General features: G+C 39.0%; 7 protein-coding genes and 4 pseudogenes across 9 annotated transcripts; 5 read left to right on the forward strand and 6 right to left on the reverse strand.

Moving 5' to 3' along the window:
* Positions 1 to 9,254: 9,254 nt before the first annotated feature.
* On the forward strand, positions 9,255 to 10,313 carry LOC138421024 (olfactory receptor 5D13-like). The gene has a single exon (XM_069554747.1). The coding sequence runs from the start codon at positions 9,255 to 9,257 to the stop codon at positions 10,311 to 10,313; it is 1,059 nt and encodes a 352-aa protein (XP_069410848.1).
* A 6,474-nt stretch (positions 10,314 to 16,787) lies between these two features.
* LOC138420356 (olfactory receptor 1165-like) lies at positions 16,788 to 74,588 on the forward strand (annotated as a pseudogene).
* LOC138420358 (olfactory receptor 5W2-like) lies at positions 25,835 to 26,779 on the reverse strand. The gene has a single exon (XM_069553549.1). It carries the CDS (start codon positions 26,777 to 26,779, stop codon positions 25,835 to 25,837), a length of 945 nt encoding a protein of 314 aa, XP_069409650.1.
* On the reverse strand, positions 37,279 to 38,208 carry LOC138420359 (olfactory receptor 5W2-like). The gene has a single exon (XM_069553550.1). It carries the CDS (start codon positions 38,206 to 38,208, stop codon positions 37,279 to 37,281), a length of 930 nt encoding a protein of 309 aa, XP_069409651.1.
* On the reverse strand, positions 43,513 to 44,441 carry LOC138420360 (olfactory receptor 5W2-like; annotated as a pseudogene).
* On the reverse strand, positions 59,704 to 63,405 carry LOC138420357 (olfactory receptor 5W2-like). Its single transcript, XM_069553548.1, has 2 exons — positions 63,393 to 63,405; positions 59,704 to 60,635 (listed from the first exon to the last, which is right to left on the reverse strand). Exons 1-2 carry the CDS (start codon positions 63,403 to 63,405, stop codon positions 59,704 to 59,706), a joined length of 945 nt encoding a protein of 314 aa, XP_069409649.1.
* Positions 74,589 to 85,163: 10,575 nt separating the features above from the next.
* Positions 85,164 to 93,226, forward strand: LOC138420362 (olfactory receptor 1165-like). Of its 3 annotated transcripts, none has more exons than XM_069553553.2 (2): positions 85,164 to 85,240; positions 92,293 to 93,226. In XM_069553553.2, the coding sequence occupies exons 1-2, from the start codon at positions 85,224 to 85,226 to the stop codon at positions 93,224 to 93,226; spliced, it is 951 nt and encodes a 316-aa protein (XP_069409654.1). In that variant the 5' UTR covers positions 85,164 to 85,223. The 3 variants fall into 3 exon arrangements, with proteins under 3 accessions (XP_069409654.1, XP_069409653.1, XP_069409655.1); XM_069553552.1 differs by lacking the exon at positions 85,164 to 85,240 and adding an exon at positions 88,207 to 88,240 and having other exon boundaries at positions 92,280 to 93,226; XM_069553554.1 differs by lacking the exon at positions 85,164 to 85,240 and having other exon boundaries at positions 92,279 to 93,226.
* Positions 93,227 to 108,976: 15,750 nt separating this feature from the next.
* Positions 108,977 to 109,926, forward strand: LOC138421026 (olfactory receptor 5D13-like; annotated as a pseudogene).
* A 6,097-nt stretch (positions 109,927 to 116,023) lies between these two features.
* LOC138420606 (olfactory receptor 5D13-like) lies at positions 116,024 to 118,419 on the forward strand (annotated as a pseudogene).
* Positions 118,420 to 126,127: 7,708 nt separating this feature from the next.
* Positions 126,128 to 127,072, reverse strand: LOC138420531 (olfactory receptor 5W2-like). The gene has a single exon (XM_069553767.1). The coding sequence runs from the start codon at positions 127,070 to 127,072 to the stop codon at positions 126,128 to 126,130; it is 945 nt and encodes a 314-aa protein (XP_069409868.1).
* A 15,264-nt stretch (positions 127,073 to 142,336) lies between these two features.
* On the reverse strand, positions 142,337 to 143,284 carry LOC138420529 (olfactory receptor 5W2-like). Its single transcript, XM_069553765.1, has one exon. The coding sequence runs from the start codon at positions 143,264 to 143,266 to the stop codon at positions 142,337 to 142,339; it is 930 nt and encodes a 309-aa protein (XP_069409866.1). The 5' UTR covers positions 143,267 to 143,284.
* Between the last annotated feature and the right edge of the window lie 895 nt (positions 143,285 to 144,179).

Genomic DNA, 144,179 nt, shown 5'->3' on the forward strand with positions numbered 1-144,179 from the left:
AAAGAAACGAGGACCATCTCAGAGACCTCCAGGACAATATGAAACGCTGCAACATTCGAATTATAGGAGTCCCAGAAGAAGAAGACAGAAAGAAAGATCATGAGAAAATCCTTGAGGAGATAATAGTTGAAAACTTCCCTAAAATGGGGAAGGAAATAATCACCCAAGTTCAAGAAACACAGAGAGTTCCAAATAGGATAAACCCAAGGCGAAACACCCCAAGACACATATTTATCAAATTAACAAAGATCAAACACAAAGAACAAATATTAAAAGCAGCAAGGGAAAAACAACAAATAACACACAAGGGGATTCCCATAAGGATAACAGCTGATCTTTCAATAGAAACTCTTCAGGCCAGGAGGGAACGGCAAGATATACTTAAAGTGATGAAAGACAATAACCTACAGCCCAGATTACTGTACCTAGCAAGGATCTCATTCAAATATGAAGGAGAAATCAAAAGCTTCACAGACAAGCAAAAGCTGAGAGAATTCAGCACCACCAAACCAGCTCTCCAACAAATTCTAAAGGATATTCTTTAGACAGGAAACACGAAAAGGGTGTATAAACCCGAACCCAAAACAATCAAGTAAATGGTAATGGGATCATACTTATCAATAATTACCTTAAACGTAAATGGGTTGAACGCCCCAACCAAATGGCAAAGACTGGCAGAATGGATACAAAAACAAGACCCCTCTATATGCTGCTTGCAAGAGACCCACCTCAAAACAAGGGACACATACAGACTGAAAGTGAAGGGCTGGAAAAAAATATACCACGCAAATAGAGACCAAAAGAAAGCAGGAGTGGCAATACTCATATCCGATAAAATAGACTTTAAAACAAAGGCTGTGAAAAGAGACAAAGAAGGCCACTACATAATGATCAAAGGAACAATCCAAGAAGAAGATATAACAATTATAAATATATATGCACCCAATATAGGAGCACCGCAATATGTAAGACAAATGCTAACAAGTATGAAAGGGGAAATCAACAATAACACAATAATAGTGGGAGACTTTAATACCCCACTCACACCTATGGACAGATCAACTAAACAGAAAATTAACAAAGAAATGCAAACTTTAAATGATACATTAGATCAGTTAGACCTAATTGATATCTATAGGACATTTCACCCCTAAACAATGAATTTCACCTTTTTTTCAAGTGCTCATGGAGCCTTCTCCAGGATAGATCACATCCTGGGCCATAAATCGAAACTTGATAAATTCAAAAAAATCGAAATCATTCCAAGCATCTTTTCTGACCATAATGCATTAAGATTAGATCTCAGTTACAGGAGAAAAACTATTAAAAATTCCAACATATGGAGGTTGAACAACACACTTCTGAATAACCAACAAATCACAGAAGAAATCAAAAAAGAAATCAAAATATGCATAGAAACTAATGAAAATGAAAACACAACAACCCAAAACCTGTGGGACATTATAAAAGCAGTGCTAAGAGGAAAGTTCATAGCAATACAGGCATACCTCAAGAAACAAGAAAAAAGTCAAATAAACAACCTAACTCTACAACTAAAGCAACTAGAAAAGGAAGAATTGGAGAACCCCAGAGTTAGTAGAAGGAAAGAAATCTTAAAAATTAGGGCAGAAATAAATGCAAAAGAAACAAAAGAGACCATAGGAAAAATCAAGAAAGCCAAAAGCTGGTTCTTTGAGAGGATAAATAAAATTGACAAACCATTAGCCAGACTCATCAAGAAGCAAACAGAGAAAAATCAAATCAATAAAATTAGAAATGAATATGGAGAGATCACAACAGACAACACAGAAATACAAAGGATCATAAGAGACTACTATCAGCAGTTGTATGCCAATAAAATGGACAACATGGAAGAAATGGGCAAATTCTTAGAAAAGTACAATTTTCCAAAACGGAACCAGGAAGAAATAGAAAATCTTAACAGATCGATCACAAGCATGGAAATTGAAACTGTCATCAGAAATCTTCCAGCAAACAAAAGCCCAGGTCCAGACGGCTTCACAGCTGAATTCTACCAAAAATTTCGAGAAGAGCTAACACCTATCCTCCTCAAACTCTTCCAGAAAATTGCAGAGGAAGGTCAACTTCCAAACTCATTCTATGAGGCCACCATCACCCTAATACCAAAACCTGACAAAGAGGTCACAAAAAAAGAAAACTACAGGCCAATATCACTGATGAACATAGATGCAAAAGTCCTCAACAAAATTCTAGCAATCAGAATCCAACAACACATTAGAAAGAGCATACACCATGACCAAGTGGGCTTTATCCCAGGGATGCAAGGATTCTTCAATATCCGCAAATCAATCAATGTAATTCACCACATTAACAAATTGAAAAATAAAAACCATATGATTATCTCAATAGATGCAGAGAAGGCCTTTGACAAAATTCAACATCCATTTATGATAAAAACTCTCCAGAAAGCAGGAATAGAAGGAACATACCTCAACACAATAAAAGCTATCTATGACAAACCCGCAGCAAACATGATCCTCAATGGTGAAAAATTGAAAGCATTTCCCCTAAAGTCAGGAACAAGACAAGGGTGTCCACTTTCACCGCTACTATTCAACATAGTTCTGGAAGTTTTGGCCACAGCAGTCAGAGCAGAAAAAGAAATAAAAGGAATCCAAATTGGAAAAGAAGAAGTAAAACTCTCACTGTTTGCAGATGACATGATCCTCTACATGGAAAACCCTGAAGACTCCACCAGAAAATTACTAGAGCTCATCAATGAATATAGTAAAGTTGCAGGATATAAAATCAACACACAGAAATCCCTTGCATTCCTATACACTAATAATGAGAAAGTGGAAAAAGAAATTAAGGAAACAATTCCATTCACCATTGCAACAAAAAGAATAAAATACTTAGGAATATATCTACCTAAAGAAACTAAAGACTTATATATAGAAAACTATAAAACACTGATGAAAGAAATCAAAGAGGACACTAATAGATGGAGAAATACACCATGTTCATGGATTGGAAGAATCAATATAGTGAAGATGAATATACTACCCAAAGCAATTTACAAATTCAATGCAATCCCTATCAAGCTACCAGCCACATTTTTCACAGAACTAGAACAAATAATTTTAAGATTTGTATGGAAATACAAAAAACCTCGAATTGCCAAAGCAATCTTGAGAAAGAAGAATGGAACTGGAGGAATCAACTTGCCTGACTTCAGGCTCTACTACAAAGCCACAGTCATCAAGAGAGCATGGTACTGGCACAAAGACAGACATATAGATCAATGGAACAAAATAGAAAGCCCAGAGATAAATCCACACACATATGGACACCTTATCTTTGACAAAGGAGGCAAGAATATACAATGGAGTAAAGACAATCTCTTTAACAAGTGGTGCTGGGAAAACTGGTCAACCACTTGTAAAAGAATGAAACTAGATCACTTTCTAACACCACACACAAAAATAAACTCAAAATGGATTAAAGATCTAAATGTAAGACCAGAAACTATAAAACTCCTAGAGGAGAACATAGGCAAAACACTCTCCGACATAAATCACAGCAGGATCCTCTATGATCCACCTCCCAGAATTCTGGAAATAAAAGCAAAAATAAACAAATGGGATCTAATTAAACTTAAAAGCTTCTGCACAACAAAGGAAAATATAAGCAAGATGAAAAGACAGCCTTCGGAATGGGAGAAAATAATAGCAAATGAAGCAACTGACAAACAACTAATCTCAACAATATACAAGCAACTTATGCAGCTCAATTCCAGAAAAGTAAATGACCCAATCAAAAAATGGGCCAAAGAACTAAATAGACATTTCTCCAAAGAAGACATACAGATGGCTAACAAACACATGAAAAGATGCTCAATATCACTCATTATTAGAGAAATGCAAATCGAAACCACAATGAGGTACCACTTCACACCAGTCAGAATGTCTGCGATCCAAAAGTCTGCAAGCAATAAATGCTGGAGAGGGTGTGGAGAAAAGGGAACCCTCCTACACTGTTGGTGGGAATGCAAACTAGTACAGCCACTATGGAGAACAGTGTGGAGATTCCTTAAAAAATTGCAAATAGAACTACCTTATGACCCAGCAATCCCACTGCTGGGCATACACACCGAGGAAACCAGAATTGAAAGAGACACATGTACCCCAATGTTCATTGCAGCACTCTTTATAATAGCCACGACATGGAAACAACGTACATGTCCATCAGCAGATGAATGGATAAGAAAGCAGTGGTACATATACACAATGGAGTATTACTCAGCCATTAAAAAGAATTCATTTGAATCAGTTCTGATGAGATGGATGAAACTGGAGCCGATTATACAGAGTGAAGTAAGCCAGAAAGAAAAACACCAATACAGTATACTAACACATATATATGGAATTTGGAAAGATGGCAATGACGACCCTGTATGCAAGACAGGAAAAAAGACACAGATGTGTATAACGGACTTTTGGACTCAGAGGGAGAGGGCGAGGGTGGGATTTTTTGGGAGAATGGCATTCTAACATGTATACTATCACGTAAGAATTGAATCGCCAGTCTATGTCTGACGCAGGATACAGCATGCTTGGGGCTGGTGCATCGGGATGGCCCAGAGAGATGTTTTGGGGAGGGAGGTGGGAGGGGGGTTCATGTTTGGGAACACATGTAAGAATTAAAGATTTTAAAATTAAAAAAAAAAGTGGGTATCCTTGACTTCCTCATCTAAAAAGGAAAGTATCAATACTTAACATTTCATGCTTAAAATGTTAAGCAAAGTTATCTCATGTATTTTTTTGGTATGTGTCTGTTTGTTATATTTTGTTTTTTAGTGAGTGAATGTTGAATTTATCAAGCTAATTTTCCTCATTTAAACTCCTTTAATATTTTGATGTGGTAAGTTATATTTTTAAAAAATTTCATTTAAAAATTTTTTAAAAATATAAATTTATTTATTTTAATTGGAGGTTAATTACTTTACAATATTGTATTGGTTTTGCCATACATCAACATGAATCTGCCACAGGTATACACGTGTTCCCCATCCTGAACCCCTCTTTCCTCCTCCCTCTCCCTCCCCATACCATCCCTCTGGGTCATCCCAGTGCTCCAGCCCCAAGCATAGAGTGTCATGCATTGAACCTGGACTGGCGATTCATTTCACATATGATATTATACATGTTTCAATTCCATCCTCCCAAACCATCCCACCCTCTCCCTCTCCCACAGAGTCCAAAAGACTCTTCTATACATCTGTGTCTCTTTTGCTGTCTCACATACAGGGTTATCATTATCATCTTTCTAAATTCCGTATATATGTGTTAATATACTGTATTGGTTTTTTTCTTTCTGGCTTACTTCACTCTGTATAATTAGCTCCAGTTTCATCCACCTCATTAGAACTGATTCAAATATATTCTTTTTAATGTCTGAGTAATACTCCATTGTATATATGTACCTCGGCTTTCTTATCCATTTGTCTGCTGATGGACATGTAGGTTGCTTCCATGTCCTGGCTATTATAAACAATGCTGCGATGAACATAGGGGTTCTAATCAAAATATGTGTTTTCTCCTGAGAAAATTCCTATAAGTATTATATATTTACCTTTTCCTTAGTTGATTGGTTTAATGTGTCAACATTTAATGTATAATTTAAAATTCTATTATCATTAGTAATGTTCTGTCATTTTCTTTTATTGTCTTTTACTTGTTAGTTTTCTCCATCAAGATTATATTTGTCTCAAAAAAAATGGTAAGAGAGTCTTATTCAATTCAGTGAATATTATGTAGAAATGAAAAACAGAGTGTGGTAGGGAGATAGACAAGGACAGTATTCATATCAAAAACACCTATAAGTTAATTGCTATTCAGTTCAGTTCCGTCACTCAGTTGTGTTCGACTCTGTGACCCAAAGGACTGCAGCACGCCAGGCCTCCCTGTCCATCACCAACTCCAGGAGCCTACTCAAACTCATGCCCATTGCTTTAGCGATTCCTTCCAACCATCTCATCCTCTGTCATCCCCTTCTCCTCCCACCCTCAATCTTTCCCAGGATCAGGGTCTTTTCCAGTGAATCAGCTCTTCGCATGAGGTGGCCAAAGTATTGTTGTTTCAGCTTCAACACCAGGCCTTACAATGAGTATTCAGACCTGATTTCCTTTAGGATGGACTTCTTGAATCTCCTTGCACACCAAGGGACTCACAAGAGTCTTCTCCAGCACCACAGTTCAAAAGCATCAATTCTTTGGTGCTCAGCTTTCTTCATAGTTCAGCTCTCATATCCATACATGACCACTGGAAAAACTATAGCTTTGACTAGACCAATCTTTGTTGGCAAAGCAATATCTCTGCTTTTTAATATACTGTCTAGGTTGGTCATAACTTTTCTTCCAAGGAAGAAAGGTCTTTTAATTTCCTGGCTGCAGTCACCATTTGCAGTGACTTTGGAGCCCTCCCTCCCCCCCAAAAAACCTGCCACTGTTTGTACTATTCCCCCATCTATTTGCAATGAAGTGATGGGACCGGATGCCATGATCTTAGCTTTCTGAACGGTGAGCTTCCATGTTTATTCAATGAATACCTATATTTCAAAAGTTCAATATCAAACAAGTAGTTAATGGGATAAATGTGGTGGTGTAATTATCTTTAATGATTTAGAAAAAAATGCATCCACTAAAATGACACAAGAGACAGTGTTTCACCTAATTAAATGGTTTCTGGTCCACTGAGTAATACTCCAATTTCAATTCTATGTGCTTCATATCATGGTTATGGGGGGAAATATAAGACCCAGGGTTTGGCAGAATTTAGACTGTGAATTCAGCTTTTAAATTTTTCTTTGTACTTTTTGATATTTCTAATGTCCCTAGAAATAAAATGCCATTTTCCTGGCATGCACATTGGAATATTACCATTTTTGCAAGCCTAAATTCTTCTAATATCTTAAAGAACATTTGAATGCTGAGAAGAAATATACCTGAGATTCATTAATCCTAAAAAGAAATTCTCAGTAAATTAATCAAGAACATCTGGTTTCAGGTCAGTTCATGTTTCTTTCTGTATCTTTCAAATTAAGTGGAAAAGATGGAGCTACAGCTCATATAGATTACTCCACCAACTGTAGACGATCCCTTTCTATGATCAGAAACATTTTAATTTGCACTAATATGGCATGAAGTGGTTTAGACAATTGAGATTTGTATTACTGAACCTGGCAGCAATGAGCAATAGGGAAATTGCAAAAATACATAGAATTCTGTAACTCCATACAGTTAGTTCCAATCTGAGTACAAACCTACCATTAATCCACTGATTTTCTCCAAAAGCCTTTGAAATTGGTAAGGTTGAACACCAAATCAAATGTTCAGTCTCTTTTGTTATTGATGTGAGTATCCCATCAGTAAACCAAAAGAGTGGTTCCAGTCTCCCTAATATACCAGGGAATTGGTAATACTTTCAAATGTTGAAGGAAAGCCATTTATTAAAATAGTCTGAATAATAATAGGTATTTAAAATGTATCTGCCCAGTCCCTCTTGCTATTGGAAAAAATATTCTGATGACATATCGTTTATGTCTTGGGTTGTTTGTAGTGGATATCAAGTAGGCCTTCATGGAGCTGCGTCTGTAGCCTGACACTTTTCTGGACGAGACTACGATGAAGCAGACCATCCATCTAATGTCACTGAAGTTTTATGTCTGTATCTCGGGGCCATTCATATTAAGGCATGGCAGCTCTTGCTTCCCCAACTTCTCCACGTGTGCCTCATCATAACAGAGGTTTACTCAGTGGTAGAGAAAATCTGTAATTTTCACTGTATCTTGAATGCATTTTGTATAAAATTATTGTTGGTGAATATAATTAATTGTATATAATTATATATAATTTATAAACATAAATTATATCCTTTTTCTCATAATATTATATATACTTTATATTATATATTTATTTATATATTGGTGGCTGAGACAGTAAAGAATCTGTCTGCAGTAGACCTGGGTTTGATCTCTGTGTTGGGAAAATGCCCGGGAGAAGGGAATGGCAATCCACTCCAATATTCTTACCTGGACAATCACATGGACAGAGAAAGCCAGCGGGCTACAGTCCATGGTTTTTCAAAAAGTCAGACAGGAGAAATAACTAACACTCACTTATAATTTTAGATATATATCCAAAAGCTTTAGCTGCTAAGTCATAGTGGAGTGGGTTGCCGTCTCCTCCAGGGGGGCTTTCTGACCTAGGGATTGAGCTCAGGTCTCTTGCTTTGCAGGTGGTCTCCTGTACTGCGGGTGGATTATTTACTGACTCAGGCATCAGGGAGGCCCATAGCAATACTGCGGTGGGTTGCCATTTTCTTCCCCAGGGAATCTTCCCCACCCAGGAATCGAACCTGTGTCTCCTACATTGAAAGTGGATTCTTTACCATTAAGCCACTGTGGAAGCCTTATACATTAAAATAGATGATCTAAAATCACATTTACAAATAATTAATATATTAATTAGATTCAATTCAATGTTAAGCAAAATGTCAATATAAAAACCCAAAAATCATCCCAGGAGGCAGTATAACCTTAATGGAGGTTTTGATGGAAGGTACAAGATTATTTCTAAATAAGATTCTATAATTAATTTAAGCACAAGATGGAAAGCATAAACTAGTTACAACTTAAGATTTATGCCAGTTCACAGACTTTATGGGTGCTTAATTCTTTAATATAACTGGAATATAAAAAAAGTTATACCAAGATTTATACGGCACATTTTATACATCAGGTGATCTCCTTGATCCTTGATGTAACTCTTAGAACCATAACAAAGTACTCTGCTTCTTTTCGGCATCTCAAAATTTTGTGATTTACAATTTCTTTTGTGTTCCAAATTTATATTTTAGTTGTATATTAACAATACTAACCAAGGGCTAAATTTTAAACGATAGGATGAACAGTCTGTATTTTAGTGGTTCTCATAATTTATCATGCATCAGAAATCACCTGGAGGGCTGGATAAATCACAAACTGTGGACTCCATTCCAGAGTCTTTGATTCAGGACGTTGGAGACAGGGCTTGAGCATTTGCATCCCTGACATATTCTTAGGTGTCCCTGCTGCTGGTGGTTTGAGGACCATACCCGGAGAATATATACCAACCCCACGGAGACATAGGAAGCTTCTGCCTTCTCTGTTTCTCTTTTCTATTCATTTCTATTTTTCAGGAATAATGTTTGGTCCTTTGTTCAACAGGAATCATGCTGCTATCAGAAGGAAACCACAGTTTCATACCCACATTTATTCTCCTGGGTTTCTCAGAATATCCAGAACTCCAGGTCCCACTCTTCCTTGTTTTCCTGTCTGTCTACACAATCACTGTGGTGGGGAATTTAGGCATGATCATAATCATCAAGGTCAATTCAAAACTCCACACGATCATGTACTTTTTCCTTAGTCACTTGTCCTTTGTCGATTTCTGTTTTTCTACTGTAGTTACACCCAAACTCTTGGAGAATTTGGTTGTGGAGGACAGAATCATCTCTTTCTCTGGCTGCATTGCACAATTTTGTTTCACTCGTCTGTTTGGTGTAGCAGAAACGTTCATGTTAGCAGCAGTGGCCTATGACCGCTTTGTGGCCATCTGCAGCCCCTTGCTCTATACCACTGTGATGTCTCCGAAGCGCTGTGCTCTCTTGGTGGCTGGCTCTTACTCATGGGGTGTAGCGTGCTCCGTGACACTCACGTATTTCCTTCTTGCATTATCCTACTGCAAGTCTAGCACCATAAATAATTTTATCTGTGACCACTCTGTAATTGTTTCTGTCTCCTGCTCAGATCCCTATATCACTCAGATGTTATGTTCTATTATTGCCATATTCAATGAGGCGGGCAGCCTGGTGATTATTCTGATGTCCTATATATTCATTTTTATCACTGTTATGGGGATGCCTTCTGCAAGTGGGCGCTGGAAAACCTTCTCCACCTGTGCTTCCCACCTGACAGCCATCAGCATCTTCCACGGAACCATCCTTTTCCTTTTCTGCATTCCTAACCCCAAAACTTCTTGGCTCACAGTGAAAGTGACTTCTGTGTTTTACACAGTAATGATTCCTATGCTGAACCCCTTGATCTACAGCTTGAGGAACAAAGAAGTAAAAAATACATTCACAAGATTAATTTTCACAAACCACTTTGTCACTATGCATAATATTTTAAAATTTATTATTTCTGAAAAAATAAATGATATCCTATGCTACAGATTGTTCAGTTCTTGCGGTACAATTGATGATTCAAATCTTTTGATAATTATGCTTTAGGTTAATATATCTATGGCAGGATAGCAGTTTATTGATGATTATTGAGTTTTACACACATCAATGTTTAGTAAAATAGCTATAAACCATATGTAAACCAAAATTTTAAAAAATGACTGCTTTTTGTAGTATTTGTAAGTCATTTTTGAGTGAATTCAAATGTATTAAAAGTTTATGGGTATATGATGAAATTATTTTTTTCTGCCTTGGCCTGTTGGCATGTACATCATAAGAAAAATGATCAAAGAGAAGGTTCAAGCTTCAGACAAAGAAGGCATAAACCTGTTTATGACTTCCTCTTCAAAACACAAGTCTGGGAAAATTAAAGACAGGAGGGCAACATGGACTCCAAGAACTAATCAATCCAACACAGAGTAACAATAAAATATGAGTAACCAACCAACAACACAGTTATTCCAATCATGCAATGACCAAGTGTTGTCTTAGACTAAAGTGTTTCGGCATGCATGACAGCAATCTGTCCTTCACTATATCCCAGAGTTTGCTCATAGTTATGTCCATTAAGTCAGTGAAGCTATCCAACTATCTCATCCTCTGTTGCCCACTTCTCTGCCTGCCCTCAACCTTTCCCAGCATCAGGGTCTTTTCCAGTGAGTCAACTCTGCTTATTTGGTGGCCAAAGTGTTGGAGCTTCAGCTTCAGCCTCAGTCCTTCCAATGAGAATTCAGGGTTGATCTCCTGTAGGACTGACCTGGTTTGATCTCCTTGCTGTTCAATGGATTCTTAAGAGTTTTCTCCAGCACCACAATTTGAAAGCAACAATTCAGCCTTCAGCCTTCTTTATGGTCCAACACTCACATCTATACATGACTACTGGAAAAAACATAACTTGGACTATATGGACCTTTGTCAACAAAGTGATGCCTCTGCTTTTTAATATACTGTCTATGATCATCATAGTTTTCTTTCCAAGGAATCATAGATGAATGAATCATAGATGCAAACATAAAAATGAAAACTAAAAAAAATTTTTTAGCATAAAACAGAAAAGATCTTTCAAAAGTTCAGTTCAGTTCAGTTCAGTCACTCAGTCATGTCCGACTCTTTGCGACCCCATGAGTCGCAGCACGCCAGGCCTCCCTGTCCATCACCATCTTCTGGAGTTCACTCAGACTCATGTCCATCGAGTCTGTGATGCCATCCAGCCATCTCATACTCTGTTGTCCCCTTCTCCTCCTGCCCCCAATCTCTCCCAGCATCAGAGTCTTTCCCAATGAGTCAACTCTTCGCATGAGATAGCCAAAGTACTGGAGCTTCAGCTTTAGCATCAGTCCTTCCAAAGAAATCCCAGGGTTGATCTCCTTCAGAATGGACTGGTTGGATCTCCTTGCAGTCCAAGGGACCCTCAAGAGTCTTCTCCAACACCACAGTTCAAACGCATCAATTCTTCAGTGCTCAGCCTTCTTCACAGTCCAACTTTCACATCCATACATGACCACAGGAAAAACCATAGCCTTGACTCGGCGGAGCTTAGTCGGCAACGTAATGTCTCTGCTTTTGAATATGCTATCTAGGTTGGTCATAATGATAATTTTTTGAATGGACATAAAAGGGATGGACCTTTAAAAAACAAAAAAAAATGAGCTTCATTGCCATTGAAAGTGTTTGGTAAAAGTTTCTTGAGCATAAATGCCACCATTAATAAGCTGACAATACAAGTCATAGATTGTGAGTAGGTATTTGCAGAACTTATATTTGATAAATGATTTCAATGTAAAACATACAGAGGAAGTCTTTATACTCAATACAAGAAAAAAGCCTACTTAAGGTTTTGATGAACCATCTGAGCACACATTTGACAAAACAGAACACACAAATACACACATGAAAAAATGCTAAGGATAGCTAGTCATCAATGACATTCTTATTAAAGTTAAAGCTTAAACCACAAGGAGAAACTACTGTACTCCATTTAGAATAGCTAAAATGAATAAAAGTTTCAAATGCTGGTGAAAACGTGGAGCAAGTTAAATGCTTATGCATGTCAGATAAGACTACAGGGTTCAATAACTTTGAAAATAGTTTAGCAGTATCTTATGAAGTTACACAAGGACTTCCCAGATTATTATGCTACAGAAACTGTGATAGCAGTTTAAGCCTCGAAGTTGGTGGCAATTTGTTGTGCAGCATGGAAAACTAATGTCCAACAAGGTCGCTAGCTCTGGGTGACTAGGGTGTAGACATTGGCTCCAAAGCTAGTCTAGGGGACAGAGGTGTCAGCAATGGGGGGAAGATGCATTGTGGAACTCAAGCCTATCTCAGTGAAAGAGTAACCATGCAGACTTGTGGGATTTTGGATCAAGCCATACTATGTACAATACTACTATGCCTGGTGGGAAACAGCCCCTGGTGTGTTATGCCTTCCTGGTAGAGTCTGGCAAGTGTTAGTCAGGTTGTCAGGAGCCTAGGGAAAGCATTTGTTGCTGCTGTTTAGTCACTAAATTGTGTCCAAATCTTGTGCATATCCATGGACTGCAGCCCACTAGGCTTCTCTGTCCAAAAGATTTCCCAGGCAAGAATACTGGAGTGGGTGGCCATTTTCTCTAGCAAGGGTTATTCCCAACTCCAAGCAGGGATAGAACCTATGTCTCTTGCACTGCAGATGATTTTCTTTTTTTTTTCTTACCACCGAACCACCAGGCAAGACAGTGGATCTAATTGTGTGATATTTCAGTATGGTAGAACCAGTGGATTGATTGACACTCAGAGGTTTTAGAGATTTAAACATGTTTCCAAAATGCATTTTCCACTTATGAGACTGTATTATTTAATTGTATTAATATAAGCTTGAAAGTGTGGATTGCTTATATGTATTGCTTATAAGAAAACACAGTTTAGTTTCAGTAAAGAACATCACTGTTTCTGAAGACAATAATATTTATTTAGGTTAAGCAATAAAATCAGAGACCAAGTTATATTGTTTATACATCTCAAAACACATGCACTTCATACAAAGAATGGGAAAGAAAAATCACACTGGAAATATATATGATAGCAGTTAATATCTCTGAACAGTTTCATTTTAGCTTATTTATCTTTTGTTTGGGGTTTTATTATAGTCACCAAGTTTTCTTATTCAGTTCATATACTTTTTTAGTAATTATTTTAAAAGAAATTAATGAAATGGGCTATTTGAGGTGCCATCTCCAGTGACTCAGAAGGAACTACCTTCTTGCAAATTGCCACATGAAAAAAGCATTCAAGCTAGTTTATTCATGTGTGATATAAAAATAAATACCTCAAGAAATGCTCTCTGGGGCCTAAATCCCCGAGGTCCTGGAAGCATACACAAGCCCTACGTTTTGTTCATAGGAGTCAGATTCAGCCTCCACATCTCTCTCCCCCTCTCTCTGTTTCTTCTTTCTCTGAGTTTTTCTGGATGTTAAGAAAGAAGTATATTCCGGTCACATTAAATTTTTGTGGGCTCCTCCTATATTGGTTCGCTCCTTAAGGTTTTACATGATGTTTGAATTCTGAGTGGAAACTCCCCTGGAGACAATTAATAGTAGAAACAGAATCTTCAGGTGAGTTGGTTTCAGGTGGGATGATCTATCTTGTTTCTTTTCCCTCCTTTGGGGAACACTGAGATCCTGAAACCTCTAAAGCAGTGGACACTGTCAGTCTCCGTGCGGTGATGTCTCCCAAGTCCGTTTTCCTGAAGGCTGAGCTTTGATCTCCCCCGTCACTGGGGTATCATCCTGGATTTTGCTTTGAGAATATCCACACTGTGCTTTGCAGAGTAGCCACAATGAACTTTTTAAAAAGAATATTATAATTCCTCAACACCTCAAAATTGACTCGAAAGAAGATAAGAATCATCTGTATAAAATAGTAATGAACCCCATAATATACAATTTCATTTTTCTGACAGTAATGTGTGCAGGTATGTCAAGGGTGTAGAAAATATGGCTGAAGTGAAAAGGAAAAGTGTCCTTGTGGTAGTAATTGGCATGAAATGCTTTATATACTGTTCAAGTGCTGCATCAGTATGTAAGAAAAAAGGAAATTGCAGGCATTATCTTCTGAGAATACCGACTTGATTAAAGAGGGTTGAAAATTGAATATAGCTAGGATAAGGGTTTAGGTAAAATGGAGCAGAGAAATTTAGATTTGATAAATTAGTTAATAGGGAGAAATGAAAGTTTTTAAGAGTCAGAAACTGTCATAACAGCCACAGTAATCAAGAAAAGAAGAAAGTGATTTTCTCACAGTGCAGGTTACCAGCAGCACAGAGCAGCTGGCTGAGCCTCGGTGACCACGAGATTAAAGAGGGCTGATTAATAAGAGTCAGATAATGATGAGAAAACACAGGGGGAACAGAGGCAGTTACTGAAGGACAGTGATTGATGAGTTAGCATGAACAGGGCCAAGAGGAAATTGAGAAAAAGAGCTGAGCTACTCATTGACCTCCTCACAAACTGTTCCTGCAGTTCTGTTGCTGCCAACTTTGAACCTTGATCTGTTTCTTAGATTGTTTAAAATAATAGGTGTTTAAAAATAATACCAGTTATTCAGAGTATTAGGAATTAAAATGGATGAGGGTGGGAAAACCTATATATTTTGAATTGCACAACTGTCAGACTTTGTGCTAATTATATTAACGTCATCTCCTAACTTAATACTTATACACCTATAAAATATATATTATCATGTCATTATTATTGATAAAGAGGCTCATAAAATCTGAGTGATTCACCAAAGATCATACGATAAATGCCTAAGCTTGGAGCTGAATTTAAATCTATGTTTCCAACTCCTTGCTTCTTTCACTGTGCCAGGCTGCCTGTCACTAACTCTCTTCCACTTCCCACCCATTCCCTTTTCTGCATATGGGAAATACGTTTTTTGAGTGTCAAAAGTACCATGAAGCTATTAAGAAATAATGAAGTATTTCTCCCTTCACAGGGTCAGACAAAACTAAAATTGCATCTGTGTTTATGAGAGTCAAACTAATAGTCCCTTTATTAATGAATATTTCAGATGTGTGCTTGTTATTGGTTAAACTTATTTTAAAATCTTTGCTAAATAAATATACTTCTGTTATAAACTGCTTACCAGTACAAGATGCTTTTGGTTTCTCAAAATAATGTATACAAATAATGACTGTATGACACAAAGCAAGATTATCACCTGTAGTTTTAATCAAACTCAATATTCCTGTCACCAGAAGTCTTGAGGGTGATAATGTAACCTCTTGTGTTTATTACTGTATTCTCTGATTTTCCTGAGAAACAGTATAGAATGTGAAAGAGTTGACCAAAATATATTTTAAGTTACTCTGTAATTGAGATATTCTATAAGCCTTTAGTGCTATAAGATTCCTAATAAATTTATTGGATTAGAAAATTGATAGCAGGTTAAGAGATATTGATCAAAGAGTTTAAAAGGCTATACTGAGAGCATCAGTGAGAAAGTGAGAGACATCAGTGGCAGTATGTGAGATAAAATGATAAATGGTCACAAATAGGAAAGAAACAAAAGGGAGGGTACAAATTATAATACAGCTTCATGACTTTACCAGGTCGCTGCGTTGAACCCAAGGCCAGTAATTTTAGCATCAAACTGCAATCATTGGAAAACTTGAAGATAGAGCTTTATTTTCTTCAATGTCCATTTATGCTTTCCAAGATGTGAAAATTCTTGTGGTGACTCATGACCTCTGCCTTTTCAATGATCTTCAGTTAGATCGTAACGACAGAAGTACTATGGCCTCTAACAACATTACGCCTCCTGCTTTTAAACATAAATCTGAGTGCCATGTTTTCCTTTATTGTTCTGTTACTCCCACCAAACAACACCGACCTTCAGAATGGTGGAACTGTGAAAAACACGTTTTTCTGCAACACTATAGAAAATATTTCTCTCTCACTCTACACTAAATTCAATTTCTGTCACTCATGATCAACTTCAAACCTAACTCATCACTAGCACGCTGTGTTAATTCAAACAAGTGTCTTAACTCAGATATGCTTCCATTTCCCTTTGTAAAATATGAGACTGCTTGTTTTGAAATTCAAAGTCTTTTTTTTCAAAGTCTTATTTAGTGGTCAAAACTGCTACTGCTAAGTTGCTTTAGTCGTGTCTGACTCTCTTCAACCCCATAGACGGCAGCCCACCAGGCTCCCCCGGTCTCAGGGATTCTCCAGGCAAGAACACTGGAGTGGGTTGCCATTTCCTTCTCCAATGCAGGAAAGTGAAAAGTGAAAGTGAAGTCGCTCAGTCGTGCCCCACTCTTAGCGACCCCATGGCCTGCAGCCTCCCAGGCTCCTCCATCCATGGGATTTTCCAGGCAAGAGTACTGGAGTGGGTTGCCATTGCCTTCTCCGAAGTGGTCAAAACTAAGGCACTAATATTTTAAGACAATGTCTGCTGCACGATAAATGAGCTATCCATGCACTGTCATCATTATCCTTGTTATTTTATTATCGCTGTCTCAGATTTTCTCCAACAACAATTATGTGGTTTGCTGAAGGAAATCAGAGTGCTGGAGCCATCTTCACCCTTTGGGCTTCTCAGAATATCCCGACCTCCAGGTTCCCTTGTTCCTGGTTTTCCTCACCGTCTATGCAGTCACCATGGTGGGGAACCTGGGCATGGTCACCATCATCAGGATCAGTCCCAAACTCCACACCTCCATGTACTTTTTTCTCAGTCACTTGTCCTTGGTTGATTTCTGCTATTCCACCACAGTTACACCCAAACTCTTGGAGAATTTGGTTGTGGAAGACAGAACCCTCTCGTTCACGGGATGCATCATGCGATTGTTCTCGGCTTGTATGTTTGCAGTGGCAGAGGCATTCATGTTGGCAGTGATGGCCTGTGACCGATTTGTGGCCATGTGTAAGCCTCTGCTCTACACAGCAGTCATGTCCCCAAAGCTCTGTGCATCCTTAGTGGCCTGTCCCTATATGTGGGGTGTAGTCTCCTCCCTGACACTCACCTGTCCTCTCCAGACATTATCCTTCTGTGGGTCTAACATCATAAATAATTTCCCCTGTGAGCACTCTGCCATTGTCTCCGTCTCCCGCTCTGACCCCTTTATCAGCCAAGTGATCTCTTTTGCCATCTCCATATTCAACGAGGTGAGCAGCCTGGCAATTGTCCTCACTACGTATATTTCCATTTTTGGCACTATCATAAAATGCCCTCTGCTGGGGGGCGCCAAAAAGCCTTCTCTACTTGTGTCTGCCATCTGACCGCCATCACCATGCTCCACGGGATAATCCTGTTCCTTTATAATGTACCCAGGCCCAAAAACTCATGGCTCAGGGTCAAAGTAGGTTCTGTGTTTTATATAGTAGTGAGTCCCATGCTGAACCCTCTGATCTATAGCCTCAGGAACAAAGATGTGAAAGAGAGTGTCAGGAAATTAATGAATCACGTAATAAAATTTGGTCGAAGATCTGTATGTCCAAAAGAAATATGATCTATTACATAGGGTTGATTAAATCTTCTTGTAGAGATGATGACTCAAATTATGTAGTCAACTCACTAGATCGTAAATTTAGAGCCATAAATTGGCTATTTGATCTCTTAGTTTTTGCTCAGTTCAATATCAAATAAAATAGCTGTATATCATGTGTAAAATGATGTGTATGAAAAGTGAAACTGTGAGTTGTTCAGTCATGTTTGACTCTTTGCCGCCCCATGGACTGTAGCCTGCCAGGTTCTTCTGTCCGTGGAAGTCTCCAGGAAAGAATAATGGAGCAGGTAGCCATTGCCTTCTCCAGGGGATCTTCCTCACCCAGGGATTAAACCTGGGTTTCCTGCATTTCAGGGAGCTTCTTCAACTTCTGAGCCAACATGGAAGTGCTGTGGGTGAAGAGTGTCTTCCAAATATCCATGTCACCCAGCACTCAGAATGTCACCTTATTTGGAAATAAGAGCTTTGCAGATGTAATTAAAGAAAGAGTCAAGATGAGCTTAAAGTGAACCCAAAATCCATTGAGAGTGTCCTTATAAGAGACAGAAAAAGATACACAGAGACACAGGGAAGGAGGGTGTGTGACTTCTGCTTCTCTCTCTTTCCTCCTAAACCACACACAACTCTTAAACAACAACAACAACAACTAATTTTTAGTATTGTTGCACATAACTGCTTCCTGGCTGTTTGTAAACCTGCACTCTACACAGCTGTTGCGCCCCAGAAGCTGTGCTCCATCCTTCTGGCTGGTGCTACAGCTGAGCATAGACTGTTTCTCACACTCATCCTTTCAGTTGTGCTCCCTACTGTGAGTCCATCTTAGTAAACATATTTTGTATGAGTATTCTGCTGCCCTTTTGGATCTTGTTTTACTTTAGCCAATTCAATGAACTAAGAAAGTTCATAGCCATCATTTCCTAGCTTTCCCTTCTGTCACTATTTTAAAGATACTTTCTACCTGTGGGCATCACAGAGTCCTGTCTACCTGTGCCTTCCACACATCATCATCCTTTCTCTCTATAGCACGTGCATGCTGTGTGCTAAGTCACTTCACTCATGTCTGGCTCTTTGAGACCCTGGACTGTAGCCTGCCAGGCTCCTCTGCCCATGGGATTCTCCAGGCAAGAATACAGGAGTTGGTTGCCAAGCCTTCTTCCAGGGCATCTCCCAGATGCAGGGACTGAACCAGAATCGCTTATGTCTCCTGCAGGTACCTTATCACTAGCGCCAACTGGGAAGCCCTCTGTAGTATGCTCAGTTCCAAATGCTCATAAGTGATTGTTCAAGTAGAGTCTGTTTTATACCATGCCAATCCTCACACTGAACTCAGTGACATACAGTATACATACTGCCACACTCACTGACATAATAACTTGAAATGGAGAAAGATGAAACACCTTGTAAGGAAGTTAATAGGCTCCAAAATATTTTAGTGCTCAATCCACTGTTAATAAATATATTTCTATTAAATCATGTATGTGCCTATTCAAATACCACCTACCAAGAAAAGTCTTTTCTGAAAATCTAATAAAATGAGATAATCACTCTTTACCCCCTTAATGATAATCTTTTTGCAGGAACAGATGATATGTTAAGTCCACGCAATAATTTATTTGCCTCATTTCCTTCTCCCTCTATACACTCCAAGAGAGTAGAAATTTCTGGTATTATTATTGGATCTTATATCTCTAATGCCTAGAAATTTACCTAGAAAACAAATTCGGCCTTCAATGAATACTTGCTGGGTGAATAAAAATGAAAATTTCTGACTAAATTCATAACATTTACTACTGTGCTCACCTAGGTAAGGGAGCTTCCCTGGTGGCTCAGATGGTAAAGAATCTCCGTGCAATGCAGGAGACCCAGGCTCAATCCCTGGGTCAGGAAGATGCCCTGGAGAAGGAATGGCAACCCACTCCATATTCTTGTCTGGAGAATCCCAGGGACAGAGTAACCTAGCTACAGTCCACGGGGTCACAAAGAGATGGACACGACTAGGTGACTGACTATTCACCTGGGTAAGACTTTAGATGACGTCTCCTTAATGAATATAGTTGTCACATGAGATTTAAAAAGCTAAAATAGCATACATAATACACTCATGACTTAAATGAGTGCTTCTATTGCTGAGTACTCTAACTTGAAGTATATTTCTTTGTCTAATTTTAAGTCTTTAGCTGTAGCTGCACATTCTATAAACATTTGACTCTCCTGCAGTTTTCAGAACCACAAAATGACACTTCCATTATAAAAAGGGTATCTCACAAATAGTTCTTGAATGTAGTTCATTGGCACTGGTCATGTTCAATTTAGAGATCCTGCCGTTTCTAAGCTAATACCGATTTCAGAAAGTCTGGAGTTTATTCAAAATTCTCCAAGCCAGGCTTCAACAATACATGAACTGTGAACTTCCTGATGTTCAAGCTGGTTTTAGAAAAGGCAGAGGAACCAGAGATCAAATTGCCAACATATGCTGAATCATTGAAAAAGCAAGAGAGTTTCAGAAAAACATCTATTTCTGCTTTATTGACTATGCCAAAGCTTTTGACTGCGTGGATCACCATAAACTGTGAAAAATTCTGAAGGGGATGGGAATACCAAACCACCAGACCTGCCTCTTGAGAAACCTGCATGCAGGTCAGGAAGTAACAGTTAGAACCGGACATGGAACAACAGAATGGTTCTGAATAGGAAAAGGAGTACATCAAGGCTGTATATTGTCACCCTGCTTATTTAACTTATATGCAGAGTACATCATGAGAAACGCTGGGCTGGAGGAAGCACAAGCTAGAATCAAGATTGCCGGGAGAAATGTCAATAACCTCAAATAGCAGATGACATCACCCTTAGGGCAGAAAGTGAAGAGGAACTAAAGAGCCTCTTGATGAAAGTGAAAGAGGAGAGTGAAAAAGTTGGCTTAAAGCTCAACATTCAGAAAACGAAGATCATGGCATCTGGTCCCATCACTTCATGGCAAATAGATGAGGAAACAGTGGAAACAGTGGCTGACTTAAATTTTTTTGGCTCCAAAATCACTGCAGATTGTGATTGCAGCCATGAAATTAAAAGACGCTTACTCCTTGGAAGGAAAGTTATCACCAGCTTAGACCGCATATTAAAAAGCAGAGACATTACTTTGTCAACAAAGATCTATCTAGTCAAGGATATGGTTTTTCCAGTAGTCATGTATGGATGTGAGATTTGGACTATAGAGAAAGCTGAGCGCCGAAGAATTGATGCTTTTGAACTGTGATGTTGGAGAAGACTCTTGAGAGTCCCTTGGACTGCAAGGAGATCCAACAAGTCCATCCTAAAGGAGATCTATCCTCTGTGTTCATTGGAAGGACTGATGTTGAAGCTGAAACTCCAATACTTCAGCCATGTGATGTGAAGAGCTGACTCATTTGAAAAGACCCTGATACTGGGAAAGATTGAGGGCAGGAGGAGAATGGGACGACAGAGGATGAGATGGTTGGATGGCATCACCAACTCGATTGACACTGATTTGGGTAGACTCCGGGAGTTGGTGATGGACAGGGAGGCCTGGTGTGCTGCGGTTTATGGGGTCGAAAAGAGTCAGACACGACTGAGCGACTGAACTGAACTGAAACTGAGGGGGTGTTTATATCACTCAAGAGCTTTACTACCACTATCTGCTTCTCTAGTCACATATTTGAACATTGGAGTTTGTCCTTGCTTACTTCATTATGATTATTTTCCAAAATCACTTTCCATCAGGCACTTCTCTATTTCCAGGGATACCAGATCTCTTAGGGTTTCACTCTATTGAGAAGCACTTAAATTCTTGTCTTGTTCCTTATCTTTGAGGGAAAGATTTTACCTTTTCACTGTTTAATGTGATGAAGGAATGATGCTGAAGCTGAAACTCCAGTACTCTGGCCACCTCATGTGAAGAATTGACTCATTGAAAAATACTCTGATGCTGGGAGGGATTGGGGGCAGGAGGAGAACGGGACGACAGAGGATGAGATGGCTGGATGGCATCACTGATTTGATGGATGTGAGTCTGAGTGAACTCCGGGAGTTGGTGATGGACAGGGAGGCCTGGCGTGCTGCGATTCATGGGGTCGCAAAGAGCTGGACATGACTGAGCGACTGAACTGAAGCTGAGTTTGTCACATATGTCCTTTATTTATGTTGAGATAGTTTCCCTCCCTAACTGGTTTGCTGAGAATTTCATCATGAAAAATTTTTGAATTTTGTCATTTGTTTTCTGCATTTATTGAGATGATTAATTGCTTTTATTTGTGTTTGTTAATGTGGTATATCACACTAGTTGATTCGCACATGTTGAACTGTCCTTGCATGCTTGGAATAAATAACACTTGATCATAGTGTATGATCTTTTCAATGCAGTTTTGAATTTGGTTTTCCAACAGAAATTTTTGCATTTATGTTCAATAGGAATATTGACTCTTAATTTTCATTCCTTGTTGTGTTTTTTCTGGTATTGAGATAAAGGTAATGCTGGATTCATAATATGAGTTTGGAAGTACTGCCTATGCTTCTATTTTTTTTTAAAGATTAAAAATTATTAATTCTTCAAATGTTAAAGTTCACCAATGAAGCCATGTGGTCCTGGACTTATCTTGTGGGGGAGCTTTGGATAACTGATTCAATCTCCTTATCAGTATTTTGTCTATTCAGATTTTCTATTTTTTCATCATTCAGTCTTTGTAGGGTGTTATGCTTTAGGAATTTAACAATTTCTTCTAAGTCATTTGATTTCTTTTTTTTGGGGGGGGGGGGGAAGGGATGTATATTGTTCATAGTAGTTTCTTATGATCCTTGGTTTTTGTGTAGTATCAATGGTCATATCCCTTCTGCCATTTATAGTATTTATTTGAGACTTCTCCCTTATTCTTGATAAATTTAGCTATTTTTTCCCTCCATTTTGCTTACCTTTTCAAAAGTACAGCCTTCATGTTGATTGACTTTTTCTATTGCATTTGTTTTAACTCTGATCTTTGTTATTTCTTTTCTTTTACTAACTTTTGACTTACCATGTTGTGCGTTTCTAGTTCCTTGGGGTATAGAAAGGTCTTAGCTTTTTTTTTTCTTAATGTAAGCATTTTTTCACTGCAAACTTTTCTCTTAAAGCTGTATTTATTGTAATTTGTTATTGTCCTCTAATTTTGGTCATGATATTTTTCTATTTCCATTTGTCTCAGGATATTTTTAAATTCTTTTTTTGTTTCTTCTCTGAACTACTGGTTGTTCAGGGATATGTTTAATCTCCATACATTTGTAAAATTTTTAAACTTATTTCTCTAGCTGATTTCTAGTTTTACACTGTCGGGGTTGGGAAAGTGTTTGATATGGCTTAAATTTTCTGTGACATCCTTGAATGAAGGTCTTACTGTCTGCCAGAGTCAGATGATATGGAGACATGTCAGCCTCAGTCATGTCAGACTCTTTGTGACCTCATGGACTGTAACCCACCAGGCACCTATGTCCACAGAATTCTCCAGGCAAGAATACTGAAGTGGGTAGCCATTTCATTCTCCAAGGGATCTTCCAGACCCAGGGGTCAAACCCAGGTCTCCCATATTCCGGGCAGATTCTTTACCATATCCCTAGGATAGTCAGAAAAGCTGAGGTATATCTATGTGTACAAGTTCCTTCCAGGGAGATACTGGTAAATTGAGGTTGGAGGCCCTCAGACAGTTGAATAAGTCAATTTTAATTTTATAATTCCATTGATAGGACTTAAAATATTCTTGCCTTTTGTTCACATCCACTAGATCTCATAATAACAGCCAATTTGTAGATCAAATGAATCTCTACATGCTCTGATACAGGGCAGTCAAATAGAGATTACTTAACCAGATTACACATTTATATTCCCTAAATTAGCAACAATCCACCAACACTCCATTTTTCTTGGACAATATAGCTCAAAAAATGATTTCTACCATGTTTCTGCTGATAAAGAACAGTTCTAAAATATTGTGTGTAAAATGAGAAAACATAGTACAGGTGAAAACCTCTGAGGTCTTTTTTTTTAAAAAAATTATTCATAAGTTCTTTCCAGTATGATTCTGTGGAAGAGGTCAGTTTCTCACAAATGCCCCCTGTGGAAGCCAGAGAATCTTCTTGGGCTTTAATTTCATTCTGAAATGTTTTTTGCACAAAGTCACTCTACAATAATAGCTAGAAAATCTAACAAACAGTGGGCTTTTTAACTTTTGCAACTGTAATAAATAAGTACATGAATTTTACATGTTTCTTCAAATATATCTGTATTGTTTAGACATGCTGATTCAGTGCTTTAGCATCAGATTCTAGAGCAGAAACCCACAAAATAGATACACATTAAGAGTGTATCCAGATGAATGCTCTTTACTTCTAGTGTAATATGTATCTTCTTTATAGATCAGCACCCTGGTATTCACAACCATTTTATATTCTTTCTTAACATTTATTATATATATATGCATTCAAGCCACATACCATATCTTCAGTTAATTTTTATTTTGTTAATTATTGATGTCTAATGAACACTCACAAATGTTATCTACTCTGTTTATTCCTTCCTTTTTCTTTACTTTGTTCTCCCTCTCTCTCTTTCTCCACTTGTGTCCCAAACATTAGGTAAGTGCTTTGGATAATACAGACAGAATGTAGGATCCTTGAGCAAAGATTGTTCACAATCTCATACTGTAGGTCATGATTTCACAAACAGGACAATATTAAATAGACTGATTAAAGAAAATGGTTGTCTGTGAACTATAAAAAGGAACATTTAATCAGAGCTAAGAATGGGAGGAGTTGATAGCTAATTATTAAGGAAAACTATGCAATTTACCAAGGCACTTTATTTTTTATTTATTTGTTTCTGCTAGGGAAATGTAATTTTATTTATTTATTTATTTTTTACATATAAATTTATTTATTTTAATTAGAGGTTAATTACTTTACAATATTGTATTGGTTTTGCCATACATCAACATGAATCTGCCACAGGTATACACGTGTTCCTCATCCTGAACCCTCTCCCTCCTCCCTCCCTGTACCATCCCTCTCGGTAGTCTCAGGGCACCAGCCCCAAGCATCCAGTATCCTGCATCGAACCTGGACTAGTTATTCGTTTCATATATGATATTATACATGTTTCAGTGACATTCTTCCAAATCATCCCACCCTCTCCGTCTCCCACGGAGTCCAAATTGCTTTCAGTTTTGGATTTCTTAAGTCTAAAAAGGTGTGTGTATGTATGTGTCTGTGTGTTCAGTTGCATCCAGCTCTTTGTGACCCCAGGAACCACAGCCTGCCCAGCTCCTCAGTTAATGGAACTTTCCAAGCAAGAATACTGGAGCAAGTTGCCATTTCCTATTCCAGGGGATATGCCTGACCCAAGGATTAAATTCGAGTCCTCTGCATCTCTTGCATTGGCAGGCAGATTGTTTACCACTGAGCCACTGGGAATCCCCTGTAAAGGTATACAGCTGCTCAACTCAAGACCTCTATAAGTGTCAAATTATCTTCCTAGAATCATTTCCTTCCCAAAGTTTTGGATCTGACAATATCTCCTTTAAAGAAAACCTTTCTTCTGCACACTATGTTTTGACATTTTTTCCTAGATTTTTAACCCTACTTTTTTTTTGTTTTTGTTTTTAATTAATGGAAGTCTTAAACTTTACTATGAATTGTATGTGTGGTTAGTTAGTAAATGTTTCTTTATTCATCTAGATTATACGGTTCATTTTTATACAAACTAATGGGTTTTTAAAGAAATGTAAAGCACTTAGAGACAGACAAAGAAGAATTAAATAGTTGATAAATATTAATACACTTGAAATAATAATGTTTGAATGAATGGATACATACAAAACGTATGATAGAATTTGAAGAGCCAGGAAGTTTTACACAGGGTTTCACAGATAAGGTCAAGACATAAAATGAAGCATGACAAGTTTTGAAAACTGCAACAATTTCCTATGGCTTAACTTTACTATAGATACTCATTTATTAAGTAATTTGATAAAATTATATTTCTCATGCATCATACCGTATAATTTTGCAAAAATAATAACTACTATATGTGTGTGCATATGTGTTATATAAATCTTTGAAACCATCTTTTATTTTTTAGTTTTCCTAGAGCATTTTTCACATCCTTGTTCCGTAGGCTATAAATCAGAGGATTTAACATGGGAATCATAAGGGTGTAAAACAATGAGGTCATTTTGTCTTGATCTAAAGAGTAGATTGAACTTGGCCTAAAGTACATAAAAAGCATAGTTCCCTGGAAAATTGCCACAGCGGTTAAGTGGGAGGCGCAGGTGGAGAAAGCTTTGAACCTCCCCTTAGTAGAATGGATCTTTGAGACTGCTAGGATGATATAACAGTAAGAGACAAGAACTCCTGAAATTGAGCTCAATTCAATGAAGCCGAAAACAATAAATACTATCCATTCATTGACCTGTGTATCAGAGCAGGAAAGAAGGTAGAGTGGAGGTAAGTCACAGAAGAAGTGGTTAATCTCATTTGACCCACAAAAGCATAAGTGGAATGCTAATGTCGTGTGGATCAAAGCATCTGTCATTCCCACCAGGTAAACCCCAGCCACCAGCAGGGAGCACACCCCACTGGACATGCTGACCGCATAGAGCAAGGGGCTGCTGATGGCCCTGTATCGATCATAGGCCATCACTGCCAGCAGGAGACACTCAGAATCTGCAAAGGTACAGGCAATCAAGAACTGTAGGGCACAGCCATAGAAGGGGATTGATTTGTTCTTGGCCAAAAGGTCAACCAGCATTTTGGGCCCAATGGCTGTGGAATAGCAGAGGTCACAGAAGGAGAGGTGGCTGAGGAAAAAGTACATTGGCGTTTGCAGCTGGGGATCCATTCTAATCAAAATTATCATTCCAAGATTTCCCAGAAGATTAATGAGATAGACCATCAGCAACATGGCAAATAAGGTCACTTTCACTTCCAGATCACTGGTAATCCCCAAGAAAATGAATTCAGTCACAGAGGAGCAATTTTCTTTCTCCATTCTTTAATTTTTCTTATCTAAATTTTTGACAAAATGATCAGGAAAAGTGTAGACAAATGTACGGACATCTGCAAAATATCTGTAAAGGAGAGCACAGTCTCTTTGTGTAAATGTCATTTTATACTCAGAAAATTACCCAATCATGCCCCTACTTTTTGAAGGAACATTGTTACCTACCTGGCAAAATAAAAACAAACAAAAAACTATATTACACATTGAAAAAGTTTTATCTAAGTCTGCATGTCATTATGATGTATATAAAACTCTATGAGTTTTTCATTTTCCTAGGTTTTTGCCTTCTTACCTCTGGAGGTATAATTGGAAGAATTAATGTCTTATTTTATGTTCAAAATACCATAGAAGAGACACCAATGTTTGAGAGACCTGGCTGTTAGTTATAGGATTAAGCATTTTCCATCTCTGGAAATAGTCATTTGGGCACAAAAATTTGTTACCATTGTTATGTTTCTCAGAATACAGCTCAGCTAATGTTGATTTGAAATGATTGTCTATACATTCTAGAGCATATCAGCAACCATTCATAATGAAAATTACTATGTTACCGTCCTGGTCTGTTACCTTCAGCATCTGGTAGACATAAAATGGGCACTATTGAGCTTTACTGTAGAAACGTGTTGCTCCTTTGCCACAGTTCTCTTTACTGATCTCTGCTTCGCCCTGGTGCCAGAGGATGGATCCCTTGACCAGCCAAAGAAGAACGATACAAAGAAGTGAAAACAACAGAATTTAACACACACATTTGTGTGTCTTTGATTTTAATTGACTTTTGTATTAAAAAGAAAATGAGATGAGGTGTAATGAACACTTCCGATGTGTCGAGTGTCCTCCTTGTGTATGTATCTGCTTGCGTCATGTCTGCATGTCTCTACTGATCTAAGAATTAGCATATTGGAGACAGGTTTTCTTTAAGTACATATTGGCGTATGATTTACATGGAGTTAAGTTTCCAAATATTGCTATTTATACTGTTCTGCCTATATTATGTTTGAAATAAAATTTTAAAAAATATGTATATGCTTCCCCAGTGACAAAGAGTAAAGGCTTTCCTGTGAATCTAAATTAAAAGAAAATAATTAAACAATCATTTTATAGATACTAGAGACAGATTCTTCCAATTCTGAGAAGAAAATATTTTCTGATTTTTTAACTCATGAGTTTATTATATTGAATTGGTAGGCATAAGTAATTAATTGAGAAATTTCTCATTTTTTAATGCTAAGTTTTTCTCCTCTATTCTTAAATCTGGAGACTCAAGAACATACCTGGAATGAGCAGGTCTTTCTGTCTTTGCTGCTGCTGCTAAGTTGCTTCAGTCATGTCCGACTCTGTGCGACCCCATGTCCTTACTACTGACGTCTAAAAAATAAACAGCTAACCTTTTATTTTGCCAGGTAGCATTTGGGACTTAAGTCTCTGAAGCATCCACCCTCTGGCTCAGTGTTTGCTAACATTTGGCTAATTATATTTTCTGCTCTGCATTTTCCCCTGTGAAAACAGTAACAATCTTTGCAAAAAATAAGCTTCATTTCTTCACTATTGTCAACATACTGATCTGACAGTAAGAAAAATACAGATTATGTTAAGTCTAAGCTGCACAGTTACACTGAATCTGAACTCCCCTTACCTAGTCAAAGCAGAGATCCCAGGAATTACAAGATTTCCCAACTTAGTAATTTACATCTTCCTATTATTCATTTGGTTTCTTTCTTTTTGAAATATTCACCTTCTCTATGTCATTTAGCAATATTTCTAGTAATAAAAATATATGAAGAAATGTCAAAGCAATGCATGAAAAGCCAATAGATTCAAATAATCCATACCTAAAATCAATTATTTTTGATTAAGGCAATGATTTGACATAGTTTGTGGGGATACTTGGATTCAAACAAACATTAGAAATGAAAAGTGGGGAAAATGCACTTATTTTATTCCTGCACTATATCTTTTTAGAATAAAGATTGACTCAGGTGTTAAAGCCTTTTTATGACTCACAATTTCCTCTCTTATTAAAGAGGCAAAAACAAGATATGTGTATTAAAGAGAATTGATGATGAATTTAAGTCCTCTGAGGCTTCAAATTACTGCAGATGATGACTACAGCCATGAAATTAAAAGATGCTTGTGACTTGCCTGGTGGCTAGATGGTAAAGCGTCTGTCTACAATGCAGGAGACCTGGGTTCGAGACTTGGGTTGGGAAGGTTGCCTGGAGAAGGAAATGGCAATCCACTCCAGTACTGTTGCCTGGAAAATCCCATGGATAGAGGAGCCTGGTAGGCTTCAGTCTATGGGGTTGCAAAGAGTCGGACACAACTGAGTGACTTCACTTCACTGTGCCTTGGAAGAAAAGCTAGGACTAACCTTGGAAGGAAAGTTATGACCAACCTAGATAGCATATTCAAAAGCAGAGATATTACTTTGCCAAAAAAGTCTGTCTATCAAGGCTATGGCTTTTCCAGTGGTCGTGTATGGATGTGACAGTTGGACTGTGAAGAAGGCTGAGTGCCAAAGAATTGATGCTTTTGAACTGTGGTGTTGGAGAAGACTCTTGAGAGTCTCTTGGACTGCAAGGAGACTCAACCAGTCCATTCTGAAGGAGATCAGTCCTGAATGATCATTGGAAAGACTTATGCTAAAGCTGCAACTCCAGTACCTTGGCCACCTCCTGCAAACAGTTGACTCATTGGAAAAGACCCTGATGCTGGGAGGGATTGGGGGCAGGAGGAGAAGGGGACGACAGAGGATAAGATGGCTGGGTGGCATCACGGACTCAATGAACGTGAGTCTGAGTGAACTCTGGGAGATGGTGATGGACAGGGAGGCCTGGTGTGCTGAAATACATGAGATCACAAAGAGTTGGACACGACTCAAGCGACTTAACAGCAGCAGCAGCAGCAGGCATAAAATGTTTTATTTACAAGTTTATTTTACCAAAACAGTAGCTATGACTGTGGCTTTGTAGTATAGCCTGAAGTCAGGCAGGTTTATTCCTCCAGTTGCATTCTTCTTTCTCAAGATTGCTTTGGCTATTCGAGGTTTTTTGTATTTCCATACAAATTGTGAAATTATTTGTTCTAGCTCTGTGAAAAATACCTCTGATAGTTTGATAGGGATTGTGTTGAATTGCTTTGGGTAGTATACTCATTTTCACTATATTGATTCTTCTGATCCACGAACATGGTATATTTCTCCATCTATTAGTGTCCTCTTTGTTTTCTTTCATCAGTGTTTTATGTTTTCTATATATAGGTCTTTAGTTTCTTTAGGTAGATATATTCTTAAGTATTTTATTCTTTTCGTTGCAATGGTGAATGGAATTGTTTCCTTAATTTCCTTTTCTACTTTCTCATTATTAGTGTATAGGAATGCAAGGGATTTCTGTGTGTTGATTTTATATCCTGCAACTTTACTATATTCATTGATTAGCTCTAGTAATTTTCTGGTAAAAGAATGAAATTAGATCACTTTCTAAAACCATACACAAAAATAAACTCAAAATGGATTAAAGATCCAAACGTAAGACCAGAAACTATAAAACTCCTAGAGGAGAACATCGGCAAAACACTCTCTGACATAAATCATAGCAGGATCCTCTATGATTCACCTCTCAGAATACTGGAAATAAAAACAAAAATAAACAAATGGGATCTAATTAAAATTAAAAGTTTCTGCACAACAAAGGAAACTATAAGCAAGGTGAAAAGACAGCCTCCTGAATGGGAGAAAATAATAGCAAATGAAGCAAATGACAAGCAACTAATCTCAAAAATATACAAGCAACTTATGCAGCTCAATTCCAGAAACATAAATGACCCAATCAAAAAATGGGCCAAAGAACTAAATAGACATTTCTCCAAAGAAGACATAGGGATGGCTAACAAACACATGAAAAGATGCTCAACATCTCTCATTATCAGAGAAATGCAAATCAAGACCACAATGAGGTATCATTTCACGCCAGTCAGAATGGCTGCAATCCAAAAGTCTACAAGCAATAATGCTGGAGAGGGTGTGGAGAAAAGGGAACCCTCTTATACTCTTGGTGGGAATGCAAACTAGTACAGCCACTATGGAGAACAGTGTGGAGATTCCTTAAAAAACTGGAAATAGAACTGCCATGACCCAGCAATCCCACTGCTGGGCATGCACACTGAGGAAACCAGAATTGAAAGAGACACATGTACCCCAATGTTCATCGCAGCACTGTTTATAATAGCCAGGACATGGAAACAACCTAGATGTCCATCAGCAGATGAATGGATAAGCTGTGGTACATATACACAATGGAATATTACTCAGCCATTAAAAAGAATACATTTGAATCAGTTCTAATGAGGTGGATGAAACTGGAGCCTATTATACGGAGTGAAGTAAGCCAGAAAGAAAAACACCAATACAGTGTACTAACACACATATATGGAATTTAGAAAGATAGTAATGATAACCCTGTATGTGAGACAGCAAAAGAGACCCAGATGTATAGGATGGACTTTTGGACTCTGAGGGAGAGGGAGAGGGAGAGTGTGGGATGATTTGGGAGAATGGCATTAAAACATGTATACTACCATGTAAGAAATGAATCGCCAGTCTATGTTTGATACAGGATACAGGATGCTTGGGGCTGGTGCAAGGGATGATCCAGAGAGATGATATGGGGAGGGAGGTGAGAGGGGGGTTCAGGACTGGGAACTCATGTACACCCGTGGTGGATTCATGTCAATGTATGGCAAAACCAATACAGTATTGTAAAGTAAAATAAAGTAATTTATGTCTGAGAGTGTTTTGCCTATATTCTCCTCTAGGAGTTTTATAGTTTCTGATCTTACATTTAGATCTTTAATCCATTTTGAGTTTATTTTTGTGTGCGGTGTTAGAAAGTGATCTAGTTTCATTCTTTTACAAGTGGTTGACCAGTTTTCCCAGCACCACTTGTTAAAGAGATTGTCTTTACTCCATTGTATATTCTTGCCTCCTTTGTCAAAGATAAGGTGTCCATATGTGTGTGGATTTATCTCTGGGCTTTCTATTTTGTTCCATAAATCACAGCAGGATCCTCTATGATCCACCTCCCAGAATACTGGAAATAAAAGCAAAAATAAACAAATGGGATCTAATTAAAAATTAAAAGCTTCTGCACAACAAAGGAAAATATAAGCAAGGTGAAAAGACAGCCTTCTGAATGGGAGAAAATAATAGCAAATGAAGCAACTGACAAACAACTAATCTCAAAAATATACAAGCAACTTATGCAGCTCAATTCCAGAAAAATAAACGACCCAATCAAAAAATGGGCCAAAGAACTAAATAGACATTTCTCCAAAGAAGACATACGGATGGCTAACAAACACATGAAAAGATGCTCAACATCACTCATTATTAGAGAAATGCAAATCAAAACCACAATGAGGTACCACTTCACACCAGTCAGAATGGCTGCGATCCAAAAATCTGCAAGCAATAAATGCTGGAGAGGGTGTGGAGAAAAGGGAACCCTCCTACACTGTTGGTGGGAATGCAAACTAGTACAGCCGCTATGGAGAACAGTGTGGAGATTCCTTAAAAAATTGCAAATAGAACTACCTTATGACCCAGCAATCCCACTTCTGGGCATACACACTGAGGAAACCAGAATTGAAAGAGACACATGTACCCCAATGTTCATCGCAGCACTGTTTATAATAGCCAGGACATGGAAACAACCTAGATGTCCATCAGCAGATGAATGGATAAGAAAGCTGTGGTACATATACACAATGGAGTATTACTCAGCCGTTAAAAAGAATTCATTTGAATCAGTTCTGATGAGATGGATGAAACTGGAGCCGATTATACAGAGTGAAGTAAGCCAGAAAGAAAAACACCAATACAGTATACTAACACATATATATGGAATTTAGGAAGATGGCAATGACGACCCTGTATGCAAGACAGGGAAAGAGACACAGATGTGTATAACGGACTTTTGGATTCAGAGGGAGAGGGAGAGGGTGGGATGATTTGGGAGAATCACATTCTAACATGTATACTATCATGTGAATTGAATCGCCAGTCTATGTCTGACGCAGGATGCAGCATGCTTGGGGCTGGTGCATGGGGATGACCCAGAAAGATGTTATGGGGAGGGAGGTGGGAGGGGGGTTCATGTTTGGGAATGCATGTAAGAATTAAAGATTTTAAAATTTAAAAAATAAAAAACTAAAATTTAAAAAAAAATAAAGTAAAAAAAAATAAAAAAAAGAAAGTAAAAAAAAATAAAGTAAAAAATAAAAATTAAAAAAAAGAAAGATTAAATGGGAAAAGAATGAAGACTATTGAGATAGACAGAGTGTTAATATATATTAGTTAGCCAATAATTAATGGCATAACATTGAAACCACGGGCTTCCCTTGTGGCTCAGCTGGTAAAGAATTTGCCTGTAATGCGAGAGCCCTGGGTTTGATCTCTGGATTGGGAAGATCCCCTGGAGAAGGGAACAGCTACCCACTCCAGTATTCTGGCCTGGAGAATTCCATGGACTGTTTAGTCCATGAGGTGGCAAAGAGTCAGACATGACTGACTGCCTTTCACTCACTCATTGACACCATATTTTATCTGACTTTAATATATTCTAGCCAATATTTTCTGCCATGTTAGGCAGAAATGTTCAACTGTTAGGCAACAGTTGAAAAGAAGTTTGAGTAAAGTAATAAAATATACCAGAAATAGAAACCCATAAATCTTTTATAATATAGAATAGCTATTTTACGGTGTTTTTACCATGATAACTCTTCTTAACATGCCATCAGTTCAGTTCAGTTCAGTCACTCAGTCGTGCCCGACTCTTTGTGACCCCATGAATCACAGCACGCCAGGCTTCCCTGTCCAACCCCAACTCCCTGAGTTCACTCAGACTCATGTCCATCAAGTCAGTGATGTTATCCAGCCATCTCACCCTCTGTCATCCCCTTCTCCTCCTGCCCCCAATCCCTCCCAGCATCAGAGTCTTTTCCAATGAGTCAACTCTTCACATGAGGTGGCCAAAGTATTGGAGTTGCAGCTTTAGCATCATTCCTTCCAAAGAAATCCCAGGGTTGATCTCCTTCAGAATGGACTGGTTGGATCTCCTTGCAGCCCAAGGGACTCGCAAGAGTCTTCTCCAACACCACAGTTCAAAGGCATCAATTCTTTGGCACTCAGCCTTCTTCACAGTCCAACTCTCACATCCATACATGACTACTGGAAAAACCACAGCCTTGACTAGACAGACCTTAGTCGGCAAAGTAATGTCTCTGCTTTTGAATATGCTATCTAGGTTGCTCATAACTTTTCTTCCAAGGAGTAAGCGTCTTTTAATTTCATGGCTGCAATCACCATAGTGTTTTACAAATACCACCATGAAAAGCAAAGTAATTTCATAGGCTTTATTTTTTCACTCTGAAATATTTTTACTTAAGGACGTTTTATTTACAATGGCAGCTGGAAAGTTTAAGACCATCTGAGGCTTTTAACTTTGCAATTTTAATGTGTAAATAAGAGTGTTCTTCAGTAGTCTATGGCATTTCAAATATATGATTGGACTGTAGCCTAGCTTTCTCAGCAAACTGATTCAGTGTTTTAGCCTTCAGGAAGCCATATCAAAGTCAGATGTAATAGTCAAATATCAAGAAGTTATAGCTTCTTACTTCTAGTGCAATTAACAAACACATGTGTCTTTATAAGAATATTATCTTAGTGTCCATAACAATTTTATGCATCTTCCAAAAAACTGTTGTGTATATACATGCAATATATATACACTGTTGTGAGATATGTGTCTATGTGTGTGTGTGTGTGTTAAGATACTTAACAAATCTTCAATGAATTTTGTATTATTGAGACATAAGTAATAGTCAAAAAATGTTGCCGACTGTTTTTAGGTAAATTCATGTTTATTTATTTTATATCCCGGGCAAAATTCAGTGCTTGTTAACAAGGATGAAATGCTAGTTCTTTAGCAAAGAATGCTCACAAAAAGGGTGATATAAAGCAATGCCTTAAAGTTGATCGTTTGTAAACCAAAGAGAGGTGGGCATTTAACCAGGGTTGAAGATGAGGAGGCATGAAAGAAAATTATCTTGGAAGAAGTGCAGAAGAATTGATAGTTGATAACAACAGCACAATATTGTACTTTAACAAGTAGAGAGCTCTTCTGTATGTCTTTAAAATCTAATCTTTAGATATCTTATTTTTATCAAATTTTAACTTATATGCAGAGTACATCATGAGAAACGCTGGGCTGGAAGAAGCACAAGCTGGAATCAAGATTGCTGGGAGACATATCAATAACCTCAGATATGCAGATGACACCACCCTTATGGCAGAAAGTGAAGAGGAACTCAAAAGCCTCCTGATGAGAGTGAAAGAAGAGAGTGAAAAAGTTGGCTTAAAGCTCAACATTCAAAAAACCAAGATCATGGCATCTTGTTCCATCACTTCATGGGAAATAGATGGGGAAACAGTGGAAACAGTGTCACAAAACTTTATTTTGGGGGGCTTCAAAATCACTGCAGATGGTGATAGCAGCCATGAAATTAAAAGACGCTTATTCCTTGGAAGGAAAGTTATGAGCAACCTAGATAGCCTATTCAAAAGCAGAGACATTACTTTGCCAACAAATGTCTGTCTAGTCAAGGTTTTGGTTTTTCCAGTGGTTATGTATGGATGTGAGATTTGGACTGTGAAGAAAGCTGAGCACCGAAAAATTGATGCTTTTGAACTGTGGTGTTGGAGAAGACTCTTGAGAGTCCCTTGGACTGCAAGGAGATTCAACCAGTCCATCCTAAAGGAAATCAACCCTGAATATTCATTAAAAGGAATGATGTTGAAGCTGAAACTCCAGTACTTTGGCCACTTCATGTGAAGAATTGACTCACTGGAAAGACTCTGATGCTGGGAGGGATTGGGGGCAGGAGGAGAAGGGGACGACAGAGGATGAGATGGCTGGATGGCATCACCAACTCAATGGACATGAGTTTGGGTAAACTCCAGGAGTTAGTGATGTACAGGGAGGCCTGCCGTGCTGCGATTCATGGGATCTCAAGGAGTCAGACACGAATGAGAGACTGAACTGAAGTGAACTTATTCAAATGTGATGTGAACTTATTCAAATGTACACCATGTGTAATTATTAGTACAGAATGTGATATAATGTATGCATTGAGAAATGATTAACACAATAAGGTTGATTAACACAGGCTTCATCTCACAGTGTTACCATTTTGAGTGTGTGTATAGTGAGGACAGTTAAGATATACTTTTTTTTTTTTTGCAAATTTCTCAAGTTTTCATTATTGTTAACTACCATATACATTTAGAGCTCCCTAAATTATTCATCAAATAACAAAGTTTGTACACTTTTTGCAATATCACCAATTTCCCCTACCTTTTGGGCCCTAGCAACATTCAACTCAGTCTGTTTTTGTGAATTTCATCTTCTTCTTCTTATTATTATTTTTGGACTGTAGCACTCAGCTTGCCGGGATCTTAGTTCCCTGATCAGGGATCAAACTGGAATGCATTGAGTTCTAATCACTGGGCTGTCAGGGAGTTCCTGAATTTGACCTTTTAGATTTTACACATATGTGAGATCATACAGTACTTGTCTTCCTCTCTATTGATATTTCACATAACACATGACCTCACAGTTCTTCCATGTTGTAGAAAACATGACTTCTAAAAGACATAGACATGTACACTTCAGTTCAGTTCAGTTCAGTCACTCGGTTGTGTCCAACTCTTTGGGACCCCATGGACTGCAGCACGCCAGGCCTCCTTGTCCATCACCAATGCTGGAGTTTACTTAAACTCATGTCCATTGAGTCAGTAATGCCACTTTAAGATCTGAATAACTGTCAGATCCTTTGACTACAACCTTTTCATTTCCCAGATTGAATCTTTTTAAAATTTGACTGAAGATCTCTATCCAAAGTAGCTTTTCTTTTTGAATAGTTTTAGATATTTTTGTTTTAAGATTATAGCCCTTTATGTTTTATGTCATGATGAATTTGAGGCCAATGATGAATTACTTGACTGTTTTTTAAATTTGTTTTTAGTACTAACTTCCGTAGCGCATAACCTATAAGATCTAGAATAATATATAAAAAGGCTACAGGCTCAAAGATCACTGAGTAAATGCACAATAAATCTTAGTGTAATTGAAGACAATGTTTGAATTAAACAATGAACAAAATTACCACAATGGAAAAGACAGAAAAGGTTTTCACACAGACAAAGTGCTATACACACACACACACACACACACACACACACACACACACAAATCCGTAAAGCATAATGAAACATGACATGTGTGGGGGAAACAAAATTAAGATTTAGTACAAATATCACTTTAATAATTTGAGAAATTATTATTCTCATGTATCCTATCATTTAATTTTAATAAATGAACAAACAATATATGTATTTGAATGCATAGGTATACACAAATGCCTAATACAAAAAACTAAAACCATTTATTTTTCAATTTTTCCAGGGCCTGTTTTACATCCTTGTTCCTTAGGCTGTAAATCAGAGGGTTTAACATGGGAATCACGAGGGTGTAAAACAATGAGGCCATTTTGTCTTCATCTAGAGAGTAGGATGAACTCGGCCTGAAATACATGAAGAGCAGAGTTCCCTGGAAAATTGCCACAGCAGTTAGGTGGGAGGTGCAGGTGGAGAAAGCTTTGAACCTCCCTTCAGCAGAGTGGATCTTCAAGACTGCTAGGATGATATAACAATAAGAGACAAGGACTCCTGAAATGGAGCTTAATTCAATGAAGCCAAAAATCATGAATATCACTAACTCATTGACCTGTGTGTCTGAGCAAGATATCAACAGGAGAGGAGGAACATCACAAAAAAAGTGGTTAATCTCATTTGACCCACAGAAGCATAAATGGAATGCTAATGTCGTGTTTATCAAACCATCTATCATTCCCACCAGGTAAACCCCCGCCATGAGCAGGGAGCACACCCTGCTGGACATGCTGACTGCGTAGAGCAAGGGGCTGCTGATGGCCTTGTACCGGTCATAGGCCATCACTGCCAGCAGGAGACACTCAGAATCGACAAAGATACAGAGAACCAAGAATTGCAGAGCACAGCCATAGGAGGGGATTGATTTGTTCTTGGCAAACAGGTCCACCAGCATCTTAGGGCCGATGGCTGTGGAATAGCAGAGGTCACAGAAGGAGAGGTGGCTGAGGAAAAAGTACATGGGTGTGTGCAGCTGGGGATCCATCCTAATGAGGGTGATCATTCCCAGATTTGCCAGAAGATTGATGAGATAAACAAGGAGAAACATTGTAAATAGGATGAGTTTGTTCTCAGCGTTATCAGTAATTCCCAAGAAAATGAACTCAGTCACGGAGGAGCAATTCTCTCTTTCCATTCTTCTTAGATCTTGTGCAAACTTTTGAGACAGTTATCAAGAAAATCACATATGCGTGTTTAATGCTTCTGCACAACAACAACAAAAATCATAAGGCAGAGCCTGCTGTTTTTCCTTAATTGTCTTTTTATCCTTAGAAAATAATCCAGTCTTGTACCTACTCTTTGAAGAGGCATAACTGTCTATTCTGCAATAATAAAAGGCATATGAGGAAGACCTTTGAGAATGTTTCAAGTCAATCTAGTTGCCACTCATGAGGTTGCTACTTTCTACAAACTCTTCTCTGAGCCTTATTTTTCTTATATCAGAGAGAAGAGCTGGATGATTTTGCCTTTCTAAAGTTCTTTAAAACCACATGGAAGAGACACCAGTGTTAGCAAGACCAGATTCTAAGACTTCGGACTGAGCTTTCCCTTTGTTTAAAAATATTCACTTGAATACAAAAAAGATTACTATTTTTTGTCTCTCAAAAAGACATGATTGGTTTAAGAATGTTCTTCTTAGTTCCAGAAACAGTGAGTACATCAATGGCTAGTAATAACAAAAATCATTGTTACTGGTTTTAGCTTATCTTCTGCTTAGCATTTGGTGAGACATGAAATAAGTTATTACTGTCCTGCTCCTAGAAACTTGCTATTGCTTTCCCATAATGCTCATTACCTCTCTGTGGAGAGGTTACCGTCTAGGATGACTCTCTTGACCAGTGGAAGAAAAAGAGCTAAAAGAAGTGAAAACAACAGAATGTACCACATATATTTGCATCACTTTAGATTTTAAATGATTTTCAATTTAATTGAATGTAAATTAGATGAGGGATAATAAATGCTTCTAAAATGCAAAGACCTTGCTCTCTCTGTTGTGTTCATGTGTATGCCTGTGTATATATCTAAATTGAAGTGAAAGCAATGCATTTTTTTTTTAGACCTAAGTAAATTTAGTACCTGGTTTACATGGAGGTGAATTTGGACAGGTTTTTGTTTTTATTGCGGTATCTATGCTATAAAAGAAAACACACCTTAATTTTTTTGTTTCTATAAAGCAAAACACACTTTATATTCATGAACAGTTGCTCATTGAAAAAAGAGCAAAGACTTTTATGTGAGCCAGCATGAAAATAAAATTACATTATGAATGTTAACAAGTTCAGACAGACTCTTCCAATTTTGTGAAGAAAATATTATTTGCTATTAAATGCAGATTTTAATGAGTAGGTAGGCATAAAGTCCTTCATTTACAAACTTTTATTTTCCCCCCAGTTTAAATATTTTCTCTCATTTTTCTTCAGTTAGGATCTGGAAACATACCTGGAAAGAGCAGGTCTTGGTTAGTTGAACAGTAATGTGCATTTGGTCTTTTATTTCACCAGGTATATTGGGACTTAAATCCCTGTGCTATGGCCCTTAGGCTGTAGTGTTATTCAAACACTTCATTAATTATATTTCTGCTTCCGTATATTCCCCTGGCAGAGGAAGACATGGCTAGATAGCATCACTGACTCAATGGACGTTAATTTGAGCAAACTCTGGGAGATAGTGGTAGACAGAGGAGCCTGGTGCGCTGCCATCCCTGAGGGTGCAGAGTCAGACAGACTTTGAAACAGGACAACGAGCACAACATTCCCCTGTGAATTCAGAAACAATTTAGCAGAAACGGAGTTTTTCTGCTTCATTATTGTGTCCAAATTGCTCTGTGGAAGGAAGGGTACAGCAAATGGTGTGTATGGTGTGTGTCAGCTACCCGAAAACTACCTCCTCTTTCTTGAGTCAAAGAGGAAACTTAGTGAAATTCTAAAAGATCCCCCTTCATCCAACCCTTTTTGATTGTTCATTGTGTTTTTGAACACAAAATATTCTCCTTCACTACCTCATGTCAGAATGTTACACTTTGATCACATTTTCTTTTATCTTGAAATATAATCCTGTGTCATAAAATCATCCTTCTAATGTATACAGTTCTTTGATTTTTAGTGCACTTTCAAATTTGTTCACTCATTACTACAATCTACTTCCAGAACATCTTCATCAGCCCCAGAAGAAATCTACACCTTCTAGCTCTCACTCTCCTTTCCTCCCTCTCGAGCCTGGCAACTGCTAATCTACTTTCTGATCCTGTGTGGTTTCCTATTATTGGCCTTGCGTATAAAGAAAATCATGCTGTGTGTGTGTGCTTCTTGTCAGGTTTATTTTCTTTGGTAAAATATTTACCAGTTTCATCCATGTTGTTACATGTGTTAGAATTCCGTTTCATTATGTGGCTGAATAGCATTTCACGTTAAGGATATAATATACTTTGGTGATCCATTTTTCGGAAGGATGAACACTGGCTTGTTTCTACTGTTCAGCTGATATGACTAATGACACTGTAAACATTCCTGTCAATCCCTTTCAAGATAGCCCTCATTACCAAATATCAGCTTTTTCCCATTCTCCAACCACATATCATCCAAGGACATTTCACTGATTTAGTGACTTCATCACATTGTCTAAATACTGCACTCTTTTCTGAATTATGTTTATTTTATTTATTTAAGGTTTTTTTTTTTTTTTTTTTTTTTTTTTTACTGCATTAAAGGCCATGGGAATGAAATCAATGGTTGCTTTGTACTTCCTAAACTACATGGTGCTAGGATTTGTAAATGTAGTGGTTTCTAAATATTTATTGTTATGCATTTTTCACTATCAAATGAAGGATAGAGAACAATTACAAGGATAAAAACATACCTGCTTTGGGAATTTTTTATGTATATAGATCACATGAGTGAAGATGTCTCATTTTAAAAATTGTGCATGGTGACGATTTTTTCTAAATCAGTGGAGTTCTATTCAGTTCAGTTCAGTTCAGTTCAGTCGCTCAGTCGAGTCCGACTCTTTGCGACCCCATGAATTGCAGTACGCCAGGCCTCCCTGTCCATCACCAACTCCTGGAGTTCACTCAGATTCATGTCCATAGAGTCGGTGATGCCATCCAGCCATCTCATCCTCTGTCGTCCCCTTCTCCTCCTGCCCCCCCAATCCCTTCCAGCGTCAGTCTTTTCCAATGAGTCCACTCTTTGCATGAGGTGGCCAAAGTACTGGAGTTTCAGCTTTAGCATCATTCCTTCCAAAGAACACCCAGGACTGATCTCCTTTAGAATGGACTGGTTGCATCTCCTTGCAGTCCAAGGGACCCTCAAGAGTCTTCTCCAACACCACAGTTCAAAAGCATCAATTCTTTGGTGCTCAGCTTTCTTCACAGTCCAACTCTCATATCCATACATGACTACTGGAGAAACCATAGCCTTGACTAATGTCTCTGCTTTTGAATATGCTATCTAGGTTGGTCATAAGTTTTCTTCCATGGAGTAAGTGTCTTTTAATTTCATGGCTGCAGTCACCATCTGCAGTGATTTTGGAGCCCCCCAGAATAAAGTCTGACACTGTTTCCACTGTTTCCCCGTCTATTTCCCATGAAGTGATGGGACCAGATGCCATAATCCTAGTTTTCTGAATGTTGAGCTTTAAGCCAACTTTTTCACTCTCCTCTTTCACTTTCCTCAAGAGGCTTTTTAGTTCCTCTTCACTTTCTGCCATAAGGGTGGTTTCATCTGCATATCTGAGATTACTGATATTTCTCCTGGCAATCTTGATTCCACCTTGTGCTTCATCCAGCCCAGCGTTTCTCATGATGTACTCTGCATATAAGTTCAATAAGCAGGGTGACAATATACAGCCTTGACGTACTCCTTTTCCTATTTGGAACCAGTCTGTTGCTCCATGTCCAGTTGTAATATTTTTCTTAAAATAATTTGTTTACTATTATTTATTTTAGTTATATGTAAAATTGGAAAAAACATCTTGGACATTACACTTTTATGTCCTCCTTAAGCCCTCCCAAACAGATAGCAATTGAATTCTCCATACTCCTCAAACATGGTCTTCCATCTTGGTATCTGGTGTGACTGGGCTGCTTCCTAAGGTCACAGAAAGTAAAATAATGCCTTAAGTAGATGGTTGTTTATGGAATTCAAAGAGACAAAGAAAGATGTTTAACAATGGCGGAAAATGAGGGAAAAGGAAAGGCAATCATCTTAGGCGATATGACACACTGTTGATAGCTGATAATGGCAGCGCAGTAATACAGTTTACCAAGGCTTTCCCCATTGCTCTTTGTAACCTAATTTCCAACTTCCTTTCTTCTTTTTTCCCCTGATTTATTCAGATATAACTGCCAAATAGCATTTGCATTCAATAGATAAACAACGTGATGATTTGCTATATGTATACATTGTGAAATGATTACAACACTAAAATTGGTTAACACATTCACACCTCACACAGTTGCCATTGTAGTGTGTGTATAGTGAGACCATTTAAGATCCACTTTTGTAGCTAATTTCAAGCTTATAATATGGCATGGTTAACTAGAGTCACCATGGATATTAGATCCCCGGAACTTATTCATCAAATGTAATAACAAAAGCTTTGCACACTTTGAACAGCATCCCCCATTTCTCCCACCTTCCAACTCCTAGCAACCAATAATCTTCTTTCTGTTTCTATGAGTTCATTCTACTTTTTAGGTCCCACATATACATGAGATCGTACATTACTAGTTTTTCTCCGACTGACATAGTTTACTTAGATTAACATCCTTGGAATACCCCATGTTGCAGAAAACATGACTTCTTTACCGCTAAAGACAGGGGATTCTCTACTTCAAGACTTGTCCAATGGTCACATCCTCTGACGGCTATCTGTTCATCACCCAAAATGGATCTTTCTTAGATATGAGACGGAATATCTTTATCCAAAGATGCTTTTACTTTATACTAGTTTTATAGAGTTTGCTTTTGGATTTACAGCACTCAATTTTTTATTCCATGATGATTTTAAGTCTAATTATGACTTACTTGACTGTTTAGTTCATTATTAGCTAATATTAGCACCAACTTAAGTTCATTAAAATCTAAAATAAATGTACTATATAAAATATAAAGAACCTAAGTGGTGGAAGATTGCTCAATACATGCATAATGTCTTAGTGAAATTGAAATAATGTTGGAATGGAAAATTAGTCCAGAATTAGCACAGCTAGAAATGTCAAAAGGTTTTTCAAAAATAGCAAGTGCCTTATAGAAACTCTGGCCACATATTAAGCATAACATTTGAGGGGAACTGCAATATCTCTTAAGAGCAGGGTTTAATACAAATGATTGTTCATTTAGGAATCTGGAAAAATTATGTTTCTCGTGTATCATGCCATATAATTTTGATTAAGCAATTACTATATGTGTATAGCCATATGTAGAGATATATAATAAACTATTTAAAAATATAGTTTATTTTTCAATTTCTCTAGGGCCTCTTTTACATCATTGTTCCGCAAACTATAAATCAGAGGGTTTAACGTGGGAATCACAAGGGTGTAAAACAATGAGGTCATTTTGTCTGATCGAGAGAGTAGGAAGAGCTTGGTCGGAAATTCATGAAGAGCAGAGTTCCCTGGAAAATGGCCACAGCAGTTAGGTGGAAAGTGCAGGTGGAGAAAGCTTTGAACCTCCCCTCAGCAGAGTGGATTTTCAAGACTGAAAGGATGATATAACAATAAGAGACAAGGACTCCTGAAATTGTACTCAGCTCAATGAAACCGAAAACAGTAAACAACACCAGCTCATTGACCTGTATATCAGAGCAGGAAAGGAGGAAAAGTGGAGGTAAATCACAGAAGAAATGGTTAATCACATTTGACCCACAGAAACATAAGCGGAATGCTAATGTCGTGTGTATCAGAGCATCTGCCATTGCCACCAGGTAAACCCCAGCCACCAGCAGGGAGCGCACCCTGCTGGACATGCTGACTGCATAGAGCAAGGGGCTGCTGATGGCCTTGTACCGGTCATAGGCCATCACTGCCAGCAGGAGACACTCCGAATCGGCAAAGATACAGAAGACCAAGAATTGCAGAGCGCAGCCACAGAAAGAGATTGACTTGTTCTTGGCAAATAGTTCCACCAGCATCTTAGGGCCGATGGCTGTGGAATAGCAGAGGTCACAGGAGAGGTGGCTGAGGAAAAAGTACATGGGTGTGTGCAGCTGGGGATCCATCCTAATGAGGGTGATCATTCCCAGATTTGCCAGAAGATTGATGAGATAAACAAGGAGAAACATTGTAAATAGGATCACTTTGTTCTCAGTGTTCTCAGTAATTCCTAAGAAAATGAACTCAGTCAAGGAGGAGCAATTCTCTCTACTCATTCTTCTTTGTTCTTGTCTAAAGTTTTAGCAAGTGATCAAGAAAATGACACCTGGATGTGTAACACTTCTGCACATCTGCAAAATATAAGATAGAGCATGATTTTTTTCTATATCTTTATATTTAGAAAATAATTCATGTCAGGTGTATGTATACTTGAAGAGGGATATCTATATATTAAGCAGTAATAAAAATTATCTGGAATTGAGCTTTGAGAAATAGTGATGTAAATTTAGATATCATTCATGAGGTATGCTCCTTTCCACAAGCTCTTCTCTGAGCATTATTTTCCTTATCTCAGTGGGTAGATATCAACAAATTCCACTCTCCTTATCTCTTCAATAAGAGACACCAGTGATAGCAAAGCCAGGTTTAAGATATGAGACTAAGCATTTTCTATGCTTGAAAATATTCACTTGAATACAAACAATGATTAGAAAAGATAAATTACAAAATTTATGTTTCTCAAAAACACATGATAAATTTAAGAGTCTTTAACTTAGTTCCAGAAACCATGAGTATAACACTGTCTAGCAGTAATAAAAAAATTATTATGGTACAGATTTTAGTTTATGTTGTGTTTAGTATTTGGAGATACATGAAGTAAGTATTATTTACCTTTTTGCTAGAAATTTATAATTGCTTTCCCACAATGCTCATTATCTCTTTTGTAATAGTTGTAGTCAAGGGATGAATCTATTGACCAGTGGAAGAAAAAAGTTAAAAAGAAATAAAAGCAACAGAATGTACCACATACATTAGCATCACTTTAGATTTTAAATCTCCTTTCTGGATTCAATTTATGATAGGAACATATTTCTATCTCAATTTGTAAACACTGGAGCATTCAGAGATGGCTTAGTTATTTCAGCACCAAAGTATCAGATCAGTAGTTTAAAAAAAAATTCAGTATAGCAGTTGGTGAAAGTAATTTGGAGGTAAATGGAGTCCACAAGTGAGAAAACAATAAAGAAGTCTAGGAACAACAGCATGCCATAAAAAAGAAACCTCAAGAAAAAGCCACATGCTCTTTCTGGCTCATCAACAAGGATTTGTAGGGACTTCCCAGAGGAAGGTGCACTTCCTGGGGCTGTGAGAGGCCTGGGAGAGAATTAATTAGGCCTGACCTTGAGGCTAAGTCGCCAAGTTGCCTTTCCCCTGTAAAACAGCATCATTCCTGTGGTTAGGAGAAGGCCCGGCCTGCAGGCCTGCCAAGGTGAAGGCAGTGCTGAAGGAAAGAGGGGAAAGGTTTAGCACCGGGATGGTTTTGTAAGAACAGAGGGTGATGTGGGTGACCAGCCATCCCAGTGTGTCTGGGATTAAGGTTTCCTGAGTGCAGAGCTGTCACTGAGACTGGACCAGCAAGGCATTAGCAGCCATATGTCTATTCATTGCCAGGTACCTCATGTTCTTTCCCCTGAAATCTCAGATCCTGTTATGAGCTTTCGTAAGTATATCAGCAAATGTTACGCAACTCCCCCAAGTGCAGGCATAGCTTGTTTTGTTGGGCTTCACTTCATTGTGCTTCTTGCATGTGGTATGTTTCACAGATTGAAGGACTGTGGCACTCCTTCATTGAGCAAGTCCACTGGCGCCATTTTTCCAACAGCATTTGCTCGCTTTGTGTCTTTGGGTCACATGTTGGTAATGCTCACAATATTTCAACCTTTTTCATTATTACTATGTTTGTTATGGTGATCAGTGATCTTTGATGTTACTGTTGTGATTGTTCTGGTATTTTTTAAGCAATAAAGTGATTTTAAATAAAAAAATCTCCTTTAATTTAATAAAATATAAATGAAAAGAGTGACAATAAATACTTCTAAAATACATAGACTTCTCCCTATCTTATATGTATGTATTTATGTGTGTGAATGTGTATATATATATATTTAATGTATCTGAGAACAGAATATAAGTAATAGACTTTTTCCCTTAGTTCAGTTCAGTCGCTCAGTCATATCTGACTCTTTGCGGCCCCCAGGGCATATGGTTCATGTGGAGATGAATTTGTACATGTTTTTATTTTTACTGTGGTACCAACACTATTTTTTCAATAAAACAATATATACCTTAAATTGTTTTTTAGTACTTAAGAAATGATAAAAAGAGTGAAGGCGTTCCCATGAACCAAGAACAAAATGAAATAAATTAAAAGTAATTATGTGTGGATATTAACAAGTTCAGACTCATTCAGTTCTGAGAAGAAAATATTATTACTAGCCATTAAGTGAAGATTTTAGAGAATAGGAGGCATAAAATATTCCATTTACAAAACTTTTTCTAAAAAAGTTGTGTTTTCTCCTATATTCCTTAAGTTAGGATCTAGAAACCTACCTGAGATGAGCAGGGCTTGAGTAGCTGAACAACAACCAGGGTGTGTTAGTCACTCAGTCGTGTCCAGCTCTTTGTGACCCCGTGTGACCCTCTCTGGCTCCTCTGTCCATGGACTTCTCCAAGCAAGAATACTGGAGTGGGTTGCTCTTCCCTTCTCCCAGGGATCTTCCCCATCCAGGGATCACACCTCGGTCTCTTGTACTGCAAGGAGGCGCTTTACCACCTGAGCCACCAGGGAAGACCCACAGGCAGGTGGCCTTTTATTTTACCAGGTACATTAGGTCTTAAATTCCAGCGCTACTGCCCTTAGGCTTTGACGTTATATAAACACTCCATTAATTATATTTCTGTTTCTCTATATTCCCTTGAGGATTCAAAACAACTTAGCACCAGCTGAGCCTTTGCGCTTCACTGTTGTTACCAAATCGCTCTGTGTTAGGAAGAAAACTGCAAATTTTAGGACTGCCTAACAGTTACCCTGAAACCATCTCCTCCTTCTCTCATAAAACAGGAAACCTAAGGAAACTTAAAAAAGGTCCCTCCCTCCATCACTTCTAACTTCTTTGCATTTTTCATTGTTTTTGAAACATTCTCTTTCATACCTCATTTAGGAGTATTACTACATTCCTACTGTATTTTCTTTTATGTTGAAATATAATACTCATATCACATACACCATAAAATTCACCGTTTTAAAGTAGATAGGTTTTTTGTAAGTTTTATTGTGTTTTCAAGGCTTTTCAGTCATCACTGCTATCTACCTCCAGAACACTTTCATCAGTTCAGTAAAAAGCCCGCACCTATTAGCTCTCATTCCCTGTGCCTGCTGACCCCAGCCCTGGCAACCACTAATCTATATTCTGACTCTGAGCAGTTTCTTAGTCTTGCATATAAACAGAATTATGCAATATGTGTTGTATTTTTTCTTCTCTCAAGCTTCTTTTCTCAGTGAAATATTATCAAGGCTCATCCATGTTGTTCACATGTCAGAATCAGAATTCTGTTTCATTGTAGGGCACAATAATATTTCCTTTTATGGATATTGCACACTTATTGACCCATTGTTCAGTTGGATAAATGTTGGGTTGTTTCTACTCTCTGTCATGGATAATGATGCTATGTTATTCTTGTCAATGCTACCTTTCAAGGCAGCCATCATCACCAAACATTATCTTGCTCCTATCTTCCAACCACATACCAAAGGATATTTCATAGATTTTATGTCTCCCTCACATTCTCTAAACTATGCACTGTTTTTCTGAGTTATGTTAATTTGTTCTTGTAAGAATCTCTGCTAAATTTAAGACCTCGTAAATTAGAGCACTGATTATTTTGTATTTTCTAAGCTGAATGGCACAAGGATTTGAAAAGGTAGTACTTTCTAAAGATTTACCATCAAGTATTTATGACTATAAGGGTAGAAAATAATGTGCTGTGCTCAGTTGCTTGATCATGTGCATCTCATTGCAACCCCCTGGACCATAATCAGCCAGGATCCTCTGTCCATGGAATTTTCCCAGCAAGAATACTGATGCTCCTCCAGTCTATCTTCCCAACCCAAGGACGGAACCTGTGTCTCCTGCATCTCCAGCACTGGCTGGCAGATTCTTTATCACTGAGCCACCTGCGAAAACAATGTAAAAAATACTAGTATACCTGCTTTGAAAATTTTTCTACAGATATAGCTCAATTGTACAAAGCAAGGTCTTAGTGACCTGGATAACCACGATGGTGTGGACACAAACTTAAAGCCAGACATCCTAGAGTGTGAAGCCAAGTGGGCCTTGGAAAGCAGTACTATGAACAAAGCTAGTGGAGGTGATGGAATTATAGCTGAGCTATTTCACATCTTAAAAAGATGCTGTTAAAGTGCTGCTTTCAATATGCCAGCAAACTTGGAAAACTCACAAGACTGGAAAAGGTCAGATTTCATTCCAATGTGAAAGAAGAGCAATGGCAAAGAATGCTCAGACTACCATGCAATTGTGCTCATTACACATGCTTGCAAGGAAATGCTCAAAATCCTTCAAGCTAGGCTTGAACAGACATGAGCTAAGAGCTTCCAGATGTACAAGCTGGCTTTAGAAAGGGCAGAGGAACCAGAGATCAAATTGCCAACATCAGTTATTCCAGAAAAAAAAAAATTCTGCTTCATTGAATGTGCAAAAGCTTTTGACTGTGTGGATCACAAAGAACTGTGGAAAATTCTTAAAGAGATGCAAATACCAGACCACATTACCTGCCTCCGGATAAACCTGTATGCAGTCAAGAAACAAGTCAGAACTGGACTTACATCAATGTTGTATATTGTCACCATGTTTATTTAGCTTGTATATGCAGAGTACATCATGCAAAATTCCAGATAGGATGAAGCCCAATCTGGAATCAAGATTGCCTTAAGAAATATCAACAACCTCAGATATGCAGATGATACTACTCTAATGGGAGAAATGAAGAAGAACTAAAGAGTCTCTTGATGAAGATGAAAGAAGAGAGTGAAAATGATGTCTTAAAACTCAACATTCAAAAAACAAAGATTACAGCATCTGATCCCATCACTTCATGGCAAAGAGATGGGGAAAAAGTGGAAGCAATGATAGATTTTATTTTCTTGGGTTCCAAAATCCCTATGGACATTGAAATTAAAAGATGCTTGCTCCTTGGAAGGAAAGGTATGACAAACCTAGAGAGTGTATTAAAAAGCAGAGATACCACTTTGCTGACAAAGACCCAAACAGCTAAAGCTATGGTTTTCCCAGTAGTCATGTAAGGTTGCGAGTGTAGGACCATAAAGAATGCTGAGGGCTGAAGAATGGATGCTTTCAAATTGTGGTGCTGGAAAAGACTCTTGAGAGTCCTTTAGAAGCAAAGGAGTCAATCCTGAAACATATCAACTCTGAATATTCATTGCAAAGACTGATGCTGATGCTGAAGCTCCAATATTTTGGCCATCTGCTATGAAGAGCCAACTCACTGGAAAAGACCTTGATGCTGGGAAAGATTGAGGGCAGGAGGAGAAGGGGGTTACAGTGTATGAGATTGTTGAATGGCATCAATGACTCATTGGACATGAGTTTAAGTAAACTCCGAGAGATACTGGAGGATAAGAGAGCCTGGCATGCTACAGCTCATGGGGTCACAAAGAGTCCAACATGACTTGGCAACTGAACAATAATAACAATATTGGAAAGTGAGGAAAATGTTTGAAAATCATGTATGTATATATCCGACAAAGGACTTGATTCCAAACTTTATGAAAATCTCTCATAAATAATAAAAATCAAATTAGTACAATTTATACAAAGGATTGGCTAGATAATCTCACCAAGAAGATGTATAAATAGCAAGGTCATGTATAACAGTTTGTTCAGCATCTTTACTTGTTAGGGACATGACAATAACGTAAATTATGATCATGCCTAATTTTCTGTTTTATCTGAACTTTCATTTGGTATTTAACAGGAACAAAGATTATATTTTTATTTGTTTGGGTTACATTTCTATTGTTTGTTTCCTGCTTTGTGTGTGTGTGTGTAAACCTAAGAAACTCATCAAGCTAAATTTTGTATCATTAGCACATTTTTAATTTGGGATGAAAGGTGTATAGGGACAATTGTTGATTCACTTTTAATGTGTTGCCATTCTCGGTGTGATCAACCCAATACTCAGATATAGCTGAGTCCCTTCACTGTTCACCTGAAACTACCACAACATTGTTAAATGGCTGTACCCCAATACAAAACAAAAAGATTAAAAAATAAAAGAACTATGACTTATGAAAAAAAATCAAATATCTAATGTATTACGTGTAGATATTGTTGAGACAATGCTCAAACCACATGGCTAATTGCCAATAATTTTCCACTGGTTAAAATCAAGAAATTGATGCATTTATGTCACAAAAGAATTTCAGTGTCATTATTAACCTCTCTGGCACATATTTGCTGAATGTAGAATTGTCCTTGATTACCTAATTCTATTTCTATCCAAATTAATTTTCCCTCAGGTACTTCCTGATCTTCTGGGATTCAAAAATCCCTTGAGTTGCATTTTATTCCCCCAGAACCTGACTTTAGCTTTGTAACAGCTCCTCAAAACCATGTAGACTATTGTGGCTTCAATCTGGTCCCACCTAGCCACTTAAAACTGAGTTTGGATAGCTACATTACAATTGTAAGTTGGATAAACTAAAGTATTTCCCAAAGGGATCTATGTCTCATTACAAATGGAGACCTGAAATAATTGGAAAACATGTCTTAAGGAGAAAATATATTCCTCTGGTACAAACAAGTGAGAGAAAAGCAATCTATACTTAGGGTTTCTCTAGTGCCCCTGGTGACAGTGCAATTGTGTGTAGGTAGATGTCTACCCAGAAGGTCACTTTTTCAGGACACAGTTGTATGTTCCTCACACTTGGAGTATTGAGATGCAGAGTTCACTGCATGATCGGGCACCAAAGTTCATTATGTCCCACTGTTGTGGGAGTAAGACTAGGAGAACCTGTGAACGGATACAGACTGCTGTTCTGTAAACAGAGCAATGCTCTAGTAGCATAAAGGTTAATTATGCCCTGAGATAATCTACAAAACAATGCACCACATCATTTTCACAAATATATCAACACTTATTTGCACAGGAAATTGTTAGATAAAAAGTTAACAACCTGCAGTGAGCATACTTTGTTTATGGAAATTTCTTTTTAGAGTATGATACACATAAAGAAAACATTCTTCTATAAAAGTATACTACAAGAAAATTTTCAATAATGAAAAGATGCTAATCCCAGAACACCAAAGATAAAACGTGCCTAGTGTCTCAGAAACTGTCATCCCACATCTGTCACAAATTGATATCCAATACAGTGCTTTGTGTTTCCCTGATGGCTCAGTGGTAAAGAATCTGCCTGCAATGCAGGAGACACGGGTTCTATCCCTGGGTCAGGAAGATCACCTGAGAAGAGGAAATGGCAACAAACTCCAGTATTCTTGTCTAAGAAATCCCATGAATAGAGGAGCCTTGTGGATCTATGGGGTTGCAAAAGAGTCAGACAAGACTTAGCAACTAAACTACCACCACCACCACCACAATAATTTAGTTTTAATATTTTGAGTTATATATCAGTATAATCATAGTTTTTATATTTTCATTTCTGACTTCTTCCACTCAATATTTTTTTATGAAATTTCTCTACACTTTTGTGTCTCAAGGCAGTTCATTCATCCTCATTGTTGTGTAGTCTTCCAAGGTATAAACTTACCATATAGCAATTTCTTTAATCAAGAGCAGGTAGGTGTCAGTATACTTGACCTATAAGTTTTCATTGGAACTGAACATACCATTTGTTTATATGCTATTCATGGTTGCTTTCATGATTCAGAGAAAACCTGAGGGTTGTGACGAAGTTTATGAACTGTGACCTCTAAAATGTACATTATGAACACTACTTAAAAGTTTGTTAGGTCTTTAATGTGTTGAAGAAAATTGAGTTTAAGAAGAAAAGCTGAAGAAAATTTTAGTTCTATATTATTATAAATAAAGCAGTGAAGAATAGTTTGTGTACATCTTTTGGTTGGCATAGTCACTCATTTATTCTGGGTAACATTCAAAGAATTGCATTTTTTGAGTTGTATGACATGTACATGTCCAGCTGTATTAACCCCCGCTTAGAGTTTTACAAGACTTCCCTGGTGGCTCAGATGGTAAAGCGTCTGTCTACAATGTGAGAGACCTGGGTTTGATCCCTGGGTTGGGAAGATTCCCTGGAGAAGGAAATGGCAACCCACTGCAGTACTCTTGTCTTGAAAATCCCATGGATGGAGGAGCTTGGTGCATTGCAGGCTACTACCCATGGGGTCACAAAGAGTCAGGCATGACTGAGCGACTTCAATTTTACAAAGTGTAGCAGCAATTTTTATTCTGCTGTTAATGTGTCAAAGTCATGGTTGTTCCACATCCTCACCAAGAGTTTCTAATTCAAATATTTGCATCTTGCAATCTTTTAGGTTGATTAACTTGATCAATTTGATCAAACCAGTCAATCCTAAGGAAATCAACCCTGGATATTTATTGGAAGGACTGGTGCTGAAAACAGAGCTCCAATATTTTGACCACCTGATGTGAAGGGCTGACTCATTGGAAAAGACCCTGATGGTGGGAAAGGTTGAGGGCAGGAGGAGAAGAGGGTGACAGAGGATGAGATGGTTGGATGGCATCACTGTCTCAGTGGACATGAGCTTGAGCAAACTCTGGGAGATCATGAAAGACAGGGAAACCTGGTGCTACAGTTCATGGGGTCACCGATAATTGGACGATTTAGTGACTAAACAATGAAGAAAATCTTTAGATGGGTCATAATACTGTGTTTATTTACTGTTTTAATTTGTTTTACTTACTGGAGTGCCGGGGTCCAGCCCAGGTAGATCCAGGGAATTCGAAGCGGGGACGGCGTTGGCGTGGAAAGACTTATTTGTTTATTGATATAAGATTAGATTAAGAAACAATAGTGTAGTAGCAAAATTAAGTGGAGAAAGAGGGCTGAATAACTTGGATTATGTGGAAGACCAATAAAATTCCAGACAAGGAATTTGCACCATCTACGTTGTGCCACTGGTGCTCGCTTGAATATCTAAGGGTGCCTCACCTTAGGCTCCCTTTCGCGTGGGTCTTAACAGCCAGGGCAAGTAAGTAGACTTGGTGAGCCTCTGCGCCCCAGATAGGAATTCAGCCTGAAATTAAAGTAAAGAGGAGAGGGAGGGAAAGGGAGAAAAGGAGAGAGAGAGAGACACGGGGGAAACCAGTCCAGCGACTGGCTTCGTCCTCTATCATTCAGAAGGCCTTTTATACTTTTGATAAAACATGGAGATCAATGGGTAACACAAAGTTATGCAGCGTTAGCAGTCCAGACTCTTATCAAAACCAGGCTTTTCTCTCTGCATACCTAGTTGTATACATAAATCTAAGGTAATTTACATCATCTTCCCTCCAAAAGGGCCAATTAACTTTTTACAGCCTTTTTTCTGATAAGGGTTTGTCAACCAGAAGACTTATTTGTGTTGATCTTCCCAAAGTCTGGTGCCATTCTCAGAGAGCACTAAATAAAGTTACATTCTTACATAGCAAGGACACAAGAGGAGTGCAGTGATATATAACAAAGAGAAAAGTAATTAACTCAAAAGTCTAGTGTTGCTAACATCAAAACTACTATATATCTTTTTCCATATCCCGTTTGCATTGATTAACATCCTCCCAGGTGCCTAAAAGATAAAGAATATGGAGGCCTGGCGGCAATAATTGAGTCAACAGTGAAGACCTGTCACCAATATGATTTTTAACTCTTTAGAAAAGGCTCTGTATCTTTAAAATGCTTTTAAGCTTTGTGCCTCTGGCGGTTGGGGGCTGCAAGCAATTCACAAGCTGTAAGAGGTCAGGGACGCTATTAGGCAAGCTAGAGAGCAATCAGAAGAGGTTTAACTGAAACATCCCTTTCAAATGCAGAAGACTAAAGCCCTGAATTGACTTTTTTCCAGAGAATATCAGAAGAGTGGAAAAGCAGAGTACAAAGGCCGGCAGATTTTTGGTTTTGGGGGTACATGCTCAGGAAATGCCAGGGGGAACTCCTGAAGTCTGATCACGACCTTGCGTATGTCAGCTTCCTCCCTCATGACCTTGTCACGGGTGGGATTCCTCACACTGGCTTCCGGCACTGGAGGGCTACTAAATTTGGATATCCACTTCTGTGAGGAGTCTATATGATTCTGAATTTGAATAACAAGCCACACCAAAGAGCCATGATTAAAAGCTTATGGCTTCCTGAAACTCATTCTATCCCCAAAGCTTCATGTCATCATTATTGCAGGTTAATACAGCCTAGATTAATAGTATAATTTTTTCCCTTGAAATTAAATGACTTTTTAAAAACATTTTCCAAATTTCTAGTACTTTTCAATAGTAGGCATGGATTGAAACATCAGCAGAGTCATATTTTATAGACAAGGGTGTATCAGCTGGAGAGGACATTACAAGTAATCTAGTTGAAGTCTTGTTTTACATAGGGGGCTCAGAGGCGTTGAAAAGAAGTTTTGCTTTAGAGTTGCACTGCTACCTGAATCATAGCACATTTCTAGAGAGAGATATCTAGGGACATTAAATGTTGCTGCTTCTGTATTTAACACAGAACTTTGTACTTAATGAATTGCTGAACACTCATACTGCTCTATTTTCACAAATATAGTTATACAGCCAGTGACCCACATGTATCTCTCTATTTTCTGCATTGGACATATGCTCAAATCTATCATTGTTGCATCATATTTGTACTTAAGTATTTCAGTAGCAGACGCTTCTTTGATGGCTCAACAGTTACAGAATCTACCTGCAATTCAGGAGACATAGGAGTTGTGGGTTTGATCCCTGGGTCTGGAAGATGTCCTGGAGAAGGAAATGGCAACTCACTGCAGTATTCTTGCCTGAGAATTTCATGGACAGAGGAGCCTGGCAGGTTCCATGGGGCTGCAAAGAGTCAGACATGACTGAGCAACTAAGCACACACACACATTTCAGTTGCAAAGATGAAGGGGTCAAACTACAGGAACTTGACTATAGTATTAGTCTACCAATGGGGTTCCCAGGTGCACAGAGGTAAAGAATATGCCTGTCAATGCAGGAGACACAAGAGACACAGGTTCAACTCCTAGGCAGGGAAGATCCCCTGGAGGAGGAAATGGCAACCCACTCCAGTAGTCTTAGCAGGAAAGTTCTGTGAACAGATGGGCCTGGCAGTGTACAGTTCATGGTGCCACAAGAGTTGAACACAACTGAGGGACTGAGTACACAAACACAAATTAGCCTACTACACACTGTCATTGATAACACTGCAGTTGTACGATGACCCTTTTTATTAGTCATTGGTGGATATATGAGATGGAAGTGATGTAAGAAGGGGAGTGAAGTGATGAGATTGAAGCAGATAGGCTAGAACACATCAATGTCTTTAGTGTAGATTTCTTATTTTGTAAAATCTCAAGATAGAAGAGTTATTATACATTCTTATACTTTTTTAATTTTAGATTTTGATTCTTAAAATAATTTTCCCATAATTGGTTATTCAACCATGCAAGGAGAAGGCAATGGCAACCCACTCCAGTACTCTTGCTTGGAGAATCCCAGGGATGGAGGGGCCTGGTGGGCTGCCATCTATGGGGTTGCACAGAGTCGGACACAACTGAAGCGACTTAGCAGCAGCAGCAGCAGCAGCAACCATGCAAATTCTGGGAGAGGCAGAATCAGTCAGGCAGTTCCATTTTTGGCCTTCCATTTAATGGGCTTTTTTTTTTTTTCTTTTTTATATACCACACAAGTAGACCTAATAAAATGAGCCAATTTTAGGTGAAATTAGTCTTTAGATACTATAATAAATTTCCATTATATTGATGAAAGTTGGTTATTCATGGCAATCTATTGACAGTCTATTCTGCTTGGAATTTAATATATTTCAAAGTTTTTCTGCCATATTTCTGCTCATAAGCAGCAATTCCAAAAGAGTTAGCATGAATTGATAAAATACATTAGAGATAGACTTTTGAAGCTTTTCTCTAAAACAAGAATTTTCTGGAGGTTTCTAATCTACCATGAGATCTTTGCCTAAAATGCCATAATCTCTAACAAAGGCCTCCCTGAGTATCAGAGGCATTTCTTAGACTTCACTTATATCTAGAATATTTTCACACAGGAAATTGTATAGGGCAGTGTGAACACCTAAAACCTCAGTGGCTTTAGCTTTATCATTTTAATAGGTAATTAAGAATGTCTTTCAGTCTTGCAAGGTTTTTCAAATACATGACCACATCCACACTTTCTCAACAAATAGATTTAGCTTTAGCCTTCAAGAAACAAAAACAAAAACAGATGAAATAGTCAAATATCAAGAGCCTATAGCTCTTTGTACCTGTATGTGTGTGTGCTCAGTCATGTCCTACGCTTTATGACCCCATGAACTGTAGTCTGCCAGAATCCTCTCTCCACAGAATTTTCCAGGTAAGAATACTGGAGTAGGTTGCTGTTTCCTCCTCTAGGGGATCTCCCGACCCAGGGATTGAACTTGCATCTCTTGCATTGGCAGGTAGATTCTTGGCCATTGTACCACCTAGTATAATTAATATGCACGTCTTCATCGTGCCATTATTTTAGTATCCACATGGTGTGACGGACCTTCCCCTAAATCTGTTGTGTATACAATGCATATACTGCAATATATGTATATGTTTCTACTATTCCTCTGGTCATTTTTTATTAGGTGTTTGTTTATTTCCCTTTTGTGACCCAGACAACATGGAGTGTTTTGGATAACAGTGTGGCATGCTCAGTCCTTCAACAAAGAATGCTCACACATAGGATGAAATAAAATAACACTTAAGTAGATGACTGTTCATCACAAAAAGACAGAGACGTCAAAACAGGCATGAGAAGAGGAAACAAGGGAAGGAAATTATCATGGAGAAAGTGATGAAATTGATAGTTGATAAATATTTTTTAAAAAACCAAAAACAAAGTTGATGGCATCCAGCCCCATTACTGCCTGGCGAACAGAAGGGGAACATGTGGACGTGGTGACAGATTTCCTCTTCTTGGGCAAATCACTGTGGAGGGCGACTGCAGCCATGATAGCAGAAGGCAATTGCTTCTTGGCAGGAAAGCACTGACAAATCCAGACAGTGTGTTGAAAAGCAGAGACATTACTCTGCCGACAAAGGTCCATATGGTCAAGGATATGGTCTTCCCAGTGGTCACATATGGTTGTGGGAGCTGGACCATAAAGAAAGCAGAGTGACAAAGAATTTAAGCCCTGGAACTGTGGTGCTGGAGAAGACTCCTGAAGGTCCCTTGGACAGCAAGGAGACCAAACCTGTCAATCTTAAGTGAGATCAACCCTGAATATTAACTAGAAGGACTGATGCTGAAGCTGAAGCTCCAATATTTTGATCATCTAATGCAAACAGATCACTCATTGGAAAAATCCCTGATGCTGGGAAAGATTGCGAGCAGAAGGAAAAGAGGGCATCAGAGGATGAGATGGCTGGATGGCATCACCGATGCAATGAATGTGAACTCGTGCAAACTCTGGGAGATGGCCAGGGACAGGGAGGCCCGGTGTGCTACAGACCACGGGGTTGCAAAGAGTCGGACACGACTGAGCGACTGGACAACAACAAAGACAGCATGGTGATGCACGAAACTAATGTCCTGTCCATTGGTCTTTATATTGATACTACTGTCCTGTCCATCAGTCCTTATAATGAAACTACTGTCCTGTCCATCAGTCTTTATACCAATACTACTGTCCTGTCCATTGGTCTTTATAACAAAACTACTGTCCTGTCCATCGGTCTTTATATCGATACTACTGTCCTGTCCATCTGTCCTTATACTGATACTACTGTCCTGTCCATCGGTCCTTATAATGAAACTACTGTCCTGTCCATCTGTCTTTATACCAATACTACTGTCCTATCCATCGGTCTTGATACTACTGTCCTGTCCATTGGTCCTTATAATGAAACTACTGTCCTGTCCATCGGTCCTTATACCGATACTACTGTCCTGTCCATCGGTCCTTATAATGAAACTACTGTCCTGTCCATCTGTCTTTATACCGATACTACTGTCCTATCCATCGGTCTTGATACTACTGTCCTGTCCATCTGTCTTTATACTGATACTACTGTCCTGTCCATTGGTCTTGATACTACTGTCCTGTCCATTGGTCCTTATAACGATACTACTCTTCTGTCTATTGGTCCTTATAGCCTTCTTTCCTTCCTTTTATCCAAGCTTTATTGAGTTAAAATTCACAAATAGCACGTATAAGGTATTCAAAATGAAGATCTGATATATGTATGTGTTGTGAAATGGTCACCACCGTATGGTTAGTAAACAGTTTGTTAATTCATAGAGTTAACATTTAGAGTATGTGTATGATAAGGACCATTAAGATCTACTCTCCTGGGAAATTTCAAGTTTATAACATAGAATGATTACCTAGAGTCATCATATACATTAGATCCCCAGAACTTATTCACTAAATAATAGTAAGTTTGGCCATTATTACTCATTTCGCCCACCTTTGAGACTCTGGAAAAAAACACCAGTCTACACTCTAATTCTATAAGTTTGAACTTTTAAGATTCAACGTATATGGGAAGCTATACAGTATTTATCTTTATCTGTTTGCCTATTTTAGTCAGCATAATGCATTTATGGTTCTTCCATATGTGGTAAACAAAGCTTCTTGAATTCTAAAAGACACAGTCTTGTCCCTCTCAAGACCCATCTAATTGTCAGATCCTCTGCCCACTATCATTTTATCTCCCAAGTAGAATAATTATTAGAGCTAAGCCTGAATATATCTATCAAAAGATACACTAGTTTTAGATTTTATTTTGGATTTTAAATCCTCATTTTTTATTTCATAGATTTTGAGATTTCTTAAAAGTTATATACTATTTAATCAATTAATGCTTCTTATTAGCATTAGCTTATATTCATTTGTATAGAAAGTACAGTGTATACCATAGAACATAAAGAGACTCAAAGATTTCTCAGGAAATACAATAATTCTTGAGGTAGCCAAAATATTATTCAAATGAAAGAATAAAGCAGAGATATTTGACAAAATTAGAAAATTCTGGAAAGTTTTCAACAAAGGGAAAGCACCATATGTAAACTCTTGATACATGAATAGAAGTATGCAATATTTCAGAACCAAAATATTTTCTAAAACTTAGACTTTATAACAACAAATTCTCATTTGAACTGTTTAAGACAACTGTTTCTCTTGCATTGCTCAGTATAAGTTTATATTAAAAAAACACAACAATGTGCGTGTACTTGTGACTATGAGAGTGTGTGAAATAAAAACCTTTAAAATCACATTTAAAGTTTCAGTTTTTCCAGGGCCTGTTTCACATCCTTGTTCCTTAGGCTGTAAATCAGAGGGTTTAACATGGGAATCACGAGGCTGTAAAACAACGAGGACCTTTTGTCTTCATCGAGAGAGTAGGATGAACTCGGCCTGAAATACATGAAGAGCAGAGTTCCCTGGAAAATTGCCACGGCAGTTAGGTGGGAGGTGCAGGTGGAGAAAGCTTTGAACCTCCCTTCGGCAGAGTGGATCTTCAAGACTGCTAGGATGATATAACAATAAGAGACAAAGACTCCTGAAACGGAGGTCAGTTCAACACAGCCAAAAAAAATGAATAATGCCAATTCATTGACCCGTGTATCAGAGCATGAAAGGGAGAGAAGTGGAGGTAAGTCACAAAAAAAGTGGTTAATCACATTTGACCCACAGAAGCATAAGCGGAATGCTAATGTCATGTGTATCAAAGTATCTGTCATTCCCAACAGGTAAACCCCCGCCATGAGCAGGGAGCACACCCTGCTGGACATGCTGACCGCATAGAGCAAGGGGCTGCTGACGGCCTTGTACCTGTCATAGGCCATCACTGCCAGCAGGAGACACTCACAGTCTATAAAGTTAGAGAAGACCAAAAATTGCAGAGCGCAGCCATAGAAGGAGATTGATCTCTTTTTGGTTAAAAGGTCCACCAGCATCTTGGGGCCAATAGCTGTGGAATAGCAGAGGTCACAGAAGGAGAGGTGGCTGAGGAAAAAGTACATGGGTGTGTGCAGCTGGGGATCCATCCTAATGAGGGTGATCATTCCCAGATTTGCCAGAAGGTTAATGAGATAGACAATAACAAACATGGTAAATAAGATCATCTTGACTCCAGGCTTCTCCGTGATTCCCCACAATATGAACTCAGTGAAGGAGGAGCAGTTTCCTCTTTGCATTCTTCTGTCTTCTGGTCTAAAGTCTTGAGGAATGATCAAGAAAATGATACACGTAAGGGTACCACTTCGGGGTGTTCACGAATATCTGCAGGGGAGAACACAATTTATTTCTGCAATGGTCTTTTTTTTTTTTTCTTTAACATTCTCAGCCTGATGTGTCTAAGATCAGTGTTTTCTGCACACTATTTTGAAGATGTGATGAGATATCAGTTCACCCAAATATCCCTCTTGATACAAGGAAGGTGGTGCTCAGAGGAACTGAAGAGTTCATGGCAGCAACCAGTCGACCCCTAAAGGAAATTGGAAGGACCCGCTGATGCTGCAGCTGAAGCTCCAATACTTTGGCCACCTGTTGCAAAGAACCAACTCATTAGAAAAATCCTAATGCTGGGAAAGATTGAAGGCAGAAGAAGAGGCAGCAGAAGATGAGATGGTTAGATAGCATCACCAGCTCTATTGACATAGATTTGAACAAACTCCAAGAGACAATGAGGGACAAGGAAGCCTAGAGTGCTGCAGTCCATGGGGTCACAGAGAGTCAGACATGACAGTGACTGGACAACAACGTAGGCAGTGACATACTTCAGCAATTACATCTAGATTTGCACAGGTTTCTCAACTGCCCATCTCAGATACTTTTATTATTATCAGGCTGATAGCAATACCTCTTTAAAGAGTGCCCACTGATCCAGTCATTTTCTGAGTGTGTGCCTCCATGCACGCTCTGTCGCTAAACTCTGTTTGACTCGTTGCGTTCTCATAGACTGCAGCCCTCCAGGCTCCCTATCCATGGGATTTTCCAGGCACGATTCTTATCCCGTGGAGAAGGAAGCCTGGTGGGCTGCAGTTCATGAGGTCGCAACGAGTGAGACAGAACGTAGCAACAGAGCATACACTCAGAAAATGACTAAGTCAGTGGGCATTCTTTAAAGAGGTATTGCCATCTACTTGATAATAATAAAAAAGACCCGAGATAGATAGTTTTGAAACTTCTATTTCTAGATGTTGTTCCTAACTAAGCTACCGCCATAAGCTCTTTAATTTCTCTGAGCACTGTATTCTTTGTATCGAGAAGGATATTTAGATGAATTGACATCTCGTTACATCGCCAAAGCAGTGTGAAAAAAACACCGATGCTGGAGACAGCAGGCTGAAAGTATATAAATAATCATTCACTATGCTGAAAAAATTCCTTGGATACAAAATTTTATTTTCATTATCATGTTGCACATAAAACATAATTTAAAATATTTATTATTAGTTTACAATCTATAGCATGCACTGATAGCAATGAAAATAATTGTTATTGATCCTAGTCTCTAGTATTTAGTGAGACATGAAATAAGTAACATTGAAACCTTTCTCTAAATATTCATCACTGCTTTGCCACATGACTTATTACCTACTTACAGACTTTCTGCTGCCAAAGGAGGAGGCTCTTGAACAAAGAAAAATGCTAAAATGAAGTGAAGACCACAGAATCTAACACCTACTGTTGCATCTCTTTGGATTTTAATGGCCTTTAATATTATAAGAGTGGAAACAGGTTTAGGGGACGCTAAGTGCTTCTGCAATACGTAGGTCTCTCTGTCTAGGATGAACGCATTATGGATCTGTCGTATGTTTGCATGCAGATTGCATGTCTCTGATGTAGATAAGAACAGTGCGTGGGTAAGGAATTTTTCCTTCTGATCTTAGCAGCTATGGGGCTTCACATGAAGATGAATATGCACATTTTCACTTTTAAATTCACTCATACATTATATTTTAAATAGATGAGAACAAACCCACCAAGCCCCCTTTAAATTCACCTATATGGTACTCCGATTATAAAAGGAGTAATATCTTTCCTATAAACCAGAATCAAAATAAATTAATTTAATAGTTATATTATGGATATTAACAAGTACAGAATCTGCCAGTTCTGAGAAGAAAATATTGTTCCTGAACATTAAATTACAGAATGTATTCAACTGAGTAAACAGGTATAAAATGTTGTATTTATAAATTGATTTTCCACCAAATGGGAATGTTTTTGTCCTATGTTCTTTAAATCAGGACCTCAAAACCTACCTGAGATGAACTGGTCTTAGGTAGCTGAACAGTAAGCAGATAGCATTTTATTTTACCAGGTACATTGGGATTTAAATCCCTGGGCCACTGCCTTTGGGTGTTGGTGTTGTACAAACATGCCATTAATTATGTTTCTGCTTCTGCGTTTTGGCTCATGAGTCAGGGACAATTTTAGCACAGGATGACCTTGTACACATCAGTTATTTAGTGACCTTGTCACTAAATTTATCTAGCATAAGGGGGGCTTCCCTCGTAGATCAGGCGGTAAAGGATATGCCTGCAATGCAGCAGACCCGGGTTTGATTCCTGGGTCAGGAAGATCTCTGGAGAAAGAAATGGCAACCCACTCCAGTACTCTTGCCTGGAAAATCCCATGGATAGAGGAGCCTGGCGGGCTACAGTCCATGGGGTCCCAAGGGTTGTACAAAACTTAGTGACTAAACCACCGCCAAGGATGAAGCAGTGCGAGTGAATACAGAGAGAAATGTCTCCATAATACATGATGAAAATACTTAAAATGTTGAAAAACCATGCATTTGTATATATAACAATTTGTATCCAAAATATATGAACTTTCCTCAATAGTAAAAAAAAAAAAAAAAAAAAAAAACCACAACAAAAAAAGCCCCAACAAAATGTGGCAAAAAAAAAAAAAATACTTTCAACAAGATGATAAATCAGCAAGACGTTAATGCTTACGAATTTCATTCTTATGTGAATCAGTAGGTATTAAGGCAGTGGCATGGAGAAGGCAATAGCACCCCAGTCCAGTACTCTTGCCTGGAAAATCCCATGGATGGAGGAGCCTGGTGGGCTGCAGTCCATGGAGTGGTGAAGAGTCAGACATGACTGAGCGACTTCACTTTCACTTTTCACTTTCATGAATTGGAGAAGGAACTGGCAACCCACTCCTGTGTTCTTGCCTGGAGAATCCCAAGGATGGGGGAGCCTGGTGGGCTGCCGTCTATGGGGTTGCAGAGTCGGACACGATTAAACCGACTTAGCAGCAGCAGCGGAAAGGCAGTGGCAATAAAGCCACAGTAAGATAACATAACTTAAATGTTAATGGACTGAAATTAAATACTGATCATAACTAATGTTCTCTTTCATCTGAATTCTCATTTGCGAAGTACACAGGCTTTCTTATCAGTTTGGGTGTTTTCTCAGTTCTTTTTAATGTTTTTGTTTGTTTTTCTACCTTTTTCCTTATAAATCTGAGAAATTATTTATGCTAAAATTCATAAATGTAGTACATATATTTTTGTAAAAGTGATTCTCAATTTTTTAAAATGCCTTTGTATATGTCATTGTCACTCTTGCCTATGAGGAGCTCAACACTGAAATGTCACCTGTAACCTGGGGAGATATCATTGAGGCCAATCTCAAACCACAATATGATTGCTAATAATTTCCCACTAAAATTAAGAAGGGCTTTATAGTTTTCTATATATAGGTCTTTAGTTTCTTTAGGTAGATATATTCCTAAGTATTTTATTCTTTTCGTTGCAATGGTGAAAGGAATTGTTTCCTTAATTTCTTTTTCTACTTTCTCATTATTAGTGTATAGGAATGCAAGGGATTTCTGTGTGTTGATTTTATGTCCTACAACTTTACTATATTCATTGATTAGCTCTAGTAATTTTCTGGTGGAGTCTTTAGGGTTTTCTATGTAGAGGATCATGTCATCTGCAAACAGTGAAAGTTTTACTTCTTTTCCAATTTGGATTCCTTTTATTTCTTTTTCTGCTCTGATTGCTGTGGCCAAAACTTCCCAGAACTATGTTGAATAGTAGCGGTGAAACTGGGCACCCTTGTCTTGTTTCTGACTTTAGGGGAAATGCTTTCAATTTTTCACCATTGAGGATAATGTTTGCTGTGGGTTTGCCATATATAGCTTTTATTAAGCTGAGGTATGTTCCTTCTATTCCTGCTTTCTGGAGAGTTTTTATGATAAATGGATGTTGAATTTTGTCAAAGGCCTTCTCTGCATCTATTGAGATAATCATATGGTTTTTATTTTTCAATTTGTTAATGTGGTGAATTACATTGATTGATTTGCGGATATTGAAGAATCCTTGCATCCCTGGGATAAAGCCCATTTGGTCATGGTGTATGATCTTTTTAATGTGTTGTTGGATTCTGATTGCTAGAATTTTGTTGAGGATTTTTGCATCTATGTTCATCAGTGATATTGGCCTGTAGTTTTCTTTTTTAAATCAAAGAGGACACTAATAGATGGAGAAATATACCATGTTCATGGATCAGAAGAATCAATATACTGAAAATGAGTATACTACCCAAAGCAATTTACAAATTCAATGCAATCCCTGTCAAGCTACCAGCCATATTTTTCACAGAACTGGAACAAATAATTTCAAGATTTGTATGGAAATACAAAAAACCTTGAATTGCCAAAGCAATCTTGAGAATGAAGAATGGAACTGGAGGAATCAACTTGCCTGACTTCAGGCTCTACTACAAAGCCACAGTCATCAAGACAGTATGGTACTGGCACAAAGACAGACATATAGATCAATGGAACAAAATAGAAAGCCCAGAGATAAATCCACCAACATATGGACACCTTATCTTTGACAAAGGAGGCAAGAATATACAATGGAGTAAAGACAATCTCTTTAACAAGTGGTGCCGGGAAAACTGGTCAACCACTTGTAAAAGAATGAAACTAGATCACTTTCTAACACCACACACAAAAATAAACTCAAAATGGATTAAAGATCTAAATGTAAGATCAGAAAGTATAAAACTCCTAGAGGAGAACATAGGCAAAACACTCTCCGACATAAATCACAGCAGGATCCTCTATGATCCACCTCCCAGAATTCTGGAAATAAAAGCAAAAATAAACAAATGGGATCTAATTAAAATTAAAAGCTCCTGCACAACAAAGGAAACTATAAACAAGATGAAAAGACAGCCTTATGAATGGGAGAAAATAATAGCAAATGAAGCAACTGACAAACCACTAATCTCAAAAATATACAAGCAACTTATGCAACTCAATTCCAAAAAAGTAAACGACCCAATCAAAAAATGGGCCAAAGAACTAAATAGACATTTCTCTAAAGAAGACATACGGACGGCTAACAAACACATGAAAAGATGCTCAACATCACTCATTAGTAGAGAAATGCAAATCAAAACCACAATGAGGTACCATTTCACACCAGTCAGAATGGCTGCGATCCAAAAATCTGCAAGCAATAAATGCTGGAGAGGGTGTGGAGAAAAGGGAACCCTCCTACACTGTTGGTGGGAATGCAAACTAGTACAGCCACTATGGAGAACAGTGTGGAGATTCCTTAAAAACTTGCAAATAGAACTACCTTATGACCCAGCAATCCCACAGCTGGGCATACACACTGAGGAAACCAGAATTGAAAGAGACACATGTACCCCAGTGTTCATCGCAGCACTGTTTATAATAGCCAGGACATGGAAACAACCTAGATGTCCATCAGCAGACGAATGGATAAGAAAGCACTGGTACATATACACAATGGAGTATTACTCAGCCATTAAAAAGAATTCATTTGAATCAGTTCTGATGAGATGGATGAAACTGGAGCCGATTATACAGAGTGAAGTAAGCCAGAAAGAAAAACACCAATACAGTATACTAACACATATATATGGAATTTAGGAAGATGGCAATGACGACCCTGTATGCAGACAGCAAAAAAGACACAGATGTGTATAACGGACTTTTGGACTCAGAGGGAGAGGGAGAGGGTGGGATGATTTGGGAGAATGGCATTCTAACATGTATACTATCATGTAAGAATTGAATCGCCAGTCTATGTCTGACGCAGGATGCAGCATGCTTGGGGCTGGTGCATGGGGATGACCCAGAGAGATATTATGGGGAGGGAGGTGGGAGGGGGGTTCATATTTGGGAACGCATGTAAGAATTAAAGATTTTAAAATTAAAAAAAAATTTTAAGAAGGGCTCCCAGGTAGCTCAATGGTAAAGAATCCAACTACCAATGGAGGAGACTCAGGAGACATATGTTCAATCCCTGGGTCAGGAAGATCCCCAGAGGAGGAAATGGCACCCCACTCCAGTATTCTTGCCTGGAAAATTCCATGGACAGAGGAGCCTGGCAGGCTACAATCCAGGGGTTGCAAAGAGTTGGACATGACTGAGCACGCAGGCATACACATCACACACACACACACACACACACACACACAAAATCACGAAACTGATTATGTTTCAAAAGCATTTTGATATCATTATTTACTTCTCTGTTACACATATGGTGTATGTACAGTTGTTTTCAATCCCCTAATTCTACTCCTATCCAAATTAATTTTTCCCTCAGGTATATCCCTATCTTCAGGGATGCAAAAATCCCTTGGGTTACATTTTGTTCAGCCAGAAGCAAGTGTTAATTTTTCAACAGGCCTGCTCCTCAAAAACATGTGCACTAACATAATTTCTACGTTCCCCCACATAACAATTTAAACCTGAGTTTAGGCAGCTGCATTAGAAATTGCAAGGTGAGTAAACGAAAATATCTCCCAATGGGATTGATGCTTCATTACAAGTGGAGATTTTAAGCAATCAAAAAACATCTTAAAGAGAAAATGTATGCTTCAGATACAAGTGAGGAAAAAACAATTGTTTTTTCATGTTTTGCTGACACGAAAACAATTTTATGTTGGCAAATACTACCCAAAGATGATCATTTTTTAGAATATAATTGTTAGTTCCTCAAACTTTGAGTAGTATGACACAGAGCTCATTGCATGATCTGGTATTAAAGTACATTTCAGCTCCCCGCTGCTGTGAGTGACCAGGAGAGTCAGTGGGTGGACGAATGCAGTGCTGTTCTACAAGAAAGGCAGCGCTTTCAGTGATCTAAAGATCAATAAGGTACTGAGATACTCTGGTAATTATACTCTCCATCAATTTCATAAATCTATATGAATAATCATTTTATATAAGAATATTTTAGACAGAAGTAAATATTAATATTTTTTATAATCTCATAGAAAAAAATAAAGACAGTGATTTTAAAGTATAATATACATACAGACGGAGAAGGCAATGGCACCCCACGCTAGTACTCTTGCCTGGAAAATCCCATGGATGGAGGAGCCTGGTAGGCTGCAGTCCATGGGGTCGCTGAGAGTTGGACACGACTGTGACTTCACTTTCACTTTTCACTTTAATGCATTGGAGAAGGAAATGACAACCTGTGGGGCCCTAAGTGGGAAACCTTAAAAAAGAAGGGCTAGCTTTGCAGTTTAGAACTGAGATGGCACCTGGAGGAAGAGATAGGGGCGTGATCTATATTACAGTTTTTGATTGGCTCTCTTGATTTCCGTGCACGTGGACAGCGCGTGATCACCATAGACTTCTGTTATAATGAAGGCACATGACGATTTGACCTTTAACAAGATTGGTGCAACTATGGCATATTACGATTTGACCTTTAACGTGATTGGCGCAACTATGGCACATGACGATTTGACCTTTAACGTGATTGGTGCAACTATGGAAAGTTCCTCGCAAAACCCGCTTGCTTGCCTATATAAACCAAGAGTTTGTGGCAATAAAGCGGAACTGCTTAGACGGAACCGCTGTTGAGTGTTATTGTCTCTTGCTGGCTGAGGGGCTCAGTTGGCGGACAGCAGGCTCACCTCTCCTCAGGACCCCTCAGCTTTGCTGAGGGAAGTTCCACTGCCTCTCTCTTTCTGTGGAGCACCCCCTGCAGCAACCCACTCCAGTGTTCTTGCCTGGAGAATCCCAGGGATGGCAGAGACTGGGGGGCTGCCGTCTATGGGGTAGCACAGAGTCAGATATCACTGAAGTGACTTAGCAGCAGCAGCATACATAAAGAAAAAGTTTCCATATAAAAATGTAGACTTCAAAAAATCTTTCAAAAATGGAAAAATTCCTGCACCCAGAACCAAAAAAAAAAAAAAAAAAAAAACCCAAAACAAAACAAAACTAGATTCTCAGAAACTGTCCCTATATCCATCAGAAGTTGATTTTCCATTTGATACATGAGTTTGTATATTTTTAAGGTATAAAGTAGTGAGATCATACAGCTTTTACACTTCTATGTCTGGATTTTTTCACTTAAGATTATGTTTGTGAAGTCTTCCCATGCTCTTGTATGAGGATGTAGTTATTCATTGTCATTGCTGTGTACTTTTCCAGTGTACAAACTTATCATAAAGTCATTTGTCTAATCTAAAGCAGGAGTCAGTGAACTTGACCTGTTAGGTTTTATTGGAGCTGTGATACACCATGTATTCATGTATTATGGATGGCTGCTTTTGTGATAGAGGACAAAACAGTTCAGATGTAACAAGATTTTATCATCTACAAACCCTAAAATAGACATTATTAAATACTTTCAGAAAAGTATGTCATCTTGATCTAATGTATTAAAAGATATGAGTTGCTTTTGGTGTTACACTACTGTAATTAATACAATGGTGAACATTTCTATGAATGCCTTTTGGGTGCATATTCATTCTATATGCTTGGACATGCTTCTAGGAGTGATATTTTTGGACATTTATTTGTTCAGCTATAGGAGACTCAGACATAGAACTTTGCCAAGTGCAGTGTCAAATCTCAATCTACTGTCAATGCATAAAAACCATGGTTGTTTCACATCCTCAACAATAGTAGATACTTGTTTACTATTTGGTGTGTAAACAAGTACTTTTGCCATTTGGTTAGTGTCAACACAACTCTTAACGTTTTATTTCACTTCCATTTACTTCAGCACTAATAAAGTCAGATATCTATCCACTTCTATAAGTGAAAGTTTGCAGCCTCGAGCCGTGAGCTACTCCAGAATTCATGACCTCCAGAGGAGAGGATTTTGATCTGGAGTCAGAGAGGAGGCTTGATCACTTGAAGGTTTTGTGTAATAAAGTTTTACTAAAGTATAAATGGGTAGAGGAAGCTCTGACATAGACATCAGAAGGGGGCAGAAAGAATGACTCCCTTGCTAGCTTTCAGCAAGGAGTTATATATCTGTTAAAGAATCACCTAAAAACAGAGAGTTGCATCAGGCCCCTCTCCCGCAATATGCATTTTGAGACAGCACGGGGCACAAGGTGAGTCATCCCCAGCCATGAAACAATTGACATGAACCTTAAAGAAAGGTAGATTTCCAAGCAATTACATAGTTTCATTAACATAGCTTAAGAGAACATTCCCATGAGTCAGACATATGGATTTGTTGAGCCATTATCAGTTCAAGGTTTAAGAAAAGTTAAGTCCAGGCTAAACCAGGGGTCTTCCTGACAACACAGAATTTAAAGCAAACCTTGCTGGGAGCCAGCGTGAGGAATCCCGGCCATGGCAAATGTCATGAGGAAGGAGGCTCGGCATACGCAAAGGTGGGATAGAGCCTCAGGGGTCCCCCTGGAAATTCTCAAGCATCTACCCCCAAAATCAGAGTCTGCCTACCTTACTGCATTATGCCTTTCTCCAACTACTCTGACATTAACAGGGGGCTATTCCCCACCACCTTTTTCTGGAAAAAGTTAACTTAGAGCTCCAGCTAACAGTCTCCTGCATATAAAGAGAATGTCTCGGCTTAAACCCCTCTGATAGCTTTCTAACTTACCTGACCGGTCTGTCTGGATTTTTACAACTGAGCATGTGAATTGTTTACAGCCTCCCAAGTGCCAGAGGCACTGAAAGCTTAAGATATTCTAGGAAAAATCATTAGAATAAAACTGATTAAGGGTTGCATTGTTGAGCCAATACTTGCTGCCAAGTTTTCATATCTTTTAATGTAACTTTATTTAGTACTTTGAAGGTGATGCAGATTAAGGAAAAACACTACAGGGAAAATGAGATTAACATTCATTAAGGAAGAGGGCCATAAAATGGTAACAGGCCTTTTGGCCAGAAGATAATGTAAATCACCTGAGACCCTTTGTATACGGAAAGATTTGCAGAAAGAAAGCCTGGTCTTGATAAGGGTCAGCTCTTGATAAGGCTGCTGACCCTGCATAACTTTGTATTATACATTGATCTCTGTGTACAACCAAAAGTATGAAAAGCTTTCCTGGAAAATAAAGGACGGACCAGTTCCTGGAAAGACTGGTTTCCCCCGTGTGGTCTTTTCTTGTTCTCTGCTTTTCTGGCTGAATTCCCATCTGGAGCGTGGAGGCTCACCATGTCTACTTACTTGCCCTGGCTTCTAAGACCCACGCAAGAGGGAGCCCAAGGCAGGGCACCCTCCGCTATTCAAGCGGGCGTCAGCGGTCTATGTAGGTGGTGCAAACTCCTTGTCTTGGAGTTTTATTGGTTTTCCATGTAAACCAAGGAATATCAGCCTCTTTTCTCCTCTGTTTCTTCACTACATTATTCTTCCCTAATCTCTCTTTAAATTTCTAATTAATCTCTCTTTAATTGCCGACTCCATCACCGCTTTGAATTCCCTGGATCACCAGGGGCTGGACCCCGGCACCTTCTTTAAATTTTGTGTAGAGAAGGAACAAACAAAACAAACAAACAAAAAACATCTGCCACTTTCAGCTTATTTCCTCTTCTTGGGGATCCCTCGCCTTCCTGCCTGTTGCCTTCTCATAAGGAGTCCATGAGATGTTGAACTTGGATAACAGGGCATGTAACACAGCTGTTTTTAAAAGTTTTGTCCTACTAAAACTTACACTGTCTTAATGGCTTCATGTAATTGACATTTCAGGTTGAGTGAGTGAGTGAAAGTCACTCAGTCGTGTCCAACTCTTTGCAACCCCATGTACTATACAGTTCATGGAATTCTCCAGGCAGAATACTGGAATGGGTTGCCTTTCCCTTCTCCAAGGGTTCTTCCCAACCTAGGGATCAAACCCAGGTCTCCCACATTTCAGGCAGATTCTTTACCAGCTGAGACACAAGGGAAGCCCTAGAATACTGGAGTAGGTAGCCTCTCTCTTCTCCAGGGGATCTTCCCGACCCGGGAATCAAACTGGGGTCTCCTGCACTGCAAGTGGATTCTTTACCAACTGAGATACCTGGCCTATATGTTCAGATCAATTCTTTGACTGAATGTGAAGTGACTCTTTTTGCTTTTTCCTCATATTCTTTCCACTCAAGTGGACCTTAGAAAGCATCACTATGAACAAAGCTAGCAGAGGTGATGGAATTCCAGTTGAGCTGTTTCAAGTCCTGAAAGATGATGCCATGAAAGTGCTGCACTCAATATGCCAGCAAATTTGGAAAACTCAGCAGTGGCCACAGGACTGGAAAAGGTCAGTTTTCACTCCAATTCCAAAGAAAGGAAATGCCAAAGAATGCTCAAACTACCACACAGTTGCACTCATCTCACATGCTACTAAAGCAATGCTCAAAATTCTCCAAGCCAGGCTTCCGCAATACATGAACCGTGAACTCCCTGATGTTCAAGCTGGTTTTAGAAAAGGCAGAGGAACCAGAGATCAAATTGCCAACTGCTGGTGACGGAATGAAACACCAACACTACAGAGTGGTTTGAATCTTTATATTTTAGCAATTGCTTCTTACAGCTGCTTTATTTTATATCCCTTGCACAACAACCTACAGGGCAAGTTGCCAAGCACTATGATTCAGAGACTATACAGTGCGTAGGCGCAGGGCGAGATAACCTTTACCTTGACTTATTTTCTGCAGCTAAGACTTTGTTTTGGGGAACTTCCTTAACAACTTAGAATCCATTTTGTCCCTGGGTCTGTTCCTTTTGAGGAATCAGGGAAACATCCTTGTGGGCAAGAACTGTTCTTTTCCCACAGGAACAAATAGGATTTTTAGCTGAACATCTTGTTTGCAAGAATGTTCAGCCCTGGTTGAGAATCTTGTTTGCAAGCACTTCTCAACCTTCCTTATACCTAGTTCCCTACACTGGGCAGAACATCTCATTTGCAAGAGTGTTCAGCCCTCGTTGAGAGTCTCATTTGTAAGCACTTCTCAACCTTCCTTTTACCTTGTTCCCTACACCAACATCCGCTGGATCATGGAAAAAGGAAGAGAGTTCCAGAAGAACAGCTATTTCTGTTTTATTGACTATGCCAAAGCCTTTGACTGTGTGGATCACAACAAACTGTGGAAAATTCTGAAAGAGATGGGAATACCAGACCACCTGAACTGCCTCTTGAGAAATCTGTATGCAGGTCAGGAAGCAACAGTTAGAACTGGACATGGAACAACAGACTGGTTCCAAATAGGAAAAGGAGTACATCAAGGCTGTATATTGTCACCCTGCTTATTTAACTTATATTCAGAGTACATCATGAGAAACGCTGGATTGGAAGAAGCACAAACTGGAATCAAGATTGCCAGGAGAAATATCAATAACCTCAGATATGCAGATGACACCATCCTTATGGCAGAAAGTGAAGAGGAGCTAAGAAGCCTCTTGATGAAAGTGAAAGAGGAGAGTGAAAAGGTTGGCTTAAAGCTCAACATTCAGAAAATGAAGATCATGACATCCGGTCCCATCACTTCATGGGAAATAGATAGGGAAACAGTGGAAACAGTGTCAGACTTTATTTTTTTGGGCTCCAAAATCACTGCAGATGGTGACTGCAGCCATGAAATTAGAAGACACTTACTCCTTTGAAGAAAAGTTATGAGCAACCTAGATAGCATATTCAAAAGCGAGACAGTACTTTGCCGACTAAGGTCCGTCTAGTCGAGGCTATGATTTTTCCTGTGGTCATGTATGGATGTGAGAGTTGGACTGTGAAGAAGACTGAGCACCGAGGAATTGATGCTTTTGAACTGTGGTGTTGGAGAAGACTCTTGAGAGTCCCTTGGACTGCAAGGAGATCCAACCAGTCCATTCTGAAGGAGATCAGCCCTGGGATTTCTTTGGAAGGACTGATGCTAAAGCTGCAGCTCCAATAATTTGGCCACCTCATGTGAAGAGTTGACTCATTGGAAAAGACTCTGATGCTGGGAGGGATTGGGGGCAGGAGGAGAAGGGGTCGAGCGAGGATGAGATGGCTGGATGGCATCACGGACTCGATGGACGTGAGTCTGAGTGAGCTCCGGGAGATGGTGATGGACAGGGAGGCTTGGCATGCTGCGATTCATGGGGTCGCAAAGCATTGGACACGACTGAGCTATTGAACTGAACTGAAAGTCATATTTTATAGAGGCACATCATATCGCCTGAAAAGAGCCTTAGAGGTAATATAGCTTAAATCCCTCTTCTACACAGGGTGATCTGAGGGATAGGAAGCAAGAGTTAGATATTTATAATGGTGTTCCTGCCTGGTTTATAGCATGATTCTAATGAAAGAGAAAGACATCCAAGGTGGTTAATGATTGCTGCCTCTAGCTTTTAACCCAGATCCTCCTACTTACTGGTGCTTTTCTATTTGTAATGAGTATACTTGTACAGCCTGTAACAAGTATGAGTCTGTTTGTCCTCTGCATTAGACATTTACAAAATCTATCATTGCTTTGCCATGATTCAGTTCAGTTCAGTTTCTTAGTCTTATCTGACTCTTTGTGACCCCATGGACTGCAGCACGCCAGGCTTCCCTGTCCATCCCCAACTATCAGAGCTTGCTCAAACTCATGCCGTTGAGTTGGTGATTGCCTCACGTCCTATGCTTTCATAGTTGTCACAATCATTAAGATGCCTTCAGCTGCTGGACTCCGAAAAGCCTTCTCCACCTGTGCCTCCCATCTGACCGCCATCACCATTTTCCATGGGACTGTTCTGTTCCTTTATTGTGTACCCAACTCCAAAAGCTCATGGCTCCTCGTCAAAGTAGCCACTGTGTTTTTTACTGTCATGAGTCCTATGCTGAACCCTCTTATCTATAGCCTTAGGAATAAAGATGTGAAAGAGACAGTCAGGAGTTTGATAACTATGAAACTGCTTTCTCCCTCAATATAATTCAGAAGTCCAGTGGGACTGAAAAACCACTTGAATTAAAGTCAGCCTGGGTATTAGCCAGATAAATATGCTTGTGTTCATATTATGCCTTATAATTTTCATATATATTTCTGATGCTAGTTTATCTTTATTATAAGTAAATATATGATTATGTTTCAAATAAATTGTATGTTGTATTTTACATTTTTTTTTGATGGTCAGATGAGCTACAATTACTTCTCGGTTAATAGAGAAATAATACATTATGGAAGTCAGAGTGATGAAAAGGGATATATAGTTAGAGACTCATTCCTTACGCTACAGTTTATGTTGTGGTTTGTAACAATGCTGCAAACACAGATGATAACTGTGTTTAGTGTCAGGGTTAAGGTTAGGGTTAGTGTTAGGGTTAGGGTTAAATTTGCACTTAGGTTCTCATAACTAACTCTTCTGATTCAGTTTTATAAAATGCAACTTTTAGCTCTTCTCAAAACTTTATTTTACACCAGGTAAAATGAGGAGTTTTGAGTTTGCCTTATAAAAAGTATTACCTGATTTTAAGCAAGAAGATCCTGAAAATAATAGCTAGTCTCTGTCGGCATCACTCATTTTTTGAATACCTGTGTAATATAGTTCAATCAAAGGTGTTTAACTGAATACTGAGAAAACGTTAAATGTATTTCTAGGGAGATATGATGATTACTCAGTGATAAAGCCCAAGTTAAGAACTGCTCTATTTTCTCTTCTTCTGACAATTACTCGTTCATGTCTCAGGTTTGCACTCATGATCCAAAGGAAAAAAAAAATGCTCTTCGTCAATAATAAGGTATGAAAACATTATAATGAGATTAACAGAGATGCTTCTGAGTAACTGGACCTAATCATAAATCTACCTCATTCAGTTTAATAAGCCTTTCTTATATTCCTTTGAAGTACCTGCCATTACCACATATTCTTTTTTAATATAAATTTATTTATTTTAATTGGAGGTTAATATTCTTAATTATGGTAGCTTTGAAGTAAATCTCACTATCCATTAGAGCAACTTTTGACACCTTTTCTTCTGTGTAAGTGGATCCTGTTTATCCTTGACCATTTCATTTTCATACAAACTTCAGTATTTATTGTGTTCATTCTTTTAAAGCCTGAGACTCTTAGGGGCTCTAAAATTTACATCACTTGTTCTTTAGCTCTGCAGGTTAAAGCATTCTTGGCTGTAGCCATGCCCTCTCTGCTTCATTCATCTATGCTCCTCCATAATCATTTCACATTTCTGAGATTATGATGAGATCATATTAGCTGGTTTTAATTTTACCATTGTTTTAATTTATTCACCTTTATTTTTGGCTGTGCTGCACAGCATGTGAGATCCTAGTTTCTCCACCAGGGATCAAGTCCATGCTCCCTGCAGTGGAAGCAAAGAATCTTAACCCCTGGACCTCAGGGAAATCCCATCATTGGTTTTACTAATGTGGCTTGGCCATTTTATTTATTTCTCATTATGATTACTATGATTGATTTGGTTTCTAAGGGAAGAGAGAGACGACAAAGGCATGTTATGTTTTGAGTTTGACATATTGAGTTAAAAACAATCCACTTTTATCTCTTTCTTTACTGATTAGGGGAAAAAATTGGCATTGATAAAATTCTACAGGCATGGCAAATAGTAAGATATTGTGAAGAATCTATATTAAGAAATTACAAATCTTAATGAAATAAACACACACCTTGAAAAAACAGCATTCAGTCTTATACAATAAAAATAGAAAGTGTAAGTACAGTCTTATCTGTTAGTGTAATGGGGGTCTGTGTGTGCTCAGTTGTGTCTGGCTTTTTGTGACCCCACGGACCTTGGCCCGCCAGGCTTCTCTGTCAGTGGGATTTTCCTGGCAAGAAGACTGGAGTGGGGGCCACGCCCTTCTCCGGGCAATCCCCCTAACCCGGGATCAGACTCCTGTCCCTGCATCTTCTGTACTGCCGGTGGATTCTTTACCGCTGAGTCACTGGAGAGCCCAAAGAAATGGAATTTGTTTCCAAAATCTTCCTCACAAAGAAATCCTATGCCCTGTTTTTTATGTTGGTGAATTTCTCCAAACATTTGAGAAACATTGTCAATCATGCACAAATCTTTCTAGGGAATAGATTAAGAGGATACTTAAGAGTGCCTTATATTCACTTAGATTTTAGCAATCAGTTCAAAGAAAGCTATTATGAGAAATAAATGTATAGATCAATCTTTCTCATGAGGTTAGTTAATGAATATTCAAGACAAAATATTAACACATTGGATTTTTTCCAGAAACTGAAAAGTGGTTTAATAGTCATGAATTAATAACCATAAATCAACATATGAAAATGAAAGGGAAGATACATTATTCATGCAAATTACAGTTCTAGAGAAATAATTTGGTTAAATACAAAACTTATTCTGCTCTGAAAGGTTGATTTTTCTCAACTTACATTTAATAAAATTGTTATTAGCTACAAGAAACTTTAAATAATCCTCATATTAGCTATTGAAATTACTGTGATTAATTTTAAAATTCTTTGGCTCTAATACTATGTATATATCTAAATTCACATCTCTCAAGAATGTACAAACTCAAAGGAAGTTCCCTAGAGTTTTAATTGAAAAGTTCATACTTCCTGGATGGCTGTGACAAATATTTCTAGCATCCATGTCCTGAATAGAAATTAACGTCTTCCTGATAAGAGTATGAGTTTCTCTGGTGACTGATATGGCGAAGAATCTACCTGTTATGCACAAGACCAGGGTTCTGTCCCTAGGTTGGGAAGATCCCCCAGAGAAGGGAATGGTCAGCTATTCCAGTAGTCTTGCCTGGAGAATTCCATGGACAGAAGAGCCTGGCAGAATACAGTCCATGAGGTCTCAGAGACTCAGATGACTGAGTGACTAACATTTTCACTTTCTTGTTAGAGTATAGAATGTCAGAAACAGGTTATCATTGTGAAAAATATGACCGGTTGACCAGTATGATGAATACCAGAAACGGCTTTCTTTTGGTGTAATGAAGGTATTCAGGGGTTACAACTTATCTATCAATAGTTTCTTGATAATCCTTATGCTTGCAGGAGACCTGTGTTCAATCCCTGGGTCAGGAAGATGCCCTGGAGAAGGAAATGGTAACCCACTTCAGTATTCTTGCCTGGAGAACTCCATGGACGGAGGACCCTGGCAGGCTACAGCCCATGGGACTGCAAAGAGTCGGACACCACTGAGAGACAACACACACACGCATACGTGTTTGCATGAATAAGTCTTGGGAATTACACTTGTAAATAGTCATTTCTACTGCTCACCATTAGAAAACAATGATGCACTTGATGTTTTTATATATACTCATTTATGCAGCACTACTGCATTCTGTTATTACTTTCTCATATTTTTGTCGTAGATTCCTTAGGACTTTCTGTATACAGAATCTAGCTGGCAAATAAAGACAGTTTTACTTTCTACTTTTCAGTAATTATAATTTTCTTCCTTATTCAACAAAAATCTAAAATAAGATGTAGACACATGTACCCCAATGTTCATCGCAGCACTGTTTATAATAGCCAGGACATGGAAACAACCTAGATGTCCATCAGCGGATGAATGGATAAGAAAGCTGTGGTACATATACACAATGGAGTATTACTCAGCCGTTAAAAAGAATTCCTTGGAATCAGTTCTGATGAGATGGATGAAACTGGAGCCAATTATACAGAGTGAAGTAAGCCAGAAAGAAAAACACCAATACAGTATACTAACACATATATATGGAATTTAGGAAGATGGCAATGACGACCCTGTATGCAAGACAGGAAAAAAGACACAGATGTGTATAATGGAGTTTTGGACTTAGAGGGAGAGGGAGAGGGAGAGGGTGGGATGATTTGGGAGAATGGGAATTCTAACATGTATACTATCATGTAAGAATTGAATCGCCAGACCATGTCTGACGTAGGGTGCAGCATGCTTGGGGCTGGTGCATGGGGATGACCCAGAGAGATGTTGTGGGGAGGGAGGTGGGAGGGGGGGGTCATGTTTGGGAACGCATGTAAGAATTAAAGATTTTAAAATTAAAAAAATAAAAATAAATAAATAAATTTAAAAAAAAAGTAGGAAAGGTAATGAATCCAATGTTCACTCTAATTTTCAATGAACTTTACATGTGTATAAAAATAAATAAATAAAATAAGATGTTAATTGAAAGTGGTTAAGGACATTATTTTCCTGGCTGTTATACAGAGAGTTGGGAGAAAATCAAGTTATTTTACTTTATATAGGATTTTTTTTTTCTATTCTCTATTTCTATACTAGACATAATATTAGCTAGAAGTATTTTTGTAGATGTTTATCAGGTTGAAGGAATTTTCTTATATATCTTGTTTACTGCTATACAGGTAATCATTTTTTTTTTCTCTTTCCATCTGAGTCATTGTTTATTTTCCTATCATATACTGTGATATTTTATTTTCTAATATTTCGTTCAGTGTTTCTATGATGAGGTACATTAGTTATTTTGATCTATGTTTTTTGTTTGTTTGTTTGTTTACAACATCTTTGTCTGGTGTTGGTGTTGATGGTTGTTGATTAGTTACTAAGTCGTCTCTGACTCTTTTGTAATCCCATGGACAGTAGCCTGCCAAGCTCCTCTATCATGGGATTCTCCAGGCAAGAATGCTGGAGTGGATTGCCATTTCCTTCTCCAGGGGATTTTCCTGATACAGGGATAGAACATGTGTCCTCTGCCTACAGATAGATTCTTTACCTCTGAACCACCAGGGAAACCCATGAAACACCAGAGATGACCAAAAACTCAGGAAACGATCTGAAATATTGGTGGTGGCCCCTCCTCACTGTCAGAGATGGCCACACACTTTCTTTCCTGGCGTGCCTCTCTGCCTTGCTTTGATCTTAACTAAACAGTTTCTCTGTGTGCTCTCCCACTTGTTTTGCTATGTCTCTAAAAATAAACTTTGTACCTTCATTTACAATTTGTGCCTCCTTGAGAAATGCATTTTTTTACTGGGGTCTAGATATATATATGCATATGTGTATGTATATGTATATGTATACGTATATGTATATGTATGTATACTTATGGCTGCCAGTAACCTGCATCTCAGCTATCAGTTTTTAAACTATGGAGTTCACACATTCTAAACTAATTAATCATTTTCAGGTTTTGTACATTACTGTTTGAATTGTCTTTGCCTCTTCAAGCAAATCCTGAGCTCCTGAAGGTCAGGAAGCAGGCCAAAGAATTCGATCATTGTGCTTGCACAACGCTGGGTTCTAGATATTTGTAGCTGAAAAGCCAATCCAGAAATCTTTGGTTTCTATCATAGAGGTTTCTTAGAACCTCAGTCAGAAGCACCTGGGAAATCAGTTGAACTCACGGATATTTGGCAGAGAAACCCAGGAATGTTCATTTTAAACAAGTCTCTTGGAATATTCTTATGTACATGGGTGTTTGGGAATTAGAGAGCTGTCACATACAAATAAATACAATCCTAAGTACATGTTTCACACAAGGTATAGGCAAGATAGTAACAGCATCAATCATGTTATCAAGTTTAAATAATATTTCCAGTTTTATTTCTTCCTCTAGCTCCCCCTCCCCTTCTTGTCTGAATCATCCTTCTGGAGCAAAATTCTAATCAAATCCTTCCTTCAACCAACACCTTCCCAGTTGTGAGACTATAAAACCCATGATCATAAACTTATCCTTTAAGAATCTTTATGGCCCAGTTGCAACCAAATGACATAACTTTTTAACTAAGAGCCCAAACTCTGGGGCCAGACTGACTGAATTCAAATCCCAATGCCTCCAGTTTGAGTATGAGCTATATTTATGGGATGAAGAAAAAGTGTTGCATATATCTCTTATTGCTCTGTTTATTCAAATATCCATGCACTTTTTTTGTGCTATTTATTACTTAAATGCTTGACAGAATTTACCATTTAATAGTATGGGACTGCGGAGAAGGCAATGGCATCCCACTCCAGTACTCCTGCCTAGAAAATCCCATGGATGGAGGAGCCTGGTAGGCTGCAATCCATGGGGTCGCTATAAGTCGGACACGACAGAGCAGCTTCACTTTCACTTTTCACTTTCATGCATTGGAGAAGGAAATGGCAACCCACTCCCGTGTTCTTGCCTGGAGAATCCCAGGGATGGGGGAGCCTGGTGGGCTGCCGTCTACAAGGTCACACAGAGTCGGGCACGACTGAAGTGACTTAGCAGCAGCAGCAGCAGCAGTATGGGACTGAGGTTCTCCTTGTAGGAAGATTTTTAAGTGAAAATTCAATTTCATAAGAAGATAGAGGCTATTCATATTTTGCATTTCATGTTTGGTAAGTTTATTTGTATGGTTGAAATGACTTTTCTACACCAACTAGATAGTTACATTTTTTGGAAGAAAATGATATGGAATACTCCCTAATTATTTTTTCTACATTGACAGCATCTGTAATGAAGTCCCATTTTTTTTCTTGAGTAGCAATTGTGTTATGATCTGTTATTTGTAATCAATTTATCTAACAGATGATTGATTTATGTATCATTTTAAACATCAGAATTTTAGTTTTGCTCAATACCTTATTTCTACTCCACTGTCCATTTTCTATTTTGTTGATCACCATTCTCATCTTTTTCTCCTATTTATTGTGTGATTAAAAACTATGTTTGCTTTTTTATCTTCTTAAGATGGAATCACAGATCATCAAATTTCTTCTCTTGAGTAAAACATTCAAGCAAGTAGGTGCTATTTTAAATAGAATGAGGTATTAATAGAGAGAGTACAAAAATGTTGACCTTATGAGTGACTAGTAGAACTCTAAACTAGTCCTTAAGATTCCCCAACATTTGGTGTACACATATCTTCAACTAGCCATTCAATTACACATTAATCTGGGAGCTGCTGGCAAATAATTTTAAATTATAACTAGTTTCAAATCAGTTGATCATAACAAAAGAAGACTCTCCTGATTGGTGGGTCTCATATAATCTGATGATTTGTTAAAAATCCTTGAATCCCTCTTTAAAGAGATGCATGGATTATAAGAGGGTGTTGAAAGAGAGATTTGAGGTGTGAGAGTGACTTGAGCAGAGAAAACAAAGTGGATACCCAGTAGCGGATTCTAGGAACTGTGAATAACCCCAAACAGATGTCAAGGAAACAAGACCCTATTCCTACAACTCAAGGAACTGCATTATTCCAACAACATGAATGAACTTGGCAGGGAACCAAGTTCTAGATGAGAAACTTGTCGACACTTTGATTTCAGCCTTGCAATAACTTGAATAGAGGGACCAGGTGTATTGTGCCTAACTTCGGGTGTACAAAATTGTTATGCTCCGAGCCCGTATCTCCGAACCGACCGAGAGAGCAAGTCCACCACAGTAATGCAAAAACAAGAAGGGAGTTTATCTCTAGCACGCTAGGGCTCAAGTCTCATCCCACACAAGGGAATCCGACAAGAGCCGTGAACAAAGGAGTATGGCAACTTATATACAGGCAGTTCTTTGTCTCAGTTACAGGAGTAGCTGGCATTACATGATTGGCCAGGCAGGATGAGCGCATATCCTGTCTCTTACTGGTAAACATGACTCAGGTCCTAGAGACCGTCGTTTGGTCCCTAACATTCCCCCCTGTCCTTAGATCATATAGAGGAATCTTCCTCTCGGTCCTGAGACACAGTTTGATATTGTTGTCGAAGCACAAACAGCTGTACGGTATTTATGCGTTTCTTTACAAAGGCTACAAGTCTATTGATAATGCATGGGCCAAAGGTAAGCATTAGTAAAAGTACTAGCAGGGGTCCTAGCAAGGTGGAGATTAAGGTAGTCAGCCAAGGGGATTGTTGAAACCAAGATTCAAACCATCCCTGTTGAGCCTCACGTTCTCGTTTATGTTGGGCTAGTCCTTCTCTCGCCTTGGCCATAGATTCTCTAACTATTCCTGTATGATCTGCATAGAAACAGCACTCTTCTCCTAGGGCAGCACAGAGTCCCCCTTGTTGCAGAAAGAGCAGATCTAATCCCCTCCTCTTTGCTTTTTTCTGGATTGAACCTTATTCTGACTTGTGCATGATTGCAACTTTTACAGCTAAAAGTTGGATCTCCAAGGACCCTAGGGAGGGGCTTGGCGAATGAAAAATTAAGTAAATCTCGATTTCCTACTTTCTAGTGCCGAGGTCCATCATTAGAAGTAACACAATCCCAAGTTTTACAATAAGAGTCTTGTGCCCCCCCCCCCCCCCCCACAGGTCTTCCAGTCATGCCTGGGTGCACCTGGGCATGCCCAGAACCCTTGTTCTCAGAGATAACCCCTAGCCCAAGGCACATTTACCATCGGCTTAAGGTCAAAGTATAAGTCTGGCCACCATGTGTTTGGTGGATGTATTGCGGTAGTGGAGTTTAGCACCTCTCGTGTTAGTCCATTTTGCAGCTTCCAGGTGATTTTGACGGGTTGATGCGGGTTCACGCTGGCAACTCCGGAGCAGAGTAACTGGGTCATCCACAAGAGGGCCCAGCCGAGTTGTCCTGGTCTTGTTGGCGCCTTCGAAGCTTTAGCCTCAAGGGGTTGGACGGGTGCAGAGATGCTTCCCATTTTTTTTTTAGCGTCTTCTTGCTCTGCTGAAGCAGCTGGGCGTACATGGTTGCAATGCACCCAAGGCCCGATACCGTCAACCTTTAGGGCAGTTGGGGTGGTAAGAAGAACAACATAAGGACCCTTTCATTTGGGTTCTAGTGCCTTGTTTTGGTGCCTTTTGACCCATACCCAGTCTCCTGGGCCAATGTCATGTGAGGGAATAGTTCCCTTATTTTGACCCACATGTATTTTCCAGAGCAGTTTTCAGACACGAGAGTGCACCTTGCTTAAGGCCATCAAGGCCTCTTGGAGTTGCCCCAACGTGGGAGGCGGTAGTTTTTTCCCTTTAAATATTGGACATACAGGGGGAGGTCTCCCATACAGAATCTCAAATGGGGTCAGATTAAGTTGATAAGGAGTATTACGCGCACGGAAGAGGGCGAAGGGAAGGAGGGTCACCCAGTCCCCGCCAGTCTCTATAGCCAATTTAGTTAAAGTTTCTTTTAGAGTCCGATTCATTCTTTTTACTTGCCCTGAGCTCTGTGGACTGTATTCACAATGTAACTTTCATTTAGTCTCCAGGGCTAGGGCAAGGCTCTGAACTATTTGACTCATAAAGGTAGGTCCATTATCAGAGCCGATGGTCACTGGCAGGCCAAACCTGGGAACTATTTCTTCTAAAATCTTTTTTTGCCACTATCATCGCGGTTTTTTTTTTTTTTTTTTTTGTAGGAAAAGCTTCTACCCACCCTGAGAAGGTATCCACCAACACTAACAAGTACCGGTAACCATATTCGCCTGGCCTTACCTCGGTGAAATCTATTTCCCAGTGTTGCCCTGGTCCTTTTTCCCGATACCTCAGTCCTGCATGTTGTCCTTTTCCTGGCCTCATCTGCTGACATGCCTTACAAGCATGCACTATGTTCTTTACAGTTGTCTGGTGCCGGGGAAATCGCAGGCGCGCAGTTTGAAAGAGCATCAGAGTCTTTTTTTTTTTTTTTTTCTCAGATGAGTAGACAAGTGCAAATGCTCACATAGTTGCCATCCCAACTGAGCAGGGAAAGTAGCCATCTGAGTCTCGGTGCCATCTATCTTTATCTTTTTGAAGGTTGGTTTGTTTTTGGATCTAAGCAAAGTCTGTGGATGAATACTCAGGGGTTGGGGGCAAAGTTCCCATACCTGGAGGTGGAAGTCCGATCGCCAACACAGGGGTGATGAAATCTTTATCAGCTACTTTTTGAGCTGCCAGGTCTGCGGCATGATTCCCTCGTGCCGTGGGGCTGTCACCCTTCTGATGTCCAGGTACGTGTACTATTGACACAGCCCAAGGCATCTGTACAGCCTCTAAAAGTCTACGGATTTTAGGCAAGGTTTTAATTTCTTTTCCTTTAGCTGTCAAAAACCCCCTTTCCTGATATATCAGGCCCTGGATGTGTACCGTGCCAAAAGCATAGCGACTGTCAGTGAAAATAGTTATTCTTTTTTCTTTGGCTCTCTCTAATGCTTGAATCAGGGCAATTAACTCTGCCTTTTGTGCTGAGGTATCTGGGGGAAGGGCCTCTGCCCATATCGTCCGTCCAGAGTCATCTACTACTGCGGCTCCCGCCTGTCTCTGTCCATCTTTTACATAACTGCTGCCGTCTGTGAACCATCTTAGCTCACTGTTTTCCAGTGGAGTATCGGTTAAGTCCTTTCGCATTGCTGTTACCCCAGCCAGTATCTCATCACAGTCATGGAGGGGGCTATTTTCCCCCGGATTGGGCAAAAGAGTGGCTGGATTTAGAGTGCAAGGCGTTTGGAAATGAATCCGTGGGGTGTCAAGTAGCAAGGCCTGGTAGTGCGTCAAGCGGGCATTAGAAATCCATTTACCTGGGGGTTGCTTTAAAACTCTCTCTATGGCATGAGGAGTGTAGACCAAGAGTCTCTGTCCATAAGTCAGTTTATCAGCATCGTGGACTAAGAGCGCGGTGGCCGCGATGATACGGAGGCAAGGTGGCCATCTGGCTGCCACTGGGTCCAGTCTCTTGGAAAGGTAAGCTACAGGTCGCTTCCATGGTCCCCATCTCTGTGTTAGTACCCCTTTTCCTATCCCCCGCTTTTCATCTACAAATAATTGGAAAGGCTTAGATGGATCAGTGAGGGCAAGGGCAGGAGCCTCTAGCAAGGCTCACCTGAGCTCTTGGAAGGCCTCTTTCATTGGCTCAGTCCATTTCTAGTCCTTGTTTTCTTTGGTCCCCTCATATAGGGGCCTGGCCTTTTCTGCAAACCCCAAGATCCATAACCGGCAATATCCCACCGTTCCCAGAAATTTTCTCACTTGTCTAGGGTTAGCCGGCTCAGGGATCTGGAGGATGGTTTCTTTTATAGCCTGTGTTAGCCACCTCTGGCCCTGTTTTATCTTATAACCGAGATATGTAACCTCTCACTTGGCAATCTGGGCCTTTTTGGCACTAGCCCGGTAACCTAAAGTCCCCAAGGTTTGGAGAAGGTCACCTGTTGCCTCTTGGCACTCTTTCTCTGTAGCTGCCACCAGCATAAGGTCATCAACATATTGTAATAAAACAATGGTAGGGTGTTCAACCCGATACTCACGGAGGTCTTCGTCCAGGGCCTCATTAAATAACGTGGGTGAGTTTTTGAAACCCTGTGGTAAGCGAGTCCATGTCAGCTGCACAGGGGTCTGACCACCGTCTTCCTGCCATTCGAAGGCAAAGATCTCTTGGCTTGCAGGGGCAAGAGGCAAACTAAAAAAGGCATCTTTTAAATCTAAAACAGTGTACCAAATGTAGTTTGGAGGCAAGTTGCTTAGCAATGTATAAGGGTTAGGAACCATAGGATGAATATCATTTACCCGTTTGTTGACTTCTTGTAGATCTTGAACCGGTCTAAAATCAGTTCCCCCAGGCTTTTTTACAGGCAACAGGGGAGTGTTCCCTGGGGACCGGCACCTTTTCAGGACCCCAGTGTCTATGAGGTGTTGTATATGAGGAGTAATTCCTTGTCGAGCCTCTTGACTCATGGGATACTGTCGTACCCTCACCGGGGAAGCACTGGCTTTCAGTTCCACAATGATAGGGGGCCTCTGTTTGGCTAGTCCCATTCCTGCAGTTTCAGCCCAGGCCTGAGGGTATCTTTGAACCCATAGTTGTACTTCGGGGCTTATTGTCGCTGGGGCCTCTGGCAAGTAGAGTCTGTATTCATCTTTTAATGCCAGACACAGGACCTGAAGAGGATGCCCGGTCCCATCTAAAACCAACACTTGTCGGTGGTCAAAATGAAATTGGGCATTTACTTTAGACAGTAAATCTCTTCCCAACAAGGGCACTGGACACTCAGGTATCACCAGAAAAGAATGGGTTACCTGGTGGGCCCCCAAGTTCACATGCCGTTTTATAGTCCATCCATATCGTTTAGTCCTGGTTGCTCCCTGCACCTAGCTACTTTTTTTAGACATGGGTCCATCTTTTTGGTTTAAGACTGAGTATTGGGCTCCCGTGTCCACCATGAAGCCAACTGGTTTTCCCTCCACATTTATAGTTACCCAGGACTCGGGGAGGGGCCTCGAGCCCTGACCCCCCTAGTCGCTATCCTGACCCGCGTAGAGGATATGACTGTCTGGAGAGGGAGTCTCGTTCTTGGGGTTCTTGGGCCCCTCTTTTTTATTTTTATGGTTTTCTTCAGCTCTAAATTTTTTTTTTTTTTAATGCGGTCCTCTCTCTCTTCTGGGGTCTCTCCATGATTAAAACCTCTCTCGGCTGCCCTCACTAGATCTTGCAAGGATTGTTCATTTAACCTGTCTATCTTTTGTAACTTTTTTTAATATCAGGGGCTGCTTGATTTACAAATGCTAACATAACTGCCGCTCGTGACTCATCTGCTTGTGGGTCTATAGGGGTATACTGTCTAAAAGCTTTTATTATCCTTTTTAGGAAGGCTGCTGGGCTCTCATTTGGCTGTTGTCTCACTGGATTTATTTTGGCCAAATTAGTTGGCTTTTTGGCGGCCCCTCTAAGGCCAGCCATGAGAGTCTGATGGTACACTCGGAGACGCTCCTTACCTTCAGTGCGTTTGAAGTCCCAGTTGGGTCGCACCATGGGGAACCCCTCCTTAATGAGGTTAGGCTGCATTGTGGGCCTCCCATCCACCCCTGGCACATTTTTCCGGGCTTTTGACAGGATCCGTTAGTGCTCCTCTGTAGTAAAAAGTACCTGTAACAGTTGCTGACAATCATCTCAAGTGGGATTGTGAGTAAACAGGATAGACTCCAAAAGATCAATAAGACCCTGCGGTTTTTCAGAGAAGGAGGGAGTCTGGGTTTTCCAATTGTACAAATCACTAGTGGAGAAGGGCCAATACTGATATGTCCGTTTTCTACCCTCTCTGGCTGGCCCCGCCCAGACTGGAAACGCATGAATGGTGGAGGAGGGAACCTCCTGGTCTTTTTCTGCTACACTGCCCTTTTTTTTTTTTTTTTTTTTTTTGCCTTTCTCCGAGTTCCCTAGGTGGGGCCCCTTTTTCTGGGAGGAGCTGAAGGCTTGGTTCTCTTTCTGGCTTCTCCCGATGAAACCTGTGGAACCTGTGGAAGCAAGGGAGGGGAAGAGGGAAGTGAAGTGAGGGGCTGAAAAACAAAAGGTTTTAGCCAGGCCAGGGGATTTTGCACCAGGTCCTGTCAGACTAAAATGTATGGAGTTTGGTCTGGCTGGGTGTCCTGAAGGGTAGGGGGTGAGCACCTTCTCTCTGACCGCTTGAATAGTAGGCAGGCTGAAGGTGCCTTCTTGTGGCCAGCTGACATCAAAAGCAGGCTACTCGGCAGAACAAAAAGTTACTAACTTGCTTTTTTTTTTTTACCAGCAATGATAGATTCTGAGCTCTAGACTTGAAATCAGAGAAGTGGTTAATCATAAGAGATAAAGGAGTAGAAGTTGTTTGTCCCATGATCACAGAAAAGTACACTGGGAGCCAACAGAGCACACAAAGAGCAATGCAGACACCACGAATAGACAAACAGATAACAAACACAAGGTGGCCACCGACAATGCACTCAATCTTACCTGCAGGATGTTCACAGAGCCAGCCGCCTCCCCAGCACGAAACTAGGCCCCGGCCTTATGCTGACTTAATCCAGTATCAGAGCCAGCTGCCTCCCCAGCACGAAATTTGGCCCCGGCCTTACGCTGACTTGCCTCTGCACTTTACAGCCAGATGCCTCCCCAGTAAGATACTAGGCCTCGGACGTAATCTGGGCTTCTGCAACGTTGGCACCGGTGCTCAGAGCCCTTATCTCCTAATGAGGTTACTCCCTTCTACCAGAAGAGTTGTCCTCCCCGGTGGGATGGAGATTCCGGAAGAGCCCCCAAATGTTATGCTCCGAGCCCGTATCTCCGAACCGACCGAGAGAGCAAGTCCACCACAGTAATGCAAAAACAAGAAGGGAGTTTATCTCTAGCACGCTAGGGCTCAAGTGTCATCCCACACAAGGGAATCCGACAAGAGCCACGAACAAAGGAGTATGGCGGCTTATATACAGGCAGTTCTTCGTCTCAGTTACAGGAGTAGCTGGGGTTACATGATTGGCCAGGCAGGATGAGCGCGTATCCTGTCTCTTTCTGGTAAACATGACTCAGGTCCTAGAGACCGTCGTTTGGTCCCTAACAAAAATTGTGAATTAATAAATGAGTGTTTTTCAAGCCACTGAATCTGCAGCAGTTTATTATGATGAAATAGACCATTCATATACCACATAATTGATAGGTTTTTATCAATTGCATTATCAAAAAATGTATATTCAACAGGTTTTAATAAAGTAGAAACACTGGGATATAATAATAACTGCAAATGCCATAATATCATATTTCTATTCAGCGTGATAGTGAATGTGATTTTTACAAAAATGTAGATGTCCAAATAAGAAAACTTAGAGGAAAGACTGAAATAAACACAACACAGAAACAACACTATGCTTGGTCTATTGAACAGTAATTGTGATTTTCTTTTTCTGAATTTTGGAATTCACATCTTCCATGATAAATATAAATATAAACAGGTTGATTGCTAGTGTTATTTTCCTAAGATAAGAAGATAAACATACTCAAGCTTCTTATATAATTTAATGATGTAAAATAAATTATACTCTAAATGAGGAGTATGGGATTGTCTTTAAATTGCCTTGTTTGTAGCTCATGGAAAACACACCAATCAAAATTGTCTGGGGTGTGAATCCCCAAAGTCACTCAGGTAGACATAAATATACAGCATGATCCCTAAGTTTAGTTTACAAGCATAGAGCTTACCCTTGGGAGTGTCTCTATTTTCTAATGAGAAAAAAATGTCATTTTCTTGATGAGTTTACTGAAATATACTTTGGAAGAGGTTACAATACTCTTATTACAAACTACAACAGTTTTAATAAATGTAAGTATTTTTGTTAAATACTTTTCAAGATTCTTATTTATAGAAGTCTTCAGTAAATCAATCTATAAAGACTACATGGCTTCTGGTGAGTTGTTTAAATTAAGTGATTTACTTTAATTCTGATGTGGGAAACTCTGAAATTAACAATATTTTTGGCAGAGAAACACCTATGCAACCCTAGTAGCAATGAAATGGTATTCATTTAATTCATTTAAGGGGAAGAATACAAGATATTGAACTTATTTTTGAACTTTGCTTATATAGCTGAATGATGTCCTTGGTGGATATTCAAGTAGTAGCATTTATTTTCAATATAAAAAAATTAAGGAAATATTAAAAATAAATCTATAAAACTGTAGAGAAATATGCCAGATTTTGCATTAAATTTTTTGAGTTTAAAATCATGCAGGTGAAAGCAAGTTGGAGCAGTACAGCAAACTTGAATTCTGAATTAAACCCCAAAGCAGTCTGAAATATGTTGCCTGGGATTTGATATTAAGAGGTAATAATGCTTTTATATACCAAAATGTGTGTATTTTGTGCACCAAAATCAAAATTGCTGCAGTGAGTGAAACGAAAGAAGTAGCTATCAAGCAGTCTAGATAATGCAGTGATACTGTGCGTGCTAAGTCGCTTCAGTCCTTTCTGACTCTTTATAAACAACCCTATGGACTGTAGCCCGCCAGGCTCCTCTGTCCATGGGATTCTCCAAGCAGGAACACCAGAGTGGGTTGCCGTACACTCCTCCAGGGGATTTTCCCAATGCAGGAGGAGAACCCGTGTCTCTTATGTCTGCTGCACTGGTAGTTTAGTTCTTTTAGAGATCACAGAAATCCAGACAGAAGAGTTCAGATTGCAGGTAATCTGTATGGAGATGATTTTGAATATGGGTAAGCATTTGAGCATGATTTTAAACTAAGATTGAATGAAAAGTAGTCTTGAAGGATGGTTGTAGTTAGGCTAAATAAAAAGACAGCTGCTGAATAGGTGTGTGGTAGGTAGCAATAAAGATGGGAGTGTATTTTGAAGAATATGTTCATTTTGTCCTAATTACATTTTTCACAGCCTCCACCTTGGATGGAAAGGAAATCATAGAGATACAGACAAGGACAGGGAAAAATGGACAAAACAAAGCTTGTGCCTTGATGGCTCGAGACATTAATGGAAATGTGCAGCTAAGAAGGAAACATTAGAAAAGAATTAAGAAAAAGATTTCCTCTGTGTATGCATTTTTTCTTCTTCTTAGTCACTATTTGCACCATTTCAGACTTCATAAAATTATAGGTGGTGCTACATTGTAGAATATTTTGAGGTTATATATTTCAAATTCAAAGTAAACATGAAGAACAGCATTAGAAATACAAGAGAAGAAACTACATTTGGTGGGGGCCATTTATTACATGTGAAATTAAAGTCTTAAATATTTTAGAAAATAATTAAAGTTGGAATTCCCTGATAGCTCAGCTGGGAAAGAATCTGCCTGCAATGCATGGGACCCCAGTTCGATTCCTGGGTGGGGAAGATCTGCTGGAGAAGGGATAGGCTACGGACTCCAGTGTTTCTGGTCTTCCCTTGTGACTCAGCTGGTAAAGAATCTACCTGTAATGTGGGAGACCTGGGTTCAGTCCCTGGGTTGGGAAGATCCCCTGGAGAAGGGAATGGCTACCCACTCCAGAATTCTAAACTAAATTTAGTGGGGGGCAATTATTACATGTGAAATTAAAGTCTTAAACATTTTAGAAAATAATTCACTAAGTTATATTTTATACATAATTGTACAGTAAAAAGAAATTATTATAATAGAATTATATTCTAAAGGTAAGGTTTCAGAGAGCTTCACTTGTCGGAAACATATTAATAAGTGACTGAGGTTAAATTTGAAGGCAAGCTGACTTGATTAAAGAGTCTAGATTGTTAACAAGACATCATTCATATTCTCTAGGAGATACAATATATGACCTTTCACCAGGGTTTGGCCAGTTGGTGAAATCATTAAGGGAAGGTAAACCTGAGGCTTCTCTGATGAGGTGGGTGCTGAATCTCTCAGTTGCGTGACTTGCGACTCCATGGACTGTCGCCCGCCAGGCTCCTCCGTCCACCAGTTTTCACCAGCAAGGATACTGGAGTGGGGTGCCAATTCTTTCCCCTGGGGATATTCCTGACCCAGGGATTGAACTCATGTCCCTTGCATCTCCTGCACCATCAGGAGGATTCTTTACCACCACACTACCTGGGAAGCCTCTCTCTGATCGGGGAGCACTAAGGAAAAGTGAGAGAAAAACAGAGGACATCTTGAGCAGTTAGAATGGCCTGAACAAACAGAAGAATTTGCAAGTGCAATCAACAAGTTCAATTAAACGAAGCTAAAGAAAGGAATTATCCATGTGGAGAAAAGGGCGACAGCTGAGAAGGTTGAGAAAATTCAAACAAGGACATTTTCTGAGTCACCCTGACACCCAGTCCTTCCCAGTCCATCCTCTCCTTGCCCCTACCTCAGAAGCTGACTTGCACTCTCCACACCTGTAGACACACGGTATATTTGGGCTCCAACTGCGCCTTATTCGCATTCCTGGGAAATCCCAGACATCACCACTGCAAACCAGTCCCCTGTCCAGGCTGGGAGGAAAATACCCTCTGTTTCTGTCATGTCTGGTTGCTTAGGGTGAGCTGTCTGGCTTTCTCTAGCAGAAGCCGTAGTGATGGATGAGAGAAATCAGAGTGTGGGAATCACCTTCGTCCTCTTGGGCTTCTCAGAATACCCGCAGCTCCAGGTGCCCCTACTCCTGGCTTTCTTCACCGTCTACACCGTCTCTGTGGTGGGGAACGTGGGTATGATTGTGATCATCAGAATCAACCCCAAGCTCCACACCCCCATGTACTTCTTTCTCAGCCATCTCTCCTTTCTTGATTTTTGTTACTCTTCTATAACCACACCTAAACTCTTAGAGATCTTGGTTGTGGACAGAAGGACTATCTCCTACGTGGGTTGCATGATGCAATTCTTCTTTGGTTGCACACTTGCGATTATGGAGATGTTCATGTTAGCAGTGATGGCCTATGACCGGTTTGTAGCTGTTTGTAACCCCCTGCTCTACACAGTTGCTATGTCTCCTAAGCTCTGCAGCCTCCTAGTCGCTGGAACCTACACGTGGGGTGGATCGTGTTCCTTGACAATCACCTGTTCTCTTTTGGAGCTGTCCTTCTGTGGTTCTAACGTCATACATCACTTTGGCTGTGAGTACTCTGCCATCGTCTCTGCCTCTTGCTCTGACTCTCACTTCAGTCAGATGACACGTTTTATCATTTCTACTCTCAGTGAGGTGTGTAGCCTCCTGATTATCCTCGCCTCCTATATTTTCATAATTGTCACAATCATCAAGATGCCTTCAGCTGGTGGACTCCGAAAAGCCTTCTCCACCTGTGCCTCCCACCTGACCACCATCACCATTTTCCATGGGGTCATCCTTCTTCTCTACTGTGTACCCAACTCCAGAAGCTCATGGCTCTTCATCAAAGTAGCCACTGTGCTTTACACAATAGTGATCCCCATGCTAAATCCCCTTATCTACAGCCTTAGAAATAAAGATGTGAAGGAGACCATCAGAAAATTAGTCAATACCAAAATGTTTTCTCACCCAATGTAATTTTGAGTGAAAAGAGAGATAGAGGAAAGCAGTTTCTTAAATGTGCTTTATACAGTGTGTTGAAGGTTATTACATTTTTCTTCCAATGTGTGCTTATCCCAGTGTCCTACTCTTTGTGACCCCTTCTCTGTCCACGGGGAATCTCCAGGCAAGAATACTGGAGTGGGTTGCCATGCCCTCCTCCAGGGGATCTTCCCAAGCCAGCAATGGAACTCACATCTCCCGAAGTGCAAGTTGATTCTTTAGTGACTGAGACACAATGGGATACAATCTCTTGAGAAAATTATGTATCATATGAATATAATGTGATTTTTAAACTGCACTGTGATTTTAAAATGTCACCTTCAAAAAAAAATAAAAAAAAATAAAATGTCACCTTCAGTTTAAAAGAAAAATATATGTTTATGTCTCACTTTCAGAGTGTTATAGGCAAAATAATGACCGTCTCACAGTGTCCAGGGCTTCCCTGGTGCCTCAGATGGTAGAGAATCTGCCTGCAATATGGGAGACCTGGGTTCTTTCCCTGGGTAGGGAAGATCCCCTCGAGGAGGGCATGACAACCCACTCCAGTATTCTTGCCTGGAAAATCCCCAAGGACAGAGGAGCCTGGTGGGCTACAGTCCACGGGGTCTCAGAGTCGGATAAGACTGAGCGGCTAAGCACAGCGCAGCAGAAGGCTGTCCATACTCTGAAATCCTCAGAATTTGCAAATGATTTCTGTTCCATGTCTTCTTTCTTTCTTTCTTTTTTTCTCTCTTCCTTTCCTTTCTCTTTTTCTCAAATTATGGAATGTGATAGATAGGTAGACAAGTAATTTTGTATAATCATCCTGTATGTTACTTTCTCCAGGAAATTAAAGACATCGTCAGCTCTTTGCAGCATCTCTGTAAGCATGTTTCTAGTCACTGTGCCTCTTGATGCCTCTAGGAACAGACTCCATTGCGGTGTTCAAAGATTTTTCTTCTAAACAGAGAATAGGTTACGAGAGTTAAAACTTAACTTTATCACTTTTGAAATTTGTATTATTAAAATTTTAGAGTATATTCCCTTATGTCTGGCTTATTTGGCTCAGCATTTTGTTTCAAAAGAATTTTTAAGTGATTGACTGTAACAGTAGTTCCCTTTTTGGTGCTGAAGAATGTTCTACAAAATAAATATATTGATATGATAATATGTTTATTCATACTACTACTACAAATGGAGTTTGGCTATTTCCTCTTCTCTTTTGAAGTATTATTTAGTTACAGAGTTATAATAATTTTATATACACAACATAGTGATTCATTATGTTTTTAGAGTAGACACTGTTAAACCTTAGTGGCTCAGTGGGTAAAGAACCTGCCTGCAAGCAGGTGATGCCAGAGATATGGGTTTGATTCCTGGGTGGGGAATATCCCCTGGAGGGGGGCACGGCAACCCAGTTCCATGGGCAGAGGAGCCTGGTGGGCTGGAGTCCATGGGGTTGCAAAGCTGGACGCAACTGAAGTGACTGAGCACAGCGCAGCATTCAAAGGATAACAGACATAACTCACGGCGCTGGGCAGCGGCTTCCTGTAGCTTATCCGTTTTATGCAGAGCATTTTGTAGACTTTATACTCCTAAATCCCCCTTCCTCCTTTCCTCTACAAAGTCTGCATATAACAATTGTTGGAGAGAATTAGAGTAAAGGGAAACGCTGTGCATTGTGGGAGAGAATGTAACATGGTATAACCAACTGCATACTGTATGGAAAGCAGTATGGAGTTTTACACACACACACACACACACACACACACACACACACACGGTAAAAACAGAACTACCATATGAGCCAGCAGTTTCACTCCTGGTCATTTCACCTTTTTTGTCTTTAATGTAAACGCTGCATGAACATTCTTACACAAGTATGTGCTCACTGAACGTGAGCACTCACTGTGTGAGGTGTGCCCTATCTCTGAATGTTCTGGATCAAAGGGCGCTTGTTTCTGATCTTTTGCCAGATGCCATGAAACGATTTTCCAAAATGGATGGATTAGTTTAAATTCCAACTATATTATATGTGGGTTCTAATTATTGTCTATTTTTGATAACGTTTAATACTCTCATAGCAGACATTTTAATATTTTCAGGTTGGTGGGTAAGTAGGGGTGCTTCATCTTGGTGATGAATTCAATTCCACTTTACTAATGTGGCTGAATTCCTATAATTTAGTTATTAGTCATTTGACTTGTCTTACTTCTTTGTGAAGGGCCTATTCAGGTTTATTTTAAAATATTTTTCTATTAGGTTATTAATATTTTATTATGAAAAATGTATTTCATTATGCATTCTAAATAAAAGTCCTTTGATGTGTGTATCATGAATATTTTCTCCTAGATTGTGGTGTGTCTTTTCATTCAGTTTGCGATGTCTTTAGGGGCACACATTTCCTTATGTTTAATGAATTAATGAATCAATGTTTAACAAACTGTTTCTCTACACAGTGAAGGGCTTCTAATGTCTTATTTCAGATCCACTTCTTACCTCCAAAATAATAAAGATATTCATGTTTTATGTGCGAAGTTATCACAAATTTCATGCAGTATTCTATTTTACATTCTACTCCCTCTATTTTCAATTTGGGGTTTTATTTTCTCTGTTTACATTGATTTTTTAAAAATATAAATTTATTTATTTTAAGTGGAGGTTAATTACTTTACAACTTATTTCAAACTAAATTTTGATGGGGGCATGACTATAAGCTAATTTTATATTTTGACTTATTGGCATATATTTACCCCAGAAATACTTATTGAAAAATTTACTCATTTTAACACTGCTCTGTGGTGCCAGAATATTCATAAAGTAAACATCAGTATATGTATAGTTCTGTTTCTAGACTTTCTGTATGTTTCTAGGTGTTTTATAATCAGAACTACCCTTAACTAATAGGCTTTGATATCAAGTTGAGCAACTCTTAAAAAGTTACTCTTAATCTTGCAGAGTGTTTAAGATATTCTTTATCTCTACCTTTTAAAACAACCTTTAGAATTATTCTTGTCTGGGTTTAGTGTAGAAATACAGTAGAATTGTAGATCAATGTGCAGAGAGTGGTGTTTGCTGCCTCAGGTCTCCAAACCATAGCATGCTACACGATCATGTTTACTTAGATCTACTTCATGTTTTACAATATAAGATACATCATATTTTTATAAAGTTCTTACATATTTTTAAATTAATCTCAATTTGTGATTATTTTTCATACTATTTTAAATGTCATTTATAAAATGTGTATTGTTTTTCAATTAGGATTCAATGCATTTTGGCAACTCTAAAAATATCTTTTAATAATTTTATAATTTATTTGTAGATTATTTTGGATTTTCAACATGCATATCATATAATCTCTAGTCAAATGTTTTCTGGATAGGTTGTTTCCAGTGTTATTCCCTTTATTTTTTTCTTGTGTTTGGTTAACTAGTTGAAAACTTTAGTATAATTTTAAATAAACAGTAAAAGTGGGTATCCTCGAGACTGCTGAAAAGATGGCGGAGGAATAGGACGGGAAGACCACTTTCTCCCTCACAAATTCCTCAAAAGAACATTTCAACGCTGAGCAAACTCCACGAAACAACTTCTGTAGGCTGGCAGAGGACATCAGGCAACCAGAAAAGCAGACCATTGTCTTCAAAAACAGGTAGGAAAAAATATAAAAGAGGAAAAAGGAGACAAAGGAGGTGGGGAGGGAGCTCCGTCCTGGGAAGGGAAGCCCGTCCCGGGAAGGGAATTTTAAGAAGAGAGGTTTCCAAACACCAGGAAACACTCTCCCTGCCGAGTCTGTGGCGAGCCTTGGAAACACAGAGGGCAACATAACAGGAAGGAAAAATAGATAAATAATTAAAACCAAGAGATTACAAGCCCAACAGTGACTCCCCGAGCGGAAAAGCAGCACAGACGCCTGCATCCGCCATTGGGAAGTGGGGGCAGGGCAGGGACGCGCGGGAGGCGCGGGCTGCAGAGCTTTGCAAGAATCGGGCAGGAACGCCCCACGCGCAACCAGAACGATCTAACTTGGGCTAGCAAACCAGACTGTGGGATAGCTACCACGCGAAAAGCTCGAACATAAGACACCGCCAGGACCGCGCACAGAACAAAGGACGGAATGGAAAAAGCCGGCTGCAGACCATCCCCCACCGGGGGCAGGCAGCCAGAGCCGTAAGGACTGGAAAGGGGCAATTGCAGACCCGGAGAGACTTTACTTACCTAACTGCAAGCAGACTCCTTCGCTAAGACTTCTGGGGGTGCTGGACAGTCACAATCTGCCTCACAGGGGGCGCCAGCGATCCACCCAGAAAGCTGAGCAGCAGCAGCAGAAAAGGTGACAAGCCGCGGCAATCACGCTCGCCAAACTCCTGAGATACTCAGACCTGGGAAGGGCACAAAGCGCAGTTCCAGCCGAATCTGTGCCTCTGAGGGCTGCCTGAGTGCCGAACCTGAGCAGCTTGGACCGGGGAAGTGCATGCAGCCTAGGGCTGGCCCTAGACGGTTCCCGGCTGAGCATCGTAGAGCCGGAGCGCTTTGTGCACTGTGAGAAGGGGCAGGTCAAGTGGGGCTGAGACACTGTGTGCACATGACAGTGTTATTTGTTTGCAGCATCCCCTTCCCCACAACGCGACTGAACTAGTGAACCTAAAAAACCAGCAAACAGAAGAAGTTAAACAGAGGGAACCACCTTGGAAGTGATCCCACACGGCCCACAACATCAGAGAAGGGCTAGATATATTTTTACTATTTTAAAATCATTCCTTTTTTTTTTGTTTTTTGTTTTTTTTTCTTTTTTCTTTTTTTTCTAACTTTTTAAAATTGTTAAGTCTTCTATTTCTCCTCGAATTTTTATTTCTATAACCTACTATTACTATAAAAAAAAAGACTTTTTTTTTTTAAGGCAAACACCATATATAGTCTTTGGATGGTTGTTGGTGGTTTTTTGTTTGTTTGTTTTTTTTTTTTTTTGTTGTTGTTTTTTAATTCTTGTTTTTTTTTTGCTTTCTTCCTTTTTCCTTCTGCTTCTTTTCTTTAATATTGTATTTTTGAAAATCCAACCTCTACTCTAGATTTTTAATCTTTGCTCTTAGGTTTTTGTTGTCAATTTTGTACATTTAAAAACCCAAGCTTCACTACCCAAGTTTACCTGAGAGCGAGATTACTGGCTTGACCACTCTCTCCTCCTTTGGACTCTCCTTTTTCTCCACCAGGTGGCCTCTGTCTCTTTTCTCCCCTATCTCTTCTCTGTCCAACTCTGTGAATCTCTGTGTGTTCCAGATGGTGGAGAACACCTAAGGAACTGGTTACTGGCAGGATTTGTCTCTCTCCTTCTCATTCCTCTCTCTTATCCTCCTGGTCACCTCTGTCTACTTCCTCCCTCTCCTCTTCCCCGTATAACTCCGTAAATACCTCTGAGCGGTCCAGACTATAGAGCGCACATAAGGAAGTGACTACTGGCTAGCTTGCTCTCCTCTTTTGATCCCACCGCATCTCATTCCAGTTACCTCTAACTACCCCCTCCATCTTCTCTTCTCCTTGTAACTCAGTGAACCTCTCTGAGTATCCCTCAATGTGGAGAAACTTTTCATCTTTAACCTAGATGTTTTATCATCAGTGCTGTATAGATGGAGAAGTCTAGAGGCTACTGTAAAAATAAAACTGAAAACCAGAAGCAGGAGGCTTAAATCCAAAGCCTGAAAACATTAGAGAACTCTTGAATTCAGGGAACATTAAGCAATAGGAGCTCATCAAATGCCTTCATACCTACACCGAAACCAAGCTCCACCCAAGGGCCAACAAGTTCCAAAACAAGACATACCACGCAAATTCTCCAGCAACACAGGAATACTCCCCTGAGCTTCAATATACAGGCAGCTCAAAATTATCCCAAAACCTTTGATGTCTCATAACCCATTACTGGTCACTCCACTGCACTCCAGAGAGAAGAAACCCAGCTCCACCCACCAGAACTCCAACACAAGCCTCCCTAACCAGGAAACCTTGACAAGCCACTGATACAACCCCACCCACAGTGAGGAAGCTCCATAATAAAGAGAACTCCACAAATTACCAGAATATAAAAAGGCCACCCCAAACGCAGCAATATAACCAAGATGAAGAGACAGAGGAATACTCAACAGGTAAAGGAACAGGAGAGTTGCCCACCAAACCAAACAAAAGAGGAAGAAGTAGGGAATCTACCTGAGAAGGAATTCCGAATATTGATAGTGAAAATGATCCAAAATCTTGAAATCAAAATGGAATCACAGAAAAATAGCCTAGAGACAAGGATTGAGAAGATGCAAGAAAGGTTTAACAAGGACCTAGAGGAAATAAAAAAGAGTCAAAATATAATGAATAATGCAATAAATGAGATCAGAAACACTCTGGAGGCAACAAATAGTAGAATAATGGAGCCAGAAGATAGGATTAGTGAAATAGAAGATAGAATGGTAGAAATAAATGAATCAGAGAGGAAACAAGAAAAACGAATTAAAAGAAACGAGGACCATCTCAGAGACCTCCAGGACAATATGAAACGCTGCAACATTCGAATTATAGGAGTCCCAGAAGAAGAAGACAGAAAGAAAGATCATGAGAAAATCCTTGAGGAGAAAATAGTTGAAAACTTCCCTAAGATGGGGAAGGAAATAATCACCCAAGTCCAGGAAACACAGAGAGTTCCAAATAGGATAAACCCAAGGCGAAACACCCCAAGACACATATTAATCAAACTAACAAAGATCAAACACAAAGAACAAATATTAAAAGCAGCAAGGGAAAAACAACAAATAACACACAAGGGGATTCCCATAAGGATAACAGCTGATCTTTCAATAGAAACTCTTCAGGCCAGGAGGGAACGGCAAGATATACTTAAAGTGATAAAAGACAATAACCTACAGCCCAGATTACTGTACACAGCAAGGATCTCATTCAAATACGAAGGAGACATCAAAAGCTTTACAGACAAGCAAAAGCTGAGAGAATTCAGCACCACCAAACCAGCTCTCCAACAAATTCTAAAGGATATCCTCTAGACAGGAAACACGAAAAGGGTGTATAAACCCGAACCCAAAACAATCAAGTAAATGGTAATGGGATCATACTTATCAATAATTACCTTAAACGTAAATGGGTTGAACGCCCCAACCAAAAGGCAAAGACTGGCCGAATGGATACAAAAACAAGACCCCTCTATATGCTGCTTGCAAGAGACCCACCTCAACACAAGGGACACATACAGACTGAAAGCGAAGGGCTGGAAAAAGATATACCACGCAAATAGAGACCAAAAGAAAGCAGGAGTGGTAATACTCATATCCGATAAAATAGACTTTAATACAAAGGCTGTGAAAAGAGACAAAGAAGGCCACTACATAATGATCAAAGGAACAATCCAAGAAGAAGACATAACAATTATAAATATATATGCACCCAATATAGGAGCACTGCAATATGTAAGACAAATGCTAACAAGTATGAAAGGGGAAATCAACAATAACACAATAATAGTGGGAGACTTTAATACCCCACTCACACCTATGGACAGATCAACTAAACAGAAAATTAACAAAGAAACGCAAACTTTAAATGATACATTAGATCAGTTAGACCTAATTGATATCTATAGGACATTTCACCCCAAAACAATGAATTTCACCTTTTTTTCAAGTGCTCATGGAACCTTCTCCAGGAAGATCACATCCTGGGCCATAAATCGAAACTTGATAAATTCAAAAAAATCGAAATCATTCCAAGCATCTTTTCTGACCATAATGCATTAAGATTAGATCTCAATTACAGGAGAAAAACTATTAAAAATTCCAACATATGGAGGTTGAACAACACACTTCTGAATAACCAACAAATCACAGAAGAAATCAAAAAAGAAATCAAAATATGCATAGAAACTAATGAAAATGAAAACACAACAACCCAAAACCTGTGGGACATTATAAAAGCAGTGCTAAGAGGAAAGTTCATAGCAATACAGGCATACCTCAAGAAACAAGAAAAAAGTCAAATAAACAACCTAACTCCACAACTAAAGCAACTAGAAAAGGAAGAATTGGAGAACCCCAGAGTTAGTAGAAGGAAAGAAATCTTAAAAATTAGGGCAGAAATAAATGCAAAAGAAACAAAAGAGACCATAGCAAAAATCAACAAAGCCAAAAGCTGGTTCTTTGAGAGGATAAATAAAATTGACAAACCATTAGCCAGACTCACCAAGAAGCAAACAGAGAAAAATCAAATCATAAAATTAGAAATGAATATGGAGAGATCACAACAGACAACACAGAAATACAAAGGATCATAAGAGACTACTATCAGCAGTTGTATGCCAATAAAATGGACAACATGGAAGAAATGGGCAAATTCTTAGAAAAGTACAGTTTTCCAAAACTGAACCAGGAAGAAATAGAAAATCTTAACAGACCGATCACAAGCACGGAAATTGAAACTGTCATCAGAAATCTTCCAGCAAACAAAAGCCCAGGTCCAGACGGCTTCACAGCTGAATTCTACCAAAAATTTCGAGAAGAGCTAACACCTATCCTACTCAAACTCTTCCAGAAAATTGCAGAGGAAGGTAAACTTCCAAACTTATTCTATGAGGCCACCATCACCCTAATACCAAAACCTGACAAAGATGTCACAAAAAAAGAAAACTACAGGCCAATATCACTGATGAACATAGATGCAAAAATCCTCAACAAAATTCTAGCAATCAGAATGCAACAACACATTAAAAAGATCATACACCATGACCAAGTGGGCTTTATCCCAGGGATGCAAGGATTCTTCAATATCCGCAAATCAATCAATGTAATTCACCACATTAACAAATTGAAAAATAAAAGCCATATGATTATCTCAATAGATGGAGAGAGGGCCTTTGACAAAATTCAACATCCATTTATGATAAAAACTCTCCAGAAAGCAGGAATAGAAGGAAAATACCTCAACATAATAAAAGCTATATATGACAAACCCACAGCAAACATGATCCTCAATGGTGAAAAATTGAAAGCATTTCCCCTAAAGTCAGGAACAAGACAAGGGTGTCCACTTTCACCGCTACTATTCAACACAGTTCTGGAAGTTTTGGCCACAGCAGTCAGAGCAGAAAAAGAAATAAAAGGAATCCAAATTGGAAAAGAAGAAGTAAAACTCTCACTGTTTGCAGATGACATGATCCTCTACATGGAAAACCCTAAAGACTCCACCAGAAAATTACTAGAGCTCATCAATGAATATAGTAAAGTTGCAGGATATAAAATCAACACACAGAAATCCCTTGCATTCCTATACACGAATAATGAGAAAGTAGAAAAAGAAATTAAGGAAACAATTCCATTCACCATTGCAACGAAAAGAATAAAATACTTAGGAATATATCTACCTAAAAAAACTAAAGACCTATATATAGAAAACTATAAAACACTGATGAAAGAAATCAAAGAGGACACTAATAGATGGAGAAATATACCATGTTCATGGATCGGAAGAATCAATATAGTGAACATGAGTACACTACCCAAAGCAATTTACAAATTCAATGCAATCCCTATCAAGCTACCAGTCACATTTTTCACAGAACTAGAACAAAAAATTTCAAGATTTGTATGGAAATACAAAAAACCTCGTATTGCCAAAGCAATCTTGAGAAAGAAGAATGGAACTGGAGGAATCAACTTGCCTGACTTCAGGCTCTACTACAAAGCCACAGTCATCAAGACAGTATGGTACTGGCACAAAGACAGACATATAGATCAATGGAACAAAATAGAAAGCCCAGAGATAAATCCACACACATATGGACACCTTAACGTTGACAAAGGAGGCAAGAATATACAATGGAGTAAAGACAATCTCTTTAACAAGTGGTGCTGGGAAAACTGGTCAACCACTTGTAAAAGAATGAAACTAGATCACTTTCTAACACCACACACAAAAATAAACTCAAAATGGATTAAAGATCTAAATATAAGTCCAGAAACTATAAAACTCCTAGAGGAGAACATAGGCAAAACACTCTCAGACATAAATCACAGCAGGACCCTCTATGATCCACCTCCCAGAATTCTGGAAATAAAAGCAAAAATAAACAAATGGGATCTAATTAAAATTAAAAGCTTCTGCACAACAAAGGAAAATATAAGCAAGGTGAAAAGACAGCCTTCGGAATGGGAGAAAATAATAGCAAATGAAGCAACTGACAAACAACTAATCTCAACAATATACAAGCAACTGATGCAGCTCAATTCCAGAAAAATAAATGACCCAATCAAAAAATGGGCCCAAGAACTAAATAGACATTTCTCTAAAGAAGACATACAGATGGCTAACAAACACATGCAAAGATGCTCAATATCACTCATTATTAGAGAAATGCAAATCAAAACCTCAATGAGGTACCACTTCACACCAGTCAGAATGGCTGTGATCCAAAAGTCTGCAAGCAATAAATGCTGGAGAGGGTGTGGAGAAAAGGGAACCCTCCTACACTGTTGGTGGGAATGCAAACTAGTACAGCCACTATGGAGAACAGTGTGGAGATTCCTTAAAAAATTGCAAATAGAACTACCTTATGACCCAGCAATCCCACTTCTGGGCATACACACCGAGGAAACCAGAATTGAAAGAGACACGTGTACCCCAGTGTTCATCGCAGCACTGTTTATAATAGCCAGGACATGGAAACAACCTAGATGTCCATCAGCAGATGAATGGATAAGAAAGCTGTGGTACATATACACAATGGAGTATTACTCAGCCGTAAAAAAGAATTCATTTGAATCAGTTCTGATGAGATGGATGAAACTGGAGCCGATTATACAGAGTGAAGTAAGCCAGAAAGAAAAACACCAATACAGTATACTAACACATATATATGGAATTTAGGAAGATGGCAATGACGACCCTGTATGCAAGACAGGAAAAAAGACACAGATGTGTATAACGGACTTTTGGACTCAGAGGGAGAGGGCGAGGGTGGGATGATTTGGGAGAATGGCATTCTAACATGTATACTATCATGTAAGAATTGAATCGCCAGTCTATGTCTGACGCAGGATACAGCATGCTTGGGGCTGGTGCATGCGGATGACCCAGAGAGATGTTATGGGGAGGGAGGTGGGAGGGGGGTTCATGTTTGGGAATGCATGTAAGAATTAAAGATTTTAAAATTAAAAAAAAAGTGGGTATCCTTGACTTCCTCATCTAAAAAGGAAAGTATGAATACTTAACATTTCATGCTTAAAATGTTAAGCAAAGTTATCTCATGTATTTGTTTGGTATGTGTCTGGTTGTTATATTTCATTTTTTAGTGAGTGAATGTTGAATTTATCAAGCTAATTTTCCTCATTTAAACTCCTTTAATATTTTGATGTGGTAAGTTATATTTTTAAAAAATTTCATTAAAAAAATTTTTTTAAAGTATAAATTTATTTATTTTAATTGGAGGTTAATTACTTTACAGTATTGTATTGGTTTTGCCATACATCAACATGAATCTGCCACAGGTATACTCGTGTTCCCCATCCTGCACCCCTCTTTCCTCCTCCCTCTCCCTCCCCATACCATCCCTCTGGGTCATCCCAGTGCACCAGCCCCAAGCATACAGTGTCATGCATTGAACCTGGACTGGCGATTCGTTTCACATATGATATTATACATGTTTCAATTCAATTCTCCCAAATCATCCCACCCTTTTCCTCTCCCACCGAGTCCAAAAGACTCTTCTATACATCTGTGTCTCTTTTGCTGTCTCACATACAGGGTTATCATTATCATCTTTCTAAATTCCATATATATGTGTTAATATACTGTATTGGTTTTTTTCTTTCTGGCTTACTTCCCTCTGTATAATTGGCTCCAGTTTCATCCACCTCATTAGAACTGATTCAAATGTATTCTTTTTAATGTCTGAGTAATACTCCACTGTATATATGTACCTCGGCTTTCTTATCCATTTGTCTGCTGATGGACATGTAGGTTGCTTCCATGTCCTGGCTATTATAAACAATGCTGCGATGAACATAGGGGTTCTAATCAAAATATGTTTTCTCCTGAGAAAATTCCTATAAGTATTATATATTTACCTTTTCCTTAGTTGATTGGTTTAATGTGTCAACATTTAATGTATAATTTAAAATTCTATTATCATTAGTAATGTTGTTCTGTCATTTTCTTTTATTGTCTTTTACTTGTTAGTTTTCTCCATCAAGATTATATTTGTCTCAAAAAAATGGTAAGAGAGTCTTCTTATTCAATTCAGTGAATATTATGTAGAAATGAAAAACAGAGTGTGGTAGGGAGATAGACAAGGACAGTATTCATATCAAAAACACCTATAAGTTAATTGCTATTCAGTTCAGTTCCATCACTCAGTTGTGTTCGACTCTGCGACCTGAAGGACTGCAGCACGCCAGGCCTCCCTGTCCATCACCAACTCCAGGAGCCTACTCAAACTCATGCCCATTGCTTTAGCGATTCCTTCCAACCATCTCATCCTCTGTCGTCCCCTTCTCCTCCCACCCTCAGTCTTTCCCAGGATCAGGGTCTTTTCCAGTGAATCAGCTCTTCGCATGAGGTGGCCAAAGTATTGTTGTTTCAGCTTCAACACCAGGCCTTACAATGAGTATTCAGACCTGATTTCCTTTAGGATGGACTGCTTGAATCTCCTTGCACACCAAGGGACTCACAAGAGTCTTCTCCAGCACCACAGTTCAAAAGCATCAATTGTTTGGTGCTCAGCTTTCTTCATAGTTCAGCTCTCACATCCATACATGACCACTGGAAAAACTATAGCTTTGACTAGACCAATCTTTGTTGGCAAAGCAATATCTCTGCTTTTTAAGATACTGTCTAGGTTGGTCATAACTTTTCTTCCAAGGAAGAAAGGTCTTTTAATTTCCTGGCTGCAGTCACCATTTGCAGTGACTTTGGAGCCCTTCCCCCCCCCCCCCAAAAAAAAAAATCTGCCACTGTTTGTACTATTCCCCCATCTATTTGCAATGAAGTGATGGGACCGGATGCCATGATCTTAGCTTTCTGAACGGTGAGCTTCCATGTTTATTCAATGAATACTATATTTCAAAAGTTCAATATCAAACAAGTAGTTAATGGGATAAATGTGGTGGTGTAATTATCTTTAATGATTTAGAAGAAAATGCATCCACTAAAATGACACAAGAGACAGTGTTTCACCTAATTAAATGGTTTCTGGTCCACTGAGTAATACTCCAATTTCAATTCTATGTGCTTCATATCATGGTTATGGGGGGAAATATAAGACCCAGGGTTTGGCAGAATTTAGACTGTGAATTCAGCTTTTAAATTTTTCTTTGTACTTTTTGATATTTCTAATGTCCCTAGAAATAAAATGCCATTTTCCTGGCATGCACATTGGAATATTACCATTTTTGCAAGCCTAAATTCTTCTAATATCTTAAAGAACATTTGAATGCTGAGAAGAAATATACCTGAGATTCATTAATCCTAAAAAGAAATTCTCAGTAAATTAATCAAGAACATCTGGTTTCAGGTCAGTTCATGTTTCTTTCTGTATCTTTCAAATTAAGTGGAAAAGATGGAGCTACAGCTCATATAGATTACTCCACCAACTGTAGACGATCCCTTTCTATGATCAGAAACATTTTAATTTGCACTAATATGGCATGAAGTGGTTTAGACAATTGAGATTTGTATTACTGAAACTAGCAGCAATGAGCAATAGGGAAATTGCAAAAATACACAGAATTCTGTAACTCCATAAAGTTAGTTTCAATTTGAGTACAAACCTACCATTGATCCACTGATTTTCTCCAAAAGCCTTTGAAATTGGTAAGGTTGAGCACCAAATCAAATGTCCAGTCTCTTTTGTTATTGATGTGAGTATCCCATCAGTAAACCAAAAGAGTGGTTCCAGTCTCCCTAATATACCAGGGAATTGGTAATACTTTCAAATGTTGAAGGAAAGCCATTTATTAAAATAGTCTGAATAATAATGGGTATTTACAATGTATCTGCCCAGTCCCTCTTGCTATTGGAAAAAATATTCTGATGACATATCGTTTATGTCTTGGGTTGTTTGTAGTGGATATCAAGTAGGCCTTCATGGAGCTGAGTCTGTAGCCTGACAGTTTTCTGGACGAAACTAAGATGAAGCAGACCATCCATCTAATGTTACTGAAGTTTCATGTCTGTATCTCGGGGCCATTCATATTAAGGCATGGCAGCTCTTGCTTCCCCAACTTCTCCAAGTTTGCCTCATCATAACAGAGGTTTACTCATTGGTAGAGAAAATCTGTAATTTTCACTGTATCTTGAATGCATTTTGTATAAAATTATTATTGGTGAATATAATTATTTGTATATAATTATATATAATTTATAAGTATAGATTATATCCTTTTTCTCATAATATTATATATACTTTATATTATATATTTATATATTGGTGGCTGAGACAGTAAAAAATCTGTCTGCAGTAGACCTGGGTTTGATCTCTGTGTTGGGAAAATGCCCAGGAGAAGGGAATGGCAATCCAATCCAATATTCTTACCTGGACCATCACATGGACAGAGAGAGCCAGCGCGCTACAGTCCATGGTTTTTCAAAAAGTCAGACAGGAGAAATAACTAACACTCACTTATAATTTTAGATATATATCAAAAAGGTTTAGCTGCTAAATCATAGTGGAGTGCCGTCTCCTCCGGGGGACTTCCCGACCTAGGGATTGAGCTCAGGTCTCCTGCTTTGCAGATGGTCTCCTGCACTGTGGGTGGATTATTTACTGACTCAGGCATCAGGGAGGCCCATAGCAATACTGCGGTGGGTTGCCATTTTCTTCTCCAGGGAATCTTCCCCACCCAGGTATCGAACCTGTGTCTCCTACATTGAAAGTGGATTCTTTACCATTAAGCCACTGTGGAAGCCTTATACATTAAAATAGATGATCTAAAATCACATTTACAAATAATTAATATATTAATTAGATTCAATTCAATGTTAAGCAAAATGTCAGTATAAAAACCCAAAAATCGTCCCAGGAGGCAGTATAACCTTAATGGAGGTTTTGATGGAAGGTACAAGATTATTTCTAAATAAGATTCTATAATTAATTTAAGCACAAGATGGAAAGCATAAACTAGTTACAACTTAAGATTTATGCCAGTTCACAGACTTTATGGGTGCTTAATTCTTTAATATAACTGGAATATAAAAAAAGTTATACCAAGATTTATACGGCACATTTTATACATCAGGTGATCTCCTTGATCCTTGATGTAACTCTTAGAACCATAACAAAGTACTCTGCTTCTTTTCGGCATCTCAAAATTTTGTGATTTACAATTTCTCTTGTGTTCCAAATTTATATTTTAGTTGTATATTAACAATACTAATCAAGGGCTAAATTTTAAACGATAGGATGAACAGTCTGTATTTTAGTGGTTCTCATAATTTATCATGCATCAGAAATCACCTGGAGGGCTGGATAAATCACAAACTGTGGGCTCCATTCCAGAGTCTTTGATTCAGGACATTGGAGACAGGGCTTGAGCATTTGCATCCCTGACGTATTCTTAGGTGTCCCTGCTGCTGGTGGTTTGAGGACCATACCCGGAGAATAAATACCAACTCCACGGAGACATAGGAAGCTTCTGCCTTCTCTGTTTCTCTTTTCTATTCATTTCTATTTTTCAGGAATAATGTTCGGTCCTTTGTTCAACAGGAATCATGCTGCTATCAGAAGGAAACCACAGTTTCATACCCACATTTATTCTCCTGGGTTTTTCAGAATATCCAGAACTCCAGGTCCCACTCTTCCTTGTTTTCCTGTCTGTCTACACAGTCACTGTGGTGGGGAATTTAGGCATGACAGAATCATCAAGGTCAATTCAAAACTCCACACAATCATATACTTTTTCCTTAGTCACTTGTCCTTTGTCGATTTCTGTTTTTCTACTGTAGTTACACCCAAACTCTTGGAGAATTTGGTTGTGGAGGACAGAACCATCTCTTTCTCTGGCTGCATTGCACAATTTTGTTTCGCTCGCCTGTTTGGTGTAGCAGAAACATTCATGTTAGCAGCAGTGGCCTATGACCGCTTTGTGGCCGTCTGCAGCCCCTTGCTCTATACCACTGCGATGTCTCCAAAGCGCTGTGCTCTCTTGGTGGCTGGCTCTTACTCATGGGATGTAGCGTGCTCCATGACACTCACGTATTTCCTTCTTGCATTATCCTATTGCATGTCTAGCACCATAAATAATTTTATCTGTGACCACTCTGTAATTGTTTCTGTCTCCTGCTCAGATCCCTATATCACTCAGATGTTATGTTCTATTATTGCCATATTCAATGAGGCGAGCAGCCTGGTGATTATTCTGATGTCCTATATACTCATTTTTATCACTGTTCTGGGGATGCCTTCTGCAAGTGGGCGCTGGAAAACCATCTCCACCTGTGCTTCCCGCCTGACAGCCATCAGCATCTTCCACGGAACCATCCTTTTCCTTTTCTGCATTCCTAACCCCAAAACTTCTTGGCTCACAGTCAAAGTGACTTCTGTGTTTTACACAGCAATGATTCCTATGCTGAACCCCTTGATCTACAGCTTGAGGAACAAAGACGTAAAAAATACATTCACAAGATTAATTTTCACAAAACCGCTTTGTCACTATGCATAATATTTTAAAATTCATTATTTCTGAAAAAATAAACGATATCCTATGCTACAGATTGTTCAGTTCTTGCAGTGCAATTGATGATACAAATCTTTTGATAAATATGCTTTAGGTTAATATATCTATGGCAGGATAGCAGTTTATTGATGATTATTGAGTTTTATGTACATCAATGTTTAGTAAAATAGCTATAAACCATATGTAAACCAAAATTTTAAAAAATGACTGCTTTTTGTAGTATTTGTAAGTCATTTTTGAGTGAATTCAAATGTATTAAAAGTTTATGGGTATATGATGAAATAAACTATTTTTTTCTGCCTTGGCCTTTTGGCATGTACATCATAAGAAAAATGATTAAGGAGAAGGTTCAAGCTTCAGACAAAGAAGGCATAAACCTGTTTATGACTTCCTCTTCAAAACCCAAGTCTGAGAAAATTAAAGACTGGAGGGCAACATGGATTCCAGGAACTAATCAATCCAACACAGAGTAACAATAAAATATGAGTAACCAACCAACAATGCAATTATTCCAATCATGCAATGACCAAGTGTTGTCTTAGACTAAAGTGTTTCGGCATGCATGACAGCAATCTGTCCTTCACTATATCCCAGAGTTTGCTCATAGTCATGTCCATTAAGTCAGTGAAGCTATCCAACTATCTCATCCTCTGTTGCCCACTTCTCTGCCTGCCCTCAACCTTTCCCAGCATCAGGGTCTTTTCCAGTGAGTCAACTCTTCTCATTTGGTGGCCAAAGTGTTGGAGCTTCAGCTTCAGCTTCAGCTTCAGCCTCAGTCCTTCCAATGAGAATTCAGGGTTGATCTCCTGTAGGACTCACCTGGTTTGATCTCCTTGTTGTTCAATGGACTCTTAAGAGTTTTCTCCAGCACCACAATTTGAAAGCTACAATTCAGCCCTCAGCCTTCTTTATGGTCCAACACTCACATCTATACATGACTATTGGAAAAACCATAACTTGGACTATATGGACCTTTGTCAACAAAGTGATGCCTCTGCTTTTTAATACACTGTCTATGATCATCATAGCTTTCTTTCCAAGGAATCATAGATGAATGAATCATAGATGCAAACATAAAAATGAAAACTAAAAAAATATTTAGTATAAAACAGAAAAGATCTTTCAAAAGTTAGGATGATAATTTTTTGAATGAACATAAAAAGGATGGATCTTTAAAAAACAATAAAAGGAGCTTCATGGCATTAAAAAATGTTTGGTGAAAGTTTCTTAAGCATAAATGACACCATTAATAAGGTGAAAATACAAGCCATAGATTGTGAGTAGGTATTTGCAGAACTAATATTTGATAAATGATTTCAATGTAAAACATACAGAGGAAGTCTTTATACTCAATACAAGAAAAAAGCCTACTTAAGGTTTTGATGAACCATCTGAGCACACATTTGACAAAACAGAACACACAAATACACACATGAAAAAATGCTAAGGATAGCTAGTCATCAATGACATTCTTATTAAAATTAAAGCTTAAACCACAAGGAGAAACTACTGTACTCCATTTAGAATAGCTAAAATGAATAAAAGTTTCAAATGCTGGTGAAAACGTGGAGCAAGTTAAATGCTTATGCATGTCAGATAAGACTACAGGGTTCAATAACTTTGAAAATAGTTTAGCAGTATCTTATGAAGTTACACAAGGACTTCCCAGATTATTATGTGACAGAAACTGTGATAGCAGTTTAAGCCTCAAAGTTGGTGGCAATTTGTTGTGCAGCATGGAAAACTAATGTCCAACAAGGTTGCTAGCTCTGGGTGACTAGGGTGTAGACATTGGCTCCAAAGCTAGTCTAGGGGACAGAGGTGTCAGCAATGGGGGGGAAGATGCATTGTGGAACTCAAGCCTATCTCAGTGAAAGAGTAACCATGCAGACTTGTGGGATTTTGGATCAAGCCATACTATGTACAATACTACTATGCCTGGTGGGAAAGAGCCCCTGGTGTGTTATGCCTTCCTGGTAGAGTCTGGCAAGTGTTAGTCAGGTTGTCAGGAGCCTAGGGAAAGCATTTGTTGCTGCTGTTTAGTCACTAAATTGTGTCCAAATCTTGTGCATATCCATGGACTGCAGCCCACCAGGCTTCTCTGTCCAAAAGATTTCCCAGGCAAGAATACTGGAGTGGGTGGCCATTTTCTCTAGCAAGGTTTATTCCCAACTCCAAGCAGGGATAGAACCTATGTCTCTTGCACTGCAGATGATTTTCTTTTTTTTTCTTACCACCGAACTACCAGGCAAGACAGTGGATCTAATTGTGTGATATTTCAGTATGGTAGAATCAGTGGATTGATCGACACTCAGAGGTTTTAGAGATTTAACATGCTTCCAAAATGCATTTTCCATTTATAAGAGACTGTATTATTTAATTGTATTAATATAAGCTTGAAAGTGTGGATTGCTTATATGTATTGCTTATAAGAAAACACAGTTTAGTTTCAGTAAAGAACATCACTGTTTCTGAAGACAATAATATTTATTTAGGTTAAGCAATAAAATCAGAGACCAAGTTATATTGTTTATACATCTCAAAACATATGCACTTCATAAAAAGAATGGGAAAGAAAAATCACACTGGAAATATATATGATAGCAGTTAATATCTCTGAACAGTTTCATTTTAGCTTATTTATCTTTTGTTTGGGGTTTTATTATAGTCACCAAGTTTTCTTATTCAGTTCATATACTTTTTAAATAATTATTTTAAAAGAAATTAATGAAATGGGCTATTTGAGGTGCCATCTCCAGTGATTCAGAAGGAACTACCTTCTTGCAAATTGCCACATGAAAAAAGCATTCAAGCTAGTTTATTCATGTGTGATATAAAAGTAAACACCTCAAGAAATGCTCTCTGGGGCCTAAATCCCTGAGGTCCTGGAAGCATACACAAGCCCTACGTTTTGTTCATAGGAGTCAGATTCAGCTTCCACATCTCTCTCCCCCTCTCTCTGTTTCTTCTTTCTCTGAGTTTTTCTGGATGTTAAGAAAGAAGTATATTCTGGTCACATTAAATTTTTGTGGGCTCCTCCTATATTGGTTCGCTCCTTAAGGTTTTACATGATGTTTGAATTCTGAGTGGAAACTCCCCTGGAGACAATTAATAGTAGAAACAGAATCTTCAGGTGAGTTGGTTTCAGGTGGGATGATCTATCTTGTTTCTTTTCCCTCCTTTGGGGAACACTGAGATCCTGAAACCTCTAAAGCAGTGGACACTGTCAGTCTCCGTGCCGTAATGTCTCCCAAGTCCGTTTTCCTGAAGGCTGAGCTTTGATCTCCTCCCCCGTCACTGGGGTATCATCCTGGATTTTTCTTTGAGAATATCCACACTGTGCTTTGCAGAGTAGTCACAATGAACTTTTTAAAAAGAATATTATAATTCCTCAACACCTCAAAATTGACTCGAAAGAAGATAAGAATCATCTGTATAAAATAACAATAAACCCCATAATATACAATTCCATTTTTCTGACAGTAATGTGTGCAGGTATGTCAAGGGTGTGGAAAATATGGCTGAAGTGAAAAGGAAACGTGTCCTCGTGACAGTAATTTGCATGAAATGCTTTATATACTGTTCAAGTGCTGCATCAGTGTGTAAGAAAAAAGGAAATTGCAGGCATTATCTTCTGAGAATACTGACTTGATTAAAGAGGGTTGAAAATTGAATATAGCTAGGATAAGGGTTTAGGTAAAATGGAGCAGAGAAATTTAGATTTGATAAATTAGTTAATAGGGAGAAATGAAAGTTTTTAAGAGTCAGAAACTGTCATAACAGCCACAGTAATCAAGAAAAGAAGAAAGTGATTTTCTCACAGTGCAGGTTACCAGCAGCACAGAGCAGCTGGCTGAGCCTCGGTGACCACGAGATTAAAGAGGGCTGATTAATAAGAGTCAGATAATGATGAGAAAACACAGGGGGAACAGAGGCAGTTATTGAAGGACAGTGATTGATGAGTTAGCATGAACAGGGCCAAGAGGAAATAGAGAAAAAGAGCTGAGCTACTCTTTGACCTCACAAACTGTTCCTGCAGTTCTGTTGCTGCCAACTTTGAACCTTGATCTGTTTCTTAGATTGTTTAAAATAATAGGTGTTTAAAAATAATACCAGTTATTCAGAGTATTAGGAATTAAAATGGATGAGGGTGGGAAAACCTATATATTTTGAGTTGTACAACTGTCAGACTTTGTGCTAATTATATTAACGTCATCTCCTAACTTAATACTTATACACCTATAAAATATATATTATCATGTCATTATTATTGATAAAGAAGCTGAGGCTCATAAAATCTTTACCAAATAATCTCATAAAATATTTACCAAATATCATACGGTAAATGCCAAAGCTTGGAGCTGAATTTAAATCTATGTTTCCAACTCCTTGCCTCTTTCACTGTGCCAGGCTGCCTGTCACTAACTCTCTTCCACTTCCCACCCATTCCCTTTTCTGCATATGGGAAATACATTTTTTGAGTGTCAAAAGTACGATGAAGCTATTAAGAAATAATGAATTATTTCTCCCTTCACAGGTCAGACAAAACTAAAATTGCATCTGTATTTATGAGAGTCAATCTAACAGTCCCTTTATTAATGAATATTTCAGATGTGTGCTTGTTATTGGTTAAACTTATTTTAAAATCTTTGCTAAATAAATATACTTCTGTTGTTATAAACTGCTTACCAGTACAAGATGCTTTTGGCTTCTCAAAATAATGTATACAAATAATGACTGTATGACTCAAAGCAAGATTAGCACCTGTAGTTTTAATCAAACTCAATATTCCTGTCACCAGAAGTCTTGAGGGTGATAATGTAACCTCTTGTGTTTATTACTGTATTTTCTGATTTCTTGAGAAACAGTATAGAATGTGAAAGAGTTGAGCAAAATATATTTTAAGTTTCTCTGTAATTGAGATATTCTATAAGCCTTGAATGCTATAAGATTCCTAATAAATTTATTGGATTAGAAATATTGATAGCAGGTTAAGAGATATTGATCAAAGAGTTTAAAAGGCTATACTGAGAGCATCAGTGAGAAAGTGAGAGACATCAGTGGCAGTATGTGAGATAAAATGATAAACGGTCACAAATAGGAAAGAAACAAAAGGGAGGGTACAAATTATAATACAGCTTCCTGACTTTACCAGGTCGCTGCGTTGAACCCAAGGCCAGTAATTTTAGCATCAAACTGCAATCGTTGGAAAACTTGAAGATAGAGCTTTATTTTCTTCAATGTCCATTTATGCTTTCCAAGATGTGAAAATTCTTGTGGTGACTCATGACCTCTGCCTTTTCAATGATCTTCAGTTAGAACGTAACGACAGAAGTACTATGGCCTCTAACAACATTACGCCTCCTGCTTTTAAAAATAAATCTGAGTTCCATGTTTTCCTTTATTGTTCTGTTACTCCCACCAAACAACACAGACCTTCAGAATGGTGGAACTGTGAAAAACACGTTTTTCTGCAACACTATAGAAAATATTTCTCTCTCACTCTACACTAAATTCAATTTCTGTCACTCATGATCAACTTCAAACCTAACTCATCACTAGCATGCTGTGTTAATTCAAACAAGTGTCTTAACTCAGATATGCTTCCATTTCCCTTTGTAAAATATGAGACTGCTTGTTTTGAAATTCAAAGTCTTTTTTTTCAAAGTCTTATTTAGTGGTCAAAACTGCTACTGCTAAGTTGCTTTAGTCATGTCTGACTCTCTTCAACCCCATAGACGGCAGCCCACCAGGCTCCCCCGTCTCTGGGATTCTCCAGGCAAGAACACCGGAGTGGGTTGCCATTTCCTTCTCCAATGCAGAAAAGTGAAAGTGAAGTCTCTCAGTCGTGCCCCACTCTTAGCGACCCCATGGACTGCAGCCTACCAGGCTCCTCCGTTCATGGGATTTTCCAGGCAAGAGTACTGGAGTGGGTTGCCATTGCCTTCTCTGAAGTGGTCAAAACTAAGGCACTAATATTTTAAGACAATGTCTGCTGCACAATAAATGAGATATCCATGCACTGTCATCATTATCATTGTTATTTTATTATCGCTGTCTCAGATTTTCTCCAACAACAATTATGTGGTTTGCTGAAGGAAATCAGAGTGCCGGAGCCATGTTCACCCTCTTGGGCTTCTCAGAATATCCCGACCTCCAGGTTCCCTTGTTCCTGGTTTTCCTCACCGTCTATGCAGTCACCGTGGTGGGGAACCTGGGCATGGTCACCATCATCAGGATCAGTCCCAAACTCCACACCCCCATGTACTTTTTTCTCAGTCACTTGTCCTTGGTTGATTTCTGCTATTCCACCACAGTTACACCCAAACTCTTGGAGAATTTGGTTGTGGAAGACAGAACCCTCTCGTTCACGGGATGCATCATGCGATTGTTCTCGGCTTGTATGTTTGCAGTGGCAGAGGCATTCATGTTGGCAGTGATGGCCTGTGACAGATTTGTGGCCGTTTGTAAGCCTCTGCTCTACACATCAGTCATGTCCCCAAAGCTCTGTGCATCCTTAGTGGCCTGTCCCTATATGTGGGGTGTAGTCTCCTCCCTGACACTCACCTGTCCTCTCCAGACATTATCCTTCTGTGGGTCTAACATCATAAATAATTTCCCCTGTGAGCACTCTGCCATTGTCTCCGTCTCCCGCTCTGACCCCTTTATCAGCCAAGTGATCTCTTTTGCCATCGCCATATTCAACGAGGTGAGCAGCCTGGCAATTATCCTCACTACGTATATTTCCATTTTTGGCACTATCATAAAATGCCCTCTTCTGGGGGGCACCAAAAAGCCTTCTCTACTTGTGCCCGCCATCTGACCACCATCACCATGCTCCACGGGATAATCTTGTTCCTTATTGTGTACCCAGGCCCCAAACTCATGGCTCAGGGTCAAAGTAGGTTCTGTGTTTTATATAGTAGTGAGTCCCATCCTGAACCCTCTGATCTATAGCCTCAGGAACAAAGATGTGAAAGAGAGTGTCAGGAAATTAATGAATCACTTAATACAATTTGGTCGAAGATTTGTATGTCCAAAAGAAATATGATCTATTACATAGTGTTGATTAAATCTTCTTGTAGAGATGATGACTCAAATTATGTAGTCAACTCACTAGATCGTAAACTTAGAGCCATAAATTGGCTATTTGATCTCTTAGTTTTTGCTCAGTTCAATATCAAATAAAATAGCTGTATATCGTGTAAAATGATGTGTGTTGAAAAGTGAAACTGAGTTGTTCAGTCATGTTTGACTCTTTGCCACCCCATGGACTATAGCCTGCCAGGTTCTTCTGTCCGTGGAAGTCTCCAGGAAAGAATAATGGAGCAGGTAGCCATTGCCTTCTCCAGGGGATCTTCCTCACCCAGGGATTAAACCTGGGTTTCCTGCATTTCAGGGAGCTTTTTCAACTTCTGAGCCAACACGGAAGCGCTGTGGGTGAAGAGTGTCTCCCAAATATCCATGTCACCCAGCACTCAGAATGTCACCTTATTTGGAAATAAGAGCTTTGCAGATGTAATTAAAGAAAGAGTCAAGATGAGCTTAAAGTGAACCCAAAATCCATTGAGAGTGTCCTTATAAGAGACAGAAAAAGATACACAGGGACACAGGGAAGGAGGGTGTGTGACTTCTGCTTCTCTCTCTTTCCTCCTAAACCACACACAACTCTTAAACAACAACAACAACAACTAATTTTTAGTATTGTTGCACATAACTGCTTCGTGGCTGTTTGTAAACCTGCACTCTACACAGCTGTTGCGCCCCAGAAGCTGTGCTCCATTCTTCTGGCTGGTGCTACAGCTGAGCATAGACTGTTTCTCACACTCATCCTTTCAGTTGTGCTCCCTACTGTGAGTCCATCTTAGTAAACATATTTTGTATGAGTATTCTGCTGCCCTTTTGGATCTTGTTTTACTTTAGCCAATTCAATGAACTAAGAAAGTTCATAGCCATCATTTCCTAGCTTTCCCTTCTGTCACTATTTTAAAGATACTTTCTACCTGTGGGCATCACAGAGTCCTGTCTACCTGTGCCTTCCACACATCATCATCCTTTCTCTCTATAGCACGTGCATGCTGTGTGCTAAGTCACTTCACTCATGTCTGACTCTTTGAGACCCTGGACTGTAGTCTGCCAGGCTCCTCTGCCCATGGGATTCTCCAGGCAAGAATACAGGAGTTGGTTGCCAAGCCTTCTTCCAGGGCATCTCCCAGATGCAGGGACTGAACCAGAATCGCTTATGTCTCCTGCAGGTACCTTATCACTAGCGCCAACTGGGAAGCCCTCTATAGTATGCTCAGTTCCAAATGCTCATAAGTGATTGTTCAAGTAGAGTCTGTTTTATACCATGCCAATCCTCACACTGAACTCAGTGACATACAGTATACATACTGCCACACTCACTGACATAATAACTTGAAATGGAGAAAGATGAAACACCTTGTAAGGAAGTTAATAGGCTCCAAAATATTTTAGTGCTCAATCCACTGTCAATAAATATATTTCTATTAAATCATGTATGTGCCTATTCAAATACCGCCTACCAAGAAAAGTCTTTTCTGAAAATCTAATAAAATGAGATAATCACTCTTTACCCCCTTAATGATAATCTTTTTGCAGGAACAGATGATATGTTAAGTCCACGCAATAATTTATTTGCCTCATTTCCTTCTCCCCCTATACACTCCAAGAGAGTAGAAATTTCTGGTATTATTATTGGATCTTATATCTCTAATGCCTAGAAATTTACCTAGAAAACACATTCGGCCTTCAATGAATACTTGCTGGGTGAATAAAAATGAAAATTTCTGACTAAATTCATAACATTTACTACTGTGCTCACCTAGGTAAGGGAGCTTCCCTGGTGGCTCAGATAGTAAAGAATCTCCCTGCAATGCAGGAGACCCAGGTTCAATCCCAGGGTCAGGAAGATGCCCTGGAGAAGGAATGGCAACCCACTCCATATTCTTGTCTGGAGAATCCCAGGGACAGAGTAGCCTAGCTACAGTCCACGGGGTCACAAAGTGATGGACACGACTAGGTGACTAACTCTTCACCTGGGTAAGACTTTAGATGACGTCTCCTTAATGAATATAGTTGTCACAGGAGATTTAAAAAGCTAAAATAGCATACATAATACACTCAATGACTTATATGAGTGCTTCTATTGCTGAGTACTCTTGCTTGAAATATATTTCTTTGTCTAATTTTAAGTCTTTAGCTGTAGCTGCACATTCTATAAACATTTGACTCTCTTGCAGTTTTCAGAACCACAAAATGACACTTCCATTATCAAAAGGGTATCTCACAAATAGTCCTTGAATGTAGTTTATTAACACTGGTCATGTTCAATTTAGAGATCTAGCCCTTCTTAAGCTAATACCGATTTCAGAAAACCTGAAGAGTTTATTCAAATTTCTCCAAGCCAGGCTTCAACAATATATGAATCGTGAACTTCCAGATGTTCAAGCTGGTTTTAGAAAAGGCAGAGGAACCAGAGATCAAATTGCCAACATCCGCTGGATCATCAAAAAAGCAAGAGAGTTTCAGAAAAACATCTATTTTTGCTTTATTGACAATGCCAAAGCCTTTGACTGTGTGGATCACAATAAACTGTGAGAAATTCTGAAGGAGATGGTGCCGGGAGCCAGTGTGAGGAATCCCGCCCGTGACAAGGTCATGAGGAAGGAAGCTGACATACGCAAGGTGTGCTCAGACTTCAGGGACCCCTCTGGAAATTCCTAAGCATGTACCCCAACAAAAATCTGCCGGCTTTTGTGCTCTGCTTTTCCACTCTTCTGACATTTTCTGGAAAAAGTCAATTCAGGGCTTTAGTCTTCCGCATTTGAAAGAGTGTTTCAATCCAAATACTCCTCTGATGGTTTTCTAGCCTGCCTGCAGGACTCCTACAGCTGCGCATGTGATTGTTTGAGGCCTCCTGACCGCAGGAGGCACAGGAAGCTTAAAACATCCTAGGAATGTAGGGGCTTCCGAGGAGACAAAATCTTTAGAATAGGACTGATTAAAGGTTTCATTTGTTGAGTCAATATTTGCTGCCAAATTTTCACATCCTTTAGTTGTAGATATAGTTAGAAAAACAAGTAGTAGACCTTGTGTTAGCAACATTAGATCTTTGAGTTAAGTACCTTCTTTGTTATATCCCACTGCACCTTTGTTCTATAGAGATGTAACTTTAATGTTAATGCTTTAAGGAGATGTAGATTACAGTAAAACACTTCAGGGGAAACAAGATTAACATTCATTAAGAAGGAGAGCCAAAAAGTGTTAACAAGCCTCTTGGCCAGAAGATAATGTAAATCACCTGAGACCTTTTGTATACCAAATATGTATAGAAAGAGCCTGAGCTGCGAACGCTACATGGTCTTGTGTTACCCATTGATCTCTGTGTTTTATCAAAAAGTATAAAAGGCCTTCTGAACAATAAAGGATGGGGCCAGCTTCTGGGGCCAGGGGCCAGGGGCCAGGGGCCAGCTTTTTGGACCAGCTTCTCTAACTAGTCTCCCGGCCTGGTTTCTTGGGGCTCTGGCTCCCCCCGTGTCTCTCTCTCTCTTTCTTCTTCTCTCTCTTTCCCTCTCTCTGCTCTTTACTTTAACTTCAGGCTGAATCTCCACCTGGAGCGCGGAGGCTCGCCAGGTCTACTTACTTGCCCTGGCTGTTAAGATCCGCGAGAAAGGGAGCTTAAGGCGAGGCACTCTTAGATATTCAAGCGGGCGCCAGTGGCCCAACGTAGATGGTGCAAATTCCTTGTCTGGAATTTTATTGGCCTTCCGCATAAACCAAGCTATTCAGCCCTCTTCCTCCACTTAATCTTCTTACTACACTATAGTTTCTTAATCTAATCTTTCATTAATAAATAAACAAGTCTTTCCACGCCGATGCCGTCCACCCTTCGAATTCCCTGGATCCACCGGGGCTGGACCCCGGCAAGATGGGAATACCAAACCACTGGACCTGCCTCTTGAGAAATCTGTATGCAGGTCAGGAAGTAACAGTTAGAACTGGACATGGAACAACAGACTGGTTCCAAATAGGAAAAGGAGTATGTCAAGGCTGTATATTGTCACCCTGCTTATTGAACTTCTATGCAGAGTACATCATGAGAAATGCTGGGTTGGAGGAAGCACAAGCTGGAATCAAGATTGCTGGGAGAAATGTCAATAACCTCAGCTAGTAGATGACATCACCCTTATGGCAGAAAGTGAAGAAGAACTAAAGAGCCTCTTGAAGAAAGTGAAAGAGGAGAGTGAAAAAGTTGGCTTAAAGCTCAACATTCAGAAAACTAAAATTTTGGCATCTGGTCCCATCACTTCATGGGAAATAGATGGGGAAACAGTGGAAACAGTGGCTGACTTAAATTTTTTGGGCTCCAAAATCACTGCAGATTGTGATTGCAGCCGTGAAATTAAAAGACGCTTACTCCTTGGAAGGAAAGTTATGACCAACTTAGACAGCATATTAAAAAGCAGAGACATTACTTTGTCAGCGAAGGTCCATCTAGTCAAGGCTATGGTTTTTCCAGTAGTCATGTATGGATGTGAGAGTTGGGCTGTAAAGAAAGCTGAGGGCCAAAGAATTGATGCTTTTGAACTGTGGTGTTGGAGAAGACTCTTGAGAGTCCCTGGACTGCAAGGAGATCCAACTAGTCCATCCTAAAGGAGATCAGTCCTGTGTGTTCATTGGAAGGACAGATGTTGAAGCTGAAACCCCAATACTTTGGCCATCTAATGTGAAGAGCTGACTCATTTGAAAAGACCCTGATGCTGGGAAAGATTGAGGGCAGAAGGAGAAGGGGATGACAGAGGATGAGATGGTTGGATGGCATCACCAACTCGATGGGCATTGATTTGAGTAAACTCCGGGGGTTGGTGATGGACAGGGAGGCCTGGTGCTCTGTGGTTCATGGGGTCGCACAGAGTTGGACATGACTGAGCTGAACTGAAACTGAGGGTGTTTGTGTCACTCAAGAGCTTTACTACCATTATCTACTTCTCTAGTCACATATTTGAACGTTGGAATTGGTCCTTGCTTACTTCACTATGATTATTTTCCAAAATCACTTTTTCCATCAGGCACTTCTCTATTTCCAGGGATACCAGATCTCTTAGGGTTTCACTCTGTTGAGAAGCACTTAAATTCTTGTCTTGTTCCTTATCTTTGAGGGAAAGATTTTACCTTTTCACTATTTAATGTCATGTAAGCTGAGTTTGTCATATATATCCTTTAGTTATGTTGAGATAGGTTCCCTCTCTAACTGGTTTACTGAGAATTTCATCATGAAAAAAATTTGAATTTTGTCATTTGTTTTCTTCATTTATTGGGATGATTAATTACTTTTACCTGTGTTTGTTAATGTGGTATATCACACTAATTTGATTTGCACACGTTGAACTGTCCTTGCATGCTTGGAATAAACAACACTTGATCATAGTGTATGATCTTTTCAATGCAGTTTTGAAGTTGGTTTTCCAACAGAAGCTTTTGCATTCATGTTCATCAGGAATATTGACGCTTAATTCTTATTCCTTGTTGTGTTTTGTCTGGTATTGAGATCAAGGTAATGCTGGGTTTATAACACGAGTTTGGAAGTACTGCCTATGCTTCTATTTTTATTTTTTGGAAAAATTTAAAAATTATTAATTCTTCAACTGTTAGAGTTCACCAATGAAGCCATGTGGTCCTGGACTTATCTTGTGGGGGAGCTTTGGATAACTGATTCATTCTCCTTATTAGTATTTTGTCTATTCAGATTTTCTATTTTTTCATCATTCAGTCTTTGTAGGGTGTTATGCTTTAGGAATTTAACAATTTCTTCTAAGTCATTTGATTTTGGGGGGGGCTGGGGAAGGGATGTATATTATTCATATTAGTTTCTTATGATCCTTGGTTTTTCTGTAGTATCAATGGTCATATCCCTTCTGCCATTTGTAGTATTATTTATTTGAGACTTCTCCCTTATCTTGATAAATTTAGCTATTTTTTCCTCCATTTTGCTTTCCTTTCCAAAAGTACAGCCTTTATGTTGATTGACTTTTTTTATTTCATTTTTTTAAACTCTGATCTTTGTTATTTCTTTTCTTTTACTAACTTTTGACTTAGCATGTTCTGCGTTTCTAGTTCCTTGGGGTATAAAAGGTCTAGCTTTTTTTTTTCTTCTTCTTCTTAATGTAAGCATTTTTTCACTGCAAACTTTTCTCTTAAAGCTGTGTTTATTGTAATTTGTTATTGTCCTCTAATTTTGGTCATGATATTTTTCTATTTCCATTTGTCTCAGGATATTTTAAAATTCTTTTTTGATTTCTTCTCTAAAATACTGGTTGTTCAGGGATATGTTTAATTTCCATACATTTGTAAAAATTTTAAACTTATTTCTCTAACTGATTTCTAGTTTTACACTGTCGGGGTTGGAAAAGTGTTGGATATGGTTTAGATTTCTGTGACATCCTTGAATGAAGGTCTTACTGTCTGCCAGAGTCAGTTGATCTGGAGATGTGTCAGCCCTTAAAGTGTTAGTCACTCAGTCATGTCAGACACTTTGTGACCTCATGGACTGTAACCCACCAGGCACCTATGTCCACAGAATTCTCCAGGCAAGAATACTGAAGTGGGTAGCCATTCCCTTCTCCAAGGGATCTTCCTGACCCAGGGATCAAACCCAGGTCTCCCATATTCCTGGCAGATTCTTTACCATATCCCTAGGATAGTCAGAAAAGCTGAGGTATATCTATGTGTACAAGTTCCTTCCAGGGAGATACTGGTAAATTGGGGTTGGAGGCCCTCAGACAATTCAATAAGTCAATTTTAATTTTATAATTCCATTTATAGGACTTAAAATATTCTAGCCTTTAGTTCACATCCACTAGATCTCATAATAACAGCCAATTTGTAGATCAAATGAATCTTTAGAAGCTCTGATACAGGGCAGTCAAATAGAGATTACTTAACCAGATTACACATTTATATTCCCTAAATTAGCAACAATGCACTGAGACTCCAGTTTCTTGGACAATAGCTCAAAAAATGATTTCTACCATGTTTCTGCTGATAAATAACAGTTCTAAAATATTGTGTGTAAAATGAGAAAACATAGTACAGGTGAAAACCCCTGAAGTCTTTTATTAAAAAAAATTATTCATAAGTTCTTTCCAGTATGATTCTGTGGAAGAGGTCAGTTTCTCACAAATGCCCCCTGTGGAAGCCAGAGAATCTTCTTGGGCGTTAATTTCATTCTGAAATGTTTTTTGCACAAAGTCACTCTACAATAATAGCTAGAAAATCTAACAAACAGTGGGTTTTTTAACTTTTGCAACTGTAATAAATAAGTACATGAATTTTACATGTTTCTTCAAATATATCTGTATTGTTTAGACATGCTGATTCAGTGCTTTAGCATCAGATTCTAGAGCAGAAACCCACAAAATAGATACACATTAAGAGTGTATCCAGATGAATGCTCTTTACTTCTAGTGTAATATGTATCTTCTTTATAGATCAGCACCCTGGTATTCACAACCATTTTATATTCTTTCTTAACATTTATTATATATATATGCATTCAAGCCACATACCATATCTTCAGTTAATTTTTATTTTGTTAATTATTGATGTCTAATGAACACTCACAAATGTTATCTACTCTGTTTATTCCTTCCTTTTTCTTTACTTTGTTCTCTCTCTCTCTCTTTCTCCACTTGTATCCCAAACATTAGGTAAGTGCTTTGGATAATACAGACAGAATGTAGGATCCTTGAGCAAAGATTGTTCACAATCTCATACTGTAGGTCATGATTTCACAAACAGGACAATATTAAATAGAATGATTAAAGAAAATGGTTGTCTGTGAACTATGAAAAGGAGCATTTAATCAGAGCTAAGAATGGGAGGAGTTGATAGCCAATTATTAAGGAAAACTATGCAATTTACCAAAGCACCTTATTTTTTATTTATTTGTTTCTGCTAGGGAAATGTAATTTTATTTATTTTCAAAAAATAAATTTATTTATTTTAATTAGAGGTTAATTACTTTACAATATTGTATTGGTTTTGCCATACATCAACATGAATCTGCCACAGGTATACACGTGTTCCCCATCCTGAACCCTCTCCCTCCTCCCTCCCTGTACCATCCCTCTGGGTCGTCTCAGGGCACCAGCCCCAAGCATCCAGTATCCTGCATCGAACCTGGACTGGTTATTCGTTTCATATATGATATTATACATGTTTCAATGACATTCTTCCAAATCATCCCACCCTCTCCCTCTCCCATGGAGTCCAAATTACTTTCAGTTTTGGATTTCTTAATTCTAAAAAGGTGTGTGTATGTATGTGTCTGTGTGTTCAGTTGCTTCCAGCTCTTTGTGACCCCAGGAACCACAGCCTGCCCAGCTCCTCAGTTAATGGAACTTTCCAAGCAAGAATACTGGAGCAAGTTGCCATTTCCTATTCCAGGGGATATACCTGACCCAAGGATTAAATCCGAGTCCCCTGCATCTCTTGCATTGGCAGGCAGATTGTTTACCACTGAGGCACTGGGAATCCCCTGAAAAGGTATACAGCTGCTCAACTCAAGACCTCTATAAGTGTCAAATTATCTTCCTAGAATCATTTCCTTCCCGAATTTTTGAATCTGACAATATCTCCTTTAAAGAAAACCTTTCTTCTGCACACTATGTTTTGACATTTGTTCCTAGATTTTTAACCCTACTTTTTTTTTGTTTTTGTTTTTAATTAATGAAAGTCTTAAACTTTACTATGAATTGTATGTGTGGTTAGTTAGTAAATGTTTCTTTATTCATCTAGATTATACGGTTCATTTTTATACAAACTAATGGGTTTTTAAAGAAATGTAAAGCACTTAGAGACAGACAAAGAAGAATTAAATAGTTGATAAATATTAATACACTTGAAATAATAATGTTTGAATGAATGGATACATACAAAACGTATGATAGAATTTGAAGAGCCAGGAAGTTTTACACAGGGTTTCACAGATAAGGTCAAGACATAAAATGAAGCATGACAAGTTTTGAAAACTGCAACAATTTCCTATGGCTTAACTTTACTATAGATACTCATTTATTAAGTAATTTGATAAAATTATATTTCTCATGCATCATACCGTATAATTTTGCAAAAATAATAACTACTATATGTGTGTGCATATGTGTTATATAAATCTTTGAAACCATCTTTTATTTTTTAGTTTTCCTAGAGCATTTTTCACATCCTTGTTCCGTAGGCTGTAAATCAGAGGATTTAACATGGGAATCATAAGGGTGTAAAACAATGAGGTCATTTTGTCTTGATCTAAAGAGTAGATTGAACTTGGCCTAAAGTACATAAAAAGCATAGTTCCCTGGAAAATTGCCACAGCGGTTAAGTGGGAGGCGCAGGTGGAGAAAGCTTTGAACCTCCCCTTAGTAGAATGGATCTTTGAGACTGCTAGGATGATATAACAGTAAGAGACAAGAACTCCTGAAATTGAGCTCAATTCAATGAAGCCGAAAACAATAAATACTATCCATTCATTGACCTGTGTATCAGAGCAGGAAAGAAGGTAGAGTGGAGGTAAGTCACAGAAGAAGTGGTTAATCTCATTTGACCCACAAAAGCATAAGTGGAATGCTAATGTCGTGTGGATCAAAGCATCTGTCATTCCCACCAGGTAAACCCCAGCCACCAGCAGGGAGCACACCCCACTGGACATGCTGACCGCATAGAGCAAGGGGCTGCTGATGGCCCTGTATCGATCATAGGCCATCACTGCCAGCAGGAGACACTCAGAATCTGCAAAGGTACAGGCAATCAAGAACTGTAGGGCACAGCCATAGAAGGGGATTGATTTGTTCTTGGCCAAAAGGTCAACCAGCATTTTGGGCCCAATGGCTGTGGAATAGCAGAGGTCACAGAAGGAGAGGTGGCTGAGGAAAAAGTACATTGGCGTTTGCAGCTGGGGATCCATTCTAATCAAAATTATCATTCCAAGATTTCCCAGAAGATTAATGAGATAGACCATCAGCAACATGGCAAATAAGGTCACTTTCACTTCCAGATCACTGGTAATCCCCAAGAAAATGAATTCAGTCACAGAGGAGCAATTTTCTTTCTCCATTCTTTAATTTTTCTTATCTAAATTTTTGACAAAATGATCAGGAAAAGTGTAGACAAATGTACGGACATCTGCAAAATATCTGTAAAGGAGAGCACAGTCTCTTTGTGTAAATGTCATTTTATACTCAGAAAATTACCCAATCATGCCCCTACTTTTTGAAGGAACATTGTTACCTACCTGGCAAAATAAAAACAAACAAAAAACTATATTACACATTGAAAAAGTTTTATCTAAGTCTGCATGTCATTATGATGTATATAAAACTCTATGAGTTTTTCATTTTCCTAGGTTTTTGCCTTCTTACCTCTGGAGGTATAATTGGAAGAATTAATGTCTTATTTTATGTTCAAAATACCATAGAAGAGACACCAATGTTTGAGAGACCTGGCTGTTAGTTATAGGATTAAGCATTTTCCATCTCTGGAAATAGTCATTTGGGCACAAAAATTTGTTACCATTGTTGTGTTTTTCAGAATACAGCTCAGCTAATATTGATTCGAAATGATTGTCTATACATTCTAGAGCATATCAGCAACCATTCATAATGAAAATTACTATGTTGCCGTCCTGGTCTGTTACCTTCAGCATCTGGTAGACATAAAATAGGCCTTATTGAGCTTTACTGTAGAAACGTGTTGCTCCTTTGCCACAGTTCTCATTACTGATCTCTGCCTCGCCCTGGTGCCAGAGGATGGATCCCTTGACCAGCCAAAGAAAAACGATACAAACAAGTGAAAACAATAGAATTTAACACACGCATTTGTGTGTCTTTGATTTTAATTGACTTTTGTATTAAAAAGAAAATGAGATGAGGTGTAATGAACACTTCCGATGTGTCGAGTGTCCTCCTTGTGTATGTATCTGCTTGCGTCATGTCTGCATGTCTCTATTGATCTAAGACTTAGCATATTGGTGACAGGTTTTCTTTAAGTATATATTGGCATATGATTTACATGAAGTTAAGTTTCCAAATATTGCTATTTATAGTATTCTGCCTATATTATATCTGAAATAAAATTTTAAAAACATATGTATATGCTTCCCCAGTGACAAAGAGTAAAGGCTTTCCTGTGAATCTAAATTAAAAGAAAATAATTAAACAGTCATTTTATAGATGCTAGAGACAGATTCTTCCAATTTTGAGAAGAAAATATTTTCTGATTTTTAAACTCATGAGTTTATTATATTGAGTTGGTAGGCATAAGTAATTAATTGATAAATTTCTCATTTTTTAATGCTAAGTTTTTTTCCTGTATTCTTAAATCTGGAGACTCAAGAACATACCTGGAATGAGCAGGGCTTTCTGTCCTTGCGGCCGCTGCTGCTGCTGCTAAGTTGCTTCAGTCGTGTTCAACTCTGTGTGACCCCATGTCCTTGCTACTGATGTCTAAAAAATAAACAGCTAACCTTTTATTTTGCCAGGTAGCATTTGGGACTTAAGTCTCTGAAGAATCCGCCCTCTGGCTCAGTGTTTGCTAACATTTGGTTAATTATATTTTCTGCTCTGTATTTTCCCCTGTGAAAATAGTAACAACCTTTGCAAAAATTAAGCTTTATTTCTTCACTATTGTCAACATATTGATCTGACAGTAAGAAAAATACAGATTATGCTTAGTCTAAGCTGCACAGTTACACTGAATCTAAACTCCCCTTACCTAGTCAAAGCAGAGATCCGATGAATTACAAGATTTCCCAACTTAGTAATTTACATCTTCCTATTATTCATTTGGTTTCTTCCTTTTTGAAATATCCACCTTCCCCATGTCATTTAGCAATATTTCCAGTAATAAAAGTATATGAAGAAATGTCAAAGCAATGCATGAAAAGCCAATAGATTCAAATAATCAGTACCTAAAATCAATTCTTTTTGATTAAAGCGATGATTTGATGTAGTTTGTGGGGATACTTGGATTCCACTAACAAACATTAGAAATGAAAAGTGAGGAAAATGGACTTATTTTATACCTGCACTTTATCTTTTTAGAACAAAGATTGACTGAGATGTTAAAGCCTTTTTATGACTCACAATTCCCGTCTTATTAAAGAGGCAAAAACAAGATATGTGTATTTGAGATATGTGTAAAGAGAATTGATGATGAATTTAAGTCCTCTTAGGCTTCAAAATCACTGCAGATGGTGACTACAGCCATGAAATTAAAAGATGCTTGTGACTTTCCTGGTGGCTCACGTGGTAAAGCATCTGTCTACAATGCAGGAGACCTGGGTTCGAGCCCTGGGTTGGGAAGATCCCCTGGAGAAGGAAATGGCAATCCACTCCAGTACTATTGCCTGGGAAAATCCCATGGATAGAGGAGCCTGGTAGGCCCCAGTCTATGTTGTCGCAAAGAGTTGGACACAACTGAGCGACTTCACTTCACTGTGCCTTGGAAGAAAAGCTAGGACTAAGCTTGGAAGGAAAGTTATGACCAACCTAGATAGCATATTAAAAAGCAGAGACATTACTTTGCCAACAAAGATCCGTCTATCAAGGCTATGGTTTTTCCAGTGGTCACATATGGATGTGAGAGTTGGACTGTGAAGAAAGCTGAGCACCGAAGAATAGATGCTTTTGAACTGTGATGTTGGAGAAGACTCTTGAGAGTCTCTTGGACTGCAAGGAGATCCAACCAGTCCATTCTAAAGGAGACCAGCCCTGGGTGTTCTTTGGAAGGACTGGTGCTAAAGCTCAAACTCCAGTATTTTGGCCACCTCATGCCAAGAGTTGACTCATTGGAAAAGACCCTGATGCTGGGAAGGATTGGGGGCAGGAAGAGAAGGGGACGACTGAGGATGAGATGCCTGGATGGCATCACCGACTCGATGGACGTGAGTTTGAGTGATCTCCGGGAGTTGGTGATGGACAGGGAGGCCTGGTGTGCTACAATACATGAGGACGCAAAGAGTTGGACACAACTGAAGTGACTTAACAGCAGCAGCCGCAGGCATAAAATGTTTTATTAACAAATTTATTTTACCAAAACAGTAGCTACTTGTTCTAGAGTCTTGGAATCATTACCTGGAAACCTTACCTGAGATGAGTAGGTCTTGGGCAGCTGAATAAGCAGATAGGCTTTTATGTTACCAGGCACAGTTCAGTTCAGTCGCTCAGTTGTGTCCGACTCTTTGCAACCCCATGAATCGTAGCACGCCAGGCCTCCCTGTCCATCACCATCTCCTGGAGTTCACTCCGACTCACATCCATCGAGTCGGTGATGCCATCCAGCCATCTCACCCTCTGTCGTCCCCTTCTCCTCCTGCCCCCAATCCCTCCCAGCATCAGAGTCTTTTCCAATGAGTCAACTCTTCGCATGAGGTGCCCAAAGTACTGGAGCTTCACCTTTAGCATCATTCCTTCCAAAGAACACCCAGGACTGATCTCCTTCAGAATGGACTGGTTGGATCTCCTTTCAGTCCAAGGGACTCTCAAGAGTCTTCTCCAACACCACAGTTCAAAAACATCAATTCCTCGGTGCTCAGTCTTCTTCACAGTCCAACTCTCAAATCCATACATGACCACTGGAGAAACCATAGCCTTGACTAGATGGACCTTAGTCGGCAAAGTAATGTTTCTGCTTTTGAATAGGCTATCTAGGTTGGTCATAACTTTCCTTCCAAGGAGTAAGCCTCTTTTAATTTCATGGCTGCAATCACCATCTGTAGTGATTTTGGAGCCCAAAAAAATAAAGTCTGACACTGTTTCCACTGTCTTCCCGTCTATTTCCCATGAAGTGATGGGACCAGATGCCATGATCTTCGTTTTCTGAATGTTGAGCTTTAAGCCAACTTTTTCACTCTCCTCTTTCACTTTCATCAAGAGGCTTTTTAGTTCTTCTTCACTTTCTGCCATAAGGGTGGTGTCATCTGCATATCTGAGGTTATTGACATTTCTCCCAGCAATCTTAATTCTAGCTTGTGCTTTTCCAGCCCAGCGTTTCTCATGATGTACTCTGCATATAACTTCAATAAGCAGGATGACAATATACAGCCTTGATGTATTCCTTTTCCTATTTGGAACCAGTCTGTCGTTCCATGTCCAGTTCTAACTGTTGTTTCCTGACCGGCACACAGATTTCTCAAGAGGCAGGTTAGGTGGTCTGGTATTCCCATCTCTTTCATTGTGATCCACAAAGTCAAAGGCTTTGGCATAGTCAGTAAAGCAGAAATAGATGTTTTCCTGGAACTCTCTTGCTTTTTCCATGATCCAGCGGATGCTGGCAATTTGATCTCTTGTTCCTCTGCCTTTTCTAAAATCAGCTTGAACATCAGGAAGTTCACAGTTCACGTATTGCTGAAGCCTGGCTTGGAAACTTTTGAGCATTACTTTACTATTGCGTGAGATGATTTCAATTGTGCAGTAGTTTGAGCATTCTTTGGCATTGTCTTTCTTTGGGATTGGAATGAAAACTGACCTTTTCCAGTTCTGTGGCCACTGCTGAGTGTTCCAAATGTGCTGGCATATTGAGTGCAGCACGTTCACAGCATCATCTTTCAGGATTTTAAATAGCTCCACTGGAATTCCATCACCTCCACTAGCTTTGTTCATAATGATGCTTTCTAAGGCACACTTGACTTCACACTCCAGGATGTCTGGCTCTAGATGAGTGATCACACCATCGTGATTATCTGGGTCATGAAGATTTTTTTGTACAGTTTCTTCTGTGTATTCTTGCCACTTCTTCTTAATATCTTCTGCTTCTTTTTAGTCCAGACCATTTCTGTCCTTTATCAACCCCATCTTTGCATGAAATGTTCCCTTGGTATCTCTAATTTTCTTGAAGAGAGCTCTAGTCTTTCCCATTCTGTTTTCCTCTATTTCTTTGCATTGATCACTGAAGAAGGCTTTCTTATCTCTTCTTGCTATTCTTTGGAACTCTGCATTCAGATGCTTATATCTTTCCTTTTCTCCTTTGTTTTTCACCTCTGTTCTTTTCACAGCTATTTGTAAGGCCTCCCCAAACAGCCATTTTGCTTTTTTGCATTTCTTTTCCGTGGGGATGGTCTTGATCCTTGTCTCCTTTACAATGTCATGAACCTCATTCCATAGTTCATCAGGCACTCTATCTACCAGATCTAGGCCCTTATATATATTTCTCACTTCCACTGTATAATCATAAGGGATTTGATTTAGGTCATACCTGAATGGTCTAGTGGTTTTCCCTACTTTCTTCAATTTAAGTCTGAATTTGGTAATAAGGAGTTCATGACCTGTGCCACAGTCAGCTCCTGGTCTTGTTTTTGCTGACTGTTTAGAGCTTTTCCATCTTTGGCTGCAAAGAATATAATCAATCTGATTTCACTGTTGACCATCTGGTGATGTCCATGTGTAGAGTCTTCTCTTGTGTTGTTGGAAGAGGGTGTTTGCTATGACCAATTCATTTTCTTGGCAAAACTTGATTAGTCTTTGTCTTGCTTCATTCCACATTACCAGGCACAGTGGGACTTAAATCCCTCTGCTAGTGTGTCTAGGTTTTAACATTATGCGAACACATCATTGAAGTTATTTCTGCTTCTGTGTCCCCCTGTGAATTCAGAAACAACTTAGCAAAGTCTGAACTTTTATGCTTCACTATTGTCACCAAATTAATCTATGGTATGAAGAAGACTGCAAAGGTATTTAAGGTGCTCCCCACAGTTGTGCTCTCTCTGCTCAAAAAGGTACACCAGTTGAGAGTTGTGAGTTAAATTTTATTTGGGGCAAAATGAGGACTGCAGCCTGGGAGATAGCAGCTCAGGTAGCTCTGAGAGATTTCTCCAAAGAGGCACTGGGAAAAGATCAATATATGAAATTTTGATAAAGGGAGAGTTCTATGCAATCAAATGCTTATTTTACAAAAGCTTTTCTGATGGTCACAAGGAGCTAATGTCTCCATGAAGGGATTTAGTGATTTTCTAGGTATGAATAGATGCAAGGATTTGGATCATAAAATCAGTTTCTGAAAATATCTAACATCTAAAGACCAAGTTCCACCAGTTTCCCTGGGGCACAGAGTGCCTCCCTCTCTACCCTGAATTCCTCTCAGGGTGTGTCACAGGTCAGCAGCAGCTGCAGCACGGGGTTCAGTTTCCACACAGGCAGGTGGCAAATACCCTTGTTGTTGTTCAGTTGTTGGCAAAGATTTTTGGCAAGTGCTAATTTGTAATTGACACCTCCATCAATATTCTCCTTCTTTAGTCAGAGGAAATCTAATGAAAATCAAATAGATCCCTCTTTTCCAAATTCTTTGGATTGTTCATTGTGTTTTTGAAGCATTCTCCTTAACTACCTCATGTGGAAATATTACTACACTTTGACCATATTTATTTTTATTTAAATGTTATATATATTTCATATAAATAGTTCTTTGGGTTTAAATATATTTTCAAGGTTGCTCACCCATCACCATTATCTCCTTCTGGAACATTTGCATCAATGAAACACTCATGCTAGTGTCTGTCACTGCCTCTTCTTCCCTTGCCCAGCTCTGGCAAACACTAATCTTCTTTCTGAGCCTAAGTAATTGCATCTTCTGGCCAATTCACATACAAAGAATCATGAAATAATGTGTATCTATGTGTGTGTCCTGTCAGGTTTCTTTTCTTCAGTTCAGTGTCTTTAAGGTTAAGTCATGTTGCTGAATGCATTGGAATTTCATTTCATTAAATGGCACAACAATACTGCGTTTTATAGATACAACACATTTTATTGACCCATTCTTCAGATGGATGGATGTGGCTTGTCTCTACTCTTTATCTATTATGAACAATGATGTTTTAACATTTATGTCAATGTTGCCTTTCAAGGCAGCCTTCAAAACCAAACATCAGCTTATTCCCATCCTTCAATCTCATACTGATAGTTTACAGTGAACAATGTCGGAGTTGTGATCTCCAAAGAAGATTTTGCTTCAGGACCAGGGACCAGGCTTGATCACTCAGAGCTTTTGTGTGGCAGAAGTTTTGATACAGTGAGAAAAAGACAGAGAAAGCTTCTGACATAGGCATCAGAAGGGGGTGGAGGGTGTCCCACTCACTAGTTTTATCAAGCCCGTATAAACTTTGAGCCAGGGACTTCCCTGGAGGCTCAGACGGTTTAGTGTCTGTCTGCAATGTGGGAGACCTGGGTTCGATCCCTGGGTCAGGAAGAACCCCTGGAGAAGGAAATGGCAATCCACTCCATTACTATTGCCTGGAAAATCCGATGAACTGAGAAGCCCGGTAGGCTACAGTCCATGGGGTTGCAAACAGTCAGACACGACTGAGCAACTTCACTTTATATACATTTACCAAACCCATTCCCCCAACACTATTATCAGACACACTTCCACAACATAGGTTTTAAAAGAGCAAGATTAGTCAGAAGGTTCTTGCCAAGAAGGAGAAACATGTCCTTAAGCGAGATACATTGTTGTTACATAATCACTGAGTGAGAGAGTGAAGTTGCTCAGTCGTGTCTGACTCTTTGTGACCCCATGGACTGTAGCCTACAGTCCATGGGATTTTCCAGGCAAGAGTACTGGAGTGGGGTGCCATTTTAGTACAGAGCTTAAGGAAAAACACACCCTAGAGCAAGAAGAGCTGTTTTGTGTAATCATTAGCTCTGGGGTTAAAGAAAATATGTGATTAAGACAAGCCCCAGACGCCTTCAGTTCAATTCAGTTCAGTTGCTCAGTCGTGTCCGACTCTCTGCAACCCCATGAATTGCAGCATGCCAGGCTTCCCTGTCCATCACCATCACCTGGAGTTCACTCAGACTCAAGTCCATCGAGTCAGTGATGCCATCCAGCCATCTCATCCTCTGTCATCCCCTTTTCATCCTGCCACCAATCCCTCCCAGCATCAGAGTCTTTTCCAAGGAGTCAACTCTTTGCGTGAGGTGGCCAAAATACTGGAGTTTCAGGTTTAGCATCATTCCTTCCAAAGAAATCCCAGGGCTGATCTCCTTCAGAATGGACTGGTTGGATCTCCTTGCAGTCCAAGGGACTCTCAAGAGTCTTCTCCAACACCACAGTTCAAAAGCATCAATTCTTCAGCACTCAGCCTTCTTCACAGTCCAACTCTCACATCCATACATGACCACAGGAAAAACCATAGCCTTGACTAGATGGACCTTTGTTGGCAAAGTAATGTCTCTGCTTTTGAATATGTCATCTAGGTTGGTCATAACTTTCCTTCCAAGGAGTAAGTGTCTTTTAATTTCATGGCTGCAGTCACCATCTGCAGTGATTTTGGAGCCCCAAAAAATAAAGTCTGACACTGTTTCCACTGTTTCCTCATCTATTTCACATGAAGTGATGGGATCAGATGCCATAATCTTCGTTTTCTGAATGTTGAGCTTTAAGCCAACTTTTTCACTCTCCTCTTTCACTTTCATCAAGAGGCTTTTTAGTTCCTCTTCACTTTCTGCCATAAGGGTGGTGTCATCTGCATATCTGAGGTTATTGATATTTCTCCCGGCAATCTTGATTCCAGCTTGTGCTTCTTCCAGCCCAGCATTTCTCATGATGTACTCTGCATATAACTTCAATAAGCAGGGTGACAATATAAGCCTTGACACACTCCTTTTCCTATTTGGAACCAGTCTGTTTTTCCATGTTCAGTTCTGTTGCTTCCTGACCTGCATATAGGTTTCTCAAGAGGCAGGTTAGGTGGTCTGGTATTACCATCTCTTTCAGAATTTTCCATAGTTTATTGTCATCCACACTGTCAAAGGCTTTGGCATAGTCAATGAAGCAGAAATAGATGTTTTTCTGGAACTCCCTTGCTTTTTCAATGATCCAGAGGATGTTAGCAATTTGATCTCTGGTTCCTCTGCCTTTTGTAAAACCAGCTTGAACATCTGGAATTTCATGGTTCATGTATTGCTGAAGCCTGGCTTGGAGAATTTTGAACATTACTAGCGTGTGAGATGAGTTAGACATTTACCCAAGTCTAACATTGTTTTTGTCATATTTACACTTTTTATTTCAGTGGCAAGGATGAAAGAAGAGATCAAGACATATGACTATAATATTAACACATGTCACACTCATTGATAAATTGCATTTTGACAATGATATTTACCATCACACATTGCACTGGTTGTGTGAGAAGAATGTGGTGTTGAAAGATTAAATGGGTTGACCAGTTTTCCCAGCACCAATTGTTAAAGAGATTGTCTTTACTCCATTGTATATTTTTGCCTCCTTTGTCAAAGATAAAGTGTCTATAGGTGTGTGGATTTATCTCTGGGTTTTCTATTTTGTTCCCTTGATCTATATTTCTATCTTTGTATCTACTGTCTTGATGACTGTGGCTTTGTAGTAGTGCCTGAAGTCAGGCAGGTTGATTCCTCCAGTTCCATTCTTCTTTTTCAAGATTGCTTTGGCTATTCAAGGCTTTTTGTATTTCCATACAAATCTTGAAATTATTTGTTCTAGCTCTGTGAAAAATACCGCTGGTAGCTTGATAGGGGTTGCATTGAATATGTAGGTTGCTTTGGATAGTATACTCATATTCACTATATTGATTCTTCCCATCCATGAACATGGTATATTTCTCCATCTATTAGTGTCCTCTTTGATTTCTTTCATCAGTGTTTTATAGTTTTCTATACATACGTCTTCAGTTTCTTTAAGTAGATATATTCTTAAGTATTTTATTCTTTTAGTTGCAATGATGAATGGAATTGTTTCCTTAATTTCTTTTTCTACTTTCTCATTATAGTGTATAGGAATGCAAGGGATTTCTGTGTGTTGATTTTATATCCTGCAACTTTACTATATTCATTGATTAGCTCCAGTAATTTCCTGGTAAAAGAATGAAATTAGATCACTTTCTAACACCATATACAAAAATAAACTTAAAATGGATTAAAGATCTAAATATAAGTCCAGAAACTATAAAACTCCTAGAGGAGAACATAGGCAAAACACTCTCAGACATAAATCACAGCAGGATCCTTTATGATCCACTTCCCAGAATACTGGAAATAAAAGCAAAAATAAATAAATGGGATCTAATTAAAATTAAAAGTTTCTGCACAAAGAAGGAAAATATAAGCAAGGTGAAAAGACAGCCTTCTGAATGGGAGAAAATAATAGCAAATGAAGCAAATGACAAACAACTAATCTCAAAAATATACAAGCAACTTATGCAGCTCAATTTCAGAAAAATAAACAACCCAATCAAAAAATGGGCCAAAGAACTAAACAGACATTTCTCCAAAGAAGACATATGGATGGCTAACAAACACAAGAAAAGATGCTCAATATCACTCATTATCAGAGAAATGCAAATCAAGACCACAATGAGGTACCATTTCACACCAGTCAGAATGGCTGTGATCCAAAAGTCTACAAGCAATAAATGCTGGAGAGGGTGTGGAGAAAAGGGAACCCTCTTCCACTGTTGGTAGGAATGCAAACTAGTACAGCCACTATGGAGAACAGTGTGGAGATTCCTTAAAAAAAACAGAAATAGAACTGCCATATGACCCAGCAATCCCACAGCTGGGCATACACACTGAGGAAACCAGAATTGAAAGAGACATGTGTACCCCAATGTTCATCTCAGCACTGTTTATAATAGCTAGGACATGGAAACAACCTAGATGTCTATCAGCAGATGAATGGATAAGAAAGCTGTGGTACATATATACAATGGAGTATTACTCAGCCATTAAAAATAATACATTTGAATCCGTTCTAATGAGGTGGGTGATACTGGAGCCGATTATACGGAGTGAAGTAAGCCATAAAGAAAAACACCAATACAGTGTACTAACACATATATATGGAATTTAGAAAGATGGTAATGATAACCCTGTATGAGAGACAGCAAAAGAGACACAGATGTATAGAACGGACTTTTGGACTGTGAGGGAGAGGGAGAGTGTGGGATGATTTGGGAGAATGGCATTGAAACATGTATACTATCATGTAAGAAACGAATCGCCAGTCTATGTTCGATACAGGATACAGGATGCTTGGGGCTGGTGCATGGGGAGGATCCAGAGAGATGATATGGGGTGGGAGGTGGGAGGGGAGTTCATGTTTGGGAACTCATGTACACCCGTGGTGGATTCATGTCAATGTATGGCAAAATCAATACAGTATTGTAAAGTAAAATAAAGTAAAAATAAAAACTAAAAAAAAAAGAACGATTAAATAGGAAAAGAATGAAGACTCTTGAGATAGACAGAGTGTTAACATATATTAGTAAACCAATAATTAATGGCATAACATTGAAACCATAGGCTTCCCTTGTGGCTCAGCTGGTAAAGAATTTGCCTGCAATGCGAGAGCCCTGGGTTTGATCTCTGGGTTGGGAAGATCCCCTGGAGAAGGGAACCGCTACCTACTCCAGTATTCTGGCCTGGAGAATTCCATGGACTGTTTAGTCCATGAGGTGGCAAAGAGTCAGACACGACTGAATGCCTTTCACTCACTCATTGGCACCATATTTTATCTGACTTTAATATATTCCAGCCAATGTTTTCTGTCATGTTACTTCTCATAAGCAACAGTTGAAAAGAAGTTTGAATAAAGTAATAAAATATACCAGAAATCAAAACCCACAAATCTTTTATATTATAGAATAGCTATTTTACGGTGTTTTTTACCATGATAACTCTTCTTAACATGCCATCAGTTCAGTTCAGTTCAGTCACTCAGTCGTGTCCGACTCTTTGCGACCCCATGAATCGCAGCACGCCAGGCCTCCCTGTCCAACACTAACTCCCTGAGTTCACTCAGACTCTCGTCCATCAAGTCAGTGATGTTATCCAGCCATCTCACCCTCTGTCGTCCCCTTCTCCTCCTGCCCCCAATCCCTCCCAGCATCAGAGTCTTTTCCAATGAGTCAACTCTTCACATGAGGTGGCCAAAGTACTGGAGTTGTAGCTTTAGCATCATCCCTTCCAAAGAAATCCCAGGGTTGATCTCCTTCAGAATGGACTGGTTGGATCTCCTTGCAGTCCAAGGGGCTCTCAAGAGTCTTCTCCAACACCGCAGTTCAAAGGCATCAATTCTTCAGTGCTCAGCCTTCTTCACAGTCCAACTCTCACATCCATACATGACTACTGGAAAAACCACAGCCTTGACTAGACAGACCTTAGTCGGCAAAGTAATGTCTCTGCTTTTGAATATGCTATCTAGGTTGCTCATAACTTTTCTTCCAAGGAGTAAGCGTCTTTTAATTTCATGGCTGCAATCACCATAGTGTTTTACAAATACCACCATGAAAAGCAAAGGAATTTCATAGGCTTTATTTTTTCATTCTGAAATATTTTTACATAAGGACATTTTATTTACAATGGCAGCTGGAAAATTTAAGACCATCTGAGGCTTTTAACTTTGCAATTTTAATGTGTAGATAAGAGTGTTCTTCAGTAGTTTATGGCATATCAAATATATGATTGGATTGTAGCCTAGCTTTCTCAGCAAACTGATTCAGTGTTTTAGCCTTCAGGAAGCCATATCAAAGTCAGATGTAATAGTCAAATATCAAGAAGTTATAGCTTCTTACTTCTAGTGCAATTAACAAACACATGTGTCTTTATAAGAATATTATCTTAGTGTCCATAACAATTTTATGCACCTTCCAAAAAACTGTTGTGTATATTACATACAATATATATACACTGTTGTGAAATATGTGTCTATGTGTGTGTGTGTTAAGATACTTAACAAATCTTCAATGAATTTTGTGTTATTGAGACATAAGTAATAGTCAAAAAATGTTGCCGACTGTTTTTAGGTAAATTCATTTTTATTTATTTTATATCCCAGGCAAAATTCAGTGCTTGTTAAAAAGGATGAAATGCTAGTTCTTTAGCAAAGAATTCTTACAAAAAGGGTGATATAAAGCAATGCCTTAAAGGTGATTGTTTGTAAACCATAGAGAGGTGGGCATTTAACCAGGGTTGAAGATGAGGAGGCAGAAAATAAAATTATCTTGGAAGAAGTGCAGAAGAATTGATAGTTGATAACAACAGCACAATATTGTACTTTAACAAGTAGATAGCTCTTCTGTATGTCTTTAAAATCTAATCTTTAGATATCTAATGTTTATCTTTAACTTATATGCAGAGTACATCATGAGAAACGCTGGGCTGGAAGAAGCACAAGCTGGAATCAAGATTGCTGGGAGAAATATCAATAACCTCAGATATGCAGATGACACCACCCTTATGGCAGAAAGTGAAGAGGAACTCAAAAGCCTCCTGATGAGAGTGAAAGAAGAGAGCGAAAAAGTTGGCTTAAAGCTCAACATTCAAAAAACGAAGATCATGGCATCTGGTTCCATCACTTCATGGGAAATAGATGGGGAAACAGTGGAAACAGTGTCACAAAACTTTATTTTGGGGAGCTACAAAATCACTGCAGATGGTGATTGCAGCCATGAAATTAAAAGACGCTTATTCCTTGGAAGGAAAGTTATGAGCAACCTAGATAGCCTATTCAAAAGCAGAGACATTACTTTGCCAACAAATGTCCGTCTAGTCAAGGTTTTGGTTTTTCCAGTGGTTATGTATGGATGTGAGATTTGGACTGTGAAGAAAGCTGAGCACCGAAGAATTGATGCTTTTGAACTGTGGTGTTGGAGAAGACTCTTGAGAGTCCCTTGGACTGCAAGGAGATCCAACCAGTCCATCCTAAAGGAAATCAACCCTGAATATTCATTGAAAGGACTGATGTGGAAGCTGAAACTCCAGTACTTTGGCCGCCTCATGTGAAGAGTTGACTCATTGGAAAAGCATCCCTCTGATGCTTGGAGGGATTGGGGGCAGGAGGAGAAGGGGATGACAGAGGATGAGATGGCTGGATGGCATCACCGACTCAATGGACATGAGTTTGGGTGAACTCCGGGAGTTAGTGATGGACAGGGAGGACTGGCGTGCTGCGATTCATGGGGTCGCAAAGAGTCAGACATGACTGAGCGACTAAACTGAAGTGAACTTATTCAAACATAACTGGCTAACACCATGTGTAATTGTAAGTACAGAATGTGATATAATGTATACATTGAGAAATGATTAGCACAATAAGGTTGGTTAACACAGGCTTCATCTCACAGTGTTACCATTTTGAGTGTGTGTATAGTGAGGACAGTTAAAACGTACTTTTTTTTTTTTTGCAAATTTCTCATGTTTTCATTATTGCTAACTAGATATACCATATACATTTAGGTCCCCTTAATTATTCGTCAAATAACAAAGTTTGTACACTTTTTCCAATATCACCAATTTCCCCTACCTTTTGGGCCCTAGCAACAGTCAACTCAGTCTGTTTTTGTGAATTTCATCTTTTTTTTTTTTTGACTGTAGCACTCAGCTTGCTGGGATCTTAGTTCCCTGATCAGGGATCAAACTGGACTCAGTTTGTGAAAGCGTTGAATTCTAATCACTGGGCTGTCAGGGAGTTTCTGAATTTGACGTTTTAGATTTTACACATAATTGAGATCATATAGTACTTGTCTTCCTCTCTATTAATATTTCACATAACACATGACCTCACAGTTCTTCCATGTTGTAGGGAACATGACTTCTAAAAGACATAGACATGTACACTTCAGTTCAGTTCAGTTTAGTCACTCAGTTGTGTCCAACTCTTTGAGACCCCATGGACTGCAGCACGTCAGTCTTCCTTGTCCATCACCAATGCTGGAGTTTACTTAAACTCATGTCTGTTGAGTCAGTAATGCCACTTTAAGATCTGAATAACTGTCAGATCCTCTGACTACAACCTTTTCATTTCCCAGATTGAATCTTTAAAATTTGACTGAAGATCTCTATCCAAAGTAGCTTTTCTTTTTGAATAGTTTTAGATATTTTTGTTTTGAAATTATAGCCCTTTATGTTTTATGTCATGATGAACTTGAAGCCAATTATGAATTACTTGACTATTTTTTTCATTTGTTTTTAGTACTAACTTCCATAGTGCATAAACTATAAGATCTAGAATAATATACAAAAAGGCTACAGGCTCAAAGATCACTGAGTAAATGCACAATAAATCTTAGTGTAGTTGAAAACGATGTTTGAATTAAACAATGAACAAAATTACTACAATGTAAAAGAAAAATTTTCACATAGACAAAGTGCTACACACACACACACATATAAATCCTTAAAGCATAATGAAACATGACATGTGTGGGGGAACAAAATTAGGATTTAATACAAATATCACTTTAAAAATTTGAGAAATTATTATTCTCATGTATCCTATCATTTAATTTTAGTAGATGAACAAACAATATATGTATATGAATGTGTAGGTGTACACAAATGCCTAATACAAAAAACTAAAACCATTTATGTTTCAATTTTTCCAGGGCCTGTTTCACATCCTTGTTCCTTAGGCTGTAAATCAGAGGGTTTAACATGGGAATCACGAGGCTGTAAAACAATGAGGTCACTTTGTCTTCATCGAGAGAGTAGGATGAGCTCGGCCTGAAATACATGAAGAGCAGGGTTCCCTGGAAAATGGCCACCGCAGTTAGATGGGAGATGCAGGTGGAGAAAGCTTTGAACCTCCCCTCAGCAGAGTGGATTTTCAAGACTGAAAGGATGATATAACAATAAGAGACAAGGACTCCTGAAATTGTACTCAGCTCAATGAAACCGAAAACAATAAACAACACCAACTCATTGACCTGTATATCAGAGCAGGAAAGGAGGAAAAGTGGAGGTAAATCACAGAAGAAATGGTTAATCACATTTGACCCACAGAAACATAAGCGGAATGCTAATGTCGTGTGTATCAGAGCATCTGCCATTGCCACCAGGTAAACCCCAGCCACCAGCAGGGAGCGCACCCTGCTGGACATGCTGACTGCATAGAGCAAGGGGCTGCTGATGGCCTTGTACTGGTCATAGGCCATCACTGCCAGCAGGAGACACTCCGAATCGGCAAAGATACAGAAGACCAAGAATTGCAGAGCGCAGCCACAGAAAGAGATTGACTTGTTCTTGGCAAATAGGTCCACCAGCATCTTAGGGCCGATGGCTGTAGAATAGCAGAGGTCACAGGAGGAGAGGTGGCTGAGGAAAAAGTACATGGGTGTGTGCAGCTGGGGATCCATCCTAATGAGGGTGATCATTCCCAGATTTGCCAGAAGATTGATGACATAAACAAGGAGAAACATTGTAAATAGGATCACTTTGTTCTCAGTGTTCTCAGTAATTCCCAAGAAAATGAACTCAGTCACGGAGGAGCAATTCTCTCTTTCCATTCTTCTTTGATCTTGTGCAAACTTTTGAGAAAGTTATCAAGAAAATCACATATGCATGTTTAATGCTTCTGCACAACAACAACAACAACAAATCATAAGGCAGAGCTTTTTTTTTTTTCCCTTGTCTTTTTATTCTTAGAAAGTAATCCAGTCTTGTATCTTCTCCTTAAAGAGGCATAACTGTCTATTCTGCAATAATAATAGGCATATGAGGAAGACTTTGAGGACGTTCAAGTCAATCCAGATGCCATTCATGAGGTTGCTACTTTCTACAAACTCTTCTCTGAGCCTTATTTTTCTTATATCAGAGAGAAGAGCTGGATGATTTTACCTTTCTTCAATTCTTTAAAACCACATGGAAGAAACACCAGTGTTAGCAAGACCAGATTCTAAGACTTCGGACTGAGCTTTCCCTTTGTTTAAAAATATTCACTTGAATACAAAAAAGATTACTATTTTTTGTCTCTCAAAAAGACAAGATTGGTTTAAGAATGTTCTTCTTAGTTCCAGAAGCAGTGAGTACATCACTGACTAGTAATAATAAAAATCATTGTTACTGGTTTTAGCTTATCTTCTGCTTAGCATTTGGTGAGACATGAAATAAGTTATTACTGACCTGCTCCTAGAAACTTGCTATTGCTTTCCCATAATGCTCATTACCTCTTTGTGGAGAGGTTACCGTCTAGGATGACTCTCTTGACCAGTGGAAGAAAAAGAGCTAAAAGAAGTGAAAACAACAGAATGTACCACATATATTTGCATCACTTTAGATTTTAAATGACTTTCAATTTAATTGAATGTAAATTAGATGAGGGATAATAAATGCTTCTAAAATGCAAAGACTTTGCTCTCTCTGTTGTGTTTATGTGAATGCCTGTGTATATATTTTACTGTAAGTGAAAGCAATGGACTT

This window comes from Ovis canadensis, chromosome 15, assembly GCF_042477335.2.
Source record: "Ovis canadensis isolate MfBH-ARS-UI-01 breed Bighorn chromosome 15, ARS-UI_OviCan_v2, whole genome shotgun sequence".
In the NCBI taxonomy this organism is placed as follows: Eukaryota; Metazoa; Chordata; class Mammalia; order Artiodactyla; family Bovidae; genus Ovis; species Ovis canadensis.

Excerpts from the sequence above, each read along its gene's own strand:
- LOC138421024 (XM_069554747.1), top strand. The coding sequence starts at position 9,255 with ATGCTGCTATCAGAAGGAAACCACAGTTTCATACCCACATTTATTCTC.
- LOC138420531 (XM_069553767.1), bottom strand. The coding sequence starts at position 127,072 with ATGGAGAAAGAAAATTGCTCCTCTGTGACTGAATTCATTTTCTTGGGG.
- LOC138420529 (XM_069553765.1), bottom strand. The coding sequence starts at position 143,266 with ATGGAAAGAGAGAATTGCTCCTCCGTGACTGAGTTCATTTTCTTGGGA.
- LOC138420359 (XM_069553550.1), bottom strand. The coding sequence starts at position 38,208 with ATGGAAAGAGAGAATTGCTCCTCCGTGACTGAGTTCATTTTCTTGGGA.
- LOC138420358 (XM_069553549.1), bottom strand. The coding sequence starts at position 26,779 with ATGGAGAAAGAAAATTGCTCCTCTGTGACTGAATTCATTTTCTTGGGG.
- LOC138420362 (XM_069553552.1), top strand. The coding sequence starts at position 88,207 with ATGCACTCAATCTTACCTGCAGGATGTTCACAGA. Across the intron at positions 88,241-92,279 it reads ACCTGCAGGATGTTCACAGA|TGATGGATGAGAGAAATCAG; the intron begins GCCAGCCGCCTC and ends CAGAAGCCGTAG.